General features: G+C 48.1%; 1 protein-coding gene across 1 annotated transcript; it reads left to right on the top strand.

Moving 5' to 3' along the window:
• Window positions 1-1313: 1313 nt before the first annotated feature.
• Window positions 1314-65776, top strand: LOC119460778 (collagen alpha-1(VII) chain-like). Its single transcript, XM_049671793.1, is given in 11 exon segments — window positions 1314-1653; window positions 33787-33858; window positions 43419-43529; window positions 43531-43818; window positions 46029-47055; window positions 49930-50009; window positions 51484-51813; window positions 53315-56020; window positions 56750-56848; window positions 62504-62608; window positions 63484-65776. Coding segments are annotated over 11 exon segments (5229 nt in total). The 5' UTR covers window positions 1314-1629; the 3' UTR covers window positions 63871-65776.
• The last annotated feature ends 56120 nt before the right edge of the window (window positions 65777-121896 follow it).

The following is a 121896-nucleotide window of genomic DNA, read 5'->3' as shown; positions in this document are numbered from 1 at the left end:
CTTTGATGCTGGTAGGCTGTATAAGAACGTCCTTCGATGCTGCGGGCTGGGATACGGGGCCGGATGGGTGCTGGGGTGGAAAGAGAGAGTGTGAGGCGCAGAGGTGTGCTTAAAGTGGACGAGAACACCGGACCTTTAATCATTTTAACACCCCTGTGTGGGGCGAGGTTGGGAGTTGGTAGAGACCACTATAGGAGACTAAACGTGCCTTCGCCACTGCCGACGTGCTCTAAGCTTTGTATTTCGCAGCCCCTAACGCAACCTATCACAACCCAGTGATTACCCTCCCTATGTCTTCCCCCGCAACAAACGATACGTTGTATAGTGTTTCGCGAACAACCTTTCAACCAACCGAAAAAGAAGAAAAAAAAAAAAGAGAACGAAAGATATGAGCTCCTCCCACTCACGTGAGCCCTGGACTATGATTGCTGTAATGCTGCGTTTTCCCATTGAACACTTAATGCTGGTGGTATTCTCCCGAGATGACACCATCTTAAAGAGTTGCGCATTCCATTGCAAGTCATGCCGCCCTAAAGTCACACAGCTTTTCCAGGGGTCTCTAACCGCTCCGTAGCGTGCTTTAGAAGTGAAAAGTTGACCCCCGGCGTACTGCCCCCCCCCCCCGGCCTCACCAAAAACTTCCACTCCAGGCCGAAAAACCCCTTTGACCCCTAAAACTGTAATACGGGGTTACCGGCGTAAGACTTATCAGCGACGAAGAATGCGCTCGCCTCCTTTCATAATAGCCGGCTCGATGTAAACAGAGCGACGCATGCCCGAAGGAAGGGGATGGTGCGAGTGCAAAGTTAGCAGTTGCACGAGGCAACTGCAAGCAACACACACACACACACACACACACCACACCCGCCCATGAATGTGGTACCCTCTTCGTTCCGCTTGGAAGAAGGTGCGTACGCCGTTCGCGTTCCGTAAGCACGCCTAATGAGCGTGTTGGATCAATTGGGAGAATGACTACGGACGCCTTCCCCCCCCCCCCCCCCCCCCCCCCCCTCCGCTCAGTCCCACGCCGGCACAACAGAATGTGCAGGGGAAGGGACTGTGACGCAGCAGACAAAGCTCCGCCGCGAGACGCCGGTCTTCTTCGCAGAAGGGGTGAACAGTCGGGAACTGCTGGGCAAGCGAAGAACAAGCAAAACGGCCCGGCCCTCCCGCCGGATGAAACAAAAATGGCGCTCAAAAAACAAAACGCGAAGTAAGGGCTGGGGGTTGCAGCAGACGACCGCCGGGAGCGAGCAACCGCGAGTATAGCAGCAGCAGCATCCCTTTGCCTTTTGATGTATTCCGGCATCACGAAGCACCAGCATGCGGGCGAGTGAAAGCAGGTTTGGGAATTCCCGATGCTCGACGAGCGCTCGGGCTGGCATGGGCTGCTGCGTGCGTTCGTAGACGGCGCCGTCGCTTTCACTGCTACCCGTGGATGCACGCTGGCTGCCGTCGCTGCGTCGTGTCTGTTGCAGGAGTTACGGGGGGGCGTCGACTGCGGATGGACGCGTGCTGTTGCTGCTGTTTAGCCTGCGGACGTAGTTGATTTGCCCGCGCGTCGCGCTTGGACGTCGAGATCGACTCGCCTCCTGTCGGATCGCCGATCCACGTCGCGAAGAGGCAGCGATGGACCGCCCAAGAGGCGTCCAGGTGAGACGACAGCTGCAGTATTGTTTTTTTTTATTATTGTGGCAGTAGACGGTGACAATCATCTGCGGAAGGGTAATCAGGGTCCTAAACTTGAATTGAAAACTACTATTAGCTCTACTAAAACACAGTGGAGTGCGACGCCTACGTTGATCAGTTGTTAAGTCGAGTGCCAGAGATTAGTACCTTGTGTCGTACAAAAGCAAATGCAAGGGAACTTCTTGGATAAAGGTAAGAACAAGAAAGTATTGAAGTTCCGCAACGAAGGCGCCAGGTTAGTTTTCTTCTATCTCGCTTGATGCGAGGCCTGTCGCGAATCATTTTGTGGTATCAGAGTAGTGCAAATCGAGGGAAGGGGGAGGAAGGGGGGGGGGGGGGGCGGATCTCGACGTTTTGATCAAGCGTCAAGGGAACCACTCCGTTGTGTCCATTAGCGCCGTGCACAACTGTCGGGCGGGCGCTTGCAACATGGCCTTCTATATACGGTGACGACGAGCCGTTGCGGAAGCCACCTGAGCCGCATGCTCTTCGCTTTTCCTTCAAGAGCGCGACGCTCGTTGTGTTTCAGCCTGCAGATGAACCTTGTTACCTTGCTTGACGGGAGTAAGCTTGACACCCTAACGACGTAACGAGAGTGCTTCTGCCAGTCAAGGAAAGTCGGTTGGCGATAACCCGTGACTGGCGTTTTCCAAACGCAGTGGATGCTGCTTGCTCCCTCGAAAAAAAAAAATGACCAAGGTGTGGCAGAAATTGTCGTGTTACGAAACGCGAAATGCAGGCACTGGCGACGTCTTTCGCACATTAGTCTCGACAGACGGATGCGCGCATGCAGTGTCGGTGGGGCTTTCTAGTGGCAATTTCGCCTGGTTTTTCGTCGTCATGCCGTCATCTGCCGAACGACGACGTGTTCATGGCCTCCATTTTTTTTTCATCACCGCATCCGTTTCAAAACGCAAAAAGGTTTATCAGTACTTACTTTCCTTGTTAGCTGTCTAGCCTACCTATGATAAAATAAATATAAAGGAATGAGAAAAAGTCGACAGCTAAGGCACAAAGAAGACCCAGCGGCTTTTATGTGATGTCTTCTCCATACCTTAACTGTCAGTCATTGTCTCATTTGTGCGCTGTTTTTCCTTGACAACAAGAAGCCGAGTTGTAACTATACATTTCCTTCGTGCCTTAGGTGTCAGTCGTGTCACTGTCGCACTTTGTTTCCTTAACAATGCTGGGCGTAGGAGGCGCAAGATGAACAAGACAGAAAGGATACTTCTAGAAGGTTGTGATGAGCACTGGAATTTATTCCCGGAGGTTGTGTGATTGGCATAAGGCACCAACGAAAGAAGGCAGAGAGCTTTGCCTTGACCTTCGTGCCACCTGTGACAGCATTTTTCATTTGTAGCCCTGTGGCCAACTCGCTTTTAAGTGTTTCCAGCGGCACTTAAGAGTTAAGTCAGATGGCGCCTCAATTGCGCCTTTAATTTCTGGCAGTCTCCTCGCACATGCCCTCCTGAACAAGCACAAAGTCTCAGAGTAGTGATTGAAACGTCGATAAAAACGAGCTCACCTTGATTCGAAAGGTTCCTCGAAGTTGAGAGTGTTGCAACAGAGAACTGCCTGTCTGTTACCCGTTCGGGACAGAAGGGTTCTGCTACCCGTGCCGATCGCGCAAGATTTCGAAACGAGCGCCTTGATTGTCTCGATAACCTTGCATTCTCACATATTTGCACGAGAATCACCGTTACGTGCAGTGCGTGAGAAAGCCGTAACACTATGGGTTGCGAGGGCCTTGCGCACGACGTCGTCGTTTAATTGCTGCTCTTTGACCGCATGTTGCGTTCAATACTTCCCGTCGTAATTTCGCGCTACAGTTCCGTAAGCCGTTCGCCCCGCTTGTTGCGGTACGCCGCGTCCTCTCGCTTTCTAAGGTTAACAGCGGAGGTCGACCGTGGGTTGTTTCTCGTGGATTCTTCATTATTTCCTGCCTGTTGTTTTAGGAGCCTTTGTAGTCTAAACCAGTGGATGAGGTGCGGATTTTTTTATCTTCCGGCGATTGGCGTGTCTTTCACCTTCAAGGCAACATACTCAACTGGTGCTAGCTAGCCTTTCACCGCAGTGGACGAAACGCTATAGGTATGTAGTGACGACTCGACGGGAGGACACGACATTGAGCTGACCTCGAATATAGGCTTAAACAGCCCCAGCAAAGACGCCGCCAAGGAATGGCAGCCACGCTGAAAGGCCATGCGCCTTACTGTAGGATTGACCGTTCAAGAAGGACGCATCAGTGCACTGTTACCATGTGTCATCTCGTTCGCTTCGAGCAGAGATTTGGAGTCTGTAACGGGATACGTTCCCGCGTTCCTTATCCTGGTTGCGGCCATGAAGTGATAGCAGGTAACATTTAATTAGAGGCAACAAAAATTGCTCGGTGGCTGTGGCTTTGTTTGGTTCCCGTCCGAGGCAGCCGGATTCCGATGGGGACGCAATGAAATATACACTCGTCTACCATGCTTTTGAGGGACGTTAAGGAATTCCAGGTCGTCAAAATTTATCCTGGACCATTCAATGGGGCGTTTCGTAGTTCCCTTGTGTTGCTTTGTGACGTTAAGCATCTCTAGTAATCATCACCGTCGTTTAATTAGGCTGCCTTAGGAGTCTTGTCTGCGCTGTAAAATAAAACATGCACACATGACAGGAGCCTTTGCTTAAAAAGAAAAACTAAAAGCTAGAAACAACAGTTAGGCCAATTTGGGATAGATTAAGCTGCATGGCCATCTGTCACATCTAAATTTGTGTAGTGCGATATTTTCTGTAGCCCTTTCGTCTCAGGTATGTTATTTGGTTAAACAATATGACTTGACAGTCCGTTATTACAGTGACCATAGAGGTGGGAAATAGGTTATTTAATGCGAATATTGTACCTGCTAATGTGTACGTTTCCACGAGTATGTCTTGCTGTCCTGTGATCTTTTTTGCCTTCGCTTTGTTAGCAGCGTAATCCCGTTCCAACCTATAGTGTGATGAGTATCGAGTACTTGCTGCATTAAGCTTATTCTAACACCGAGATTGTAGCTTTCTTTCTAAGAATGACGGACTCGTCATTATAGGGTCTACGTGGCCCTCTACATTCAGGGGAAACACCTGATCAGTATTCTGTGAGGCAGTTCAACTTTAACATTTCTCCCGAAAAAAAAAAAAGAGCGAGAGAGAGAGAGAGAGAGAGAGAGGCATACTCTTCAATGAACTGCGGATAATTCTGCCGGCATGTACGTAGCCTCTTGCATGTTACTTTGCGCGGGGAAAGGGATCAGGGCCTAAAAGACGTAGGAGGAAGAGGGCGGAAAATGAAAGAAAAGAAAGGCTTGGAATTATATGATCCCAGCATGTATGCACGCCAGACGAACTGTGACGGTGTCGACGTAAATAACCTAGAGCTTGTCAATTAAGCCAAAGTCTTGAAGGAATGAGTGAAAAAAAAATATGTAAAGCTTGACGTTGATATGAAGGAGAAGACGTAAGAGTTAGTAAGACTCTAGTCTACTCATGTGACTGGTCTTTGTGCTCCTGCGTTTCTGAGTTGACTTTCAGTTTTATTGTGCTTTTAGTGTATTTAGTGCACATGTGTGACTGGACATTGTGTTACTGTGGTTTGGAGTTGACTTTTAGTTTCAGTGCTTTTATTTCTTTTTGATATCACTATATAAAAAGGAGTAGCCGGCACCAATTAAAGGATACATCTCCTAAGCCCCATAATAATAATAATAATAATAATAATAATAATAATAATAATAATAATAATAATAATAATAATAATAATAATAATAATAATAATAATAATAAGAGATCGCTTGCTCTAGTCTCTTTTGGGAAGCAGAATCCATTCTATTGAAGTAGTTCCTTTAGTCCCGGCAGAAAGCTAGGCATTCCAAAAAACCTGCAGTTTCTAACGCACCACAGTTATCACAAAAAGGGCTGATCATTAGTCCAAGACGGCACAGGCAGCTATTGGCGAATGTGGCGTTCAGACGAAGCCGTTGATGCGTTGTCTCAGGGTGACGAGGAAGATGGTGCGGAAGTCTTGACCTTAAAACGGGGTCTGTTGGGAGTGGAGGAAGTTATGCTTATGAAACGGCAAATTCTACAGGCAGCATTGGCAAATAAATGCGCCCACGCTGAAAGGACAATTTTTCCTGTTTATTTTTAGAGAGAAAAGTAGTCCATATACCTTCTCACACAGTTTTCTTTAAAATAATGGTTAAGCGGCATACCTTGATTTCAAACTTTAGGTTTGTGGGCATTGCTTGCTCCATACCGTCTTCAGCGTGTAGCAAGACCAACCAAACCCTCGATTCAGCCAACAGCTTTTACTTAGACAACCCTATAGGGTAATCATCATCATAAGCCTATATTTATGTCCACTGCAGGACGAAGACCTCTCCCTGCGATCTCCAATTACCCCTGTCTTACGCTAGCTGATTCCAACTTGCGCCTGCGAATTTCCTAACGTCATCACTCCACCTAATTTTCTGCCGTCCTCGACTGCGCTTCCCTTCTCTTGGTATCCGTTCTGTAACTCTAATGGTCCACCGGTTATCCATCCTACGCATTACATGTCCTACCCAGCTCCATTTTTTTTCTCTTAATGTCATTTAGTCTAACTGTCAGTCTAACTAACCCTATAGGATGTAGGGACGCCAAGCCAGCCAGACAACCCGAAGCGGCGTGCAGGCCTCGAATTTATACACTCGCCCACGAGCATTGCGCATGTGCGAATGCATGCACGTCAAGCTTTCAGATAAGGACGATGGCCCAGTGCACAATCTCTCCGCGGGGCGGCGTTCTACACCTGCTATGAAAGTTTTATACTAAAGAGGTGCTTCTCCTATGAGCTGAGGAGGAGCAAGAGTTGGATGGTGCTAACTCCGGGTGACTCCTATGAGCTTACGATACTGCATGTTTTCGCATTTGACGCCGGAACGCATAGAACCCAGGATGACTAAGCTATAAATAGTGGAGTCGATTGTCAGCAGCGTGAACGAAATTCAATGTCCGTAGATTGTGCTAGCTGCTATCGCCGCTAGAAACTTGCTACTCAGTTTCCTTACCTAAGTTCGCTCGATGAAGTGTTGTTGCTTCAGGTGGCACCGTCAGCACGTGCCTTCCTGACCTGCGCGTCCCAACTCCCACTCCAAAGACTTGTGGAACAAACGTAACCGTTTGCATGGGAGCATTCGGTCTTATATATCAGATATTGTACGTTTTGTTTTTCATGACGAAGTAGCGAAGTCTAATCAGTAAATACGGCATAAAGTAAGTAAGCCAGTTTGCGCTAGTAGCATTTCTCGGTGTATAGTCTTCTTTTGGAATAAACTTATACGTTCGCACTTTTTCTTACTCGGTGCACACATTTCGGGGTTTACTTCGTACCCATGTGCGCGCTGCGTACGTACGTGCCTGCTAAATTTAAACATGCGAGAATAAGCGCAGAGGCTTTTCCTTTAGGCGTTAGCATTTTCACGATGATCCAGACCTTTAGTCAAGGGGGTGTAGGGGGTTTGGCCTCTGTCTGCGAACGCTAAGAGATGGGATGTGGTACTCATATAACCAGTCGGCTTATGTAGTCCTGTGTACTACCCCTATAAAAATGCGCCGGGGACCAGCACTGTTCTCTAAAGAATCTCGCCAAGAAACCAACAAACGGTATCTAAACACTCACTACAACGAACATATCGGTTGGAACGCTTAATTACTTTTTACAGCGGAGCTTTCCAAGCCTTCTTTCGCGGGGTTTGGCACGTACGTCTGCTCAGGCAGTTTCTCGCCGAGCAATGTGGGCCGATCACAGAGGCAGTGTAGTAGTAAAACTGGGCTGATCGCGGAGACAGTGTAATGAAAACTGGAACGATCCCGGAGATGCTGTAATCAAAAGTGGGCCGATCGTGGAGACAGTGTGTAATCCGCGGCCGCGCGGGTCACGAGGTGGGGTCACGTGGTGTAGTCGCCGCAGTTTCACGCTATACTCTTCAGATGTGTTGCGCGCTTGTCCTTGCTTCGTCCTTTAGATGGTTGGAATTCAAAATACCGCTCAACGGAATTCCAACGGATTTCAGAGAAGTTAACGCTGTCCTTGCCATTCATTATCGATGGTTTCAACCGGAATTTTTTTCGCTGCGCAGTCACGCTCCTCGGATAGCCGATGTCCGCGCTGACATGCATTCTCCTGAGCGTGCGTACGTAAACACATAGGTAATCGCACGCTGACTTCGAGGTGGCAGATCTGCCTATTCCCAGTTAAGCGCCAAATCGGAGGTACCGACAACACAATCTCGCGAAAAACATACCTCTCACCTCGAACATACGACGACCACGCATCCGATGACCGGTCGTCCAGGAGATGCCGCGAAAAGCCCCCCGGCAGTATCGGCCATGTTGAACACGTGTCTGTTGTACGACTGCAGAGTGTTACTAGCTGCACTGACGCTTTATGAACAAGTCCCCAACAATTGACGGTTGGAACAAGAAGGAAACAAACGAGCCTTGCGGAATTGTAAATAAAAAAACGGCGATGTAAGCCGTTCTTCGACGTCCTCTGTACATTCGGCTGGGTGCCAGATTACTCTTCTATGAATATATTGTTGACAAAAAGTCGGAGTAATGTCCGTGGGTGCCTAGCGTTAAACTTGGCAAGGAGTAGAAAGTCAAGGCTTCCATCAGGCTGAAACCGTTAAGGAAGCACGTTTCTCTTTATTTTAAACTTCTCGGTTGATTGAGTTCCCACGAAACCGGCTTTGTTTCTGTGGCGGCATAAACAAGCTCCAGCCCATTAATATAGCCTGTTTGCTCTAAGGAAACACGTTGAAGAAAAGCTGGAGCCAACAGGAACGTTGTAAAACTCCCATATTTACTTCCTATCGTATCCTCCACTGTGGCTTAGGAGAATGCTAATACATGAAGGAGCATGCTGAGCAGAATGCTAATGCATGAAGCACTCGCTTTATACATCATTTCTTCTCAAACGAATGGAACAGTCACGCGTCTGTCATTGCCTGTGTTGTATAGAGAACAGTTATCGAGTCCTTTCTGCTTACTCTATCTTGTTATTATTATTATTCGCTGAAAGTAGCTTTCCTTGTAACGTAATCTTGCTAGCTATCGTCCGTCCCTCAAGGCAAAATATCCCCCATAGCAGAAATGTTTGCGTCGAGGGAGCGTAAGAGTGGCATCGAAAGGTGCTTTTCAGACGAGAGCTTCGAGTCTATATAGGAACGCCGGTGGCCGTTTAAACAAGTAGCTTCTGCGAAACCCACAAGGATCGCCATTGATGATGACCGGGCACCCTATACCTGCGCAAACGTTGCTACACGTAGGGCTTGCGATCTATATCTATTTTTTTTGTACGTTCAATGGAAAGCTTGAGATTCAAAAGGCCTCGGATAAAGCCCTCCTTTCTTTGATCTGTAAGTGCGAAGGGGCCGCGCCTTAAGTGAAGCCGGCGAAAAACAAAAGGCGCGCCCTCCCATGTATGACGAAGCGCGAACCCTTGAGCCTACCCGTTGTTGACATGGCTGTGACCGGAATACGAAAGTCAGCGTGACGAAACAGCGGAGGCGAAAGTTATACGGAGGCGCTGCCGCCGCCGGCGAAACGTGAAAAGGGATTCCCTCTATAGCCTCGCCCACTGTCCTCGCATATATTAAAATGTCTCCGAGGTTCGCTCGATATAGAAACGCCTCGGGTTGTATCGCTTATTTTCTGCCGTATATGCGAGCCTTGCTTCGGGCTTTGGTTTTCACAGAGATAAAGTATTTTCAACTATCCCGGTATGTAAATAAGCTCCGGAGCGTCGGTGTTGAGCGGGTGTATGTTTAACTCGCGGTTTCGTTTAAGTTTCCTTTAAGTTATGACCTGCTCAGTCAGTTGGTGTGTGGTAAGCTAACCGGTGGCTCTCCTGTCTTGTTTACTCGGTGTTCATGACTCACCCATGACTTTGACGATGCAGAAATGCCGTCGACTTCGCGACCGCCACGCGGTAATGGTTTCCCCTTCTGTGCTTCCGACGTGGAGGACGTCGGTTGGCTTCTGGCCGCCTGTTTCCGAAACGCTTTTATTTAGGAACATGTAAACCACGAGAAAAAAGAAAATGCTAATGAACTTCATCTCAGCGCATGTGTACTGGAAACGTAACCGTGCGATCTCTATATCTTTGGACTCGGCGTAGCACTCTTTCGAACTAGCCTGCGCACCTATTAGGCCTCGAGTGCACGTTATTTTATTCTTTTGCGAACTCATGTGTCCCGTAAAATTTCGCTGTGAAGATTTACGTATAACGGTGCCTATGAACGAAGATGAACTCCTGGAACTGGCAAGCAGGGAAGCACACTGCGTTGCTAGGCAACCGCGTCGAGGTTCGTCCTCTCTCTGTGCGATGTTTCCTGGTAAAGACAGCTTTGATCACTTTCCTGGAAACACAAGGCAGGCGACAATTCTCGGCTTGCGAGCAGGGTATCGTCAGGCGTACATACATTGTATCTTAACCTTTCTCCCGCGATAGTAGGAAACCGCATAAGCGTATGATGATTTGCCGGAATACCCCGTTTTTTGCTACATACGGCCCGACACAGAGTTCCAGAGAGCGACACGCGACCAAAGTGTGCAATCGAATTTCTCGGAATGCCGATCCCGCCTTTCGAGGTGCGCGCGCGCGGGGTGCCAGAAAAGAAGCAATCACTATGCGCATGCGCGCATGAATCGGGCACGCTGTAACGCGAGGTGTATAGAAAGCGAGGAACACTGGCGGTGGGGTTACAGGTTCTCAGAATAGCGCGCTCTTGACTGTGGGTCAATGTCGTGAGCAGGGGCGTTGCAATTTGGGAAGGAAAGAAAAAGAAGGGGCGGCCGGCGCATCCACTAATAGATAGCGCTTCCGCACCCAGCATGGCCTGGCGTATTCCACGTGGGTATCGCTGTATTGCCGGCCACGGCCGATGTCGGATTACGACTCTCGCTTTCAATAACCGACGGGGAAGCGAGAAACGGAGCCGCGGTCTCAGTTTCTTCCTCTTCGCAGGATGCTGGCGCAGCCGCTCTAACCATAACCGCTCACCGAATCAAATCAGTTTTGCATTCGACCTTCAGGAAAGAACGCGGCAGCTGTAAAGAAAAGCAAAAAAAAAAAGAACCAATAATAATTGCCACGAGTAGATTGACGGGGTTACCAGCCCCTAGATGCTACAGTAGTAGGCTGCTGCAAGAAATTGATTTGGCTTTGACTTTATTCGGACAAAGTACCACGCGCAACATGCCTGCACGAGTGGTTGCAATGAGACGGCCGCAGCATGCCTCCTGACGGGACCTATTAAACCGCGTGTCATATTGTAGACATCAGGGGGTACACAAAACAGAAAAGCAAAGAAAAATTGCGGCACACGTTCACAAGAGCGTTTGTCAGAATATTCGAAGGCTGAGGACATTACAGAAGTGACAAAATTTGCCATATGGGTCCGTGGCAGGGCTCTATAAGCACGCATATAGCACTTGAACGCTGGCTAAGTTGAGAATCACCATGTCTGTCCATCTCTTGGACGGGAGAAGTTCTACGTTGGTCTCAGTGCGCCGGACAAAGGGCAAAGGTACGGTCATGGCGTGCCATGGCTTCGGGACTTTTGGCAGATACTGTGCAGTGTATATAATGCTAGAGCTTCACTGTAGGTGCCATAAAAAAATATAAAACTGACAACATGCGTGGATACAAAAGGGAGAGTTTATTTCTCTTCTCTTCTGTTATACATCGGTTGCTGTAAAGAAATTGATGTAGAGAACACCTCGGCTAGTCGATTTCTCTGTAATGCAACAGCAGCAGCGACAACAACAATAATTAATCAAAAACAATGACGGCGACAGCACCGAATACACTGGCGTCTCTACGGGCACCAGCAGCGAAAGCCCTGGTGCCCGTAGAGACATTCTTTGTGAGCTTGGGTTCGTGTGCGTACATTGCTTTATGAAATCTTGTTTTCCTTTCTTATTGCTGCTTGAGTAGCGTTTTTTTTTATTTTGGGATAGCCGCGACTCTGACGTAGCTTATCTTCCTATGCATCTTCATCTAAACTAAAAATAATAGAAAAAGACCATGGTAATAAGGATGATGCCGCAAACGGAGAGTTCACTCGAAGTCTAACGACTGCTAAGCTGTCAATCAAATAATTAGCTTCATCTAAGAACGGTCTGAGAGTACTGTTTCGCTGAGGTGCACAAAAAAAAAAACGTATTCCAAAAGCCCGGTATAGGGCATACATCTCATTGATAGCAAAATAGTATTTTCACGTGCCGTAGGCAATTATCAGATATGGGTAAGAAAGCGTTTATGATACCCAACGCGCGCGGTGTCGACCAATGCGGATGTTTAGGAGCGAGAAAGGTTCTCGTGTAACATTTTTCTTTCTTGACTGTGAGTCACCACGTGAGAGATGCGTCGTGTAAGAAGAATATTTCTGGCTTCAGGATGACGTCCCTTTTCACGCGTCACCAATTCTTATCCCGTTCGTAGTTCCGTTGCTGGAGGTGCGCCGCGAGTGACGAAATAGCGTGACGTCGAAAAAAACGTTACTGTCGTCACACAATGTCCGTGACGTCAAACCAAGCCTTTAAAAGCTGATTTTCTTGCCTTCGGCTGACTGAGTTGGTTTCTCAGGGGCTTGCATACGTACATTGGGTGCAAGTTCTCGCTATGTTCACAACGACTATTGACCTTTAAAGAGACGTTGAAATGGTTGTTGATTGGAAAACGTTTCTATCCGTTTGGTCGCTGTCTCCAGCGATACGCTACCACAGATTGTTATTTACTAAGGCATTGTTCAGCCTAGTTGTTCTGTCATACTTGGAACCTCAACAGTGCTAGACATCGAAACGACAGCAGCAGCCGCGGTTTCCCATATCACGCGTTGAGTGAAATCTTAGCTTTTAGAAAAAGCTGGTGACGTCAGCTCGTAGGCCTGATACGAGCTTCCCGTGGTGTGAGGGGTTCGGTGATACCTCGGCTGATGTCACGGCCGCCACGTTTGACTTGGCTTATCAGAGCCCGTATTACGGCATGTGTTGAAAAGAATTAATGTTCTTTTCTTCTTCTTTCTTTTAAGAATTGAGGTAATTTGTTTACTTATAACAATTTCGGGCATGATTCTTCATATTTGGTCGAAGAAGAGTAGCAGTACGCCACAACTTGCTCAATTCTCTCTCAATAAAAGTTTGCCCCGTTGTGCCTTAGTGGCCATAGTGTTCCGCTGTCGACATCCGGTCGTGGTGGCCACATTGTGACAGCGGCGGTATGCAAAGTTCACTATTTATTTATAAAGTTAGGCACGCGTTAAAGATCACCAGTTGTTCGAAATTGATGCGGAGCCTGTTTCTGCCGCTACGGCGTTGCTCCTTGCCCGCGGGTTGCGTTGGGACATTAAACCCCAGAACTTGGTTTGTGTTATTCAGAAAACTCTGCACAGTGATTTCATGGTCTTTGGCAGGAAAAGGTTGATGCGAGAAATAATTATATAGGGTGTCCCAGCTAACTTAGCCAAGTTGCTCAACGAAAAAAGAAAGAAAAAAAAGAGCCATTAAGAAAGACTGTGCAAGTTGCAGTCTTAATACCTATGTTCGATCGTGACACCTGTGACGACTGTACCTTGCGCTGGCCATTATAAGTATTTGTTTCCGTTGAAAGGCTTGGCCAACGTTATCTGAAACACACGGTCTATGTACCTAAGTATAGAAGAAACAGCACAGAAAAACAGGTTAAGTAATATAACTGACCAAAAGAAAATAGCCAAGCCTATAGGGTGCTGCCAACTGCTTCATGCCTACTACAGCTCTAATAAATCAATTCATGAATGAAATATTATTGCGGGAAAGAGGGCTATATGGCGGGCCTCGGAAAGTGGTCGGCGTAAGGTTTTACTAATTATACACTGCAGTTGAAAGGTGCGAACACTTATTAACACGACAGTCGACGAGGAAAGCGGTAATCAGCTTCGACACATGATAATGAGCTCCGCGACGATAATTTTTCTTTCACGACTTCTTTGTCTCAACAAGAGCGAGAGCCAGCGGCCTTTGTAGTACGGGGCAGTTGACGGCTCTTTAATTGCTGGCGAAGCGTAGTACAGAGTGGCCTGAGATTCTTGACTCATCAAGGATGACCACTACCGCGCGCGTGCGCGCGCCTTTCCGTGACAGTCATTCCAACAGCTCAATGTCACCACGTCCAGCGTATAGGTCTTTCATCTCTCTCGCAGAGCTTGCGTTGCACGTAGCCACTTCCTGCGGGGAAGTCCTTCGTCGCCACTCGAGTATACGTCGCGCGAGATTGAAGATTCTCTGCTGACGTCTCTCGCCTTTGCATAGCACGTAGTTCGGACGAACCCTTCAACAACACCACGAAGCATCGCCCTTTGACCCTCGTTCGCGCACCCCGTCTACGCGTCGTCTCATCCCCCTTGTGACGAGTTTAAAACGCTACGCAATATCCCTGTGCGTCGCCGGCGAGAGCCGCGTTCTCATCAAACAATGTCGACCGGCAGCGTTTCCAGCGGATGCTTTTAAAGGATGTCCGCTGCCCGCCCACCCGTAGCTGCAGCAGCAGCAGCAGCCACCGGCGGCGCAGGCGAACGCCTCTGCGCCTAGACGAGTGAGTTCAGGGCACGACGGGGGCTGGGCAACTTCGGCGAAAGCCTCGTGGCTTCCAGAGGGAGAGAGAGAGAGAAGCCAGAGAAGGCATGTCGTCTTTGTTTACCTCGCCGGTGTCCCGATATGGTATTGGATGCACCGGTCTGGCGGGTCGATTTGTCGCTTTAGATTGATGTTCGCCATAGAAGCAGGATCAGCCGCAGGAGTGCGACAGCTAGCGAGTCCTCGGCAGTACAAGAAACGGCTGCAGATGGGTTTTGCAAGCAACAGGACCAGATTGTTCCCGGTCGAAGCGAGGGGTGCGGGAGGAAGGGTGTGCGTTGAGTGAGAAGGGATCAGAGGCTTTTTCGATGTGACGTTGGTCCTTGCCGTGGAAGAAGAAGAGAGACGCGCCTGCCGTTTGACAGAGCCTCGCCTCTCGGATTGGAAGAGGAGGCTGCTTGTCGGCGTGAGCTTGTGTGTACGACGAGCCGGCTGACGCGAGAAGGTAGTGCCGGCTACGCACACCCCCACTCTCTCTCTCTCTCTCCTCCCGTTACCCTTCCTCTTTATCGTCGGCGAGTCGAGGCGGGCGAAGAAGACGAGAGTCGTACGTGTATAAAGGGCAGTGCGGAGAGGAACTTCCTCGGCGTTGCCGCTGGCGTTGGTCATCCGGGAGCAGGCAAGCCGCGTGCCTACGAGCGCTTCCCATCCCGCCGCCGGTAGTGAGAGTGTTGGTGGTGCGGCGGCCAAGCAAGCAAGCCAGTTGCGGGCGCGTCGGCGCGTGTGTGTTGCAAGTGGGCGCCGCGTGTCTCTTCGACGTCTTCGCTGCTCATTTGCTCCCGGACATCAAGCACGCGCGCACGCACTCCACGTTGTTGTTTTTTTCTTTCTGTTTTCACTTCGACGGCTCTCCTAAAAAAACACTTACATTACGAAGAGCTCGTAACGACCTGCTTGTGATCGCCGGCAACAGCCGCGCACCTCTTGCCCTATGCTTCGGACCGTGGTTCTACGTTAGTTCATTTTTTTCCCGCTTCATCACGGACACAACCTGTGGTGACCGCCGGAGCAGCTCACGGATACTAGGAGGCTTTGCCATGTTTTCGACACTCAGGCCAATGGCGTCACTAAGGGTGAGTTGCCTTTACGGTCCGAGACGGCCGCGTGCATTTTTGAGGTGCTATTCGCGGGAAAGAGTCAAGGAAAAGTAGAAGCTAGAAACCTCGCGATTGACAGTCAAGCTCCTGCAATGAAGCCAAGTTAACCAAGTAAAACTCTGGCGCGAAATATTCACCAGGAGAAGGCCAAAGTTTGATATTTCGGCGTCTCGAATTCAAGAGGGTTTGTTTCTCTGATCGCCAGCCATTGGTTACATTCGCTATTCGATAGTTTCACATGATATATTGTAAGATATTGTGTAAGTGAAATGACTATCTGAGATTGACGGCTATAAGTAGGTGTACATGCACATACAAAAAGCACATCTGCTTATTGCATCCCGAAAGGCTTTTACTTTGTAGAAAATGGATATATGGGAGTATGCGTGGTCTTTCTGTGGATTTTACTTCTCTCAGTAGGTTCGGCTTTCGCTTTTGACATTGTGGCGTTGTTGTATGGAAAAGAAAATAATGGGATTTTCCTGTAGGTTAATTATGGCTGCTTCTGTCAAGAAATAAACGGGACATTATGACCCCCTCTTCCAATGGGGAAGTTGGCGACAATTTCTTGAGCCCCGCGAGGTGCTCCTGCTTCTAGCCTTAAACGTAATAGTTCGATAAACTAGTAATTGGGAAAATAATATGCAGATCGAGCGCAAATGTTCGAACCTGCGTGAATCGCAGCTTTAGTCAAACGTTTAATAAAATGCTATACAATTGACGGTGACGCGTACAATTATGTTTATTTCATCCCGTGCATCACGTAATTTCATGCAATGTTTACGCTTATGCATTGGAAAGGCCACACATTTATTCTCATGCAATTTTCATACTTATACATCACATTATTTGCAAACGATGTACAACCTCAGGAAAATAAATAATGGTTTCTTTCTTTTTCTGCCAATGTCGCAATCGTAATAAGGCGGCAGCGACATTCCGGGTAAATATTCTCGCCGAAACATCATCCTCCACCGGACCTTGACGGGTCCGTTATCTTGCCCAACGTTACTAGAATGTCTGTGTTACTAAAATGTGTTCTATTCGACCGCTATAAATGTGATGCCTTGACACTTTGCGTGAAAAAACAACTTTTGTAGCTTCGTCTAGGTTCAGCTCCACACTAACTGCGCCAGTTCGAGTACTCAATGCAACAAGCTTTGAGCGTGCTCAAAGCGAGCAGGAGTGTCGGGCCTCCACTGTTTCACGTGGCAAACCTCTCACCACCTTTCGTGCACCTCGTGATAATCTTTCGCTCAAAGACGTCACTATTTCCTTCAAACAGTCTAAACGTGATACAGAAAGGAGCACTAACGAGAAATATTAAGTTGGACTACATTCGTGGATACCACTTCCGGAATTGTAAATATATACACCTTACTGGTATGTCAGAAAAGACAACGAAGGCTGAGACCGATGGTGGCATCACCTTAAAATTACGACGCCAGCTTCGCGTAATGTCACAAATTTTGGTAGCGCCTAGTTTAGGCTAGGTAACTTAACTGTTAATCGCTTACTGCATTCGAAAGCGTAAGCTAAAGCTGAGCGCGCAACTTTCGCTTAGTTTTTTTTTTTGTGCGAAAAGAACCAATATACTAAAAAATGTTGCGCGCAATCCACGACGTCAGAGTGACGTCATCGTATCAGCGGTTCGTACGCAAAGTTCAAGAAAAAGGAGCTTGACCGCTATGCATTTTTTCAGCTAGTAATCAACCTTTTACCGCCGAGTCAATGCAGATTAAGCTATGGAAGAATTGTCTACTGTTCTAAATCTAACCTTACCTTTAGGACCAAAACAGTCATACGAAAACTTCCAATGCTGCTTGAAACAATGAGCTTCGAACTCTATGCATATCGAGAGCTGGCGCAGGGCCACCTTCAAATGCATTCTAAACCAATGTTGCTTCAGTCAGCGAACATTTGTTATTCGCAATTGAGATTCTCAAGTTGTGTCCGAAACTGCGATCGTCACTATCGAGCTCAATAACTCAGTTGGAGCGAAAACGTAGCACAAAATAGAATGAACTGCAACGTAGGCGGGAAAACTTCTTGGGACAACATTCATAGGCGTTCAATGTCCGGAAGCTGCACAGGGTAACATGAGGAAAACCGTAGCGAAGCGGGTTAGAAATACTTTTCAGCACCAGCCTTTATGTCGTACTAACTTGGAGATGAAGCCTTGGTGTTTAGGGAAATCATTGTACCAATAAGAACATGAGGTAGTATTGGCGTATCGAAAGCCTGAAACGAAGCCCATGCTGTCATTTTTATCACTTTCGGCCTAACCTTGCAGCCCTTCGTCGAAGCCTCCGCATTCATACTTGCCATCCATCTAAAGGTAACAGGCCGGACGGCTTGTACAGTCCGGTCCAATGTTAAAGGGAACGCGTGATAGAGCAGGGACGTATTTTCCCCTCTGGCAAGCGTACAATTGCCCGGATTTGATTGACTTGTGCTCGGTATCGCTGGCACCTTCCACACACCTCTGCAGCTCATTGACATAGCTTCAGCCAGAACTTGCAGCTTGAGCATCCGCAAAGCAAGAGCCGCCCTAACATTTAGAGTGCTCCCTTTAACAGAGTAGCGCACTGTACGTATCATGCTACTCATGTTTTGTTAGTCGTAGCACAACCTTGACATATAGTGATCCCACTCAGTACCTGTTGCAGTGTGATTTTGTTCACTACCCTCCGAAAACATAACGGGGAAAAAATTTCTGCAGAACCCGTCTCACGATAACTGTCGACGTGATTGCGATTAGCAGCCAAGTAGTGTATCGATACACCCTACTGCTGAAGAAAGCATTATTTACAATCTCGCCTGTAGTGGGGGAAGTAGGCTAAGAAAGTTAATCGCATTATTAATACGATGACGACGATTTCTATTGGCATCTCCTTCGAAATGGGGCGGCGACATATAGTCACCTGCCTGCTTGAGCTATTCAAGTATTATATGCAAGCGTAGCAGTGTAGCATTTTGATTGTCTCTCCTTGACCATTTCTTTCTTCATTAAAACCTCTATCTCTATATTGTACATTTATCTATGCCTGTAGTTACTTCGGTTCTATCAATCTCTTCCATTAATCTAAACGGATATTGCTTATCTCGACTTCACACCAGCGCCATCACAAACCACAGCGTCTATCACTTTCGGATGCCACAAAGAAAACTTAAAACGCGTCCTCCCAACCGCAGCCAGTTTTGTCCTGCAGGCACTGTATAATTGGGGTTCGACGTATCTGACTTTGATTGTACTGCGGCGCGATCGTATAGGTGTCTTATTCAGGCACAAAACTTTAATTTTCATTGTAATCTAGAAGAGCGCACGTTCTAAGTTTTTTTTCAGTCGGACACGTAATTTCCTGTTTTGTTTCGCGAACGAGAGCGACATTTCAGAGGCTATATAGCTGGTAGCAGCAACATGCCAAAGTGGCCGATGCAGGCTAAGAATGCTAAACGCATTAAAAGGCTGTTACGGCCCCGACAATCATGGACTTTTCCTGAATGCGCTTCAATGAGAACAGGAATAGCGACAATCAGAAGGACCGGTTGCGGGATGTCCCGTTCTTCCAATGTCTATTGTCATCATTTTCACGAAAAAAAAAATGCTGCTTTGTATTCTTGCTTCTGTATACTTTGTACCATCTAGATACAAAATGAAAGGAAGTTTCACGGCCCAAGGAGCTTATAAATGGATGTTCCGGTACAGTAATAACCGGCAAAGACACGGTGTAGTAGAGACACTGTAAAACGCAATGTATTTGTTTATTTGGCCTTCGCTGAAATGGTGTTGCTATTCTGTTAGCCTCAGTCATCACGCGGCCTTCTGTTTTTCACCAACAGCTACCTCATTTCATCATATAAGTGACGAGAAAAAAAAAGTTTAGCGTCACGTTTGGCTGCCACATAGACTAACCATCCGGCAGTCAAACAGGTGGCAGACAAGAAAGCCCATTTGTCACGGCGTGGTCATTACTATTTTAATTCGCGTGCTTTCGCAACTCGTACCGTGCCACTAGTCTTAGTTGAGACACTCGTACACGATGTGGTAACAATCGAACGCAACGTACAGAAAACGAAAATAAAAAGGGGGATTCGTGCCAGCCCTTTATAGGGTCAGATGCGCGGCCCGCTTGAAATACTTTTATGAATATTTACGTCTCCATTAGACGCCACTGCGCTGAGGCTTCTGCTCGTTTTGTTTGCACCTCGAAGCTGCAGGCATAGCATGATTCCAACGTACGCGTGCGCGCGCAGCGATCGAAGGCCCGCTCATTCCCTGCGCACCTCATCGCTCAGCCGAGATTCGCGCTTCCTAACGCATCGACTTGGGCGCTGCACGACCTTGGCATCGGTAAAGAGAAAAGAACAAATGGAGGCCGGGGCAAATATGCGTCACTGTCCGCCGTATCGTCTCCCGCCGGTCTTGCGCGCACGCGGAATAACGAAGGGACGGAGGAGTAACAGTAAAAAAACAGAACCAGGAGGGACTGGTGGACTGGCTGGACGCAGCAAGGAACTCTTCGCTAGCACTGAGGGGGGTCTTCGCATCGAAGTGTGTGCAGAAACCTGTTCCGACAGGAAGCCACGAGCTCTTCGGCTTCCCAATGCGTCTTCTCACTGAAAAGAATGCAGCGCTGCAGAAGCTAGAGACGAGCGTACCATCCTATCACTGAGATCTTTTTCCCTGCCCAATGTCGCCAGCAATGGCTACCAGGGCATACCGCTGACATTTCGTAGGTTTAGAAGAGAAGGATAGAGCGAAAATGATAAATGAATAGCAGGAAAGGATGAAAGGACTGAACCCGGTTCGCTACCCTGACTTGGGGAAACGGGAAAGGCGAGGAAAAGATTAAGAGAAGGAGAGAAAGCACGATGCTGATGTGGACTGGAGTCGCCGACATAAGGAAAATTCACATATCGCGCAGCAGTTCTTTTGCGGCCTTCTGCAGCTGTCACATGCGAGACCATGGTCTCAAGATCGTGATAAACGAAAGAGGTGCTCCGTCTAGCTGATCTATAGCGGCCCGGAGGGCTAGCCTCTCGTTCTCGAAGGACGAGAAGTAGCGTAGAAAAGACGTTCTACTGTTTCTTCACTACCGCATGCATTGCATTCGATGTGGGCAAAACGTCCTGCCTTATGAATATACGAATACATTTTTGTGTGTTCATCATCTCTAGTGCTGCTATTCTATGTGGGAGCAAGCAAGAGAACTGTAGCATGTGTAACAAGCAAAAATAAAAAAGTGCAACTGGATCAAGTTCGAAGTTCATTCAAACACTCTTTTCTTTGCTTTCCACCGTCAACTTGCGTAATACACCTGGCCCTATGAACAGTGAACAGCCTTACAGCAACAAAAGAGATCTGCCTGCAACTACTGACTGCAGTAACGGAAAAATGAAGTCTCTTATGAAACAAATCACAGGGCACTTTTTTTTTTTTTTGCACAGAAATGAGGGATGTTCGCAGACAAGTACCAGATGTTGCGCCACAACTATTCGGCGAATATGCCATCAGTTTCAGGGTGATTAAAAAAGTAAACCGTCCCAGCTACGTGGAAGTGAAGTGAAATAGCGTTTCGAGTAGTAAAAAACGGGCAGTTTAGATGACAGATGCATAGCCAGGTTCGGGGGAGGAACAAGTGGGAAGAGGGTGAATATCGAGGTGTTTTACTGGGCTGTGACTGCCTTTGCTTAAATGCGGCCACCTTTAAACAAAGAGATAGAGACAGAAGGTAAATGCAGGGACGTTAACCGGATGAGAGTTTCCGGTTTGCCGCATTGCACTGTGGTGGGAGAAATGGAGGTCGGAAACAGGAGAGAAAGGAAGCGATATAAATAAAAGATAAAGAAAACGGAAGGGCGTTCTCATTACATAGGCATTCACAAAGGCGTGCAGGTGGATTGCGAGAAGCGCCATAGCCTTTGGACGGCCTTCTGATGTGAGGATAAGTCCCGTTGATGCTCTCATTTATAGACACAAGGCGCAGTTTGGTCCCACCTGACTCACCTGACTCATCAAACAAGCAAAAAAAAAAGTGGGGGGGGGGGGGGGGATTTGTATGGGCCATTGACGAAAACCTAATATGCATGGATATCTACCTGCCCTATACTGTGCGCTTCAGATCCTTTGTTCTACCTCGCAGGAGAAGAAAGAAAATAAAAATAAAATGAGAGTTCCCGCTTCATAGTAGCTATGCTAAGCCTGAAACAAGGATCTTTTGCTTTGAAAGTTTACTCAACTCGAGCCTAAATTATTCAATGTACAAATCCGGGGCAGTCTCTTCAGTATACATGTGTAGGGCTCGGTGGTAGGCTCCAAGGACAAAAAGGATGCAAAGAAACTTGAATATAGTTTATGCGGGGACATGCGACGAGAACATGAAATATCGTAATCTGAGAATACAAAGAAAAGACGTAAATGACTCACACCATCGTGGAATCCCTGCCAAAAGAAGAAGCCCGAAATCTTACGCCCAGTGAAGGTTTTATAATGTATTGGAAGGAAAGTATGAAAAGAGACAATGATAAACATAAACGGAAAAGTAGACAAGCCTCATTGTAAAGCAAATATGCTAGGATGCGCATAATGCGGCGGATGGTATGAAATAAAATAAAGCACCATGCCCATTGCATGTAAAAGTCATGTGCCCTATATATCGTGGAGGTGCGACCGGATGGTGATAAAGGACACAGGATCCCGACCCATTTGCGCGCCATGCAACATCCAGGATGCTGCACAGTATTACAGAGAAGCGGCTCGCTACGTATACCTGCGACATGTTGGGCTGCGTCATGTTTATTCTTCCTGAAAGTTCGTGGCGCTTTTCTAGCTGTCTAGTCAGAGTGTCGAAGCGCTCGCTCGTTGCACCGATGCCGCGGATTCCAATGATTTAGAAGCTACAGTAGATTCCGCCCCCTACAGCCGCCCTCTTCTGGACTTCGCCGACATTTGCCACCGACCGCGAGCTGTTTGTTTAGACGCCCTGTCAAAGTGATATGATCTCGCAATATCTTCGCGCAGGCTGCATGTCCAGATGGCCTGTAAATTGGGACACGTCCACCGCGTATTTTCTCCTGCAATGTGCTAGGTCATGCGTTCGTGTTCTGACCACGGCAGCAAAGTTTCGAAAGGAGCAACACTTAGGGGAAAAAATAAAGAAAAGAAAGAAAGAAACTACCAGTGCACTGCGAACTTGCAGCGTTTAAGAAACCGAGATGCTAGAAAATCTATCGAATGCCCTGTTCATAATGGCTTTGCAGAAAACACTAGTGGAAGAAATTCCAGGGTTGGCCACTGGGTTTATTCTAATTGTGTAAGAGTCCTAATAAGCTGATTATGTGTCTTGTTCAAAGACGCATCAACTATATGAGTCAGAAGCTTTGTTGAAGATCTACCCTCGCTGTGCACTATATGGCGCCTGTCGAAGTCCACGGTACTACTAGATAGCAACACAAGAGTCCCACTGACTCAATCTCTCGTGTGCAGCAGCAACAGCTATTATTCCGTGTGATCCCGCTCGCGTGGCACTATAGAGAAAACACACTTTATAAAATGTCTGATATGAGTTATCCGCACAAAGACATTAGACCTTTACGTCATCGAGGAACCATCAGCGCAAAATCGATGCGACAATGGCGAAATCAAGCGCTTAAAGCTTCGGTCGGCGCAGGAGACCGCCACGGAATTCCTGAGCTAGGTAGCGCATAATATCCTCTCTTCCGTGTCAAAACAGATGCGCGGAAACATCATCTGCATGCGACAACGGTACACTAACCCCGTTTTCTGCCGAAAAGCGGAAACCGACTTGGCGAGAAGAAAGAAAGACGCATAATATCAGAGCGCGACATCGCAGAATCATCTTAACGCGTATATTGACTGTGAAGGCAAAGGCTAATCCTGTCCCCTACATTACCCACCTGCGCGCCGCATCGGAATAATTTGAAAACGCACTTAGACAGCAGAGGCCGTGTCTCTCTTCCCGCCATCGCCATTTCTCCCGAGCATGGCGACCGAGCGCGCCTGAGACCGTCGGAAACACTAAAAAGATACAGCGTCCGAATTACGTGTCGCCGTGATGACCCGACTGCGTTTTTTCGTGTATGATGAGTAAGCCATTCGAGTCGGGAAAGAGACACTTACACCGCGCTTGCGTATATACTTTCTCGCCTCCGCGATGTGCGCGTTTCGCGACGCGACCATTTTCGAGAACGAAAGAAAAAAAAAAGTTTTCATCGTTTGTGCACGGCCGTCAAGGCTAAGTGTTTCGCGTACCTATGCCTGCGTAGTAGGCGCGTGCTTTAACGCGTGCCTTTACCGCTTGAGTTGAGCGCGAAGTCACAGTCACAGACGCTGCCGCCTCGTCTTCTCTCTTGTGAAGGAAGTTCCGGGACTTCATCCCGTCCTGTTTACCTGCATATAAGCACGCTCGAGTCACTCAGCGGTGTGGAACCGTAGCCACCGGAAAGAAGGAAAAAAGAACTTTCCTTGCATTTATGTTGACATCTTCGCTATACAAAAAGAGGGGCTCTCGCTGTTTGTTTTTTTCCCTCTGCATTGGTACAGGATGTCGGAATGGTCTGAAAGAGAGCAGAAGTTCTCGTGATTATTCCAGCTGTCAGCAACCGACGCACAATAGTCTGTGCGAGCAAGCGAGCGATTGAAGGTGAACTTGGCAGCGGTGATTGAAAAACAGCGTCTGCTGGGTGGACGTTAAGCAGACGGCGCGCCTCGCCTGCTTTCTTGCATCGTTGCAGAAGAAGGAAGAGGGCATGGTTCGTTTCCTCTGACTGTCGAATCCGAGCTTCGAATTCTTCCATCACTATCGCTGCCGCACGCGATCATCTTTTTGCTAGTTTCCTCACTTCTCACGCTTCTTTGACGTGCCTAACGAATCATACTATAGAGGACGCGCAGTACAACGTCCTCGATTTAGTCTAATCTCACCTGACGCCTTCGCACCCTAAACATCCCAGTCACGCCTGAGGCGCCGGCAGCTTTCACGCATCACTAGCTCTCTGAAGAACGCATCGAGAGTGGGACTTTCCCCACCGCCGCCGACACCACCCGCATCGTTGCGTCACTCATGCCTGAGCCCTGCCGAGCGCAGATGTTCCGCGGCGCCAGACGTGGCCGTTCGATTGGTCGTCATCAATCACAACTATAAGCACGTTCGGCCGCAGCTTATACATAGCATGCTTCTGCTGCCTGTTCCTATGGCTCGAGTCGTCCGCCGCTCCCCTTTCAGGCCCGACTTATCGGTGATGCCTAGTCTAGACGGTCGGATGCTCGACGGCCTACGCATCTTCAATTTTGTTTTCATTCCAAAAGCGGATTCCTCCCACCAGCATTCATGATGTTGCGGTGCCCGCCGATTCCGACACGCAATCAGAAACCTGGCGCAAACGAAACTAAACTTGAATGCGGAGGCGGATGACCGGGTCTGCTGCGTTGTACGAGTGTGTGCAGTTGGGTAAAAGGGGCGGATGGTAGGGGGGTTGCGGAGAGGTGTAGTTGCCGCTTCTTTTGGCTTGCGTCTTTACGTCGTCCGATCCTAAGGAAAGAGCAACCTTGCCAAGGATGGAGAGCGGCCGACGACAAGCTCGCGGGCAACCTCATCGTCTTATGCCTTTTTTCTTTGTTATCGCATGGTGGCGAAACTTCAAGGCTACACTTGCGGCTTCGCTGTGTTCTACCGCAACCGCCCGTGACAGAACCGCGGCGTATTCACGCTTGGTCGAATCCGGCATACAGCGTCTGCGCTTCCACGGAGATACGGCGTCGCTTTCTCTGCTGTGGTCGGCATATCTGAGAGCGTAATACCGCGAAAGTGTTCCCCCCGTGTAACATGTTCTATAAGCGTGGCTGCTGCAGGGCTTGCCTTTCGTCGCTGGCCGAGTGCTTTTGTAGAAGGTGTATCTAACTCTTGCGTCAGTGTGCGTTGATCGTGGAAGCATGGAGGCGCTGTCCGATAATCAGCTCGTATCCACACATATCACGCACTCCCAGCCGTTCTGGTTTCCTCCGCCGTTGCCGATTCTGAGGTCGCGAGGCAGGGCGCAGGATCCTGGTAGGCTTCTATAGGCTATAAGTACATTTTTAAAAACTTTGGTATTTCCTGTGCTTGGTTAGCAGTATTTTCGTTCTCGAACTGAGAAGCCCGAACACTTCTATTTATATGCACTACATGCCGGCATAAACAAGCTGTGAATATCACGGTGTTTTTTTTTTTTAGGACTTCGTTTTCGTTTCCCGCTTGCGTTGAACACGTTACAGTACAGTGTCGAAGAGGATGGCTGTCATATTGAGGGCTATTATACATCTCCGTGAATCAGGACCACTTGAAATGTGCGATAGTTACACTATAGGTTTTCTTGCTCGTGGGAAGAGAGAAATTGAAGAAAGAAGACAGAGATGTTAACCAGGAAAGCGTCTGTTTGGCTACCGTACGATGAAAGAAAGGAACAGGCGAATAGAAAGACGAGAGAGCGAAAGAGACAAACGGGATGGCAAGACAACCTCTGCGCACATGATTAATCAACATAGTAATTGCAATTATTGGATCTATAACGCAATATTTCGCTGAAAACCATCAATTCTCAAAGTAACACTGCCGTTTGAAGCGAGAAGGATGAAGTCTAGGCAAATATATGTACTATACCAATCGTAACCATACTGGCTGCATCGCCATAGCCTGCAGCTTCCGCAGACACTAACATTAGAGCCATATTCCTTTCTTCTGGTTTTTTGGGGAGGATCGAGATGGAGGAAACAACTTTATTTTGTTAATTTGGCTTAGTGAGTGGTGGCTACCAGCCGATGCTTTACAGCCACCTCCTCGGCTCTTTTGATGGCCCGGAGATGAGCCTCCAGGTTCGGGTTCATGAGTATCGCTTCCCACGCTTCAGGCGAGGGAGCGGCCAGGAGATCTGACTGGGAGGGGGGAGGGTGTCTTCGCTGCAGTCCCAGAGAATATGATTTAATGAGGCTATGGACCCACATAATGAGCAGTGTGGGGCTGTCAAGTCAGGGTAAAAATGTGCGTATATTTGTGGGTTGGGAAAGGAGTGCGTTTGGAGTCGCCGCCAAGTGACTTCTTGTTCCTTGGTGAGCTTGGGATGAGGTGGGGGTTTTGGCCGTCTTGCGAGGCGGTAGTGTTGGGCAATATCGTGGTATGTGGTCAGTGGCTCGCTGACCCAGGTCTGAGACGGGACCTACCGCTCGGCTGACGAATCCTCGAGCACACTGGTGGGCCGCCTCGTTCCCCGGGTTCCCTGCGTGAGCCGGGACCCATATCAATTCAATATGGGGTGTGTTCTTCTTCACTATCTTGTTGTTTGGGAAACTCCATGGTAATGACAGTCACAACAGAGACCACGAAATCTGGCTGAAGTACCCACCCCAGAAGGTCTGCCGACATGGAGGGTTACTCCAGGACAATGCGGCATCGATTACATCAGAAGGCAGCGCGAGCATCCCAGAAAAGTTGGCACTGAGAACGGCACTGTCGTTGCGAAGTCCGGCTTGCCTTGCACGCCCTTGCTCGCGGGGCAGTCGGCCGGCGGCTTGTGATGTAACACCGGAACTGTATAGATTAAGTGCAGAGAGGATTTCCCAATCGCTCCGTCGCAGCGGGAGCCTGCATCCTGTACGCAGCTAAGAACGGATGCCAGTATTGTCCTGTTCGACATCGCTGTTATCCCCACGCAGATTTAGTGAAAGTAGTGTGTATAGTTAATTATTAAAGCTGTAAGGGGGCTGACAACGGCCATCAAACTCGCACAAAAGAGAACGCGCGCACCTGGGCACAGAGAAGCATTTGTTCCCATGCTTCCAGCTTTGAGAGGTCGTGGCGCGCACGATATTTAGAAGGTCGAGCTCCGGTGCGTCCGCGTATACCGTCGCGTTTGTACAGCAGTGTTCTCTGCTCAATGCTGCTCATTAGCAACTTCCAATTCTCACGCTGGCTTTGGCGCTTTTGGTTGTGGTCACCCATCCTCGCGTTTCTACTGCCGGAGAAGAAGACGCCACCTGGCTGGCTCATTCTCGCATGAATTATACACACTCGAGACCCTTGAATACGCATTTTACGATCCAATGTCCTTGCTATTTGTCTTCGGAGATTTATGCCCATTTATATAGCTGTGCTGCTGCTGTTGCCGTCTGCCGTGGTTATCTTGTTCGTCTGGATAGCGTACGTCTTGCTCTGTTGTTCGTATTTCTGTTCATCCTCGCTGCGCCCAATGTCATTTACGACGTATTCGAAATGCTCAGCGGGAAGTTTAGAAGGCCGGCCGGGCATGGAACAGGTACGCACGAAAGATTGAATTATGTGAGCTCTGCAATGTAGTTGAGTCGCCTCTTTTGAGCGTTGCGTTTATTTGAACACACGACAAAACTCGGACATGCATATTAGAAACAGCTGCAAAAGAACACGTGTGATATCCCTGTTTGATTATTTTGGGACCTCAGTCTTCAAGGTGTCCTTACAAGCACGTAAAAACGCGCACTTTACTGCCTAGATTGCTGGAATTAATGTTACAGCACGTTACGACACTGCAAGAATGGAGTCACTAGATCGCCGACAAAACACGTTCACTGAGCCCCCATAAAGTTCATCGCTTACACAACGCCTCCCGAAGGGAAAGAAACACAGAGCCTTGCGACATCTCGACACAAATTGATATTCTCAGCACGTGCATCCACGTGGCGTGCCGGTCAAACAACTTCCTCGCATGTGTTTCTTTTTTTTTTTTCGTGTCTTCGCCAGTCGTTTGAAAGGTCTGGCAAAGGTCAACGAGTGATACTCCCCCACCACCAGAGAAAATGGCGCGCTGCGCGTTACACACGCGAACGCGGCCCGCAAAGGCGCACGACGCGGCATTGACGGCGACCCTGGTGATGATGGTCGTGGTGGGGATGGCGCTGTGGTTCACCCGTTGCCCGGGTCACGGCTCCAGTGCCTCTTCTCGTGCGAGGTGAAAGCACGCGCTTATAAGAGCGTTGTGCATACGCAGTCGTATAAGCGGGCCACCCGAAGTTATGTCGGAAGTGTTTACAGCAATGGGAGCCACGGGGGCTTCGGGACGACCTGTTACACGCGAAAGAGCACGGTGCCCTTTCGGTTTTTTTTTTTCCCGGCGGCCTCGTCGGCAGCCGTTCCTCGGGTGCTTCCGGACAAATTACGACGGAAAGCCGCCGGTTGCTGCGTGTTCGTTAGTGTGTGTTCGCTCCGCGGATGGCCAAGGCAGCAGCACTCCGGAGATTTTCTACGGTGTCGTAGAAAATATGAATCGCCTTTGCGAAGTATCTGGTTTTTTTATTACTTTCGCGAATAAGGGGGTGCCTGTTGTTATGTCAGCAGCCAGGTACTTGATGTAAAGTCAGTGTCGAAAGCATAAAGACCACTGTGCACGTGACTGTAATGCTATCGCTGGACCTTGTTGTCGGACCCTTGGAGACAATCGTTGCACTTGACAGTTCTAGAGAACGACAAAGAGAAAGGATGGACTCTATTTGCCCCTCTTATACATTCTCGAAAGCTTGACCAAGCACTATTCCTTCTAAACATTCAAGCAATTTGAGGGACAGGAGTCTGTAGGGCTTCTTCTTCTTCTTTCTGGAGTTTTGTGTCAAAACCAGTTCTGATTATGAGGCACGCCGTAGTGGAGGGCTCCGGATTAATTTTGACCACCTGGGGTTCTTTAACGTGCACTACAACGGAAGCACACGGGCGTTTTTGCATTCTGGTAAGGTTCAGTCCACAGAGAGCGAGAGCGGTTCACTATAGATGTTACCAATGGCACTCAATGTCACTATAGCTGTTATCAATGGCATGACTTTGCAAGCCTAGATCCGACTTTAACTAGCAGCCTCCTCCTCCATCTGCTCGTGTTCCTCGATGTTTCTCTACTCACTGTCGTCACGGGAGGACGTGATCTCGGAATATTTCAAGTCTGTTACTTTTTGTGGTTAATGCAGTATTTTCTTTTTATATTGCGCTGGGCCCGGGTAAGCAAGCTGGTAACATGTACAAAGACGTTACTATATCGCGTGACAAATATTATAAACTATAGGGACGACGAAAAGCGGCTCGCGATCCTTCGACAGTTGGCCGCGACTAATCGTTAATTCAGTTCTTAATGCGTCCCTTGTCGAGCGACGATTTTGTACTGCCATTGTCGAACTAATAGTAGTTTAATAGCTTTCACTGAATTCAACAGTTCTTGGGAAGTTGGGTACCCGTGATTATTTAAAGCTTATCAGCAAAGATTAATAGACTCTCAAGACTGCGTCAAAAGTAGTTGATAATGCTGGAACTAGTTGAGTCCAATATATACTAAAATCTGCGCTGTCCTGTCATTTCAACGAAGCCACTCTATTTAGAGTTGCCGCTGCTATAGAGCGTGTGGACAAAGATACTGCCCACTATGGAGCATTGGAAAATGGGAGACGCAATTGTGAATTCCACAGCACTGCCCAGAGCCGAGAGTCAGTACAGCCTGCACTGATTTACATGTTCTGGGCACCTTTTAGGAATTTAATACCAACCGTCGAGTGTATATGATTGCAGTTTGCCCATAGAAGACGTAGACGCAAAATTTGCCGTAGGCCTTTACAAACAAAATGCAAGTTAGATATCGAAACTTAAAGATGCGAACTGTGCGAATGTTTTTAGTGCTCTGTACTTTGCGCACAGGAATAAAATGAGACGCCTTAGCGATAATGTCGAAGACATAGCCAAGTGAGGTCAAATGGCTTCCGTCATGTAACTGCGATGATTTCGTTAGACGTCATGCTTCTGACCAGACCGTCTTCTGACCAAACCGTCCAGAAGCGTTTTCGCGGTCCCTTCCAGAAAGTTAGCGTATCTGTCACAATCATAGTACTGCAGGGAATGCGCCAGCTTTAGTAATCTACGCGAACTAGGTCTTAACCGATCGTATCTTTATAGCGGTCACTAGTTAACACGACAATCTCATCGTCTTCCGCATGTTGCCCTATTTCTAATCCATTTTTTTTGTTATGCGGATAGTAGACTTGCTCTGCTCACAGCGCAAACATGTAAAAAAAAAAAAAATAAGCGGAAGAGCCCGCAGCGATCGCTGGAATCACTAAGAGAGCAATCGAGCATGCAAGCAATCCGGCAGGCAGCGTCTGCGGCTTTCCGCTATAGCAGCGAGGGGTGGCCACGTGCCACGAATCTCGTATTTCCTGCACGCAACGAGCTTCTGTTGAGGCACGCTTTGTGGAGCCGTCGCCGTAACAAAGAAGGAAAAAAAAAACTGTGCGCACCGAACCCTTGAGCGAAGAGTTGGAATGGAGCGCGACAAATGGCTGCGCCTTCGGACCGTCATTTTCCGCAGCGTTTTTGCCCGTCGGAATCTTCCTTATGCATGTTTTTCTTGGGCCTCTGTCTGCTGATGAAACTTGCGGGTACTTTCGAATAGCTAATTCGAATGGAATGGCGAATCCCGGGAATGCCCCTGGTCCTGGACGAGCGTAGCACATGCAGTGTTTTCACCGTCACTAAAGCGTGAAACTGAAAGTTGCGCAGATGTTGTTGCGAACGTCGAAAATGTGCAAAACTCAGTACGTTGGAGATGGAACTTGCGTTCGCTTTTGTGCAGCCTTTATCAAGGTTAAGTGAAGCGGCGAAAACAAGCTGCGGCGCGGAAAGTGTGTTTTCAGTGGTTGATGGGATGGTTGCGTGCATCTGTGTGCGTGCTCGTGTGTTCTTTAAGCCCTCAAAATAAAAGCTCTTATATCGACGTTTCTGATTGAGTAACATGCATGGGGCCGAATGTCTATTGAGAATCACCGGTACCTGCTTTTATGAACCGCTATGGCGTACAGACTGCTTAGCCAACAGAGACTCAGGAGTGTAACGTCGTTGTACTATGCTTCTGTGTTATAGAGCTACACTTTTCTTTCACACAGAGTAGCGCACAAAGTTTTTGTAGCGTATGAAGCGAGGGGACATGAATTTAATTCGAAATGTAAGCATACGGCATATCTCTTCAGGAAGTGGGCCAGAAGGCACACTGCCTGGCGGAGCCCTTCAGGATGTGTTTTCTGGCTCACTACATGTTATCAATCTAACATATTACCTTCCTCTTTCGCGGTTGATTCCAGTTTAAGACACTACCTCTTCCAGCTGGAAGCTAATTCAAGCTGCCTTGTATCATGCCGGCCCGTTTTCTATCTCTCAGCAGGTGACAGCTCGCGCGAAACAGCTGTTCGCTTCATTATCGGCTTGCGCTAATTCCTTCCCGTACTCCCTTAAACCGCCTCCGTCTCTACCACGTCTCGTTCCTCGCTGGCGCATTGCGTCGACGCGAGAGCGATGCGGTCATCTCCCAACATTTCTCTTCGGCACCGCAAACCGGCCGCTCGCGCGTGCCAGTCTAAATTTGTCGGCGCGCTTCGAGCAATCGCGTCCTTCTCCAGGCACGACGGGCGACGCGATGCGTGTACGCGGCCGCGCCCTGCGCTGGATGAACGGCGGGGTGGCCGAGGTGAAAGATTGACGCGGATTTGTGTACGCAGGCTCGTCGAAGAAGGAGTGGCGCGTACGTTTGCCCATCACACACACACGCCGCCGTGTACTCTGCGTGTTTGCCCGGGCTCTTCACGGCGTGTCAAGAGCCGCTTCAAAACCGCGCCTTCCATGACGTCGGCGGAAGCCGTGCTGGATTTAGCGATTAGCTTAGTGCTTTACCGCCGTCTGTGGGTGGTAACGGCTGTGTACCCGGGGCTGCGCTTTCGAGGAGTAAACGGTGTTCATATGATGAGCTAATTACTGGCTATAATGAAACTACAACTTGACCAGAATGGCTACCCGGTTCTTTATTGCGCTTGCTGCTTATTTTCCGATTATACTTGAAATCCGCTGCGAGATTTAACACAAGTGCTAGCTCTTTGTTTTGTAGAAGCCAAGTGCGACGTATTAAACCGACATTTCCGTGTATATTATAAGTTACAGTTGAGATGGTGAGATCACCGATAGGTATACAGCCCCGGTTTTATTGTCCTTCTGATCGCTCCGTGAATTTTTGAAATATACCTGACACAATGCACCTCTTTTCATGCGTGTGAATCATATGCCCCGATTCAAATTGCTTTCATATGAGCTGGTAATAAATTAACGTTCTGGACGGCTCGCCATAATTATCACTACTTAAAATGCCAATGACTTCATGCCTATACGCGTAACCTATGGGGTTGAAGCCATTGTTAGTCCCATATGTACGCGTGCTGTCTCACGGGTCCCTTCCCAGTTTTCGCATTTTGTATGGCTTGCTCTGTGAACAAACAAGGATAAATGAAGCGAATTAGCAACGCTATCGTGGTTAAAAGTGCGATATGTTCGGCTTCTTGGTTATTCATGACTATAGGCGCAGCGCAAAGCAGACCTGACGCACAGAAGAAGACACACACGACACTGACTCTCAACCATTCTGATGGTGAAAACCCACGCGCAGCATATCCATACGTATACCATGATCACGCCACTTAAGCACTAACAAAGCGCTGAATGTGCACTTTCCCCGACACCTTCCTGCGAGCTTGCGCGTAATCATCACGTGATAACCACGCGCGACCTGCCGCGAAATGTCTGAATGCCACTTGCATTCCCTTGTTGTCTAAAACGAAATAAAATCATCATCATCATTATCGGCCTAAGTTCGCATTCGTTCTGCATTCGCATTCTTTCTGCGTTCGCAACACCACTGTCGTGGTGTTGTTGCAGAACAAATACAGCCTGTAATCGTAGTGTATAAGTACCGCAGGCCTCTTTACCTTCTCCCCATGCAGCGTCAGCAGTAACAAAATGTGATGGGTAGATTTGTTTGCAACTTCTTTTAGTAACGGCTCCTGGCACTGTGGTATTCTTGCAAAATTTCTGACAAAGATTCTTCCATTCATAATTAGGATCTTGTTTGTACGTGGTTACGAGAAGTAAAACTTTGGTTTAATTGATTCAGATATCGCCCGTAACATAACCTAAGTCCTACATAGACATAACCTAAGTCTGACATGTGGACGACGTTTCACTACTGAACGTTGTAAGTCTTCGCACAGAAATTTCTGATGGCTTGCCTTCAAACTACCACTTTCTGGAGGCGAGCACGAGGTTGATATTTATCTGTATCTTGCATTGTTGATCCATAAGGGTAAACTGCGCGCTTCGCATGTAAGCAGAGAGGGTGCGCTCAGTTTAAGACTTCGCACAATTGCAACAGCCTTTCACGGCGCGCCCTCGAGAAGTCAAATGTTATCGTTTACACATGCGTGAATTTTCTGTTTTTGCTTTCGTAGGTGGTTCGACTGCCCCAGCTTCTCATCGCAGCAGCGCTGCTGTCGATTGGATTCTCGGAGACCGTCACGCAGGTGAGTTCACGTCGCTGCAATATTTATGTATACTGATTCGCTGAAGTCGACAGTCTCACAAAATTTCGTCGGCTCGGGAAGAATCTTAAAAAAATCAAGACGGCGACCAAGATGAATAAATTATTAAAAGCTTGACGAAACATGTAGGGGGACAGCGTACGCGTCTTTGCAAGGAAGAGAAGTTCGACTTGGCGCCTTTTCTGAAGTCGCTATATATCCAGGCAGCTGCACAAATTTTCAATATGAATAACAGAAGTCCTTACCAGATGCACTTGCTCACCGTACCGTAATCTGCTCAACCGAATATAAACTCGCGCCCACGCCGTTTACTCTTATTTGCGAACAAGGCTCCGTGTCAGGGTCGAAATTAAACGTCAAGTTTTTAATAATTTCTTCATCTTGGTCGGCGTCTTTTTTGTTGATATATCCTTTCACTGCACCGATACGGCATCATAACTCAGCCTTACAGGAGAAGTTCGAAGTGCAGCCAATTGGAACTTGTTGGATGAACTTCCTTTTAACTGTGCAAAGCGGGAATGCTCTACGAAACTGAGTTCGGACGTGCGTAACGTCACGTAACGTCACGCTGTAATGCAGCGCTTCAAGTTTACTTAAGTCGTTCTGAGGTGCTGGCTGAGAAGTTAGAAAGAGTAAATCAAGCAGGGACGATGACGATTGAAAAAAGTTGCGGGGCGATTATCACAGCCGTAGTTTATTGCTGAAAAGACAATTGTCGGATGTCTTAGTCCACTGGCGCCTTCGTCACCATGACGAACCTGGATTTAGTAAGAGCACGTTTGTTTAAGGTAATTTTGCCTTCTCCATCCTGAACAGTTCGGGTGTTTATGCCTTCTCCTTCTCTGCATTCACCTCTAGAAACCCGTCTTTTTTGTTTTTTGTCTTTTTTCTTTTACAGTATTCAGTCCTCGGTGCACTTACATTGTGAAAAAAAAAATGGAATGCGTTACTTGAACAAGATGTAAGGGTCTGACGCGATTTTAAGAAACCAACATACGAATTGATAACAGTGCGGGGACATGCCACAGCATTACGTGTTGTTTTACGATGGTTAGCCTAATCGGTGTAAGTTTTTTTTAATGCTCTCAGAAGAGATATCCAAGGAAACTTAGCTTTAAAGAATCTTCAGGCGCTCGGGAGTCTCAGGTTGAGGAATTTTAGACCTTACAGGCTATGTTGCGTCAAGTACCGCTGCAACCACGGGACACCAGCTTGCATAAATTTCGACACTTGATGCAGCAGGCAGCTCGGTTCTCGAAACTGCTATATGCTTGTGAGCAACGCGCAGTCATGCCTCGGGCCGCGGCGGACGTACCGGGAACGAACGTGGCATCACGCGAGGGCTCAATTAAGGGGTGTTAGAGGAAGAGGAGGAGAGCGATGTACGCAGCTCAGAGGCAATTCCGCGCTGTTTACCTCCGTGCCTTCACGGCGAACGGCATTTGATACACGAACGGCACCGGCCACTCACCCGTTCTTGAGTGGCACGCTCCGCAGGCCCTCCACACTTCTTTTTTTTTTTTTCATTTTGCTTTGCGGCTTTTCTTACTTCTACCTTCGTCATCAGTGAAATCTGCCTACGCGTACAGGCTTCTGACGCGCCGGCGCGCCATTTAGTTTTCTATGAGTGAGTCACTGCCCAGCGCGAACGTGCAGTAATGTTTCTCCGGCCAGCAGCTGGCCTAAAGATGTAGCCGGTGAAAGTCGCCGCCCGGGAAATTACCTGTCTGAATGACCGAAGCATAGCCAAACCAACGACAGAACAAGCGTTTCGCAGCTGGAACAGTCCATCAGAACGTGAGGCACGAATGGAGAAGTCGTCAGAAAAGCGAGGTTTAGTTCCTCCGGGCCAGCTGATTTGTGTCTAAAAAGACAAAAGAGCTCCCTAAGCTCGAACAAAATAAAGACGTTAGAGCGAAAATGATATGAAAACAGGAGGTCCGGTAGAAGTTGCTCATACGTGGCGAGGGAGGGATCGCCGTCTCGCCGATAATGGGGTGCGTGTAAGTCAACGGTGGGATTTACGTTCTAATGATTCTGTACTTATAACGCTTTGTGAATTGCGGAGCACCGGAAGCAGTGTTGTTACGAGCTTAGCGTGCTACGAGGAAGACGGTGAATATTTTGCACCTAATGCTCAGTGAGCGTGCAGCCGATACCACTTCAACGGATCGGTGCCGTGATTTGTTTATTTCTGTACGTCTTCGATGATGAGAGCCATACATGTATTACACAAGAACACCTTGAACTGTGTGGATACATGATTGCAAGGAAATTCAGCGCAGTAAAATGATGATAGTCATTGAATAAGCTACGTACGTGTGTTATTAACCCGCAGCACGCAGAAGCTCAGACGAGCGCGGATGAATTCAGTCAACTCATTTAAACAGAGTTCTGAAACCTGGCGGAGTGTTGTGGTAGTAGCCTACACGACGTTGTCTACAGCATGCACTCCTAATTGATATTCGCTTCATTGTCCATTTCACCTGCAGATTGCAATCTATAGGCTCTTCGCTATAGGCTCAGCGGTCTAGAACTCAGCTACGGCGTTCGTAGAGCGAAGGGCGTTTGGATTCAAGTGAAAACGGCGAAGACTCGCTACCAGAGAGGAGTGGCCACTCGCTTTTTTATTGCTGAAGCTTCGCGCGGCGCGATTGTTCATTGATGTGGGGCTAATGGAACGAGCCTTGGTTATTGCTCTCGGCTATCTGGCTAGCCTGGAAGCCTTCGCGCTCCGGTCCTTCGATTACAGAACTGGGATACCGCCTTCTCTCGTAGCGTCAGCTGCTGAGGCGCTTCTAACCGCAGTGTGCGTGTGTGCGCGCTTCCACTGGGCAATCTACTTCGAACAATCGTCTTCCCACGGGAAGTGTGCGCTTTGCCGCAACGGGGCGCTCGCATCGCACAAAAAAAAGAAAGATATAGAAAAACCCGTCCTCCAAGGCAACGTCGTGAGCTTCCCGGCTCTGTGCTCTGTGTACCACGGCATGCGGCAGGTCAATGTCGTCGCTTCGCCACACCATCGAGAATCAACTGAGGAGGGAGAGAGGATTTGGGGGGGGGGGGGGAGATGAGAAGGGCGGGCTCTCGAAGTTTTGCCGTGTAGCGCGTCCCAGTTATTAGAGGCTGGTCCGTGGCGTCCGTACCTTCAACATCGGCAAGGGTTCATATATACATCCACGCACGACGCGCATACTTATATGAGAGGACGGGTCGAACGAACCCGCACTCATCTACCTATTCGTGCCGTGCCCCCACGATCGGGTCAACCTCTGTGAAGCATTTAGCTCTTGAGGCGCTTGTTCTGGGGAGGAGAAAAAATCAATCGAGCAAGCTGTTTTTCCCTTCCGGTTCACTGACTGAGCAAGACGGTGCATTGTGGTGCGGTGGGACGCGACGGACTAAACGCCCGTCGGTGGTGTCGAAAGCGAAATTCGACGCTGGACAGCGGAGCGAATGGTGAAGTATAGGGTGGACGCGTACGAGAAATATGGCGTCTGCGATGAGCTGCCAGCGCTTTCACACGCCCTGATGTGCGCAGCACCCATTCGTATGTATACCTCGCCTGGCCGTCCCTTTGCGTAAGAGGCTGTCCCGTGCGGTGGAATTAGCGTTCGACATCTTTCTTCAATTACAGTTCGGCATCTGTGGTATATCGCCTAAGTGTTGCCTCCGGATAAGTGGCTCTTATGGAAGCATTCGGTTTCCGAGGTCATCACGGTGGTAAGGACTCGGTAGGCCGATATCAGGGCTGACAAGGTAGCGAAAGTTTCTGATGAGAAGAACGCCGCAGCTTGTGACTTCGGTAGACCTCTGTTCTCCAATAATCAAAACTGCAGGATCCCAAATTACAATATGCAGCGTCTGCTTAATGAGCTTACAGCAGCCCAATGCTCTTGGCAAATGCTAGTTTACAATTCGCTCATTACTATATAACATGGAAGAGGCAGAAAGAGTGAGAGGGAGGAGAGAGAGAAATCAACATTGAGTACCCTGCAACGAGGTTGGAGAAAGCGTTACACAACGCTCATTTCTTCGTATGCTTTTTCAAATCCCTATTTGGCTGGCTCTGTACAGCTTTTGTCAGAACAAAAGGAGCAATTGCGCGCATTACCGTAGCTTACTTTGTCATGGCTAGTCGGTTAGCTTCCACTGTATATCAACTGCTGTAAAACTCTGGGGAGTGAGGCGAACTCTCAACCTCGTCTTCCACAGTTTTCTATAGCGGTGAGATCGACACACGCATAAAGACGCAGCCAAACACTGTATTCTCCGTTGCGCACTTTCGGCGGTACTTTAATTTTCGCGCGCCGCAGCTTTGCAGCAGGCCTTCTGATTGGAACGACGGGACCGCCGTCAATGCACTGAAAAGCCCAGAGACGTAAAAATGAACTTCGCTGATAGATGTGCCATTTCATTCGTCACACCCGGTTCCGCTTGCTTTAACCATTCACCGCACAGAGAAGGTGATATCCGCGAAACTGACCGAGAATGAATATGGCGCAGGACTCGGCGGCGCTCATGTGTTCCTCGTAGTTTCGTTTTTGTTCTTTGCAAAGGCAGTATGCATGCATACACAGTGCCAAGCTCAGTGTCGCGCTTCCGTCTCGGGGCGTCGCGTGCGACCTCACTGAGAGATGCCAGCTTTATTTACAGTAGCTGTTTCGCGTGCCTCAGGCCTGTCGCTGCCTTCCGCTTCGAAGGCTTTCGCGGGCGCCGAGCCCTTGCTCCTGGTTCCACGTAAGGAAGGACGAGCACCCGGCGGTCGCATCCAAGCGTCCCGGTTCCCGCGCAGCGCATCCCGCTTCCGCGCGGCCATACATACATACAGTACACGTACTACGCCCGCGCTGGGGCTAATTCACGGCGGAGGCCGTTCCCGTTCCACGTTCGGCGCGTATAGTCGGCGTGAGAGCCACTTTTCTTGTGCTCTCACGTTTTCCTTCCATTTTTATGTTTGTCTTCCCGCCGTTCTCTCTGTACTCGCGTTCGGCTTCCCTGCGCGGCTCGGTCGAGGTCGCGAGACGGCGTCGCCTGGGTCAAAGTAGGTGCCGGCGCAAAAACACTTTCTTCTTCTTCGTGCTCTGCGCACACTTCCCACGTCTTCTCCTGCTCTGTGTATGCGCGTGTTTGTGTACGTGTACACGTTGTCCCGTTTGCTCCGAACGACTTTTTCTTTTTTTTTTATTTCTGTACCGCGCTCTCCTCGGTCTCGGGGGCTCGTTCGGCGCCGAACCCGGATTGATCGACGTCCGCAGGAGGCGTGCGGTGACATTCAATTAATGCGGCGTGAATGGCGCGAGCACCTCAGAGCTTGTGGACCCTGAACCCTGTATATGCAGAAAACGTCCCACGAGAGTGATTAATGAGGGGATGCGCTGCGGCGTCTTAGGCGCAGCGACAGCAGAAAGACGCCGGGCTCCGCTCTATGCTAAGTGGGGCCGAGCAGACCTAAAAACAGTGCTACGCGGCACGCGTTTTTTTGTAATTTCACGGGGGTGGTCTAGATAGCTATTAGTAGCTGCCTACTATCTTTCTCTCATCACCCGTTGTGACCTCGTCCTTCTAATCAACTCTCTCTGGCCAGAATCAGCGTTACTCACGCATACTTGATGGTGAAGAAATGGTGTTATAGAGGACGTTGGATTCGGTTCGTCGCGATGTAGCGCGAGGCTTCGGAGAAGCTGATTCGCCTCGCGGTAAAAGACAGCCTCGTTGTGCCCACGGCGTTAGTTATCAGGCCTGCGCTCCAGAGACGTATCGCGCCGCGGGCGAACGAAACCGGGAATGCGCCGCAATTAGTGCGAAATTAATCGCGGCACGCAATCTCATTCACGCGTGACACCTGCGGTGTACATAGTTGGCTCGTTACCTTGTGTCTGCCGTGAATAGAAGGGCGGTTGAAAGCGAGAGCCACTTATATACTCGTTTATTTGCGGGCGGCCGTACACTAAAAGAAGCACTGAGAATGCGGGTAAAAGTGAGAGTGCTGTGGTAAATTGTGGCGGTAGGTGGGTTTATTCTGGAACCTTGTGTAAGCATGTTCCGGGTGTGAGCTTCTCGCCGAAAGAGAGATGGAGTGTCATGCCAGCATTTCCTCGGCTTTCTATCTGTGTTCTCAAGGTAAAACTGCTGTAGGTAGGCGACGTATCCTTTAGGACTGTATGTGCGGATAAGCACACATCCTTGGCCGAAAGGCGCGAGCTTTGCTGTCGCCGTTTGCGCTCTGGAGAAAAGAAGAAGAAAAAAAAAGAAGAAGAAAAAAAGAAAGAAAGTGACTCTTGAAATTTAGGACATCCTCTGCGTTCACGGCGCATTTTATTTCTTTCGCAGTTAGGCGATGCAGGCTAAAACAGGAAAGTGTCGTTAGGTTGTCCAATTCCTGCTGTAGCTATGCTCCTTTAGTTAAGTGATCGGCACTTCTGCGTTAATTACGTTTGCGTTTCAAGAGTTCAGTCGCTTGACGCTGGCCTGAAGCTAATGCCTGAAGCTAATGTTTAACGGCTGAACTGCGGACGTCTGTTCGTGCTTCACGTTTGCTCATGTATAGTTCTCACAAAAAACAAGAAATTTACTGGGCTTCGGAAACGCCAACTGTCTAGCCCACGAACGAAATATGCGCCGAGTTGAGCAATTCCAAATGCTTTTCCTGCACCATTTTGCATGAGATCGACCGATTTAATCTGCGAGATGCGGTGCCGACGCGCGCAGCTAATGCAGGCCATGGGGGGGAAACTACATTGAACATGCACATTTTCGGACAGTCACGCAATTAGTTTTCTGTGAATGGCCTAATATAATATGTCTACGCTGCTTTTGTTTCGTCTGTGATTTTGTAAGCACACCTTGGTTTAATCGCTTTGAATGCGTTTTCAGGGGTGTGAGAGAGAGAATAAACCTCTTTATTATGTGAGTGTAGCTTTGGAGAGGCGTCCTTATTCCAGAATGCCTTGAGCTCAGGCCGCGTGCTGGGCTCTCGCGATCAGCCGTTGCTTATCCTCGTGGTCGGAGCTGGCGAAGGCTCTCTCTCAAAGCTCGTTGGTGTGATAAGGGTTTGGACGCTTTAGTATAGTGCCTGCCTGCAACCCCCTACTATATCCCTAAGGGACCCGGGTTCTCCGCAGAAGCGGCATTGTGGAGAGGAGGGGGAGGAAAAGAAGGGAGAAAAAGCAGGGAGGTCAACCAGACGCACATCCGGTTTGCTACCCTACACGGGGGTAGAGGTTTAAGGGATGAAAAGAAAGAAAGGAGAGGGAGGGAAGAAGGTACTCTCAGTGTGAACACGTGCGGTGGTCTGTCGCTTCACGTCTACAATCGATCACCGAGGCCAGTCGATTTCATGAATCGTAGCAGTGCCCGCATCGCTTTGTAAGCCTGCGACGCGCGGGGCCATGGTCCACGAATCTTTGTCTCTGAAAATGGTCTGCTGTCTAATAGGTTTAACGCACTCCGAAGAGCATTGCGTTCGATGTCACAAAGATTACAAAAACACAAAACGTGCTCGATCGTCTCATCACAGTTGCATGAGTCACAAATAGGTGTGTCGGACATTCCAATAAGAAACGAGTAGGCTTTCGTAAAAGCCACCCCTAACCAGAGACGGCACAGTAAAGTTGCATCACGGCGGGAGAAGTGCGATGGAATATGCAGCTGTAATTTAGGATCCAGCGGGTGGAGACGACAGTTCAAAGAAATCATGGTGTTCCACAAAGTTTCAGTCTTGGTTTGAGCTAGTAAACGAAGACCCCTTGCAGCGTCTGTCCTTGACAAGGGTATAGGAACTGTCAGGGTTTCTTTATGGGCTGACCGGGTGGCATCGTCATTAAGGTCATTACCGACGATGTCACAGTGCCCCGGAAGCCATTGGAAGATGATGCAATGTCCGTTTATGAGGTCTTGATGGGGAAGGAAAGAGTGGAGAAGGAAAGGCAGGGAGGTTAACCAGTTTAGCACAACCGGTTTGCTACCCTACACATGGGAGCGGGATGAGGGAGAATAAAAGATGGGGAGGAGAGAGAGAGAGCACATAGCACAGCACACACATCGTTAGTCACAGTCCGTCACTATTGCGTGGTACGTGACATCACTGTCACAGCCGCTTGTCCAAGCCCATTTCTTTCAAAAACTTAAGTAGTCCCTTCGTCGCCTTCAGCTGCGATGTCTTCTGTCGACGACATGTGAGAATCCTGTCAACTGACATTGGTCTATTGTCAAGATGCGCTAAAACGGACGCCAGGGACTGTCTCTGAACATTATATTCAGGACAGTCTCATAGAATGTGTTCTAGTGTCTCCTCGCAAAGACAGGCATTCAAGAGCGTTGTCGGCCATTCCAGTGAGAAATGAATAAGATTTAGTGAATGCCACCCCTAGCCATAAGTGATAAAGTCGACTGGGAGAATTGCGTAGGGGCTATGAGGTGATTTCTGGTATGGGTGGCGGAATGGAAACAGCGCTGCAGGATGACGAGATGCCAAGAGAGACACACACCAGTGGTTATTCACTATTGAGTTGTGTTGCAGATGTTACTCGACCTGATGTGACAAGCGTTGTGCTGCTCTATACTTTAACTTGTATCCGTAGTAAACTTACTTGCGAGTCAGCGCTCGTATGTGTCAGTTTGTTCTTCGTGTCTTCTCGCCTGAGCGCTGCTTCTATCTAAAAAATAACTTTGGTATACCACCTCTTCCTGCAGGACAGCATGCTATATTTGTTAAGTTTGTTTGTCGTCTTATTGATCAATCAGATTCAAATCAGGAAGCTGCTGTTGAACGATAAGAGAAGCAGTCGTGGAAGGCTCCGGATAATTTCAACCACTACAATTTTTTTTCTATTCGCTCCAGGTTTTGCGTTCTGCCCCAATCAAAGTGCGGCAAAATCTCGGAAAAGAATCATGCGCGCGTATTTGTATGACGTTCTCCTGCAGGTTATTGTGCGCTATTGAGCACAATGCCAGGGCCGTTAGTCCACCAGATGGTTGTTTTCGTCGATCTTGTGCTGGTTACTTGCATTCAATCTTTGTCAGAAATTTTGAACCCACACCACAATCGAGAAAATCTGTTACCGGGCCCTATTGAGGGATATGTTTGCATGAAATGTAGAAAACGCTGTTCAAAGCTTGTGTAGCACACTTGATATGTGAGTGTTCAAAACTGTGAAGTGCAGTGCCGCTCATGAGCTCCGGGGCTTCGGAGCTGAGAATATTCTACAGGAATTCCAGTACAAGCTCTCACAAAGCGTTCGACCATGAGCGACATGGCTTCAAAACTTGTGGCAAAGACTGTGCTGTGCCTGTGCGGTGAAAAATGCGTTTGTTTGTTTGTTTGTTTGTTTGTTTGTTTGTTTGTTTGTTTCGTTTTTATTTCTTTCGATTTTTCTTTCTTCTCCGGATAGGATTATTCTGTGAGCTATTGTTTTGCATTACCGGTTTCTGTGCTGTTAATTTGTCTATCATGGGTCAGGAAGTAACCAGCAACGTCATTGAGCGTACCCTTGGTCGAGTGAATGAGACCCTGACGCGCGACTTCATTTACATCTGCGCAGCCCACCCATGAGGACCTCCGCGAGAGCATCAACTCTCCGATGCCGTACGGCTTCAAGTACGAGGCGTACGGCGACGACGGCGGAGGCCACACGCGCGAGGAGTCGGCCGACGGGCAGCGGCCGCGTGGTCGGCTCGTACACCATCTTTAGCCCGGAGGGCTATCTCAGGCGCGTCTTCTACGAGGCCGACGAGAACGGGTTCCGCGCCCGCGTCGAGACCAACGAACCAGGCACCAAGACGTCCAACCCGGCCGACGTCACCATCGTGTCCACGGCCTCCGGCGGGCCAGTCGGCGGCGGACCAGTCGGCGGCGGTGGCGGTACCCGGGACACACCCCTGCCCGGTGCAGCCACAACGCGGCCCGTCAAGACCACGTCACCGGCTGCCGGGGGCACGACCGTGAGTGCGCTTTGGTCTCGCGTATGCATCATGTACATTGCGGCTGCTTGCCGGCAATTCGCCGCGGCGCGAAGGATATGCGAACGTATGGTAAACGGATGGGCGCCGCTTTGAAAAGGCGATTCGTAATGCCTCTTCGGTGCGGCGCGAGCGGCGGGAAGCCTCTGCGGCCGTCTCGTGCGCGCGCGGGAATCGGGGTAAATCCTGGATTCTGGAAAACGAGTTCAGGGCTGAGTGGTTCTGTGTCTGCGTCCATCATGCCGCCCGTCCCTTTCGACTTCTCCCGAGACGACTCATTTAAAGCCGAAGAGGTTTCGCTCGTTTCGTCGGCCGTGACAGCGCCAGTGAGATCAGCCACCGGATAGGAGCGTGGGTCTTATGCTGTCAGGCCTTTTGGCGTGGCGGAACTGAGATGCATCCCAAATGTGAAAGTTAACTAGGAAGCCAAACGGGCGTCGTGATGCAAGCACGTATTCTTTATTGTAGTTGGACAGCAGCTGTCAAAGTGTGTTCGTCTTGGTTTGTTGTAGCTTAAGCTTGGCGTTTCTTGGCGTGTGAGGTTTTCGTATAAACGCGAACGCGTACAATATTTGACATTGCGGGTTACTTAAGGCGTACGGCAGACAACTGGCGCCTTAATGAAGAGAGACAACGTCTTTCAACTCAAACATTATGAAGCGTAAATTAAATAAAATGCAGTTCAACTAGAAGAGCAAGAGAGGGACAGAGAAAGGGAAGGAAAGATAGGGAGGTTAGCGTGTAAGTAGCGGCTGGCTACCCTGATCTGGGGAAAATGGTAAAGGGAATAAAAGGTGATAGAAGAAACAAATAAAAAATAATAAAGTGAGAAAAATTAACACAATAACGCGATGCTAAGCGCTACAACCTTCAAAGTCGGTCGCACGATTCTAGCTGTTGCTGCTGCTGGAGGGTAATTGAGAAAGTTAATTGAGTATCATTGAGAGAAAACTTATTACGAGGTTTCGTTAGCATAGGCACTCACAAGGAAAATTGTTAAGCATTTAAAGGCGACGAATGCTAGAAGGTTTAGTATACTAACAGCGGAAGCGTGCAACTTATGAAAAAGATGTTCAGGGGCGAGTGTTCACCGAACACTCGCTCAAGCAATAGAAAGTTCTTTAAAGCACCACAGTACGTTTTACATCCCCTGACACAGGCCACGGTGGCAACGTTTGTCATCAGTAGAGCTCACGTTTAGAACTCACTAACTTATTGTAAATACATCAGGATGGTGTAAGTTCCGATGCAAGTATGCAGTATCGTTCACTATGAAAGGGCGCACAACTAGCGGTCTCTTATGCATATATGATTCACGCCAAGAAAGCCAATTGAACCTGGTTATAAGTTATCAGACGATTGCATGTTCTCTAAAAAAATGAAAAGAGTTCCACGGATGACGGAGACACAGCGTCGCAGCTCGATTGGCAAAGGTGCCTCAAGGCATGCAGAGGTTTCGGTTCGCATTTCCATTGTGGCTTGTTGCCTTATTGTATACGGATAAAAAGAAAAAAAAAGCACATACACTCACAAAATCTCGTATACTGCCACATCCTCTGACCTTGTGCCGAGCCAACATGATGCATGCGTACAAATGAGAAAGCCTATCTCCCGATGACTGTCGACATTAATCTGATTAGAATTCAAGAATTTAGCGACGCACCGTATTGCCCCCGCCCAAAGCGCGTCATGTATGAGCCGTGCACACCAGTCGGGTTCCTTTCTCGCACTTCCCCATGGACACGCTACGCCATCTAGCGGCGTGCCCGCAAAGTCCACACAAACTTCGCCCATTTTGCGCGACCTTCGAGATGCATAGAGCGCCGGTGCGTGCTAACGTTGAGTATGTGTCCTTCGCTGGCCGCGGGCATTAGTGGCCCATTTTTGAAAGTATTTTCATTCGTGCCGTCATCATATGCGATTCGTACTTATGAGCCCATACACGAGTTCAATGTTTAAATACGCTCACACACAAGCTAAGTGCTCTTTTTATAGCCTGTATATGAGGTTGCGTGTGGTGTCGAACGCCACAAGCGATTAATACCGCACAAGTACTGGTATCTTACAGCGGTACGACAAACTTACCCCGACGCATCCGGGAGTCCCTACAGAAATTGAACTGCAAGAACATCATAATATTTATCTTTCTATATTTTCTTCTTGAACGCGTTTTTTTTTTCTCCTTCACGCAGAACGAAGTGCCTGAAACGACCACCGGTCTGCCTCCCGGATACGTACTCCCTGAACGTTACCGACCCAACGCATCCAGACGGCCCTCCGGCGCCGAACTGCTGACATCGCGGATCTTGACCTTAGACCAGCCAGTCGACGGGGACCAGGTCTACCCGGGACGCCCCGGGTTTGAGTCGGACACGAACGCCCTGAATCCGCCACCGCCGGGCATTCACACGGGATCTCCACCTGCTGGAATCGTGCCCGTAGGTCCCGTCCAGGTGACTCGTGTTCCATCACGGCCTGGAGCGGCTCGGGGCCCCAGGCCTCGCCCTCACATCAACTACGCGCCTTCTAAAGACGCTTTCGGGCAATTCGATGGTGGCGTCGCACAGAGTGGTGGGCCATATCGCCCTTCGTTCGAAGGATCATTTAGGATACCAGCTGGTTCGACTGGCGGCATATTTTCACCTTCCCAAGTGGCGCCTAAAAGTGGCGTTTCCGGACCTCAAGATCTTGGCCCATCTGCAGGTCACGGTGGTGGGGTTGAAGACGGTAGCTCGGGTCTCGGCTCGAAGCCGGCTTTCCCCAACGCAGGCGCACCGCAAGGTGCAGGACCACATGATTTCGGACCCCGTAGGCCTTCGCCCAAATACCCGGGCGTGTTCCGCGGAGATTTCGGTACAGGACAGAGTGGGCCGTCTGGTCCAGCCTCTCAAGGCGGGGCCGGGCAACAAGGTCAGCCCCCCGCGCTCGGGGCTCCGCTGTTCACGCGCGTCACGCAAGACTCTGGAAAGTTCCCCGGGCGAGTAGACTATGGCTCCCAGCCAGGATTCTCCGGACCGGTTCAACCAGGGGTTCCAGGTGCGCCCGGCGTCTTCGCGGGACCGGCTGGGGGAGCAAGACCGTCTTTTGGTGGTAGAGCGCCCTTCGGAGGTCCACGCTTTGGTCCCGGTGGCAGCTTTGCAGGAGTTCCTGTAAACCAGTTTGGTGGTGACGAACCTGGTGATGAGCGCTTCTATGGCCCAGGACAACCATCGTTTGCAGGTGAGAACCTAACGACTTCCACGAACACACCCGCGTAACGGCAAAAGTGGGAAATTTTCGCGCAATAATTTCATAATAATATCGTAATAAGAAATAATTTTTAGGCAATACTTTCTTGATGACAACAACGTCATTACTAATTATTCACGAGCTACGAAGAGTTTTCAGCGCTCTGATACGGAAAATCCCACAACTCTGGTGTTCCTTTTCCTAAATTTCTGGTCACGGAAAACACCATCATAGTGGTGGATGCTTTAATGACATAAGTGTAACATTTTTTTTTTTTTTGCGGTGTGACCTTAAGGCGGTGGTTCACTTTAGCTTCGACGCTTACTAAGGTTTCAAAGTGACGACACCACGGTGACAAGCCGATTAGTGCATCTCCCTGACTGCGATACACTCTGTGTAAACACTTAGCAATCAGTCATATTTTAAGGGATTGTTGCTCAACAGCTCAGATGGAACTTGATTCTAACTACGCCTCGCAGATAGAACATACTGCCGCCCTCGAATACGGTGCCAATCCTATAAAACTGCGCTTAGAAACCGCGATGTTCCTGTGTGCGAGGGCTCAAGACACAGTCAGGCGGATGTCCTTGACGTCATTACTTGGAGAACTCGATCTGAAACCTTGTCGTTCACACGGGGTGCGCGCCGGATGGGCTTTGATATAGTAGGAGCTGCGGAAGGACGTCGACGATCATGATAAGAGACGCAATAACGGGTTTCATTCGTCGGCTGGCTCGTTCTGTGCGTGAAAGCCGATGCCTTGCGCGTCTCTTTAAAAGAATGTCGCACGTCACGATTTCGTGCGCGCTGCTCGCTTTTCCTCTTTCTTTCCCCTCCACGCTTCTGTGGTGCCAGCGGAAGACGTAGAGTCTGCGTCTCGTGTGGGTGTGACGTTTATTATGTTCCTCGCACAGCGCAGTACACACTCGAAACCGAGCCATTTGCTAACGGTGTCATTTACGTAAAGCCCACGTAACTAAGTGTAACTAGGATAGCTGTTGTGAGCCGTAATTAATCGGCGCTAAGGCGAACTCTATGGCACAGAGTAAATGGTCGTCCTCATTACCAGCAAGTGTGATCATAATAGGCTTATAATACTGTTGTTTTTGTTCTTATCTAAAACCGTTACACTCTTAAGGCATATAACTCTTAAGAGAAAATTAACATTGAAAGAAGCATAGCACCTCTTGATTGAAATTCGTTCAAACGTTTTTGGGGGTCCTCTTAAATTCGAAACCCTGCTCCTTGTTCACGAGTGTCAAGAGTGATTGCAAAAAGCTGCTGAAATCTCACCCTGAAAAGGATAAATTGTCATCCACCCATGTGTAGCACAAAACTACCCCCTCCAGACACGGCGTCCACATTTGTGGACACGACCTATTTTTGTCATTTTTGTGCAGTGGTAGCAAAGAATAGAGCACAAACATATATTACTAATCTATATTAATTCCATTTTACTTCTTAGTGATATGTATCGTTACAGAGTACCGCTTTGGCGATGGCGCTACTATGGTGGCTAGATGGATAGGTGTGCCGACCGAGCGTAGTTCCCCACTTCTCCGCATCATGACGCAGAAGTGGCGCTGCGGACAGTATAACGGCTGAGCTGCGCTATAGTGTTCTAGAATATTCTAGTACACAGTAGCTATACGCGCAACGTCGGCTGCGCTGTGTAGACGAGAAGCCTGTTTGATAGTATCGCTTCCTCTGTCGAGGAGCTCATCGACGTACGCTTTTCGGTGTACGGCTTGCTCATTAACGTCGCCGATACTGAGCAAGCTACTGCATGAGCAGCCCGGGGCGATCATTTCCGCTGTCGGACAGCGGAACATTTCCGCTGTCTTTCTCACAAATTTAGAGCACGACTTGCAGTTCGGAGCGAAGCAGTAAGTCTCCAAGCTTGGTTAGAGTGACCTACCTTGGTGGTCTTCTTTGGTGGAGCAATGCCGCCGCTAATCTCGCCGGTCATTTTACCGACCTGGATCATTCCACATCGCTTAGGAACTTGCAAACAGTACGAAAGACGCGGAGCTCGTCACCTTTGAAACTGACAGGAACAGACGACATACAACTATTCCAATACGGGTTTTATTTTATTTTATTTTATTTATTTATTTATTTTTGCTTGCCGCCATGCAGCCCCCTAGTAGCAGACGACGCGTGCTGCGGAACCGTTGTACTGACCGCAGCGCCAATTTTGCGTCATGATGCGGAGAAGCGGTGAACTACGCTCCAGACGCGCCGGTCGGCACACCTACCCATCTAGCCACCGTAGCACTACCGTGCTTTACGTGACGTTTGACGTGGGGCATGTTGGTAGCAACCTCGAAATATTTTTTTGTCTTTCTTCAAATGCTTGTGGCCAATAAACTTGTGCATGTAAATCGAGCGGGTGATTCAACCCTTTTTATGAAGAAACGTAGCATGACTTACTCTACAATATTCAAATATTTAGTGAATCTGTAATTATGATGACTCATCATAAAATGCACAGAGTCCTTCTACCGCCTTGACTTGCTTTCAGTGGAGTTCCAAGCCCCCTGGCATAAAATTATGCATGCTTCACACATGTATCGACAGTCGATCATAATTTGTGTCTGAGGGGGCTACTCTCACCTGAACGGGGATCTTGTGTGACAAAATTCAACTAAAATCTGTTCGAAGTCCGAGCTTCCGGTTGTGTTTTTGTAAACTGTGGTCGTAGGGTAGTGGCTGGATTGGATGAGCACTTACTTTGCTGGTATAAATACAAGGCATTCCCCCATTCTGTTCCAATGCATGTTTCGTAACTAACTACTGCAGTGCTTTTTCTTGATTCTGTCTTTTTTTCCTGAAAACATCGCCCCTGCTTCGTTCTCATTTCAGGTGGTCAAGTGAGCAACCAAGGATCTCCACTTGGAGCAGGAGGTGTCATTGGAGCTGATGTTGATGGTGGAAATAGCGCCGTAAGCATGATCTCATTCGCAAGTAGTGCGTTCGCTAAGCACACTACATTACTTGTGTACGTTAATTAAGCAGGCAGTGCTGTTAGAAGGCGGGAAGTGTTATAGAGCCCTCTATTATGTACCACTGCATGTGACCTTCATGAAGGGTAATGTGCGCGCATCGGTGCTCTGGCATTTGAAATGCGCGTCAACACTTACGCATGTCCAACGCAATAACAAAGGGCAAAAAAAAAAGGGAAATAGGTGAGGTACACTCTAGGTACAAGCACCTGGTCCGTAAACAACTTTTAAGACTCTGACGGTGTTTGGGAATGTAAGGTGTTAGAGTATCTGATATACACGTATTGGAAATATTACTACGCGGCAAATATTTGATTTTACACGATGAGTGAAACACAATATACGTTAGTAGGATGAATGCGTGTTCAAGAAGGTGGCAATTCTAACTGATAGGGTATTCAAGTGTAACATAGTTCTGACATTGGCCTATCTCACAATAGTAGCAGAGAGTACGAACTATAGATTTATCTTTGTAGGGAATTGTAGGGAAGCGCGTATTTTTGACCACTCTTTGTCTTCGGACCCACTTGTAGACACCCAAGCACCCAATGGTACTTCCATAGACATACATCAGTGATCGGGAATGTAGGACTGATGAAACGTTATTGGAATACCTAAATAAGTACGTAACGCTAATCAAAATTATAGTCTATATAATAACCTTGACGCATCTGTTGTTGTCTTCGCGTCAGTTCTTCTGTGTGCTCTTGAAGTGCTGCAGTTCTTCTGCGTGTGGAGTGTAGATAATTGGCTAGATATAGCGAATATAAGACACTGCGAAAGTCTCTGCAGCCACTCTGAATGTATACAGGGTGAATGAAGGTAAATATATATATATATATATACGCTCTATCTAACCGAGTCTGTATGTGCAGTTGACAACCATGTAAGGATAACAGTGGTGGGTTAAAGTACCTTTGTCTCTTCTAATCGCGTCGATCTAGTCCATTCAATCCGTAACTAACAAGACGCGCCACTGAATTGTTTTAAAAATGGCAGAGTGTATAGAAAACTTATTCTTATCTAGAATGTCGTCTGCGATACAGCACAACTGGCATGTAATTAGAAGTGTACTGTTTCGGACAATTTATCTGCCTCCTTCTTAATGCTTCCCAATTGAGCATCAACTTATACAGTTCTGTTAGTTCATTTCGTGCCTCTCCAGAGCTGCAAAAGGCTGTCTTGCTACATGGCATTTTTTTCCTGTGTTTTGGTCGTGGACCTTGTAGCAATCGTGCATTGTAGGGTTCCCTGTCTGGTACCGTGCATTTTAGCCGCGCGGCTGCAATAGAACGCGTTACGCGAGGAGATGGGCCTCTTGTAAATAATCAAGGCTTGTTTTATAGGGCCCTTAGTGTGCTGCCTGCAGCATAACGCGAGGGAGTTGAGACCATTTTCATTTCATCATCATCAGGACTCAAGTAACGAGGACGGATTCGCACCAAACGACCCTCGGAGGCCATTCCTCTTCAGGAACGAAGACGAACGACCGGCGACTCCCGTCGGTCCTTCGACTCGTGGTGGCGCTGGCCAGGAAGATGGCGCGTATGCCATCCAGGCGGATAACGGAAAAATCCAGTCTGTTGACTTTCGTCCGGGCGGCAGGCCCTTCCGGCCTGCGGGTCCGGGCAACCGTGTTGCGGGCAACCGGGACAACGTACCGAGGGGACCTTTCCGGCGGCCAGGATTCGGAGCTACCCGTCGCGACGACCCATTCAGACCCTACAAGCCTCCTCCTCTTGAGGTATGGTTTTAGTTCTGTGAGCGCAGAGCGTGAAACACTGGCAAATGGACAAACGCACTTTGTATGGTACCATATACAACAGGACTGTGTTGAGGCTTTGAACTGTTTGGGAATAATAAGGAGCAGCAACAAAGTACTCAAAAAGAAATCAGCGGCAATGTTTTGCAAGGGTCACATGCACGAGCTGCCAATCCGTTTTTTTTTTGTGATCATAAAATATGTATGAATTGGGGACTCAGATTCAGATCCAGCTTTATATCAGAATATGTTATGAAATATTACAATGTTTACATATGCAGCAGGTGGTCCCATGGTTCAAGAACCGTAGGCAGGACCTCCTTTCACAATGAAAATGAAAGCAAAAACAGCACCATAGCGATAACATGTTCGCGAGTGGGAAAATACAAATGGGAATAACATAAGGCATTAACAAGAAATGACAGACCAAAACTAGAAAAACAAAACTATACATCAACTAGAATGATTTCAATTTAATCCTAAACACGTAATAGATTTTGCGTTTTTAACATTAGTGTCTATAGAATTCCAAAAGCTTATGGAAGAACAAAGTACAGTTTGTTTATCATATTATTTATTTTTGGCAAAAGAAGCTGGTGCTTCGCGGAAAACCTAGCATTGTTAGGATTATAAAGTAAGTCAGCTGGAATGATACCTAAAGTAAGTAGGTGGTGTCAAAGTTTAAATAACAGCATACCGCAGATATAACAAACATAACTTGGGGAACGGCAACATTTTTTAGTTGCCAAAAAATCGGAAACGACGGTGACAGCTTGGACGAGAAAGTGAGGATTCGAACTGCTTGTTTTTGTCATTTGTGTAAGGGCCAGGTGTGAGTTGAGTACGAATTTCCACAAGATGAGATACAGTAGTTAATATGGCTGTGTCCGAAACCATAATATAATGTGGTTAGGGTGTGGGCCGTAAAATATGGCCTAACATTGAGCAAGGCTCTTATCCCAAAGGGGGCCTTTCTGCAAACGGATGCAATATGACCGTGAAATTTTAAGGCTGAGTCGACACTGACAACTAAAAATAATGATTGTTTCTGTATTCTTATTTTTTCTTCGTTTACGTGTTGTGTCCCAGTGATGTCAAAATTTTTTCTATACAGAGTGGAGGATTGTACAGCTAGTTCTAGATGCATTTATATACACCCTATTTTTCACGCACCACTGTTGGAGCAAAATCAGGTCGTCTTGCAAGTGGGACATGAGTGTTGTGATGAAAGAGTGCTGCGAAAAAATTGTAGTGTCGTCGGCATAAAGAATACACCAGAAATACAATAGACAAGATGACCAGATCATAAACGTACAATAATATCCACTCCATGCAAAGCGAGGGCTTAAGCGTAATTCAGGACGTATTGGAAGCAGCATATTTTTATACCAGTGCCTTTGCGAGTGCACCATTCTCTGTTGTGTACAAGCATTGAGAAGTGTAAAAGCCGCTTCCTACAAATATATGTATTTCTCTCACACAGAGCGGCCACCGGGAGCCCGTCTTTGTGCCTCAAAGCTTTTCTGGACCAGGCAGCCCGACCACTTCATTCGACGGCAGGGACCCACAGCGCATCGATGGTTTCAGGTCTCCGCAGCAGAACCCAGGCTTCGGCGGGCCGAACTCTCCTGGTGGTTTCTCTGGGAACTATCCTTACCGAAACACATTTTCTTCCGGTGGCCGGCAGCCTCCAACCGGAGAGCAAGACCGGTACGCTGGAAGGCCGCAACAGCCTTTCTCTCCATTCGCAAACAGAAGGCCCGTGTCACCCGTACCCGCTGTAGCCAATGTGGCCAACTTCCCGAACCCCCGAAACCATTTCGCTAATCGGCTGTTTGATCGCACTCCTGCCGGAACCCTGGGTCGACCGGTTGGACATCCTCCCGGACTTAACCCTCCGTCTTTAGTTAGCATGGAAGTCATCCGTTACGGCCCACAGGGTCCGCAAGTTCACCATTTCAACGGCAGTGCATTGCCTGGCTCGTTCGTACCCCCAGAAAACCGGCAGTTTGGTGACCCGTTTAAACCGACGGGAGTTCCCGGCAGCCCTCAGAGAATACCGTTTCTGGCTAACAGGCGTGTACCTCGACCTCCGTCGCCAACCAGAGGTAACGCGAACCGTGTCTTGTACAGCGAAGCGCCCCAGCAGGCGACTTTTCCGAGAAGACTAGGTGAACCAAAAGGCAATGAAGAAGACTTTGGTGGTGCTTTCGAGGGTTTGATCAGAGACGAGCGTCCAGACCTCTTGGAGCTCAAGCGACAGCAGAAGCCGTCTGGTTCTGCATCATCGCAGCCTGGGGGCAACCTTGACTTCCTGGACGATCTGTTGCCGTTTTACGAGAAAGATTTAGACATTGGAAATAAGGCGAATAACGCCGCAAATGGAGGAGACAGAAAGCCCATAATCCACCAGCCGATAGTGCCGGAGCATCGCGATTTGCTTTGTGATGACGACGACCCAAGATTCTCGGACCCAAGACAACCTTCTCCTGACGGCCTTGTGAGAAGACCCGAATGTATAAAGACGCGTAAACAGGAAGGTGGTAGTTCCAGTGAAGGAGCGGAACCTGATGGAAAAAAAGTTGAAGCGCCAGTCAACGCTGATGAAGAATTTTTGAATTACAGGAATCCGTTCTCCGGAGTTCTCCCTTCTCCTGACCGTGGCGTGCCAGAAAAGGTTGACAAGGACAGCAAGGAATTCCAACGTCCATTCCTAGATAAGGACAAGAAAGTGGTTCCGGTCCTGATTGATCAAAATCTACCTGCCACAGGCGTACTGGATGGAACCATTGCAGTCAACAGAAACGGACTTGGTCCTAGTACTGGTGCATCTGACATTCCGGATAGGTCTCCTCCCGAACTCGGTGCTGGGAGCCCCGTTGAAGGAAGGCGAGCATTTGGCAACAACGGAGTCTTTCGAACGAACTTTGGACCGTTTCCCGGTTCTTCCAATGAGCAATTCGGTCCTCGTGGGCCCGGTCCAGCGCAAGGCTTTGGCGGGCCAAGCACCGGAAAAGCTAGCCCGTTTGCCCCGCGACCTCAAGACGGAAACTTCCTAAGGTCGCCAAGTGGTCCGAACCGCGGCATAAACGATCTGAGAAATGCTCAAGACCCTTTCAATGGAAACTTCCAACCCTTTGGACAACAACCTTTCCAGCCAACACTGCCGCAGCAAACACTACGATTTGGACAAAGATTGAGCGGTGTGAGAAATCCAAATTCACTTGTTCCTTCTCAACGACCACCGAGAGTACAAACTCGGGTACAGCAGCAGCCAGAAAGCCGGATTTTCTTCCCCCCGCCACCACTTCACCGAAAAGCCGTACTTTCTGCTCCAGATGGTCCAGACAGCCCCGGGAGCTCGTTTAATGGTCAGGTGCCCTTTAATTCCCCTCAAAGTCAAGGCGGGTCTCGGTTAGGACAGCCAACAGTCGGATTCGTCCAACCCCGTGCTGGAGGACTGGGACATGTCGGAGCACCACAATTCGGTTTCGTCGACTCGAGGCGGTTTCAACCAGGGGTAGGAACACAGCCTGGGAGAGACGTCGTCTCGGGAAGGGAAGACGCGGGCCCTGACGTGGATACTAAGCCGCAGTTTGTAAACGATGACAGTCCACCGCCAGCCTCGTTCAGCTTTTCAGATGCTAAGAAGTCGCCCCTAGTTCCTAGTCGCCCGCCCCTGAGCGCCGGAAGAAGAAAGACGTTCAAGGGTTCATCCGACGACACAGGCAAGAGAGGACAAGAACAAGTTGCGCCGGAAACGCCTGTGAGTGCACCAGGACCGGATACCGCTAACCTATTACGAAAACCGCTTCTCGAGGGCAATGCACGCCTCACCGAGGAACTGGACAGGAGAGCACCGAATGCCGTGCCAGGTCCTTTCAATTTCGTAGACACGCGTAGGCCATTGGACATTGCTCGGCAAAGGGTCGTCCAGCGTAGGCCACAACCTTTCGATTCAGTGCGTCAGCCCGGTGGCCGACCTGCGCGAGTGGAAGGACTGGCTCTGCAAGGCGTTCCTGTAGACGGAAGCTTAGATAGTGGCCGGCAAGGCGGTTTCAGCGGGGCGCCGGAAGATCCAACGAGACAGCTTTTGCCGACGAGCAGGCCGACTGGTGCTGTAGCCGGAGCTGTGGAAGGCCCAGCACTCTTGATCCCTCAAAGGGGACCTGTGCGTCAGCCAGTTCGGGTGAGCAATTTTGTTTAATTCACAGCTCTACGAGGCAAATACTCAGCCTTCTCTCTGCATGAACCGTTAAATTCATGATACAGCGAAGTCCTGCAATGCCATCAGCATCCCAATTCAAGCGCCATAATAGCTTAGTTTGCGGATACTATCCTACCTTCAAACAAATCCGCGTTAACTTCTCTATCTCAATTGCATTTCTCGAAAGATTAAAGACATGCTGAATGAGAGGTTAAAAAAAACTGTTAAGTGCCATGTGGCGTTTTTTAAATGCCGTCACCGTTATCCTACGCATTTTAACATCCGTCCATCACGATTTTTATTTTGTATTGTGCACCTGTGCTTTTTTTTATTCTGTAGTCGTACTTTCTTTATCTGTTCTATTTTTGTCTACATGTTTTAACGCAACAGCACGTCATTGATTCCTACTTACCTGCGCTGTCGCGCCAAACAAGGTAGGCGGTGGGCAGTACTGCTTAACCAGCGCCTCCTGCCTCAACATTCATGCGTGATAACTTGACCGCACTGACAGTCATGTGAAATTTGAATCGCTGGAGGCTCTCTTACGCGTACGCCGCGTCTAGGCTACATGTGTGCTGGGCGGTTTTGTCCATGTGATCAATCACTATATATGCATCAGCAGGACTGTGGGTCCACCTGTGTGCTCCAGTTAGTTGGCTTTATGATACAGTCACGTACAAGCTAACACCAACAACCTTTGAATTTTTCCAGACGCCCCAGCCCATTCTTCTAAATGTAGAGAGGGTACCGCTTGGAGGAACTGCGGTCGCTGACGACTTGATATCTGACAAGAGCCCACAAGATATCCAGGTATAATACTCTCGATTTTGTTGCGGTTACAGTATTGAGCGTGGTAGCATCGATTACAAAACGCTGATTACAAATTTGGAGTAAAAAATAGCCTGCTTTCGGCGTAGGAACTCTTGGAAAGCTGCTTGCAGTTACCTTGAACAGAGCTTTTTTTTTTTATTTTTTTTAAATATGGAGCTCGATATAGTGGTACACGAAAGAACGTTCGGCACGCCTTTCTTGGGCATGCATAGGAAGAGCGATACATTGGAAACAAGAAGTCACCCTCTATTTACAGGCTTGGAGTTGCAGTATACGAACCAATTTATTTCTTATGCAAGAAAGAGAAAGAGAGAGAGAGATTTTATTGATAGGAAAGACATAGAGCCGACAAAGTGCACAGCGAAACACTGATTTACATCCTGCTGGTATGAGCCAAACACAAATTCCGCGTGTTTGAACAGTTCGAGCAGCGCCCTCCCGTGTGGACGAGCGTAAGCTAGGTTTATAAGGATGCAAAGGAACGCACTTAGTAGTAAACATGGAGACCTTTTGTCGTTACAGACTTCGTGGTCGAAGCGAGAACGAAAGAGAGCGAAAGCGTATCGCACCGTACGTTTCTCGTGAGCGAAACGCGCATTCAGTGAACAGCGACGAAACGAGGACGAAAGCTGCGAGGTTCCTCGTGTTCGTACATTGCGAACCTTGGCCAATCCCCCTAGTGGGTACGTGCCATATGTTTAGGGCGACAACAACACCACCAACCGACAACCAAAGAACATCTTGTTTTCTAAACTTGCGCATGTGACTACTTCACAAGGTCATCCCGCCGCCTGGGCTTTTCATTCCGGAAGTAAAAAAATAATAAAAAATTGGAGGACGCTTAAGCTTCACCTTTAAAAGTGGAACGCGATAGCATTCAAATATCCCTGACTGCTCCTCACGCTTCTCGGCAACTGCAGCTTATGTAACCGTAATGTTTGCCGGGAAACGCTGGTGGCGAACGCTGTGGACGAAGGCGGGGTTTCCGGTAGAAACGCGGCCTCTTGCGTGGGCCGATCTTTTGTTAGTGTTTCCCACTTTTAATGTTTCAGGCTGGAAAGATTTAACACAGAGAGACATGCACTGTCGGTGTTTTGTTCCATGACATTTGTTTGTGGGCTGTTATTCTCAAAAATCCAAGGAATAACTTTGTAAAGAATATAACACAAAGGCTGAGCAACCTTAGTGATAGAAGAACTTTATATATTCGGCAATTTTCGCTCACGGGCCGCCGATGCCTACACCGGATTTTCTGCGACACGGGCCCTTAACGCTATCGCGTTAACAGAAAATGAACTTCAATGACAGGGATTCATTTTCCAATAAGCAATGAAAAGGGGAAAAAAGTGCGGCGGCAGCGGCGGGAAGTATTGCGCTGTGCTCGAGCCTCGGCACTTCGGCTTCTTCATCGAATAAACGTAAAGACGCGCTGCCTCTCTGCTCTCATAACACGAAATGAGTAAATGTGTTGCGGAGCACTTAGCTGAGTACTGGAACGAGTGCGGGTGCCGACCCTATATTGACCACTGCATTTTGTACCGGGATACCGAGTAGTGTAGTGGGTGTAGTCGCCCGGTAGGATCGTGGCCGGCGAAGTGCATCGTTGGCGACGTTATAAAGGCAAGCCAACCAACCAATCGACGTTGTCGCGTGCCTTAGGTATACTCGGAAAAAGCTACAATTTTTTGGGGGGTCAGAGCTAGTGCTTGTTGCTTTGCGTACTGGCACTCAGAGTCCGAGTTTATTGGGTTACGCTGTTCGTCTGTTATTGTGGTAATATGTATCTGAAGTTTGTCACATTAATAACAGTGGTAAGTTAGCGCACGCGTCTTCCGTCTCTTGCGTTTGCCTTCGCGTCTGTTTTGCGCGGCCTGTAGCCACGATTCCGTGCCAACTATCGATAGATCGTAGTGCTGACATCTAACCTCCTTGTATTAGCGCACGGAACGCTCGGACGAGCAGCCCTCGCGCTTTTCCTTCTCCTGGTTTACTGGCAATATTAAAATTGCTGGTAGCGTAAACATATCCAAGGACAGTTAAATTCTTCCTAGCATTCGTCGTAACCGGATAACCTTTTCGTTGCAGCGTCCCTTTTACAGAAATTTCAAAACACGGGCGCTGTCCCTCAGCGCTGTCCCTCATTGTAATAGTGCGGTCGGCGCGAAAGGGATTCGAGCCAAAAGCCGAAGGCTCAGAGGCACTGCGGTGAGTAGGATTAAATGAAGACAGACGTTGCAGATGGCTCTACGCGTATGTAGGATTTTAATGTGGGATAAGTAATTTTGTGGCCAGCTGCGAAAAATCTGGCGCGAAGGGAAAGATCAGGGCGGCACCAAAGGAGTCCCACGAAGTCGGTGACCACGCGCTGACTGAAATTTTTTTGACCGGCGTCCAGCTGTGCTCAGTCCATCACGTGCGCCTGTTAGTCGCCGCGCTCTTTCGGCCCGGAGCGACGTCGTCCCGGGGCGCCGTCGTCTCGAGACGCAGACAGTGACGCCGACTGGCGTCACATCTGTTCTCTCGAGCTCCCTCGAGTGCAGGGGAAAGCGCGCAAGCGACCCTCGTCGTCGGGATTGTCCAAGTTCATCACGTCGACCACCACGGCAATTGGAGTTATGCAGAGTTGTTGCGAACCTTGTCGCGAAACCCCACCTGCGCGGCGGTCCATGTGATGACCTGAGGGGCGATCCTGCTCGGGGCTTGAGCAGCGATCCTGCTCGTGGCTTGAGGGGCGATCCAGCTGGTGGTTTGATCGGCGATCCAGCTGGTGGTTTGAGCGGCGATCCAGCTGGTGGTTTGAGCGGCGATCCAGCTGGTGGGGACCTGCGTAGGGATCCATCTGTTGACCCGAGTAACGATCGCGACTGGCACGACGTCCTGGCGTTGCTTGAGGTGGGCTGCGCTCCTCGTACTCGTAGTACGAGCCCTCCTGGCTCTCGGACAGGTTTGGGCCGTCGTAGACCAGCTGGCGCTGGCTCGACGTGTTGACTCGCCTCTCAATTCGCTGCTGCAACGGCGGTGGCCTTTCCTCGTTTTGCGGGCGCGACTGGCGGCGGGTCGGCGGCGCATTCGTGTAGTATGTGTGTCCCCGCTGGTGTTGCACTCCTCTGCCTGGGGTCGACCGTTCTCCAACGTTCATACCGGAAGGGCAGCGCTCGTACACCTGTACCTCGACGTAGTTGCGCATCTCGTCCTCGTCCTCGTACTCGTCGTTGAAGTATCGCTCGGCGTACACGGGACCCGCGTCGGCCATGGCCCTGCGCATCGTCTCCGACGGCTCGGGAGCCTTGTAGGGGCCCGACGGCTTCTTGGCCTTGGAGCCCTTGCCGACGCTTTTTTTGGACTCGGCGGAAGCCTCGGAGACGTCGGTCTTGTCGGAGGCTTCGCTCTTCTTGGACTTCTCGGATTTGTCGGATTTTTCGGACTTGTCTTCCTTGGGCGGCGGTGCCGAGGAGGACGCCTTGGGCGATCCTCCCTTAGCGGAACCCTTGCCCGAACCCTTGCCGCTCTTGGGGCTCTTGGACTCCTTGCCCTTGTCCTTCTTGTCGTCCTTGCCCTTGTCCTTCTTGTCGTCCTTGCCTTTGTCCTTCTTGTCGTCCTTGCCTTTGTCCTTTTTGTCGTCCTTTCCTTTTTTGTCATCCTTGCCACCCTTCTTTGCGTCGTCCTTGCCGCCCTTCTTTCCGTCGTCGTCCTCCTCGGGCATGGTGGCGGCTGGTCTCTGGGGTGGCGGCGGCCAAGGATGGAAGCCCGACGGATGAGGCAAGAGCTGCGGCAATGTCCCGGGAGCCGACTGGCCGCTTCCGGTGTTTGATCGCGCCTCGAGCGCAGGCCCGCGCCACCGTTTTGCGCCTCGTCGTCTTCCTCTGCTACGAGCGCTTGCCTTCCTCGAGCTTGGCGAGCGTATAAAATGTTACCTTCCTCTAGGCGCATCAAATACGAGTCTTTTTTTTTTTTTTTTGCAACACCGTTCTTTCGCGTTCCACCGCACGCTACTTAATCTCTTTAAAATAATAAGCATTTATAGAGGTTTAGGTTCATTGACCTCAAATCTGTTGACATCGTTCAATTCAACATTGCACGCAAGCCATTCCTTTCATATAAATATACTATAACGAGTCATGGCCTTTGCGATGATGGAGATACTTTTTGTAGTGCGCTTGTTGTTTCTGAACCTTCTAATTTTTTTTCTCTCCTGGGCAGGGAATGAAATATTATTCTATGAATTTATGTACTTCTTTCTCTTTTTTTCCTTATTGCATGGCCCTTCGTATTCAGTCTCCTTGACCCGTTTCCCTCCTGGGTATGTGCCGTGTTTTGACAGCGCAATGGCAGCACCAATAACATCCGAAACCATCATACGTCAGAGGCGTGATCATAGAGAGAGGGAGAGAGAGAAATATGCTTAATAATTGGGGAAAAAAGTACTATATGTAAAGGAAACTCCAGTGGTTTTTCCGGCGAGGTACCTAAACTAGGTGAATTGTCTCGCTTCTTTCAGGAGTGTTCAGGAGTCCATCTTGGAAGGTTCCACTCCGTTAGTGTAACGACTGAGCTCTGTGAGAGATGTCGTTCTCGATAAGTGGTTGGGCAATCCGAATCAAGAACCTCGTGAGGAACCAGGTGGTTTGGTGTCAGCAGAATTACGACGTCGGCTTTTAGGCAAAGAACACATATGACGAAGAAACAGGTGTTGTAAAGGTACCACAAGAAAGGTGACAAAGGGCTGCAGAAATCTCCTGTGCTTTCTGTAGTTTGCCCGAAACATAGACTTCTTGTTAGAAATTTTACGTGTTTACTTGGCCACCATCCCACTATGGGTACATGCCATAACTGTAGAAAGATAGGAAAAAGAGGATGAAGGAACTAAGTTTATTGCAGCAACATCAAGTTCCTTGCAGTTCGCTGGCGTAATTAGTCGATTCCAGGCTCCTTCACGGGCAAGCGAATATTACCTATAACGACTCTAGAATTAAACGTGCAAGAAGAAAGTTGGTGGTGTCTGTTTCATCTGCGCCATCTGTATCCCCATTATCAGCTCGTTTGGTGGTATTAATAGGCTTCGCGGTGTCTGTTTTACCGCAAATTATCGTCGCGTCCATATATATATATATATATCGTCGTTTGCAGCAACAGCTGAGACCTTTTGGGACTCGGTGAGCTAGAAGTTGGAGAGCTAAAACCTGCTATTGTGTCGGGCTTTCTGGGCACCAAAATGAGTACTTTGATGGCTGTGTTAGAATACAGCTAGCACCAAATTTTGGGGTGCTTTAATTGTAATTTTTTTGTAAGCATTCGGCACAGTTCTTGGAAAACCTTGTTAAATAGGACCGAAGTTGATTTTATTTTGTTTTTTGGTGATTCGAAAGCCGTGAATATGAGCGAGACAATTATAATTCCATTGCCATTATCATAAATACTTACAAAATCGGCTTTTGTCAAGTTGAGATTTGCCGTTACGAGTAGGTCCAGTAGAATTTCTGGAGTAAAATACAGGTAATTGTTCTGCTGTATTTTATGGTAGATGGACGATGTACAATTCAACTGAAAAGACGTGGAAGACAGCCGCCACCAGAGGAGCTCGCAGAAGTTTGGAGTTGATCTCTTTGTTTCTTTTTCGTTCCTTCACATTTGCAGGCTTTTGCGCAAGGTCAGAAACTCGGCCAAGACATCTCCAGTCAAGAGTTGCTGCGCCGAGGGGTGAATTCGGCGGGAGCCAGTGATGATGGAGGCCGAGAAGAGGTATGACTAAGAGCTATATACAATTTTCCTAAAAACATGACAGGCCCATGTCACTCATTTGCAGGCGAACCGGGTGTCATTCCAATGCACGATCATTGTTTTGTAGACCTGGGCTCTGGTTCATTACTAATCAAAGACCAAGTGACCCAATGACTGTCAAAAGCTGATTGATAACTCTGCGCAAATCTCAGTGATCAGTCTTCAACGTCCAAAAAATCGGAAGATGTGCTGTTGTTAACTCTTGCAGCTGTGATTTGCAGTGCCAGTATGTTCATATAAGTTTGTAAGCGGGAAAGGCCAACTGCATCAGTGAACAGTCTACAGAAAGAAAGTTTTCACCACCACAGGAGTCATAATGTTGTGACGACATAGAATTTTAGTTTCTTCGAACGACGCGCTACAACCACACTCTTTGCGATTCGCAACCATCGCATAGTATGTGAAATGCATCTGTTCTCTTCTTTCACTGTCACTCGTAGATTCTTGTTTCTCTGTGTAATGTATAGATCCACTTTCTAATTTCACTAGCCGCGTCCTCCGTGGTTTCTTGTGTGCCCAAAAGGTAATCCAATGGTCCCCTGCATATTCCTCGAATAAATTAATGTTCTAGGTGATGATTGATGACAATGATAATGGTGACGCTGAAAAAAAAAAAGACTGGCGCACACACATTGTTAGGGGTCGGCCAAGAATCTGGCGGAGTAAGCAAAGAGAATCTCGGGGCTTCATATATTTAGGTCAGAGTCACCGAACTGAGGAAGTAGGGAAGGATAACCTGCAGCCAGGGTGGCAGGGGCTGTGACGTTGTTTAACTTTCACCGTCTTCACTCTTGCCTTCGTTGTCTTCTCATTCTGCCCCTCTTTATAATTCACAGGATGGTGAGCAGCAGCGGGTGAACCCGTACTCGTTCGGCTACTCTTCGTACGATGGCCTTGGCAGCAAAATGTCGCGGCACGAGACCAAAGACGACACGGGACGCGTCACCGGCTACTACATCGTGGAGGACGTGGACGGCCGAAAGCGCACCGTGCACTACGTGGCCGACAAGGATGGCTTCCGGGCAACCGTGCACACGAACGAGCAGGGCACTGACAACCAGGACCCCGCGAACGTCAAGATGCGCGTAGAAAACAGGATGCCCCACCCTCCGCCAACTCCGCGGACTCCGTCGCCAGAGAAGACGTCGCCGTCGCCAACGCTAGGCGACGATGTAGACGTTCCGGTTCTGGACGCTGTCGACCAAAGTGTGAAGAAGAGCTAATGGTCGCTCGCCCCTACCTGGCATTTGAAGTCCACGCAATTCGTATGACCCCTTGTTCGCGAGACTACTCTCGTCTTTGCATACAAGTGCACAGCTGCCAACGCAGTTCTGAGACAGGCGTGTTTTCTTTTAGCTGGCTTAAGGGCCAACGCGACGTCTTGGGACAATGCAAGGGCGTCCGTAAGGAGACATGTGTTTGCTTAATGTAAAGACATGCACCTCGTTCGCCTTCAGCGCAAAGTATCATCGACACATGTTTCCCGTGCACTTAAACGGCGTAAATTGTAGCTTTCAAGCGTGTTATCGCTTGCAAAGGCAGCGCAAATAGAAAACAAAACCATCTCTTGTTTGTTAAGACCTGTTATACTATTCGCGTAGGCATGAAATGCATCGTGACGTCCAATCTACATGAATGTGTCTTTGTCACAGGGGATGAAGGCGTGATTTGTAGTTGCAAGAATATATGTGATACGCAGCTATACGTACGCGAATATTACGGGAGAAGACATATTTACTGGTTAGTGTTGCGGAAGAGTAAACGGGCGTGTACTTGTGAGAACCAGCTGACATACCGCTCGAAAAAACAAACTCTTGATACAAGAAGTCTTCCACTTGCGCCTCTCAAGTGCTATCAGACAAGCGATAGTAAGACTAGAGGAGGTGGTAACGTTTACAGTTGTTAAATATGTAATATTTGTTTGAAGGTCAGCGTAATCGATCATAATAAACACGGTTGCTCACTGCCACTCGTCATCAACAGCTTTAGGGATCTTGCGTAGTGTTTTCACCAGAACGTCTTTGAGGGCTAGAAATGTTACTGAGCACTTCACTCGTGATGCTGTCGCACAACAGGCGCGCGAAAGTTTTCGAGTCGTCAAGACGAGAGTGCTTAGCACGTTTCAAATCTTTGGATCACTGCTGTTATAATAACGCAGGTTTGGGGGTTTGGGAGCGTACGACAAAGTTTTTGGGGAAGCGTTTGTAGCTTTTTTTCTTAGTTTTAATGTTGTTTCAACATTTTAATGTTTTTTCTTAGTTTTAATGTAATTTCAACACCGTTTGCACGTTTTTGCGTTTTACAGGCCACAAAACACAAAACTTAAATAAAATTATCGCGGGTCAGCTTTTTCAGGGCATTCACTTCTTTCTGGGTTCATTGACACGCGCATTTGCTGGATGAAACGACCGCAGTGGTCTTGAGGCTATTTCGTTGCAACTCAAGCCATTTTAAGTTGCTACTAGGCTCTAAAGTGCGTTGGACTGCTTACAATTAATGTCTAGTACTATGCACCGGAATGACTTAAATATCACTGCGTGCGTGATATGGCGAAGATGTTATCGCGGCGTTTGACATCTTTTATTGTATGTATGTGTGTATGTGTGTGAAACAGTCATAACGCTTTTACAATTGATCTTAGTAATTACTCATTCAGACATGGGATAAGCAGTATTAGGCCTAATAACTGCAAATAGATGTAAACACTGTCATATTTCATGCTAATGTCATGCCTTCTCGCAAGCCTTTCCGAGTCATAGTTCGCGTACGCCGTCTGGCTTTTGCTCATCGCTGTATTTATAGACCTATGCGAATGGCACCTGGATTCCATTGCTTCAGTCGCTTTCAAACAAATTTTCGACTCACAAATTTTTAATTTATATGTACGTGCCTACATATTTTAGCACTACATTGGCAAATTTATGTATAGTCATTCATCAGTGGCATTCAAGGCTGTCTCATGGGCGCTGAGATTGAAGAAATGAGCTTATTGCTTTATTTAAGCCATTATTGCAGGGCCTTTTTGTCATCACGGAATTCTGCAATCTGAGCAACTGTTTTTTTTTTTACGAGTTTCACATAAGCACGTTCTTTCACTGTGCCACAGAATAAAAACATTTTTGAACCATATGTCTCTGTGTGATGCTGCTGACTATCTGACTGACCTCCCATTATCCTTGCGAACATATTTTCTGCTTAGTATGCTATTTATATCTAGGATGAAGGACAATGTATGACCCTGCCGAGTAGGTGAGCTAAAACGAAGCATAATTCTGCAATCGTAAGAAAGTGTCGGCTGAAAAAAGACCAGTCAGCAGAGGCTGAGCGTTGGGAAAGAAACCTTTACGATGTTTCAGGGCAAAACGCAACAGGCCCTGCCGCCCAACAGTGGAATGATTATGTGGACGCTTTCACCTGTGATGAAACTGGCATGAAAGCACTGGGTTCTGGACACACCAGGTTCCTCAACTTTGTGACAGATGGTGTTTGGTTATCAACAGGCTTCTTTTAGTTGACGGCCATGTGCTTAATTTCAAGGGACTACTGCTCGTGAGGAACACCTTGCATTTAAGCCGTGCAGACTCGGTGGCCTATTTCGAGTTCCCTCGGATGTTGACTTTTGTGAAGCTTCTATTGATAATTTTCGTTGAAGCTACCTTCAATTGAGCATAAAGTGAAAATTTTGTCATGATGCTGGGAGCGAAACGAATTATGTTCGTTTCTTTATTCTTTACTATCGTTAATTAACATTTGTGGGAAGCTTCACCACCACTTAGGTGTAGACATACAGATCTCGTATGCACGAGGCAATTATTCTTAATTTTTTAAAAATACAGCTGCTCACCGGGCCAGCCATTGCGTCTTAGAGCATAGCTGTATATTGTGGGTCTCTGAACAGCAGCTATTGAGACCGAATCAAAAACAAATCGAATAGTACCAGAAGCGAATGGAATATTGAATACCTTTCGAATAATTTGCGAATAATATACAGCCTTTTTACCGCTAATATCAAACAATTTTCACCGTCCTAGTATGCATACCAATCGTAATTTTCTCTCACTATACTAGCAGATCGTTCGAGTACCCATGCGTTATCATATAAAGTTTATGAAGGTGCCCTTGTGGACTAATTTGTATTTGTGCATACCACTAACCAGACATGCGAAACATGTGATCTGCTGGGACGACAGAGTGAAAAAAAAAAAGAAAGCCCCTTTTCTTTAGTTCGAATTGTCGAGGCAGATGATACCACTACTCTATAAAGGATGCTGCAGTGAAATGTATTCTGATTTATTCTTATAAGAGGACACAGGTGCTGCGTCTATAAATAGTACCAAAGAATATCCACTGCCTAATGCCGTGTCCAAACGTTTTATTTCGAGTGATCGTATTTAGCCGGGAAAATATGGCTGACTGAACGACGCAGCGTGCTCTAGTACGTTATGTAAACTGTTGGATTGGATGAAATGTACGGCATCTTTGCTTCAATTTCATGTTTGATCCTGTACAGTCGATGACGTAAAGTATTCGAAAAATATTCGCATTTTCAAGTAGTGACCATTGATTCGAGGGCCCAATCGAGTAAAGACTATTCGATTCGTTTGGATTTGTCATTTGAATATTCGCACGCCCCTGCTATATATACTGGTAGAATAGGTACTTCGGTGAGTCACGTAGTGCCAGATGTGGTGTGGCTTCTCATGTGTCCTATGTAGCGTGATTACTATATTATAATTGAATAATCAGGTATACAACCATATTGCCATCATTTGACTATTTCATGCTCTCTGAAAACTGCACTCCGATGTTAGTAAATATTGCCCGCATAAATTAGTTCAATATGTAAAAACAAATTCTGTCAAATGACAGAAAAAAGCCATCAACGGAATATTTTAGCGAAGCTATTGAAATGCTAGTTCCACAATAAAAGTTTATTCCTCCTCCTATTGAAAAGATGGGACACAACGCAAAAGAAAACAGAAGAGCTGTGTCGCTACAATTGCCATAATATTTCTTTTTTTTTCCCCGCAAGTATGGCGTTTTCTGTTTGGTGTAACAGACACCCAAATAAAATGAAATAGAATTTGCTAGTGCACTCAATAGAACTTAAGTTGAAAGCCCATTATCAGTTTCAGTTTAAACTCAGCGACCGATTCGTTATAACAACTGAAAATAAATACTCGAAGAAAGTTTCATTAATACTTAATTCATTCTATGGAGCAAATACAAATAGAACCTAATTTAAACGCATCAACAATTGTTGTGAGGGTCTGCTTTATGGAGATGCTTATAGACTGGCGAATATATATGAAGAGAGAGAAAGAGAAATGTAAATAGAACGGGCTTTGATAGTACGCTAAAATACACAAAACACTAATAACAGTGAAGAAGAAAACTTGCAGCTTCACAACTTGCTCCTTAGACCTCGCAACTGAAATGTAACTTTTAAATGAGCTTCGAGCTCACGTGACGAGCTAAGTTTTGGCATAAATTTTGGCATAAGGCGGATGATGGGAAAAAGATGGGGCTAACCTAATCTAACTTGAAGGGATGGCGAGTATTCAGTGAGCGAGTATTCACCCTCAATTACCATCAGTAACATGGTGCTGGTGCGTTTCCATGAGTGACGCTTACTCGCGCTAGCATTAATGAGAGGACGATACCGGCCTCGAAACGTAAGGAGCACTGAAGTGCACACTGTTGCAATAAAGACGACTGAGGTTGTGTGACTTTCCGTTGAGTACTAACGCGGCAATTTCGACGTTCTTTTTTTTGCGTTAAATGGAAATGTCCTGCGCCTTGAAACCTCAGGAAAGCTACTAACAAGCAGCAGAGCATCCTAAATAATTTATCACAATTGACCCTTCTACGGAACAGTTTTCGGTTTCGTTTCCCGGGAGACGTACGGGATACGACGTCATGATACGTACATCTCCTGGGAAACGATGCCGAGAATTGTCTGTAGAAAACCCCTATAGTAAACTGGTTAGGGAGCTCTGAGGCTTGAAAATTATTTTTTCTAACGTTTAGAGATACGAAACCTTCATTCACCGCAAAAAAAGAAAGAAAAATTAAAAGTGAGAAATGTCACTTATACGTACTCCTTTAAGTGCCCTTCACAACAAGCCTGTAGAGTTTTCCAGCGTTTAGAACCCTGCGAAAACAACTCTTGTTCGGTAAGCCCGGTAACTGCCGCAGATCCCTCGTGCGGACGCTTCACGAGGAACGTAAGATAAACTTCGCCTTGCAACCGCAGGATGGCGCACCCTGTCCACGTGTAACCGTATTGCCATTCATGCGCAAGTCGTGCTTCGAGCTTTGAGTTCTTTGTTTCTTGCTCGCGTGATCACGACCTGTCTGTGAATGGGAGTCTCAAGGAGAGGTGATCTTTAATGCGGCTATTGTTGGACAGGTCAGAGCAGCACTGTGTCCGGACGCCTGAAACATGCCGGAAACAACAAAACGTTGACCTTGATAGCGAGTACTGTTCTCCCTCTTGGGCAGAGATGGCGCTGAATTGAGGGGGCGTGTCTGTTGGCGCGAAACCTGAATCACGGGTGGCTTCGCTGCAGCTGTTCAAGCAGCTCGCAGCCGCGACGCATTTCAAGGTCTGTCCACTTTGTTTCGAGGCTATTCATCGTGGGTGAGCATGTCGACCCAGCGTACTTCAGCGTCTGCAAGTGTGCGACGGCTTCTTACACCACGATGAGCCAGGTTCGTTGATTAATCAAGCATACTGTCAGCTTTTCGATCCGTCGCTCTTCGATTACGTTAGAATGCATTGTTTCTCATCGAAGCAAAAGACCGAACGTCAAGCTGGCTTTAGAATCTTCAGCGGTGTTTTGAATGAAAATGGGTGATACTACGTAACGCTGATTTAGTGGCGAACGTAGATGTCATGGGGCAGAACACCAGTAACCACCTCCAGGACCAATCGGGAAGGCGTAAGCAGCATTGGTGCCTTTTTCCGCGCTCGAAACTTGGATCACTTGGATTGCCAAGGTCGGGTAATCGCTCCTCCACGCTTCATAATATGGCCTCCGGGATCTTGCTCTGTTCAGATCTCGGAGGCAGTAGCCGTACGTTAGGTTTTATTATGGGTCCGCTAGATGGGGGAAGCTACCGGCTAGTGGCGTACTGTTGCAAGGAACAGCGCGAGAAAATTCAGATAGGTATTGTGGCTGGTATTCTCAACCTTACATTAAACGAATAGGCTGGACGCTTATATGTTCAATGTCGACGCTAAACGTACTATAAATAGAATAAATAGCGCTGCCTCTGGAGATACATGTGGGATATATGTCAGACACATTATAATTAGCTGCTGATGCCTAGCCGATGGTTCACAGTCAATTCTGATGACAGTTCAAGATGTTTATGGCAAGTTACGATCCCATCATATTCATTTTGCACCCCAATGTAATCTTTTGGCTAGCAATCAATTTGAGCTGGTACTTTGGTTATTGTAAGGTAACGCGTCGGCATTTATCACAAGGACGCTGCCGCATTCATGTGTTTACTAGCAATTTGAGTCGTTTACGAATAAATAAATAAATAAATAAATAAATAAATATATAAATAAATAAATAAATAAATAAATAAATAAATAAATAAATAAATAAATAAATAAATAAATAAATAAATAAATTTCAAAGGTGGTAAACTTTATTAAAAAATATAAGAAGGTGAAATGAATGTGCAACATATGCACGAGCTGTTTAACGCACGCTGGTTGTCTTAAAAGATTCCGGTCTAAAAATGGAAACTACAGAAGCGGCCATAGGATTGCATTTCATGCTTGTTTTCGGCACAAATTAATTGAAATGCTGTTCGGCGTTTAAGTTTAGGGCAATCTGAGCACGATGGCAGATATTACCGCGGACACTATAGTAGATCGATTAAATGATTCATAATATCAATTCATTTCATAAAAAATGCATAGAAAGGGAGCCGGGCGTCGTAGAAAGCAATCAGGACAGTATATTCTTTCATTTCTTGTTGTCTATTTTTTCGCGAGACAAGATCGAATCATTACACAAGAAAACTAGCCGTACCAGTCTCGACCGACCATAGGGAGATGACTATATAGAGAATTAAATTGTATATGGCTTAGATATTTCAGATAACTGGCGCACGAAATATGGAGTTAGAAAGAGGTCTAACCATGCTATCATCGTGGGTAGCGAGGTCGTCAATGCTTATAAGGAGGGAAACAAATTTGGAAACCTGCTTGCACATAATTGCCGGATTCTTGACGAAGCTTGTAATGTAAGAAAGCCACATGCAGTTAGCGAACGACTCTCGAATGTGCTAGTATTCTCAACTAATGTTTACTACTTTTTAAAAATTTTATCAGACAGTTGACAAAACAGGCTGGGTGCACTAAAATCAGACGTAAATATGGCATCTCTCAGAAACATTAGGAAGATTTCTGCGCTAGCCACCACCATCGGCGAATGAACCCATGCCCCGGTTAACTGAGTTACCCCAGTTAACTTAGACTTCAACTAAGTGATGCGGACATGAAGCCTGCGGCGCGATTTGCCCGCATGCAATCCGGCCGGGCACTGCACTGGCGGAGACCACCTTACTTATCATTATGTGGTTTACCATTACTACATTGTCTTTTTAGTTATCAATTAATGCTGCAGAGTGTTGCGAATCGTATAGTGCAATTACACTACATGTACAATTTTCTTTTAGACATATTCAGTTCCCCATATATATGGTCGGGACCCATTTATTGTCCATAATTTACAGCAACGCTGTCTGTTAGGGCGACTAGAAGCGCTCGAAAACATTATGTGCTTGTTCTCACGGTTTTCTGAAGAAGCTTATTGCTCAAGAAGTTTATATCTTGAGGAAATGTGGCAGCGGTTATGGGTAATATACAGGCAAATTTTGAAGTTTGTGCGTCAATTACGGGTCATATGAAAATTTTTAGACCATCGCTTTCGGTCAGTTTTTGGAGGCTGTTCATTTCAGAGAAAATGGTGAACATGCTATAGGGGACCTGTACAGAATGTTTGAAGTGTGTAGATTAAATATGTGCGTTGAAAATAATTACAAAATACTAATTTTTCCCCGCAGGGGCGTCTGCGTAAGCAGGCGTTTGGTGTGTTGCGACACCACGTACCCGAGCACACGAGGTTTGGACCCTCCCGCGTCTAACCGTGCGCGGCTTAGTCGTGTCCGGGGAAAAGGGGATCCTGGGGGTTGAGCCAATGCTGAGTGTTTGGACCTTTAAGGCCCCTCGGCGGAGGCAACACACCCCTTTGGTTGTGCTTCACGTAGACCGCACCCCCGGACTGACCCACCTGGGGGAAATCAGTAGTTGCCTTTTCCTGTCCCCCTCTCAAATCTTCGTCTTTCTCTTTCACTTTCAATCAATTTCCTGTCTTTTATTCACTTCATTTCCTTCTCGTTCTTCCAGGCAGCAAGGGTTAACCGTGTTTATCTATCTATAGCGGCGTTGCATAGATGACACCTACAGGTATTTTCCGAACCTCGTAGCGTCCCCTTGTTGGGCTCGGTGTTGGGTGGCTACCATCGCCGCCGAATATTTCAGGAATGTCATGTCAAATGCATTCCCCTCCCCCCTTCAGATCGCCCTATCAAAAGAGGGCGCGCCGAAGTAACTTTTGATTTCACTTTTCGAAGCGACTCAGAAACATTCCCACGTTACCATGTAATGCGCAGTGAAGGAAGGACCCCAATAAGACAGCTATCACCATTCTTAGTGGCGAAATGCCTCGTATAAAAAAATTGGAAAACAATACGAGGCTTCAAAGATGTGAAGTGGGGACCTCCTACTCGAACTCAAAACCAAAGATCAAGTGTAAAAGCTGGCTGATCTCACCAGTATCGGTTATATCAAAGTCACAATCTCAGCACACCGTTATAAAACGCAAGTAGGGGCGTGAAATCAGAAGATTTCTTAAATCTGAATGATGAAGAACTCCTTGAAGGGTTCCAAGAACAAAATGTAATCAAGGTTCAAAGAATAACTCTCCGAATAAATTATGAACAAATCCCCACCAAACACGTCATACTTACCGTTGGTACCAGTATTGTGCCTAGTTCACTTGACGCAGGGTATGTGAAAATCAACGTGAGACCGTATATCCCCAACCCGAGGCGGTGTTTCAAGTTCCAGAGGTTTGGACATGCTTCACAATCATGCAGAGGTAAATCGACATTTGCAGAGTGTAGTGCCAATGATTCCCAGTCGGACAACTGCAATGCTCCTCCACACTGTACAAACTGCCAAGGAGATCATCCAGCGTATTCACGATCTTGCCCTTGCTGGAAGAAAGAAAAGGAGATAATTGCACTCACGGTGAAAGAGAAGGTTTCCTTTCGTGAAGCAAGAAAAAAGCTATCGCACTTACCTCAAACAACCTATGTCATTGCGGCACGCCAGGGGGCAGCGCCACAGTGGTCTCGGGGGTCTACAGGGATCACAGTCAGTGGCCCAGTAGTAACTCCCCCCGCCCCCTTGCATGGTAGCAGCAGCCAGTGCAGCTCCATCATCATCAAAGACGGGCCTACAGACCCCGGTTTCGCAGGGCTCTAGGCCAAATCGAACTCCAAGGCCTGAGACGCGCGTCTTAGCGCCTGGTTCTCGATCATCCAGCGCCTCCGAGAAGGCTATGGCGGTCGACGCAAAAACTCCAGCGCCATCGACGCCAAAAGATCAGCGCTCTCTGGAGCGCGCTAAGAAAGACAAGCTCTTAGTAACTGTGCCAAAAAAGGGACCGCTAACCTGAATGGTTACCGCTCTTGCATTAGTACAATCCATTTAACATTTCTCAGCTACAACTTTTGAGTTCATACACATTAATTAACATTCTCAATTCCACCACAATGGCTTTTATCGTACACTGAAATTGTAGAGGCCTGATTCACAATTTAGGCGACATTAAAGGCATAACAAATAGGTTCTCGCCAGTCGCATTTTCCCTACAAGAAACGAATTTAGGCCCCAAAAACAATCAATTGCTCAAAGGTTTCACCGTCGTCCGAAGGGACCGCGAACAGACCAGCCGTTTATCAGGAGGAGCTGCTATAGTCGTGCAAGGTGGCACTTCTACCCGAAACATTAAATTAAATACCTCTTTCGAGACTGTACCCATCCCTGTTCTATCATATAAAACTGTTACCATCTGTTCAGCTTACATCTGAGCTCATACTCACATTACGATTCGAGAGATGGAAAACTTAATAGAACAGCTGCCTGAGCCTTTTCTTTTAGTCGGAGATTTTTAAGCGCATTCTGCTCTTTGAGGCAGCGATAAAACTGATCAAAGAGGGCAGCTTATTGAATGTGTCATTTTATCGAATAACGCTTGTCTATTAAACGCAGGTACACCAACCTATTTCTCACCTACTTCATGGAACTTGTCTCGATTTAACCTTTTGCTCACCATGTGTTTTTAGTGATTTTAAGTGGGAAGTCCTGGACACTTCATATGGAAGTGATCATTTTACGGCAGTCATCAAACTATCCTCCACGTCTTCCGTCGCGTGCAAGGCACCGGCGGGAGGGAAGGGAGGGCGCGGAGGGCGCTCTACTCTGGCGGCTATTGCGTAGGGCGCTGCCGCGCGTGGCCACGCCGGCACTATCTTCAAAGCGATCTGCGATGGGGACACAGTGCGCCATGTGCTGATAGCTTCGTGTGCAATGTGTTTTCGCCGCCTCGTTCGCGTTGAGGCGAGAGGCAGCACGAGGGCCTCACTCCAGAGTTTTGACAGCGAGTTTCCGCGGTCATCGAGTGAGATGTGTTCATGTTTGCTTGTGCGCGCGTGACACCTTGCTTGTTAATTTATTTAGTATATAAAGCGAATGTTTGTAAGCTTAAAAAGGCCGATAAAACTACTGTCCTTACTTCTTATAGCTGTCTACTAATGTGCTATCGCAATCGATGCTTCGCCTTCCTGGCGAAACTGCGCCATTTTTTAAATTTTGTCTCACTTGAACATTGCTAAAAATTTCATCTATAACGTTTTAGAAGCACGGCGCGAAATTAGCCAAAACTGAATGCACAGTTTTACTATATTATTGCGCAATACTTTAATTCGCGAATGCACAATTTCTCTAACACCGTCCTCTCTGTTGCATTGCTTGTATGCAAGTTTCACTGACTCCGTGCACACAAAATATTCCTGTATTCACCGAGATGCCATTCTTTACTTAACCCGCCACGGTAGTTCAGTGGGTCGCGTAGCGCTGCTGAGCTCGAGGTCGCGGGGTCGATCCTGGCCGCGGAGGCTGCATTCCGATGGAGGCTGAATGCAAAAACGTTCGTGTATACAGTGCATTGGGTGCACGTTAGAGAACCCCGGGAGGCCAAAATTAATTCGGGGCCTCCCACTACGACGTGTCTCATAATGAGATCATGGTTTTGGCACGCAAAACTCCAGAATTTAGTTATTTTAATTAGTCCTCACCAAATTTGATAAGCGGCACTCGGGTGCAGCGAGTGGCGGCAGTACTTGCTATTATAGGTCTGCCTACAGCTAGCGACACCATTCTCTCTCCTCATCATTGTAATCATACTCACAACGGCACGACAAACTTGTGTATTTGCGCGTTTGTGTTTTGGTGTACCAGATGGGCCATGACACCAGTTACCATGATACTGTGTAATATTATTATTTATATATCGCTCGTGCGCGTACCACGAGGCACTCGCTCTGAAAAGCGTTTTCTGTCTGCGGCCTTTGTGGGTCTCGATCGCGTCGGGAACTCGCGCATCAAGGCTTTATTGATTTGTACACACTCGATCGGCCTGTTAGATGTAAAGCTACCTCTTTTTAGCACTCATGAAATGGGGTCCAACGACACATATTGCACTAAAGCAACCATTCCTTTGTATCGGTTCCTTTTCCTGTCCTATAGAACTAGCCCGCCCGCTGCACGGAACCCCATGACTCGGATGCCACATCCGCGACATCCCGGCGGTAATGCGCAATTATAGTGCGCATTTTAACACGAATGCCTTTTTTTTTTTTTTTTTGCTCGAAGGTGCGTGCTCTGCGCTCGCAGAATACTTCCGGTTCATGTGTTTGACTCACGACTTTGAGGAGAGAAGAATGTGCTGCGTGCTGTATTTAATTTTAGGGTACGCGTTTTTGCCTGCTATAGCATAAAATAGGCCTGTTATGAGCGCAAGTCTAACTGTGTATCATAATGGAGGCTTTTCGCGTCAAGAACTATATTGAAACACTGATTAATTGGCACTGCGAAAATGGTGTCACGAGGAGCACCCGGCCCAAATGTATCGCTGCGGAGGGCCATTTCGTTTTTCGACGTCTAAATTTAGCGGATATTTTTGTCGGGCGAGACCGGAAATCGCCCGGGAGCTTCGTTTGCAGAGCACGTAAGTGTTACAGCACATGAGAGCGTGAGGGCACTAAATATTTCTGGCCGCGAAAAAAAAAATAATCTTGTCGTGTGGCGCTTGGGGCTTTGTATTAGCGAATAAAAAAAAACGTATGTAGAAGTTGTGCACTGTTACTGGAGATAATATTTCTGACGCCTTGCGTTATCTTCCAGAAAAAGAAACCTGAACAAGAGTGCCAACTCTGTACACCTCAGTGGGAAAATTCAACATGAACGTCATGGTTTAACCTGCCCTTTTTCTTTTCCTTTTTTGCTAATAAACATTGGTAGAAAACAGCTGAAGTAAAATGTTATGGAGATACAACGCACATCTTGGAACCAATGTGAAACACTGTTCTAGTGCGGCGCTTAATTAAATACTACGGAATTAAGTGCCATGCATACAATGCCGCTTAGTAGGGAGGTAGCCCCTGTGTGAAAAATATGAAAATCGAAGAAGGTGTCGAATGTAAAGGGCTATTCGATTAACAGATATGTGTGCTTTAGAGATACCTATGAAGCTGCATATTTATGTACATATTTTATGTCGTGATTTACTATCTGATTACACAGAACAAAGGTGTGCCACTGGCAGCACTTTATCGGTCAACATTTCGTGCTATATAGGCTGGCGCATATTATGGCAGCTCAGGGTTGCCAGGTTTGGCGACTTCTCGCCAAATTGGCTAACTTTAGTGGCTCCCGTGGACCGAAAATCGTAGTTAGCGACATGGATACTTTCTGGCTGCTTTTGGCGGTGGTAATTGGTATAGCTAGTGTACAAATCGCACTGCCTGCAACAGCTCCCTCGAAGTAACAGCCACAAAAGTCAGATCTCGAAGGCCATGCCTTTGTGTTTTGCGAGCGGTGGAAGCAAATCCACGAGCTGAAAAGGTATCGTAGCTGCCATATGGCCAGTGAACCTCTTCAGCTTGTCGCCCTGATCTGTCCAGGACTGCTTGAGAGGCTTCACACGCAACGTTCATTGGCTGAAATCACTGTTTCGGGCAGTCCTGGACTGTCAGGGACGCATAATCGAAGAGGCCCATTGAGGTGGCGTGCAGCAGCTCTTTCCGAGTAACAGGAATTAATTAATCTTAAAGGCTATGCTTTTGCGTGCTGTGTTGGGGGGAAGCAATAGGTGATCTTCTCGTCCCACCCCAAGCGACAGTTTCCTCGAAAGCGAATCTTGAAGACCACGCTTCTTGGCGGCAGAAGCGACTGCAACAACCGAAAGCGCGTCAAGGCAGCCATGTCATTACAGGTGCCAGTGTCTATGCGAGTTTCTTAAAGGCACTTGCAACAGGTGGATAGCAAAATGACGATGTCGTCAGCTAGCGACTTCCGGTTCGAGGGTTAGCGCTTTTGTTGCTTCGTTCAGCCTTGTCAGCGGTTTCTACGGTGCGATTTCCCGCTGTTCGCAAAGAAAACACGCTTCAGCAACGTGATTATGGTTGGCTGCTCGGCATTAGGGTGCGCGAACTCTTCCGTGAAAGGAAAAAAAAATGTTTCGTTTTCCATGGAATGAAGCGCACAAACGTAAATGGGCAGTTGCCGTCAAACGAGCGACCGTGAACGGCGAGCTGTGGGTACCGAACGGACTAGCCAGAATATGTGAAGATCATTTCGTCACAGGCAAGTGTTTTGTCGAATAACTTCACCTACTAACGTTCTAGTACAAATACCCCCTTTTTAACAATCAGTTAAACACACAGGTGCACCCAGCAAGGATCCTCAGCACAATGATTATGTGCCGTCTTCATTCCGGTACAACGAAAAGGCAACTGAGGCTGCACGAAAGAGGGAGGAGAGGTAGCGTCAACATAATTCGTGCACTTTTCAGATATTTAAATCAGTGCTTTCTCTCTGCAGTTATACACGACATGCGTCTTTTGAGAAAAAAAAAAAAAAAAACGGGAGACTGCGAAGGCACAGCAGTCGACGACATGACGCGCGCACCGCTGCAGACAAAACAGCAGACGAAGCGATCGACTGCACCGTTTGTTATGGGAAGCGTTAGAAACAGCCACTTATTAGGTTGACTTACCACTTATTAAAAACTACTTCTTAAGTTAACGAACGTTTATTTGCGCTAGACAAACGTTTGCGCTAGATAAACGTTATATGACTATTTGACGCGACACAAACACGTTAGGGCATGAAGTGCCTGCCACCTAAAAATACACGTGTCTAAGGGCGCCAACATAAGTATACGAAGGAGCGATAGCTCACGCCTACGTTTTGGAACTGCCCAGCGGTGCTTTCACCGTGGTTTTTCGCCAAAGATCCGCAGTATATATATAAAAAACAAAGCGCGTGAAGCATGGACATGAAGTGACGGCGGCATATATAGACGGCGTCGTGGTCTTGAACCGGAAGTTGTAGCAGAATACGCCGTACCCCACAATCTCTTGCGACAACCGAGATTTTGCTATCCACCTACTGCATGACAGAGAGAGTGACGTCATACAGTTTGCACGGGAACGTTTGGAGAGAAATCATATTGCAAGGACGGGGTGCAGCGAGTTCATCTTCTTCTTCTTTCTGGGGTTTTACGTGCCAAAACCAGTTCTGATTATGAGGCACGCCGTAGTGGAGGGCTCCGGAATAATTTCGACCACCTGGGGTTCTTTAACGTGCACTACAACGCAAGCACACGGGCGTTTTTGCATTTCGCCTCCATCGAAATGCGGCCGCCGCGGCCGGGATTCGATCCCGCGATCTCGAGCTCAGCAGCGCAACGCCTTAGCTGACTGAGCTACCCCGGCGGGTCTGCAGCGAGTTCACTGTAGTGAAACTGGCGGCACCGCTTCGGCTATGGGAAAGCACGCAAGTGTGACGCGGAAATTATCAAATAACGTCAGCTAGTCATTGTGGTACATTATGATACATGTCATAACGTTCGTTTTCTTCGTTATTCTGATTTGCCATCAGCGCAGCAGAATACTACAGTTCTTTTTCGCCTATTCTTCTTTAGTTTCGCGTCACAAATTGACAATTGTTGGTTTGTCACACCGTGGCTACTTTTCTGGCTATCTACTAAAACTTTTACCACAGTTGGCGACGTTTTGGTGACATTTCGGAAAATTTCGGCTACTTTTTCTCCCGTAGACCTGGAAACGTTTCGATTATGTTTTTTTCGTCTAAGGTCCAGTTTTGTTGCAGTCTCTTTAAGGACGACGCCTTTAAGTGGCACCGGCTACTTGTTTTCAGCCAGAATTACTATCCACATTGAAAATGAAAACACTGGAACCGATTGCAGAAGGAAGGCAGAAGTGAACAACAGTGGTCGAACAAGAGATATCTGCGGAGCTAATATTTAGACAAAGCGACTTTTCTTTGTCACAGCCCCGATGAAGACATTAAGTTGAAACGTATAGGGTGCCTTCGTACGTTTAAGCACCGGGCGTACGTATGAAGTCTTCCTAGTTAAAACGTTGACGCCAGGGGCATCTGTTGTTGATTATTTCAACTCTACATTTTCCTGAGTACTTCTACCTTCTTCGGATTACTAAATTTGCAAGTCGAATAAGTGTAAACGCGCGAAAGACAGGCAGGTTTTTCGATCCAACTATAGTGCGCGATAAGCTTTGCACACGCAGTCTACGTTGGGCCTGAACAGAACCCAACCAGAAGTTTACTGCGCATTCAGCAGTAAAGTTCCGGTTGGCGTAACTTCGGTTCATTAATTTAATTTCGACACAAGCAAACCCAAAAATAATCGTCGCCTTAATTGGAAACGCTCGTCGAAGTAGTAGACACAAATAAAATGCAACAAAACAAGAATAGTCGATTGGACATGGCGCTTACTCGTCCTTGCACGATCGTGAAATATGGCTTGCTCTTGCACATGATGGCAAGGGGCGTAAATAACCGTTTCAGAATTGGCTGCGAACGCAAACAAGCTGCAGGTTTCTTGGCCCGACGTGACTACTTTCTAGCGGAGCCCCAGGTGTTGGAGCGGGTGCTACGTCTTCTATCAAGGATATTCGATTAATTGCGTTCCTCTGATGAACGCTGAGCTTGGAGAAGCATCCATTGGATATGTGTGTTGCGAGCACATAGAAAACGAAAAAGAAAAAAAAAGTGTCCCGGTACTTTACCATCATGACTTCAATGCGCATTTATATCGTTTTTATTATGCTACAACCGCGTGGCTACGTACTAAGACAGCGTTTGCCATAAAGAGTGCGAGGTTAACGGTAGGTTAAGGACACATAAGACATGAACGTTCTGTGGCTTATACGAATCGCACAGAATGGTATCGAGTGAATAAACAAGCTTTGCATTAGCCCAGATTCTAAGACAGAGAAAATAGACAAAATGAAGGCAGGTTGACATCAGGTTTGAAATACCGCGTACGCTAAAGGGGAGAAAGACACTTTAGCCTGCTCTGTCAGACCACTCTTTTGAAACATTAACTGCACTTCAACAGAAAAATGCAGTGAAGGCCAAGTTTCTGCTCTTGAACGTTACATTCAAACGGCTGCACACATGAAGTCAGGTTGTTCTACGAAATTTTATTGTATTTTTCGCACATTTGCAAAAGTTGCCACGCTGGATTTTTGTTGGTTTACGAATGCATTGTAGTCATTTATATTTATAAGCGCTTATCTAGTCGCCAGGCGATGACAGGGCTATGAGATAACGTTATATATATATTGACACGTATAGATGTTTATCTTTCACCGGTGGCCGCTTTCCACCGGCTAACAAATGTTAAACGTTATCGCTCGGCGCAGGACGCGCCTGTATCGGAAGTTTCTAGAACGTTATCGATGCTTCTTTCCATTGCCTGTTTTCACCGACGCTTATGTTATCTGATTGCATGACTGACGCGAATTGTCTAGAACTTTCTGGAAGACACGCGGGCATCAGGGACTAATCTAGAACCTTCGATGACTCAGGTATAAAAGCCGACGCGTTTCGCCGCTGATCAGATTTTCGACGATCGCCGACTGTGTTCGCCGCTATCGTTGTGCTTTGAGTGTACCTTGCTTTTGTGGGCACAGGTTCGCCCAATAAACAACCAGTTTCGTTGTACACAGTTTTACGACTGTTTTCTTCAGCGTCACTACTACGTGACATCTGGTGGAGGTGCTTTTGTGTCCATGCAGCGGACGCCCCCGCAAAGCCACGACCCAAGCCCGAAACCGGAGGACGAGACCAACGTCGCCAAGGACCAGCGAGCTAGCCGTAGGCAGCAAGGTCTTTTGCCAGAATACGGACTTCTTCCCGAGAAGACCACAGCGATCAAGGCCAAGTCAACGACCTCAATGGAAGCCCCAGCGTCCCCCATCCTGCTGCAGCAACCTCGGGAGCCACCGACCTTCCGTGGATCATCAGCTGAAGACCATGAAACATGGCTGGAGACGTACGAGAGGACCGCGACATTCAACAAATGGAGCGACGATGACAAGCTGCGCCATGTCTACTTTTCGTTGGATGACGCTGCTCGGACATGGTTTGAAAACAGGGAGACCACCCTGGTGACTTGGGACCTATTTCGCGAGAACTTCGTCAGGACCTTCACGAGTGTCGTACGAAAAGAAAGGGCTGAAGTTCTCCTGGAAACCAGAGTTCAATTGCCGAACGAGAGCATCGCGATCTTCACGGAGGAGATGACTCGCCTCTTCCGCCACGCCGACCCCGACATGTCTGAAGAAAAGAAAGTTAGGTTCTTGATGCGGGGCGTCAAAGAGCATCTATTCACTGGATTGATGCGCAACCCGCCCAAGACTGTGGCAGAATTTGTTTCGGAGGCGACAACGATCGAGAAGACACTTGAAATGCGAGCCAGACAATACAACCGCCGTGCGCTGACAAACTACGCCGAAGCTCAAGCTCTAGGCGCCGACGACCTGCACGAGACGATCAGAGCTGTTGTACGGGAAGAACTACAGAAATTATTCCCAAGGTCGCAGCCTCAGGTGACTTCAATCACCGACATAGTTAAAGAAGAGGTTCAGCGATCACTGGAAGTGCCAGAAGTTCCGGCATCGCCTCAACTACAGCCGCAAGCGATGACCTACGCCGCCGTCGCCCGTCGTCAAGGCCCCCCTCCGCGCTCGCGCCAGGGCCCCGTAACTCCGCAGTTCCGTCGTCCACCGCCGCCGCCGCCAGCACGCCCACCCAGTCGCCCAGCGCAGCTACCAGCGGAAGACGGACATTTGGCGCGCCCCCGACCACCGCCCGCTCTGCTATCACTGCGGGGAAGTCGGCCATGTCTACCGCCGATGCCCATACCGCGAGATGGGCCTACGAGGGTTCGCCGTCAACGCGCCACGTCCACAGCTTGGCGAGCGACCACGCGACATCGCTGACTACCTCGCCGGAGCCCAGTGGCAACCACGACGACCCTCACGCTCGCCGTCACCAGGACGTTACCTGTCGCCGCAGCGCCGACCATACACTGGCCCAGCGCGGGGCCGGTCCGTGAGCCCCTATCCGGGAAACTAAAGGCAGCAACCGATGGAGGTGCGGTTGCTGTACGACGCAATACCGAAGATCCTCCGCCGCCACCGACGACGACAACTCACGCATCATCACAACGAGGTACCAGCACACCGCCTAGCAAGAGCCTTGACGACAACACTTCGCCGCCGAAAGAAGACCTACCGACGCGACGTAGCAGCAGCGAAGCAAGCCGACGTAGCCGTGATCCGACGCCACGACTTAACCGCAACGCCAGACGACGGTCTACCGACTTAGACGTGGTAATCGATGGTCATAGCGTCACCGCTCTCGTCGACACTGGAGCTGACTATTCCGTCTTCAGTGGCCCGTTCGCCGCCAAGTTGAAGAAGGTGAGGACGGCCTGGCAAGGACCTGATATCCGGACAGCGGGAGGCCACCTAATAACGCCGGCTGGAATCTGCACAGCGCGAGTCACGGTTAACAATCGCACTTACCCGGCGAGCTTCGTAATCATGCAGCACTGCTCCAGGGACGTCATCCTAGGCATGGACTTTCTAAACCAACATGGTGCAGTCATCGATTTAAGGTCCAAGTCAATAACGCTTTCAACGCACAACGCGATACCACCGGATACAGACATCAGTTACCATGCCTTGAATGTGCTAGAAGAACAAGTCACCGTTCCGCCTCGCTCCAGTGTAATGATTTCCGTCGGTGCCGAAGTGCCTGCAGATATGGAGGGCGTCATCGAGGGCGATCATCACTTACTGCTCGATCGTGAAATTTGCGTCGCTAGAGGCATAGCTAAGCTACGTGAAGGTAGAGCAAGAGTGATGCTCACGAACTTCAGCGACGAATACAAGCACATTAACAAAGGCACAACGGTCGCCTACATCGAGGAAATAGTACAAGCCGGCAGTGCTTTTGCCTTCACGGATTCTAGTGCACCTGCAACGAAGACTGTAGTACTTGAACCAACTTTCGACGTCAATCAGAACCTTCCTTGGCATAAGAAAGAACAGCTAAAAGCTCTGCTCCTGCAATACAAGGACTGCTTCTCGTCGTCGTCAAAAGTTCGACAAACCCCTGTCGCCAAGCACCGCATCATAACCGACGAATATGTCCGCCCACTCCGTCAGAGCCCGTACCGAGTTTCGGCGCGCGAACGCGAGGCCATAAGGCAACAAGTCGACGAAATGCTACGCGACGACATCGTCCAGCCGTCCAAGAGTCCGTGGGCGTCCCCCGTGGTGTTAGTGAAGAAGAAGGATGGAACCCTACGTTTCTGCGTCGATTATCGTCGCCTCAACAAAATCACGAAGAAGGACGTATACCCTCTCCCACGGATTGACGACGCCTTGGATCGACTCTACAACGCAAAGTATTTTTCGTCGATGGACCTCAAAACCGGCTACTGGCAAATCGAAGTCGACGAGAGAGACCGGGAGAAGACTGCCTTTATAACACCAGACGGACTGTTCGAGTTCAAGGTCATGCCGTTTGGTCTTTGTTCGGCACCTGCGACTTTCCAACGGGTCATGGATACAGTACTGGCAGGCTTGAAGTGGCAGACTTGCCTCGTCTATTTGGACGACGTCGTTGTGTTTGCCTCAAGCTTCGAGGAACACCTCCGGCGCCTTGAAACAGTTCTTCAAGCTATCAAGACCTCCGGACTCACGTTGAAGCCAGAAAAGTGCCGCTTCGCATACGAGGAGCTCTTGTTTTTGGGCCATGTCATCAACAAGTCTGGAGTGTGCCCTGACCCACAGAAAACGGCGGCCATCACTGACTTTCCTCCGCCCGCCGACAAGAAGGCAGTGCGTAGATTTCTTGGCCTGTGCGCCTATTACAGGCGCTTCGTCAAGGATTTTTCACGGATCGCCGAGCCACTGACATACCTCACGAAGGCCGACGTCGAGTTCAAGTGGGAGACGCCGCAAATCGAAGCATTTGAAGAACTGAAGCGACGCCTGCAATCGCCGCCCATTCTTGCGCATTTCGACGAAAACGCCGATACCGAAGTCCACACCGACGCAAGCAGCGTAGGACTCGGCGCCGTGCTTGTGCAGCGGACTGACGGACTAGAAAGGGTTGTAAGTTACGCTAGCCGGTCGCTATCGAAGGCGGAATCAAATTATTCCACAACAGAAAAGGAGTGCCTCGCCATCATCTGGGCTACATCAAAGTTTCGCCCCTACCTCTATGGCAGGCCCTTCAAAGTTGTAAGCGACCACCACGCCTTGTGTTGGCTAGCTAACTTGAAGGATCCTTCAGGTCGCCTCGCACGATGGAGTCTGAGACTTCAAGCATTCGACATCACCGTCGTCTACAAGTCCGGCCGAAAGCACTCTGACGCCGACTGCTTGTCTCGCGCCCCCGTCGAACCGCCGCCACAGGACGACCAGGATGACGACACTTTCTTGGGACCCATCAGTGCCGACGAATTCGCCTGAACAACAGCGAGCCGACCCGGAACTAAGGAGCCTTGTAGACTACCTAGAAGGCAAGACCGTCACTGTGCCGAAGGTGTTCAGGCGAGGATTGGCGTCGTTTTTCTTGCAAAACGACATTCTCCTAAAGAAGAACTTTTCGCCTCTCCGAGCCAACTACCTCCTCGTGGTACCCTCAGCGTTGCGTCCAGAGGTTCTGCAAGCTCTCCATGACGACCCAACGGCTGGACATCTCGGTTTTTCCCGCACGCTCGCGAGGATACAAGAAAAATACTACTGGCCTCGCCTCTCTGCCGACGTCGCCCATTACGTAAGGACATGCCGAGACTGTCAGCGACGCAAAACACCGCCGACAAGGCCAGCCGGACTTCTACAGCCGATCGAACCACCTCGCCGACCATTCCAGCAGATCGGGATGGACTTACTTGGGCCTTTTCCGACGTCGACGTCCGGGAATAAATGGATCGTCGTAGCTACGGACTACCTCACCCGCTACGCCGAAACAAAAGCCTTGCCCAAAGGCAGTGCCGCCGAGGTAGCCCGATTCTTCGTTGAGAACATTCTCCTGCGTCACGGTGCTCCAGAAGTCCTCATCACCGACAGAGGCACGGCCTTTACGGCAGAACTAACTCAAGCCATCCTGCGATACAGCCAGACAAGCCATCGCCGGACCACCGCCTACCACCCGCAGACGAATGGCCTCACCGAGCGCCTAAATAAGACCATCGCCGACATGCTGGCAATGTACGTCGACGTCGAACACAAGACGTGGGATGCCATCCTTCCGTACGTGACCTTCGCATACAACACGGCCGTGCAAGAAACGACGCACATGGCGCCGTTCAACCTGGTCTACGGAAGGAACCCGGCAACGACGCTTGACGCCATGCTACCGGACGTCACCGATGAGGAAAATCTAGACGTTGCCACCTATTTGCAGCGTGCCGAAGAAGGTCGACAGCTCGCCCGCCTGCGCATCAAGAACCAGCAGAGGACCGACAGCCGACACTACAATCTTCGACGACGCTACGTCGAGTACCAGCCCGGAGACCGTGTTTGGGTCTGGACTCCGATACGCCGACGAGGACTTAGCGAAAAACTCTTACGTCGCTATTTCGGACCATATAAGATCATCCGACGTATTGGCGCACTGGACTATGAGGTCGTGCCAGACGGCATTTCGCAATCACAGCGGCGCCGCGCACGACCCGAAGTCGTCCATGTGGTGCGTCTTAAGCCTTTCTACGCCCGCTGACGAACTTAGGTACTTTGTTACTTTATTTTTTTTCTTTATTACGCGTGGTTTTGTTTTCGCTTTCACATTTGTTTGTAGCATCGGGACGATGCTTTTTAAGGGGAGGGTATTGACACGTATAGATGTTTATCTTTCACCGGTGGCCGCTTTCCACCGGCTAACAAATGTTAAACGTTATCGCTCGGCGCAGGACGCGCCTGTATCGGAAGTTTCTAGAACGTTATCGATGCTTCTTTCCATTGCCTGTTTTCACCGACGCTTATGTTATCTGATTGCATGACTGACGCGAATTGTCTAGAACTTTCTGGAAGACACGCGGGCATCAGGGATTAATCTAGAACCTTCGATGACTCAGGTATAAAAGCCGACGCGTTTCGCCGCTGATCAGATTTTCGACGATCGCCGACTGTGTTCGCCGCTATCGTTGTGCTTTGAGTGTACCTTGCTTTTGTGGGCACAGGTTCGCCCAATAAACAACCAGTTTCGTTGTACACAGTTTTACGACTGTTTTCTTCAGCGTCACTACTACGTGACAATATACCGGCTGTTCAAAGTTAGTTTACGGATTTTTTAAAAGTCGCCTGTGGCAGGTAGCATACTTCTTATCATTGAGCTAGGTTATTCGATTCTTGGAATTCATTCCGAGTGGATATGCCTGACAAGCTCACCGGCTATAATTCGTAAATTGCAATATGTGTCGTAAAGTAATTACCTAAGAATTAATTAGTGAATTTTTGTTAATTAGTTGAATATGTGTTTCAATTTATCGTGCTACTACTGTCCGCCTCCTCGAATAACCCAGCTCAACGATAAGAATTATGCTACCTGCCACAGGCGATTTCTACAATTTCCATAAAACTTAACAATGAACACCCTGTATAGCAATTGGATTTTTCAATGGGCCAAGCGTATTTAGAAAGATGAGAAGCACAACTTCGCGGTTACCTTTGGTATATAAACCAAAGGATAACCGCGAAGTTGTGCGTCTCATTTCTCTCTCTCTCTCTATTATATATATATATATATATATATATATATATATATATATATATATATATATATATATATATGAAACACAAAAAAAAATATTTGCTCACTACGAATAGGCTACGCATCACGAATTTATCTACAGCTGGCCAAAGCGACAGCACCTCCTTCTCCTCCGTTCCCCAATGTAGGGTAGCGAACCGGATTTTCCCTTCTAGTTATCCTCCCCACCTTTCACCTGTCACTTCTATATGTATATGTATACAGATTGGCTTACAGAGGACAACTTCTATAAGCCCAACTGCGTTTGTTTTATGAGGCGAACCTGAATCCATTAGTTTAGCTGCCATCGCACGCTGTTGTGGCAACCCGTTCGAATAAAAGAGAGCGCTCGCGGGTATAAGCTCCAATGACGAAGCTTTCGGAGCGAACAACCCGATAACGGCACAGTTGCGCATGTATCCTTGAAGCTAAGCGGCACTCTTCCACGTCCGAGTTTTCGTGCACGACCGACAAAGTAAATCTTGCGCGGGGAGCGCGAGCCAATTGAATGCCGATCCACTCGTTGGGCACGTCGATTCCTCCGCCCCCTTCGTTCCTGATGTACGCGAAAGTAATTATCGCCCGCCGGTGAAAGCTGCACGAGAAGCCAGAATCCACGGAATAGAGGTGCCTGGAAGGGGGAAGGGTCACCACCAGGAATGCGTGAGAAGACGCGTCGCCATGCACGTCGATTACGGAACGGCGATGGCGCATCTTGATGCAGGCACGTCGATTACGGAACGCTCGTACACGAAACTGCGCTTTAATTGTCGCGTGCATGCACGTGGCCACGGCCAGCGGTGGGCCACCGTCCAGACTACCCGGCTTTTCCTCTCCGTGGGTTCGCGACGCGTTATGTTCTCGGGGTCCGGAGGGGGCAATCGCAGCCGATTCCGTGAGATCCCGTGTGTATGTACCGTGACGGCAAGTGTCACGGCGATTTGTGTAAATCGGACGAAATGCGCCCGCGGCCCATATCGCCCGCGAAGGTGGTCGTGAGCTGCCGTTCAACTCAATTGCTTTGATTATTTGGCGCTCCGTTGAAAATCGACGCGAGAGTTTCCTTTAGCCATTCGTTCACGAAAGTAGTAATGCAAAGTGCCCGCGCCTCAACTTATACCAAAAGGTCGCCAACGATCCCCAGTATGTTAAAATACGAAGTGCCGGCCGCCACGTGAGGTCACGATGAGGTTTTCTTCTTTTTTTTTCTATTGATTCGGTTGAATATTCCGGTGATCCTCGCGCGTGTAGATCGGTTGATGCCAACTGCGGGAAACGGTGTTCCTCCGAGCAATTGCGCTGTGACGGATCGCGTAACGACCATATTCGCCTCCGAGCAGTATATATGAGGTCTCTTAAACGCAAGGGCAAACAGATCAGCTTACTCTGGAACTTGGCTTGCGCTTTGATTGTATTAGAGAGATTACACGGTCCATAGAGTGATCAACACAGGGCGAACAAGAGAAGCCTCAGCCTGTAGCCAGTGCTTCGACATGGGGACCCGCTTCTTCCAGGGCAACATCCATATTACTTATATACCCATATAAAGTTTACAGTGCGCATGCATTCATAAAGAATTGAGAGATGGACATAGTCCAAGCCTCAACTCAGGTAACTGAGGCAACTCAGGCAACTACGTCGCTTGTTCTTGTTCCTAAATGTCTCGAGACCCAGGCAGTCACGTAGCAGCTGCCTAACCCTGGGACGGGCACCGCACGAATTGCACGTCAACGGCGATGAAGATTCGTCCGGTTGTCTTGCTTTCTCGTGTCCGATATGAAAACAAAGAGGCAAAAACAAACAAACAAACAAACAAACAAACAAACAAACAAACAAACAAACAAACAAACAAACAAACAAACAAACAAACAAACAAACAAACAAACAAACAAACAAACAAACAAACAAACAAACAAAAAGAAGTTCCCGTTTCTCTGAAGCGGCGTCCACCTTCGACGTTCGCTCTGCTATCATTGTGTACGCCGAACTGAATGCTTTTGGCTCCACCTCTCCGTGCCCTCGCCCACACCTGCACATTTGGTTTCAACGACCTTGTGACAGTTCGCTGAGGGGAACTGAGAGGCACAATACGTCTGAAAAATTCGGCTAGCCGTGGCTTTTCTCGCCAAACCCAGCTGAAGACACAGAGGGGAGAGTGACTCTGATGCCCTTTGGAGGTTCGTCACTGCTGCTTCCCTTGTTTGCATACGCGAGAATCACGCATATATACAAAATAAAAAAAAGACGTAAAAGAAAACAAAATAATGAAAAGATACAGTTTCGACTACGCAGTCATGGCATCACATTTTAACGGCTCTCTCTAAAAAGCATTAGTGCACGCTACATATTCCATAATCAATAACAACCTTTGCGCCGGGCTCCGATATTATGAAAGACTGCTTTGCTTTACAACACTGCTTTAGTGTATCGGCGCTTCAATTTAGCATCGTCAGCTTCAATTGTGCTAGCGAACGCTGCATGAGGCCTGAATGCCGGCTCTCCAGAAAAACGCGATGCGTCTGTGCTGGCAGTCGAAAGAGAAAGAAGCTCGAGAGGTGTATCGCGTGTGGCCATGGGTGTCGCGTCACGTCAGCGAGACCGAAAAGACAGCAACGCACAGCAGACCGTGTCAGGGGAGCCACGTGTTCCGTAACGACTGGCAGGAGGAGCGACCTCTGAGTAATCGAGTTGAACCTCGGATCCGCAAGTTCCGCTTTACCCTTTCGCCTCGTCCACTGGGTATCCGCGTCGTGTGCCTGCAGTTACGTACAACAGAGCCGACTCCGCTCTGAGCCTGGTTGGCTCGAAGATAGCGTACGCATTACTCTTCTGCCCCTTCCCAAATATGTATTGCAGTGATGGCTGTTTATGATATATTTCATCCAATTTTCGCGGAGTCCGTCGTATGTTTATCACGCTTTCTCCGCACAAGAAGCTGCCGCGCTAGAATACAAGGATTCAAAATCGGGTCTGCGACGCGTAGGAGTCCTGCTGTCGTGGTGTTGATGCCATCGTCGTCGTCTTGGCCGTCGTGGTCGTTTCGTATTCGCCGTTCTTCCAATCAGCGTCATTCCCCCGTCACCGTTCTTATCGCCGTCTTGCCGTCATCGCCGTCATCCCCTCGATGGCGCTGTCGTCGTTGCTTCGCCGTCATTATGGTATTTGTTGGTTCAGTTACCGCTCTTTACGAGAAATTTGAGGCTTTCATCGGTGTAGCACGACCAGGTCACCCGTAAAAAGAAAGCTTCTCGGTATTCGACAGCTATAAGACTACTCAATGCTCAGTTGCTGTAGATCCTCTTCTCCGTTTCTCCAGGACTGTAATTTTGCATCGAAAACACGGAGAGCGGAAGAGAGCAGGGATGCTCGGTTGAAGAGCCGCCGGAATATTAGTGGCGCTCCTTTTCTGTAGGCAGGGATCGTTTCTGCAGTGTTGCACATAAGCAGTTGTTTTCTTTCTGACTTTTGTTTTCACTGTGCACTTAACCTGCTGTTATAGAATGGTGGTGACAGCAGTGAGCTCATTGTTCGCAGACAACCAAAGACACTCCTGCAGTAAGTCCCGAGAAACCATTAGTGGCCAATGGATATACTTTCAATGGGAGTTCCGCAATGGGCCACGAACTTCTTTAACGGCTTTGAACAGTTTCCGCCACTACAAACCGTGGTACGACCACTCTAGTAACGTAAGAGTGGCCTACACACTAAATTACACAAGGAAGAGAAGAATACACACTAGCCGACTAACGGGAATTGCTGGTCTGCACTTTCCGGCTACAGCCCGACACTAAGGCTCAAAGAGAGCAGTAAGTTACGAGTGCGAGTGTACGACAAATGACCGGATGTGGTAGACAAAAAACGAGCTACGCCAAGTATACCCAGATGCCGCACAATATTTACACCTTTAACAATAAGGAGCTCTGTCTATGTACCGGAGAATATGGTGCATAGATTCGTATATTCATACGATTGTATATTCGTATTGCTAGGTTCATCTGATGGCCATACAAAAATCAGATCTAAAATGCTGAGGCTCCTACCCGTTCTTTGTGATAAAGCCTACAAATAATTGTTTCTTTGCTGGCCAGGCTAGTTCGTTGCTCCTAGCCACGTTCGCACGTGAATCGGACTTCTAACTTTATAACTGGAGCTTCAGTGTCGTAATTGCACCATAATCCATAAGCGAGAGTACCAAATACCTTGGCTGGTGGACTTCCGGCTAAAATAAGTCAAAACCGCAAAAATATGCCATTTGCAAAGTGTAGCTTTGCTCACAAGAAAAACCTAGAAAGAAATCAAATTCTGCGGTTTTACGCTTCAAAACCAAAACACAATGTGATTATGAGGCACGCCGCAGTGAGGGACTCCGGATGGTTTCGACCACCTGGGGTTCTTTAGCGCGCACCAAATGCACGGTACACGGGCGTTTTCGCATTTCGCCCCCATAGGAATGTGGCCGCCATGGCCGGCATTTGGTCTCGCGCCCTCGGGCTTAGCAGCAAAGCCAAAGCCACTATACCCAACGTCGTCGCGGGCCGATGAAAATCTAGTATGTCCCGGATCAGGGGGCGCATATTAAAAATACGGTCCCATTTGCTACACCAGGAAATTGACCATGCATCGATTGACACGATAAACGACTAACAATTTTTAACCGGGGAATAATTAAACTTATGTCGCATAATTTTTAACAGCGGAGCTGTTTATGCCGGCCGCAATGTGTGCCACCTGCCACTGCGTTGCTTAGCAACCACCTCGCGGAGCGCCGCGCGCTAGGCTCGGGAGAGAAAGAAACAAATTGTAGCAACACCAACGAGGCAACGCGCAGAGGTGCTGCCGACGCCATCCACGCTTCTCCGTTTCCCCGCATTAGCGCCGAACGCTCGCGGTGTCCGTGACTGCAGCAGGTGCCTCTGGCGGCGGCTCGGCCGAGCTCCCACCATGTGCGGGCTACTGCCCGTGGCTACTGCACATGCACCGTGACGTCATCCCGGCGTTTCGTCTGCTGCGCGCCGCCCGTACACTGTGCATAGCTTTCACCTCACTTCCCCTACATGTGCTCGGACTGCAAGTGCTTCGCGAGGTGTTCCCCGATGCCACGCACCACGAGGAAATACTTATACACTTCGTATAACTTAGCATCACTTGGCATTACTTCGTATAACTTAGCATCACTTCGTATAGCCAGGACCAGTTAGAAACCGATCAGCTCCGCTGTGTCTTTAGCCTTGCGCCACTAGTGCAAGCTACCCCGGATTTTTTACAAGATTTTCTTTTTCTTTCCCGAAGCAACCAGAGCCGGCACAATCCAGAGCAATGTTACATGAAAAAGAAAAAAAAAGAGGGTAGGAATTTCAAGTGGAAGCATGCTTTGCGCAAGAGAGATAGAGCGAAATTAAAGGAAAGACAGGGAGGTTGGCCAGTGTAAGTACCGGCTGGCTACCCTGTTCTGGGAAAAGGGTTAAAGGGAATAAAAGGTGATAGAAGAAACAAATAACAAAATAAAGGGCACACTGTGGCTTATAGAGCCACGGAAGATACGATAACAAATGCCTTCGTTCTTTAGAACACGTAATCAGCATCGGAAGAGCCACCACCGGCTTGTGACTTCTCTCGAGCGCTTACTTTTTGATATTTGGGCTCTGATTCACAAAGTCTTTCGCATGTAAAAGTTATTTTCAAAAGCCGGCATAAGTAAATTACAATAGCGTATGAGGTGATAACGCCGCTGGGCAATGGCAAATAGTTGCGATCGAACGAGAAAAATCGTCGTAGATCGGTCCGTGAAACTAACGCTGCCGTAATAGCTTGCCCGCCTACACTTCACGTGACATGACGGCGCCTAAGAACGCCTACGATGAAAACGATGCCTTGCAGGAAGGATGAAAGCGCTGAGTGTATGCGATGTCCTGCTTTCGATATAGATTTGTTGCTGGCCTTCTTGCATGACATCAGGTCACGTGATTCTCAGACCTGATGTTGACTCAATGCACGAGTCACTGATGAAACTGAGATTGTTTGGTACACAGAGCTAAGATAGAAGCATTAAAATAAGTGCAGCCGAGACTAACGTATATATACACACACTAGTCTCGGCTGCACTTATTTTCATGCTGCTATTTCATCTCTCTCTCTCTCTCTCTCTCTCTCTCTATATATATATATATATATATATATATATATATATATTGTGGGACAACGTTTAGGCCGTCACTTTCTTCTTTATTCTCTCAAGCGAGAGCCCCACCTCCAGGCCCAACATGGTGATGATGAGTATGTACAGATGAGAGTATGAAGCGTATGAATAATGCTCACACTAATTTCTCCCCGCGCGCAAGCGGCCAGCCAGGCTGCTACTTAGCCAGGAGGGGAACGCCGAACGAATCGTTTGAGACATGAAACGTGAACGATCTCCGAACCACGATAACGATGGTCCGAAGAAACCTCGACGGAAGTAACACGATAGTTCACTGGGGATGTTTGTTCATTAATAATGTAGGGGCCAAGGAAGCGCGACTCAAACTTCTCACACAAAACGGGTGTACGAATGGGCGTCCAAAGGAGCATCCGACGAGAGATGTCGTAACGTTGCTTCCGGTCTAGTTAACGGACTTCTGTGTTGAATCGAGCACGGTCCCGACATTCGTGAAGTCGCGAGACGAACTGTTTGGGCATACTGACCGAGGTGTTATAATGCTCACATTATATACATAGACATGAAGCGTCCCTGTTCTTCTTTTTTTTTCCTTCGCGTCTCAAATCTAGTAGTGATGGAATGCTCATTATAGCCCGCTCTAAAGCCTTGCATCCGACAGATCCACATTGCTTTTCACTGCTTGCTATATCACTTCTAGCCTTGCAAACACAAGAGAGGCTGAAATTTGGATTGCACTGAATAAGAAACGTTACTTTCCCTGGGCGCATCCAAGTTTCATGTAGGCTGCACTCAACTAAGCGGACGGTCTCGGCGTCTACGGTATCCGCGCCGGAAACCGACTCGCGTCGGCGTTCGCCGCTTGACGCGCCGAAGAAGGTCGCCGTCCCACTTCGCCTCGCTGACAATCCGCGACGCTCTCGCCGCCCGTGTGTGCGCTTTCTGCGGCAGCGTCGGCGGCGGCGGGCGCGGGCACGTGCTAAGTACGGATCCATCTCGCGCCCAGAAACTTCCGCTTCGTGACCCCCGCGCAGTCTTTCTTCCTAGCGTGCCGTTCGCCCCGGGAAGCTCCGCCGCATTGCCGCCCGAGCGCGCGCCGCTGAGGTTTCCGCAAACTTGTGACTCGGCGAAGCGGGATCTCCGAACTCTGAATGGAGCCGTTGGCCGTGTGTTTTTGAGTGCGATTGAGAAAGTCGGCATTGTCCGCTGTATAGATACACCACGAATCGTTGTTATTCTTCTGGACTATCATTAACAAGAAGCTAATACACTAGGATTGTTCATAGGGGCGAATGCCAGCCAATCCTGATGCTTGACATTGTATTAGCGAAACAGCCTGCCAAGGGTAACATTATTTATGGACAGACAGACAGAAAAACTTTATTTGTAGCTTTCTCCACCTTGCGGGATTCCTTACAACTGATTTTTACAACGTATTCCTTACAAGCTCATGATAAATGAAATGAAATTAAAATTAAAAAAAAATTGTCATCCACCCGAATGTAGCTCGAAGGGAGAGGGAACGAAGGAAAAGGATAAATGAAAGGCATGCTACAAAGGAAACCCAGATGGCTTTCTCAGCAAAAAGCTTCGCCGTTGAGGACAGATCCCGGACTAGAACGACATTTTCCTCAACTGCGAAGCGATCTTTCTTAGAAGTCCGTGTATGAGCTCCCTTTGAAAGCTCCGCGCTACATTCGGATGGATGACATTTTCCCTTTTCATCAACCTTTCTCCACAGTGCGGGTTTCCACAGAACTGATTTACCATATAGTGTCTCTGTGCTTTGAGTTGTTGATTAATTCGCCCTCGAGGTGCGATTTGCTAGCCTCCCGGTTAGCTCAGATGGCAGAGAAGCCGCCTCGGAAAGGCGTTGGTCCCGGGTTCGTATCCTGGACCAGGACGAATTTGCCCTCAACCTTTCTTTCTGAGATGTATGCAAATTAAAATCTTTTCCATTCCAACAAGTTTCTATTATTCTTTCTGAGAAACCCGTACGGGTTTTCTTTGTGCGACGTGCTACATTCGGATGGGTGGCAGTTCTCCCTTTCAAGAAGAGCACTTCTTAAAAAAAAAAAAAAAAAAAAGCTTTGTGAATTCGTCTCCGAAAAAAAAAAAGTGTTTCTAGTCGGCGCTCTGTTTGTCTTGATTGGTTGGTTGGTTGAGACGTTGTAGTGAAGGGGGCTCCGGAATAATTTTGGCCACCTGTTGCTCCTTAACATACATCTAAAGCCTTGTACGTGAGCGTTACTACATTTCGCCGTAATCTAAATGCAGCAGCCGCTCCAGGGTATCGAACCCGGGACCTTATGCTCAAGAGAACTTCACAGCACTTGAGCCGCCGGTGCAGGGCCTTTGTCTTTCAAAACTTTGTTCCGTTATTTGCTCTGTTCGTTCTGTTCGTTCTTGAACCGGCAATGCACCAAGCGGCCTATTTCAGCACTCTTTTGGAGCCAAGAAGACCCAGTAGCGCGATAACTTCCGGCGGTGCGATCATTTATCGATGGCACATTACACAGTGGGTGAATTTCAGCAACACTGCAGCATATTCAGTGCAGCACCGAAGCACGGATGCCTTCCTCGATGCCGACAAGCAGGCCCCCCCGCAAGGCTGCCGACAAGATCGGCGCTCGATATCGTGTTTCGGGCCCGGTTAACGCGATATCCCGTTTCTTTGTGCCCTGTTGTTTGTCCCACAGCTCGTGTTTCAAGTGCACTGCCAGGAAGCAATTAGTTTCTCGGCTGGAGATCGCGGTCTGGTCTGTGCCGTTCCTCCGCTGTCCTGGCTCGCGGCTTGTATATCACATTGTGGTCGCCGGTGCATGCGCACATCCCCTCGTCACGACTTTGACTTTTCGCCTTCAAGTTACGCGCTTCGAGAAGGCTTAGCCTGCGCGTTGTAAAAGGCTCCGAAGTAGAGAAACAAAACGCCGCGCGAAGAGGCGCCGACGATACGTGATTTGTGACACGATAAGTACGCATAAAGCGTGCTTCTCCATGGCGCGGGTATCTCGGCGGAGACGTGGGCTCGCGCACATTAATCATTTGTACAGCTGCTGCGAATGCAACAAATGAAAAAAAAAATACGCGGAAGGTTCGTAACTCTGTAGCTACGCTTTTGACGCAATCTTGACGCCCGGTGGAACCGTGTATTATTTCCTTGGCTGCTTCGCACAATCCACCGATTGGATATCAGTGCGTTTCACAAGTATGTGCCTCTAGCTATAGTGTGCGCACTTCAGTTGTGCTTTGATATGTGTCGTACTCAAATAGCTGTGCGCTCCAGTGACGTAGCCAGACATTTTTTTTCAGATAAGGGGGGGGTGTAGCGGTGTAGTTGGGCAGGGCCCATACTAACACAAAAGTTTCGGCGGGACACACGTGCTCGGTGTGCCACCCCTTGACTACGCCACTGCTGTGCTCTGTAATATGCATATTTCGATATTACTTCTTGCCATTGCAGTGTAGCAAACTGGACGTGTGTCTATAGTTAACCGCCCCACCTTTGCTTTTCTCTCTCTCTTATCAATTTAATTATGTTTATTAGCAGCGTGTATCCAAAACATTAACAATGTAAATCCAAATTGACAGGAGTAGCCAGCATCGACCCAGATTCCAACATCTCCGAAACGTACATTCAGTTTTTAAAAGGGAATCGTGAATTTTGGCGCAAACCTTATGAATCTCCCGAGAAAGTCGGACCGGAAAGCAGCAGTGTCTGAAACATTGTTGTCAAGATGTTCGACTAAAGGCTCTCCAAGTTTCTTCCAATGTTGTATCAGTTACCTGGTGTAATTTTGCTCTAGGTGAAGTTTGTTACTGTGCTTCTATAAGCTTTCATTTCTTCTTGTAACATTTCATTAATTTGCGCCTTCTTAAGACATTTTTTTCGTACTTTAGGAACGTTACTTTTGCTTCTCAGTAAGATTCTTCTTACCTAAATTCATTTCAGCATCTGGAGATATAATCACTGATTGTTGTTTTTGCTAAATAGCCAAATTTTTATTTTCCCCGCGCTGCTAGTTATACAGGATTCCTCTTCCCATTTCCAAACTCATTAGGTTTAGCAGGTATGTTGTATACACAATGACCGAAAATCGCTATCTTTTATTAAAAGGCCTGTCCCTCTCTTATATCAACCCTATTGTGTATTATCGACTATATATTCTTCTGTCTGGTTGGCGCACTTCTCGTTCATTCGAACCATCTTGCACTGTAAGGCAAAGAAAATAATTCTCAAGGTATCCATACCATCCCTAAAGTACGTGCATCAGTGCCGGCTGCATGCTAAATTGTTCATTTCACAGGATTCTACCAGAAATCGCCGTATCTTGAAAAGGCAAGCTCCATTTTTTATATATTTAGTAAACAACACGCCAAATGGAATTAATGATGTGAGACTTAACACCAGAGGAAACATCCTTGCCAATGTCGTTATGAACAGGATCGAGCAAGCTGGACACACTGCTCAACATAACGCAGCTGCACAACATCTAAGTACAGTGTCTCATGCCTCACAAAAGTGTCACCAAAGCCGGCGTCATCTACGATAGTGTCATGGCTATCCCGAACGCGGATCTCCCGATGCTTATAAAGCATGCTGCGGAAGGCGTTCACATCATTCACGTCGGTCGCCTCAGGAATACGGACTATTTAAGGCAGAGAGCTGGGGTAGTTGGAATTTAGGCAATGACATGTTTCAACGCGAAGGAAAAAGGAAAGTGCAGAGACAAAAGGACGACAGAAAAGGCAGAGCGCTGGACTTAAAAACACAGGCAATGTCAAGGTTATATTTAAGGGTGACTCCATCCCCGCTTATGCTATGGTCGGCCACTCGCCAACATATTTTGCTCACTTACTCTAAAATTACTTCAGTGCCACAAGCTCCTGAAGGTTAGGCACGTGAAAGCCGTGTGTAAACAAGCTCGGTGGTGTGTTCCCTGGGTACTGAAAAGCGCGCAGAACACACCTGCCGTGAAACCATTTGCTAGTGCGCGAACTACCGTGGTCCTCATGACGCCACTTCCAAACATCACCCTTGAATGAAGAACGAGTTTGCTGCTTTCGAAGGAACGGTCAGAAAAAAGTTTGACCCTCAGAGAAACCACTAAAATTTTCCAGCGATCGTCGACGTCAGCACCGACGGTCTTCCAGGCAGCCTATAACACCGACCGCATTTCCTACCCCACTATAGCTCCGCGCTCAGCCGAAATTGACGGTAAGTTGGAGCTACAAGCCGGCAAGCCTCAGTGTTCGAATTAGGAATGGCCTACATTGTTGCACGCACAGATTGGCACTCTGACACGCGCTATGCACCTGCTGATCAGGTTCCAGTTGCAGATAGACAAGTCACACCCATGCTACGGTAATTACTGGTCGTTACCCATGTGGCCTTCAAACTACCACCACACTGCGTCTGCTCAAAGTGTAATGCGCATCTAAACTCGCTACACTGCAAGTAGAGTGTACTAGTTCACTCTACTGCAAGCATCCATTGAGTTGATGAATGCGCCAAGCTACCATCTATTCGTGCCAAAATCCGCCTCGCCAATTGTTCACATAAAATGGTGCGCTTTCTTTGAACTACTGCCTCTGCGAAGGACTATACACAACATAAGTTTTTTCTTATTTTTCTTTGCACATTTCACAACCTTCCTTCATGATTTATCCTTCATTTTTCTTTCTCTCTAGTGCAGGGTAGCAAACCGGATATTGCCAATTGGTTAGCCTCCTTGTCTTTACAATATATATTTTTTTCTCTCTAGCTCTTCGACGAGCAAACCTGGGCAACCCAGCACGCCCATGAGGCGGCGGCGAGGCAAGCCCTCGACGTCCCCTCATGGGAGGCTTAGGCCCGGCCATCTTAAAGTGCTGGTTCTGCAATAAAAGTTTATTCCTCCTCCTCCTCTAGCTCTCGTTCGTACGTTTACTCGACGCTGTATACATATACTACTGTTAAAAAAGCCGCAACTGTTGCATTGTATGAATCCCATAGCGTATACAACCTTGATCCTTAGCAGTAATACAGTTTGCTGACAAGTACGAAGCAACGCACATGCGTAATAGTAAACATTGAGCAAGTTTCGCGTGAGTGCCCCAAGGGCTGGAGTTTGCGATCCCCGTGGGGACGTTGCCGTGGGCTGATCGCTGGGAGGAAACTTCGAACATGCATTTCGTTCTTCGAAAACGCGCACTCGCTTCTCGTTATTCCTAATCGTGCGTAGATGCGCAAAAAGTTTCGACAGCGCGAGCGCCGTTCATTCTCGAATCCCTGGCCTACATGCCGCCTTTCCAGCACAGCGAATTTGACCCAACTTCCATTTATTTTTAATGTTCTTATCTGCACTCGACTCGTCTCACCACTTCCAGTTTTCAGCGGCCACTTCACAGAGTGGCCCCGCCGAAAGGTCGCACAGCAGCGGCGCACATTGAGACTGAGGGGGCTTCCTATGCGAGAAATTGAGAAAAAAAAAAAAATACCACGCCGCTATTGGTTTGAGAGCGTAAGAGAGCTCAATGGCTCGCATCTCAATCCGTTGTTAGACGGGTTTCACCGCTCGGTGCTTCAATTACCTATTTAATCTTTCTCTAGCTCCCTGGCTAGTTGGTAATCCACTTACCCAAATTCATCTACTTGTACCGATGTGTCGTGGGACGTTCCTACAGCAGCCGGTACGCGTCGGCAACGGTGGCGGCTGCTGTGTTTCGCTATCGCCGAGATCGTGCCAGATGTAGGTGTGACATAGATATGGACCTCACACGTGCTCAAGCAGGCATGGAGGACGAGGACACCACATACACACGCACACACAAACACACATACATACATACATACATACATACATACACGCACGCACGCACGCACGCACGCACACACGCACGCACGCACACACGCACGCACGCACGCACACACTCACACACACACACACACACACACACACACACACACACACACACACACACACACACACACACACACACACACACACACACACACACACACACACACACACACATGCACACCTGCGCGCACACACACACAGGCAACGATGTAGAGAACCACACAAACACTCACGCTTCCGTAGGAATAAGCACGCAATGACACGCGCTTGAACGCGGACACATGCATGTAGTGGATCTGCTGCATCTTCGAACTACCTTCAAGCCTGCATAATTTTCGCCGGACTAGCATGTGCTTGCAGCGCGCCGAACGTTGAGCATCTGCCCATCGACGTATGCGCTATCGTTGCGAAAAGCGCACCGAGCTCCCGTCGGGTGTCCACAGAGCCGCCGTGCAAGCGTCCTCTGGTATGCCGGGGAATCTGCTCTCAACCTGGACTCGCCAAGGGGCACGCGCTTCCGACGGAGCCTCGCTTCTCGTAACGAGGATAATCGGTCGCCATTAGGCGTCCTTGTTGCTGCGGTGGGCCGCGGGATTATCGCGCGGCCGTAATTTTGCACCCACGAGGCCGTACGTGTGCTTTCCGATGCCATCGGCTTCGCTGCAGATTTAGGAGGAATTAAGGCGTAGCGTCCGCTGCCTTGTTTCAACGCGCAAATAACGTGTCATGTCTTGGGAACTCTAATCTTCCATCTGTTCTGAAAAAGGACGCATTCCAGAGATTTCTCCTGGGTATAACTTGAATTTTCCCTGCTTCCTCTATCTTTTATGTTTGTTTATGTCTTCTCCATTTTTTATCCACTTATTTCTGCGATGTGGTAGTATCTCTTTCCACGGTTGTGCCTTGTGAGTTGCTCGAGTGTCGTGCGTGAATACCAATGGATGATTTGAATTTTGTTTCACTTAGTAAACGCTCAGCGTCGTCGTCCTTGGAAACGAAATTTTTATCTCTCCGATAATACTGGCTTTGCGAAGCTGGCACTTGAGGTGGTCATTGGTGGCAAGGTAGTGCGCCAGACGTTGAAGTTACCATGACTCGCATGTCACGCATGTTCGTGAGGCTGATCTGAAGCCGGCAACTTGTAATGCTGCAAACAGATATATAACTTTCTCTCTCTCTCTCTCTCTTTTTTTTTTGCTCAGCGTCTCGAATACTTTAATTAAGCTCATCTGATCCCCTTATGCATGCAAATAAACGTATGGAGATCAGCTAAACGTATAGTGCAATTATAGCCGACTGACAGCAACATGGCGTTAGACGGACACTACATGTCGCCTAATGTTTCTGAGACTTTAGTCAACAAGGCCATACGAGAATGCAAATGAAGAAAAACAATACTTTTCTGAACGATCGTTAAAAATGACGGCGTTAAACTGCCTTCAGGGACCTTATTTATGAAATTGCGACAAACTTCTTTAGTGCATCTGGTTGGGAATATCACTATCCACACAGCGGGAAGAAAGTACACAGAATGTTATGCATTCAAGAATAGCAGTATATAAAGCTGGCTGGCTGGTTGGCTTGCTGCTTGGCTGGCTTGCTTGCCGGCTGGCTGACTAACTGGGAGATAAAGGACTAGCGCAAAGATGCATTTCTTCGATACACATCGTTCATGCATGTAGCACAAAAGTTGCGTTTGGAATATGCAACGTCCCCTAAGCATATGACCTCGCTCCGTCATTTTCCTCACGCTTGTGTACTGACATATAGGAAAACAATCTGCTACTCGCTGCCGATAATCTTCTTGTTTCTCTCAGTTAATAAAACACAACAAAGAATTTCGGCGCTGCTTCCGAAGCCGGCGCAGAAACAAAACGGGGACCCGAAGACGGAGTGGAGAGAGACGGCCGGGGCATCTCGAGACGAGGAAGCAATGCGCCGGCAACTTCTCAAACCTGTTCATTCGTCTCCGAAGCCAGACGGGTCAGCGGATTCTCCTGGGGCGTCCGGTCGGTCGGACACATACGATCCCGACGACGACTCGAGACAAAAGAAAAAAAAGGCAATCGCCATAGCTGCGCGGCACGGAGGTCTTCAATGAAAGTTGTTTGGCGAACCTCGTTTCTTTATTGTACGTGCGAGCTTAGCCATTCTCCGCAGCCTCGTTCTTCCTGTCTTCGTTCATCGCTTCCTGTGACTGCGATGCCCGCTCTTTACAACATGCACGCTAGCTTCGCGACAATTCGCGTTAGCAAAACCACGCCCATCCCCGTGTGTCGTTGCTTTTCAGCGCGCAAGGATCAGGTATACTGCGGTGACGACGGATGTTTGCGAACAGTGCCACAAATTGTTTGTTATCTGCCGTCTTCACCACCAGTTATTTCCTGGAATTTGTGCTCTCGACCTTTCACTCGAGTATGTCTTGAGCAGAATGCGAAGGAAGAACGCGTGGCCGAGTCAGAGTAATAGTGAGCCGGCTTTCGCTCCGGGTACGCGTGATTTTTCGAAACGCAGTGAGCCTCAAGATTCCCGCTGTTGGGGTCTCGCCTGCGGTTTGTACAGAACGTTGAAGTTAAATCTCCGAGGTCGTGTTCTCCTCGATACCCGCGTGTCTGCTCTTTTGATTCGTGTCCGCATTCGCGAGTGTGAACAGGCGCTAAGGGTTTACACTATTCTTCATGGTCGGATGTGAACATGACTCACTGATCCGCAAGATACCGGAGAGTCGCGTCTGCGGCCACTTCTTGTTCACCACGACCCAAACCTGGGATCCTAGATAGACAATGTGAAATGCCGAAGACGCATAGCTGCGCTGCCAATTCCTGCTGATGGGAACAGCGTTTATATTACCCCTTGTTGTATTTGCTCTTTGATTCAACGAAACGAGGTTCGCCATTTCTTTCTTAGTACTTTTGGCGTATGCACACCGCGTAAAGTGTACGGTGGCAAACGCTTGCTCTCTATACTAACTGACAGCTGTCAACTCACCAAGACTTTGCGTTCTAGCGAAGTTCAAGAAGCTCCCGTATAACTGCATCGAGGAAAGAGAGGACACTGGCTAAATTGAAAAGGTCCGGCGTGGTGACCATCCCCCTATACACTCCTCCCTTTATCCTCCCTGACTTTTGCGAGACAAGAGAAACGCTGGCATCCTCCCAGGCAGGCTCGACGCTCCAGACGTGTGCGACGACCTCGGCCGCTTAGTATCCGTACACGCACGAGAGCATGCCAACTCTATAGGCGTCCGGAAAAGGCGCGACGTTTCGGGCCACGGCGGACGGGACGACCCCGCTCCGGCTACGCAGCGCTTGCTCATCTTCTTCGTTCCCGGGCCGCCACTGCCAGTGATGCCTCGCGCGCACCGCGCGCGGCCGGGTAAAATTGGTCTCGCCGCCCGCGCGAAGGACACGGGCGGCGGCGATCTCGGACGCACCGCTCTCGGGGGCAGGAGAAGGGAGGAGAAGAAGAATACAAGACCGCGGAGACGGAGGCAGGGCCAGCGCTTGTTCATTATGGTTGTGTGTGTGCGCGTGTGTGCGGCAGCGGCTTTGGGGCCGCGCGCCGTGCTCGCGCACCTCGCGTTGCGGCTCAGGGACAAGGCGAGACCGCGAGAGCATCGCCGCGCGCTCACTGCAACGCTCCGGCGCGGAATTCTGGGTCAGCCCTCCGACGACGACGAGGAGACGTGGGTGTATGGGAGTAGACCGTCGACGAGCGCGAGTGCTTCTTTTTCTCTGCCACTTTTACCTTTTCTTTTTTTGGCTTTGTCCCGTCTCTTCATACTGGCCTGCGGCAGGCCGACGTGTTGTTAGCGACGTTGCGTGCGCGGAGTTCCTTGCGGTGACCGAGCGCGATTAGCCGCGCGCTATAGTGCATGAAGGGGGAGGCGAAGAGGGATGGCGGGTGAATGGCGGGGCGCGTGTACGATGATCGAAATTTCGCCTGCGGTCACGTACTTTATGGAAAGTGAGCGTGAAGTGAAGGAAGCGGCTTCCTCCGAGTAGATGGAGAGATTCTAGAGCCCGCGCAGCTCGGCCACGAGTGTGGCGGCTCATCCGGTCAAGAGCAGCATGCGAAATAACGTTTCCGCGCATTAAAGCGAAACCTTCGTTGCTTTGTTTCAAAACAGCAACGACAGCAATAACAACAGCAATAACAACAACAATAACAACAACAATAACAACAGCAGTAGCAGCAGCAGCCACAGCAGCAGCAACAACAACAACAATAACAACAACAACAACAGTTGCAGCAACAGTGGCAGCAGCAGCATTCACAACAACAACAACAACAACAACAACAACAACAACAACAACAGTAGCAGCAGCAATAGTAGCAGCAACAGTAGCAGCAGCAGCCACAACAGCTACAACGAAAACGACGAAAATATATCAACAGATAAAAGTTCACACTATCGAGAATCAAAACAACCATACAAAATATGGTTATCCCAATCTTGTACTGTATTTATTGTATGTAACAATGCACGAAATAAAATAAATCGGCACACTCACATTAGTATCAGGCCGGTTAATTTTTTAAAGCAAAGCTTACTCCAGTTTTTCGTTTAATTTTAAAGCGGCGCCTATCCTCCCGGGTGTGGCGTCGTGGCGGCTGCTGCTGCTGCTCCTCAGTCGGCGTTTCGGTGGATATATATATATATATATATATATATATATATATATATATACGAACTTTATATGTGCACCAAATGCAAAAGTACCAGTATACGGGGTTATATAACACCTGTGTGCTGACAGACAACTAGTGCCAATAAAGCACACCACTGTCCTGCGTTATCAACAAAATTAACACTTACATAAAACCTATACATATAATATCGGCTCATATATGTATCTCTATAAAGCACACCGACATCTTAATGAAATAACGCATTATATTTGACAGATGTATTGATCTGCTTGATTTTATATGAGTTAGCTATTCGGTATTTGCCGCTGGATGTGGGCCCATTATTGGGCAATCATCCAGAATCGGCATGTGCTACTGCGACACATGCTTTCTGTGACGTTGAAACTTCCAGGAGTCGAAAATAAATCCGCAATGCAATACCCAGGAGCAAAGCATCTCACGCTGCAGCCTGTGCACCGGTTTCAGGAGGGTTACACAGTCCTGTTCACGGGCGGATCTTCGTCCAATGACAGCTCGAGTGCAGCTTTCCGTATTGCTAGATATTAAGTATAGGCAGACGTTACCGACCGTCTCACGAGACATCGTGTAGGGCAGCAGAGCTCTGGAGTATTGATTGATTAATGACGTTTCTTGGCGCAAGGGCCAGGGATGGCTAAATAGCGCCAAATCTGGAATATTACAAGCCGCGAGATTTATTTCCGAGAGTGACTACAGTCGGCTCTGAATGGTATACTCCGACGCTAAAGGAGCTCTACAAGTGATAAAGGAATTATATTTTGACCAAGATGGGCTCCATGATCTGTAACATTGTTAAAACATTGGCAATCGCTTCTCTTGCCGGTCATGATGTCTGTTTACAGTGGCTACCCAGCCGCGTTGAAATGCTGGGAAATTAGGTGGCAAAGAGATTAGGCTACTACAGCACACACACCCTGACGCACATGACAATTTCTGTGTCAAATGCCAAGAATATTGTTCGCACCTTGTGGCACAAACTTTGCAAAGTTTACGCGGAGCAAAGCGTCATTGCTATACGCAGGATTCGGCTGGGCGTTGCTTTAACCCGCCGGTACGCACACCTCATTGGCCAGTCGAACAGCCCTGATTGCAAACCCTGACATAGGCCAGAAACGCTGGAACACATATTGTGCGATTGCCCAGCATATCTGCTGGAGCGAGGGACGTCTGGTGATTCCCTAGCCAGCGTTGGCAGGCAACCACTGTCGGAGGACGCTTTTCTCGGTCCATGGCCTGACACTGCAACTTCGATGCGGACCACTAAAGCGCTGTTGAAGTTTCTGCAGGATACGAAGCTCTAGACGAGCGGCCCTAGTAGGGCCACCATCTAATTCCCTCTTGCCCAGAGCAGAGTAGCAGACTACAGGGCGCACTAGCTCAGGTCGACCTCTCTGTCTTTCCTATCAATAAATTCTATCGCTCTCTCCCTTACAAGGACGTGTGGTTCGACGAACAAGCCAAGTCTTTACTCTTGTACCGAGTTGATCGATTCCTGCGGTTTGCGTTGAACCAAAAGATTGATCACACGTTCTAAGCGCTCCTCCATCTTCCACGCCCAGACGCAGCCCACATTCCTCACTTCTTGTGTCGCTTCGAGAGAAGAATGTCTCCACATTGTAGCTTATGTGATAACTCCGACGCATCAGTAGAGCATATTATTATAGAATGTCCTCGATATGACCAACAGCGGATTCGTCTTCATGACCGTTTCAACATCCCTGACAGACGTCATCTCACAGTGAGCAGAGTTCTAGCTCGCACCGTAATCATGCCTTGATAAGCAGATGCGTGCTGTGAGTGCCCTTGGCTATTTTTTAGTGGACGCTAATCTTACGGTCTACCTATAAGTGAAATTACGTGTTTTATCATCTCTTCATTGTGTTTATTTGTTAACGTGTTGAGGTCACGACCGTGTTGCCCTTATATATGTATACATGAAAAGACTGGTGTGAACTCTGTCAATCCTGTATGATAGGTGACCGTTCTATAGGTATTGGCCTGTGATTTCGGGGCTGGTGCCCGTAGAGAAACTCTATGTGCTTCAGGTTGCGTCTATATAAGAGCTTGTTGATATTTTATTATTGCTTTTCTTTTTTATTGTTCCTTGAGTAAGGATTTTTGGATAGCCGGCTCTAACGGCCTATCTTTCAATGTTTCTAAGTCTTAAAAAGTCAAAGAAAAAGAAATAGTGGGACGAAATTCTTCAATATAACTATATATGCATCGTACTTCGCTATGAATGCATACACACCTCTCATCGCCATTGTTCACTCAGCAAGCATCATACATCGCGCTCGTTCTCGTGACATCACTGCGAAGTCGTCTCACCCCATGCGTTCGCCTGATTTCAGGTTTGCATTTCTACATAGCTTGCGACAGAGGTAGTGCATAAACATAAATATTGTCCATGATAGAATGTGTAAGCGCGACTGAACGAGAACGTAGAAAGAAAAATGGCTGATGTTTAACTCTTGTAAACCTATATATATCACGAGCGAAAGGTCTGTTTGGCTTGGTTTTGCAAAGACTATGCACACAGTGTTTCATTAATGCACGCCTCCGCGCTTGGTAAGCTTCTCTATAACGTGCTAATCTGACCTCCCTTTGCTGCGGTGTTTCAGCAGCCAACTTTGCCTTTGTTTGAGATTTCACAGCCTGCCGTCTAGCTATATCTACTGGATGATTGGATTCAACCTGTGGCTTCCGCTGACGGCCCAGCCGGCGCGCCATCCATGGCGAGACAACGACCAAGCGCCGGTGAAGCAACCGCTAAACCCTCACCTAGTCACGTGGTACCGCAGCTGGGACGCCTCTCCGCAGCCGATCACGTGGCGTGACGTCACACCTGGCACACTTGCGCTCAGGCGGCTCAAGGTCATTGTGACGCGATGAATGACCTTGCTAGACATGGCGTAGTAGAGCTTTTGCTCTAAAACAGGCACACAGAGACAGCGGTACTTTCAACTATAGATTTTTATTTTTCCACGGACCGATAAATATACAGCAATATATACCGAACAAGCGGAAACAAAAGAGACAAAGAACATTCAGTGGTGCAAATGAAAGAGCCGTCGACGCGTGTAAAAACATACACTGCAATATAGTTGCAGCGATACATTGCAATAGTTACAGAATCACCGTAACTATAGCAGTGTATGTTTTTACTCGTGTATGGTTCTTCGATTTGCACCACTGAATGTTCTTCTTTGTCTCTTTTGTTTCTGCTCGTTCGGTATAGATTTATCGGTTCGTACCAAAATAAAAAAAAAGTTGTCGCAGTTTCACCTGAAAGGTGAAGCATCAATTGCGATAGCAAATTTGTAGAGAGCTATACGGAGTAGTGATATTAGCTTTATCAGCTGTATAAACTTGGACATGCAGCAGCACCGGCAACGCGCAGAACTGTTGTCGACGCCATCGGCGTTTTGCCCGCGTTCGCTCAAAATGCGTGCGGCGTTGGTGACTGTTGCCGGAGCCTCTGATATAAATAGGCACTTGGTGCCGCAGCTAAACGTCGCCTCCCTTCCCTCCCCCTTCCCCCCCTCCCCCACGGCCTCTCGCGCATTTGCAAGAAGGCGCGTTTGCTCTACATATATGGTGATTGTAAAGGAGGAAAGAGACGCCTACTTCTGCAGCCCTTAAGGAAGCACGGCGCAGAACGCGCGTTTGTTCTCCGCCGTGCGTTCACTCCCCGAGAAAGAGCGCGTCCCTCGCGCCCTTTCACTCGCACATACAGCGTTCGGCGGCGCGCGGCCACGATTTCATCTCCATTGACGTCATACGGAACCTCACGGCGACGGCGACGCCGACGGCAGAAATCTGCTTTTGAGTGTCCATATAATTGCTATCGCAATAAAATCAATAGTTGAAAGTAGTGCTCTCTCTGTGTGTCTGTTTCGTTCAGCCGTGCTTACATGCATATTCTATCATGGACTCTAACCAACTAGCACGCCATGCAACGTGTTTAAATAAAAATTGTACTAGATTTAACTTTTGACGTTCGTGATGGATAAGCGTAAACATTGCGTGACATCACACGTCGCACTGGACGAAAGTTAACACATTTGTACGCATCACGGTTAGTTCTCTCACATTTATTTAAACGCTTCTTTAAAGTTTCGCTTCACATTCATCCGAACGTGTCATACGGCTTTGAGTTATTGGGATCTATTATACTAAATAACACGTTTAGAAGCGAGAGTGTGTGTATAGTCTGCGCGTTTCGGGAATCTTGTGGTGGGGCTCTTCTCGGTCACAATAACAGCGCGGCTACACCGCGCAGCGTGGAACGCACGCGGCGACGCTTGCCATGCACCGCAACGCCGAAAATACGCGTGGACACGCGTTCCATGTGGTTACGATGATGTCGCGACCCCCCTAGCCGACGCGACCGCGGGGCCAGCGCTATGAAAGCGTGGTCGTGACTGGTCACCTTCCATTGGAGGGTTACACGTGCCGCGAAGCTTAAGTCCCCCTGCTGCCAATGGCTTGAGGACGGCGGCATGAAAAACGGACGCAATTACTTGCGACCTCGCGACCCGTTCGACGGGAAATGTCGACTGCGCACGATTTCACTTTGGTCTCCCGTCTTACGACAGACCATGCAGTAGAGCGTGTAGGCAAGGTGTAGCAGGCTACTGTGAGGAGAAGCAGCTGGCGCATCCTGAAAAACAGGCCGGTGCAATTCACCTCCTTTTCCTTTTTTGCTCACTGCATGTTGCTCACGAATTGAGCGCTGATCATTAATTAGGCGCCCGTAGCTAGCATCAAAATGGTAATAACGAGCCCCCGCGGTGTTTTCGCGAGACCGTTAAGGTCAACGAAGCGGCAGTGCGGGAATATATGGGCTATGCTTCACTCGCCGCGTGTTACAATTAATTTAGCTTTCCGCGACAAGTCGTAGATGTTAGGCGCAGCCGCACTTACCTCCACAGAATTCTGAAAGATTGCGTAAAAAATTGATATTCAGATTTCACGCTTTATCACTTCCAGAGCCTCCATAAAGCACCCGCACTGTCAGATATTTTTACGCACACACGTGTTTGTTCGTTTGTGCGCACCGTATGTACGTGTGCGTGGTGTTTGTGCGCGTTCCGTGCACACGAGATGTAGCACAACTTTCTCGAGGTTGCTCAAAGAATCTCACACAAAGATACGACTAGTCACCCTATAACCGCAGGCGTTTGATCTGGACTCGCCATCTTTCTTTCTTTCTTTCTTTCTTTCTTTCTTTCTTTCTTTCTTTCTTTCTTTCTTTCTTTCTTTCTTTCTTTCTTTCTTTCTTTCTTTCTTTCTTTCTTTCTTTCTTTCGCTCGCTCATCGGTAATCACACACGTGGTATCTCTAGTCATCTTTCTTAAACCGCCCTTCTCAGCTGCCAGCAACTCTTCACATCGGAACGTTCTTAGCTCTATTGCCTGAACAGGCCCGGTGAGCTGAGCGCAACCGCGTGTATCGTGCAGCTTGTGCAACCCAGCTCCTGCCTTGCACGTCGTTTTCGCTCCACTCCGGAAGCCCACACGCACGTATTGCACGCGGGCACGCTCTCGGAAAATCGTGGGAAAACAAGAAGCGAGCGGAAAAGGTCAGCAGCAGCAGCCGCCGCGCTGGTGGCGCGAAATTGATGCGCGCCCACCGACTCGTCGCCTATAGCCTCCCCGGCCCGTAAAACCAGTTCTTCAAATACAAAGTCGACCCGTTAGACGCTGGCGCATCGGCATCTCATCCCGTTCGGTTTATGTACTTTTTGAACGCATTTTTCTTAACAAGGTGGTCCCGATGCGCCACCCGCCAACTGGCTCGATATTTGTTGAAAATCCGTTCCGCGGCGCACTGGCTAGCGATAAGTATCCTGGGCCAGCCACTACTTGTGATTAGTGGCGCTCAACTGTCATATTCCGTATACTTGCAGCGGAACGCGAGTTAGTGGCTATACGGAACGTATTTGACTCTCCAAGAAAGCGTTACAAAAGTGGACTGTCCGCGATAAGCTAGCTTCGATGTCTGTGCTGACGTCATCGTCGCGGCTGTCGGTACGTGTTGTTGTTTGTAATCGCTGATCCATTCAGCTCCGCGGTCGTCTCGCCTCCAATATGGCAAAGCTGGCGAAAAGCGCCGCAGGTGTCGTGATGAATGGTTTCATTCTTTTAACTGCGCGCTCGCGCGGGGGTTCGCAAGGTTATCGTGTGTAGTGCGCTCGCCGCTTCGACGGCAATTCCATCATGAGCAGCGCAGCGCCGTTGCATAAGCAAAGTGCGTACGACGCATCCGATGATGAATGCGAGGGGTACATTCCTCAGTTTGTACGCAACCTGTTTCCGGCGAGTATGCTATTTCGATGCCTCTTGGCCTTTGTTTCAGCAGTATACTGTAGAGTTTGCACTGCTTCAGCTTAGCGCTGCATGTGTAATTGTTAAATTGCCCGCTCATGTTTTTAATTGCGGGTTGCAGTGACGTAATTTTAAGCGAGCCCGTAGTTACGCTTACGTCTTGCTGGTAAGGTTCCCATCTTTCAAATGAAACGCAGGGTGTAGTCAGATACTGGTATATATGCGGGCGTTTCTTGCGTTTCCTGTCGTATAGTACGTCACGCTGCAGTTCGTGGGACGTACAGCCAAATTCGTGTGGGACTGAGAATGTCGTGAACACTGTTGCGCAGACAGCGCATTCATTTCGTTCCTTCCTACGTGGCAGGGTGGAGAACGCCTTCCCGAGCCATTCCTCCGGAAGCGCCGCCCTACTACGCGATGCGGACCACACACACGCGTAGACGAGTTTTCGGCATGAATTCTTGAAAACCATTCTTTTTCTTCACGGTCCCAAGTCTGTAGGAAGACAAATGTCTCACCAGACACTTTTGAATTTCTCGTAGCAGCCGAGTTGCTTTTTCTTTTCTTTTTCTTTCTTTTTCTCCCGCAGATGAAACGGTTTTGCAGATTTTATCTGTTGAGGTAAAGGCACGTTACAATTGCTGTTTCTGAGTCCGCATTTTATTTATTTTATTTTATTTTTAATTTTTTGCGCCCACAGTTCACGTAGAGCAGATTAGACAAAACGATTCCTAGTTGGTGGAGCTCGCATTTGTCGATACGCATTTATGTGCCACTTCTACGCAGGTACTATAAATCATGCGCCGTAGCGATGGGGATTCGGTTGAAATTCGACTATAACGCGCACAACAGTGTGAGCACAAGGACGTTTTAAAGCAAATAGCCTTCTTTGCCGCTTTCGGCTGTTTTCGTGGTTGGTCGAAGGTCGGTGGTCAGAGACGGTAAGGAAAACGTTCGTTCGTTCGTTCGTTCGTTCTATTCGCTCACATCGACAATAATCATCGATGGTATCTGCGCAAGTTTTTATGCTACACCTTCTCCGTCTAAAGGCCGGCGACAGAAGTTGTTACTCGCGGGATAGCTTCGGACTTTCGAACAAACACTGTACCATTGTGGACAAATGAAACACGAACGAAACGATATAAAGTAGGCGGCTTCTTACGAGTGCCAACTCTAGAGTGAAATCCTGAAGCTGTAAACTGCTGTAAACGTATCCGGCAGCTAAGGGTAATCTAAGCGTTAACTAAGCATATGCTAGCCGAAATCAAGTAGACAGCACGCGAAGTGGCGAAAGATGAAGCGAAAGAGTGATGTCTGGTTGCCCTTACTCGATCGTGTTTTATTTGACCACGATAGGTGACGTATGTACATCTGCTCTGTTTGTGCAGACGAGCGCGTAGTTTCTAAATTTAAAACCATGCCTTTCGATTTAGACGGATCAGCTGCGCACGTACTGTCTAGTGTATTGGAGGCAGCCAGCCTCCTTCTTCATTTTTCTTTTGCACAGTGCAGCACTTTGCACCCCGTAATCTCGTTCATCTTCATATTTTCCCACAAGTGTTTTGCAGCACTGTCTTATTATTCTTTCCTTTGCCTAGTGTGGTGTCTTGCACTGCACTCTTCTTCCGTGTGCAGGGTGCAGTGCTTTGCAGCACGCAGTCTTCTCGCACAGTTTAGTGATGATGATGAAGATGACCTTAGAGAGAGTGATGATCATGAAGATGACCCTGAACCACTTTTTATCGAAATGGATAAAAACATTTGAGGTGAAAATAGACTATTTCAGCAATACTTTGCCGCAACAAGTACTTCAATGCGTTCAGCAGAAGCGGAGTTATTGGCAATCAAACAGCGCCTCCGCTGTGGTCCCCCTTCCTCCTTCATTGCCTTGCACTGCGAAGGCTACGGCGGAGTGGGGCGGGGACACAACGCTCCGCCTTCAAAACGTCACCGTGGCGCGAGGTTCAAATTTCTGATTTTGGTGCCTACGCCGCGCCAAACGTAAGCCAAACGCGGTTGTCCTCAGAGAGCCGCAGTGCACTTAGATAGTGGACTCGTGTCGACACCCCGCGGCGGCCGCGGTGTAACCGACCGATGCGACGAATAGCAGCCGCGTATTGGAATGTGCTTTATTGCGCAATAAAGCACACAGAAGATAGTGAGGATCATGGCTCTGTTGGAACGAGCGCGTTTGAGAGAAAAATGACTTCGCGCTCCGCTTGCGAGCTCCGCGCAACGTGTACACAGCAAAATTTGGCTGAGATGTTCACAGCAGCGTATGCTACCCGCGGACTATGTTATTTCACCAAGCCCGAGGGGTGGTTCAGAGCCCCTTTAACGTCATTGGCTCGTACAGTGAAGTCATACCCTCCTGAGACCCGAATACAGCTATGGGACATAATCGTTCTTCAATGTCGTTTTTATTGTCTACTGTGATGTTATGAATTTAAAAAACAAATTTTAAAATTTAAATACCATGGTTAGATGCCAAAGTTGCGTCTCCAAGTACGTAAAAAAATCACTATCTCCATCATATCTCATGTTTGTTATGGTAAAAACTGCATTTCGTTGCCTAAACGCAGATACGTGTAGTACAATGCCATGTTGCTGCCGGATCAGGTATTGTCACGCAATCTCAGTGATTTCGAAACACCCCTCAAAGTTGCTTCAGCCGTCGGGGATAACACAGAGGTCTAGATCAATTTAGTGTAAAATTTCTCGAAAGCGGATGACAAGAATATGAGTAAACGACTTCTTTACACTTACACAAGCACCGTACTTCGTACCGAGAATGAAAATCTTGCGTGACCACTTCCGAGCGAATTTCGAAAAAAAAAAGTTGATGGCAATGGCAATGTATTGTAAAAGGGGTCTTAGGACGATACAGTGCATTACCAATTCGCCCAGCAGACCATCCTTCTGAAGTACGTTACAGTGTGTGTTTCCAGTGCGCAATCTTCTTCTTTGGCACAGCGCAAAGCTCTGCAGCACATTCTTTTTCGTCTACTTGCTTTTGTATGATTGCAATATTCTGCACCGCACCGTCTTTTATTTTTTTCTTCGCCATTCGTGGAGTGTTGTGGTGCCTGTGCTTCGCGCCACGGTGATGACTTGGCTGCACATTATTCAGTGTGTAGGGCATCCCAACTACGGCTCTCCCCGTGCCAAGCGATGTTCAGCGCCTTCTACAACGTTGGTGGTCCACCGATTGTTCTTCCCATCGTTCCGTTTGTACGGACACGCTTCTCCCGGTTTCTCATCTGTGAACGTAGCGCTCTCACCCTTTTGTCAGACGCTCTCGTTCGCATTTCCACGAAGGCTTAAGCGGTTCGACGATTTTGAAAACAGCACTGCGTGAACATCCCAGGACATGAAATATTTTAGGGCAAATGACGTCTTTAACTGCTGCTTAGATCGATTCAACATCACCAACTGAAAAAAAAATTGATTATTTAAGAAAGAGGAAATGGTCGCTGCACCTTTAGTAATGAACAAATTCCTATAATGATAGGCATTTTTTTAGAAAGAAGAGAAACAGTGTACATCTTATTTAAAATGAAGGACACAATCAACATGCGGATAACAAATACGGTGAAACAAAGTCGACGTTAAGGACGGTATGACTTGGAAAAACCGAGCCTAGTGAACCATAATGTTGTTTGTTGCTGTGTACGAGCTTGCTGACTGTTGCAGAGAACCAGAAGGACACGCAGAAGCAGGCAGACGTCAATACGATCAAAAGGCGCTTTGTGATCGTTTTGATGTCTTCACTTTAGCCTGTCACGTTTGTTCTCTGGCGCCGTATGAGAAACCACGACAAACCATCTAACCCAACAATACATTTTGTATATTTTGACTGTGTGTTGTACTAAATAAGTTACCTGCCGGAGCTGCCTGATTTTTGCTTGCATGAATATATTTATCCACACGAATACGTAACCGAGGTTCTGATTCTTCCCGTAGTAAATTAACTTCGTATGCTTAACTCATTACAGGACTTTCACTTTCCCCTCTGCTCTAGGATGTTCGCAGATGAAGTGAGCTTGCAGCAATCTGAATACCTTCGCGGTATTCACGAAGGGCGTTAAAATAAGAAACTGTAGTGTTACGCATACCACTAAGACAACTTTGAATATATAAAAAATAAGGTTCCGTGAACATTTCTTAATGTTCTTAAAACATCCAGCACAGGAGCACACCACTACGCCCACTCTGGTTCATCGGCGCTCCAGGCTGATAGGTAACCAAGGAGGTACTCCAAATCAAGGCCTGTATTCACAAAAAGCTCTTACGCTAGCAGTGATGCTAAGAACAAATGCCAGCCAATGCTGACGCTGGGCATATTGTTAGCCAAGGCGGCCAGACAGTGGCAAAAAGTAGTTACAAACCAGAAGCTTTGTGAATTCACCTCCGGGTACTTGTGTGTTGTACTTGTGGACGACAAGTTGTGTAACTATCTTGTTCGTGGTCAGAATGTAGTAGGAATGAGTGTGAGAAAGTGGTTTCCTTGAAATTATGCAGCGCTTGGTTAACAAAGCACGTAGTCCGCTCGTCTGCATCACAGGCGTCAGCGAGTGCTCAAACAAGAGGCAAAGTAATCAAGGTCGCTATTCAGTGTACTAAGAGAACATCTCGTGGCCTCTAATTCAAATGACGCTCGATGGCGCCTCTCTCCATCACGTTGTACACTCTTCACCTTTCTGTAACTCTATACAACGCTGTTGCAGATAATGCACATCTATACGCTCATTCAAACCACACACGCCAAGTTTGCTGTTTCAGTATTTGTAAACACGATAAAAGCTATGCCTGCGTCTAACACTAATGTCTGCTGCCACGTGTTTTATTAACCGGACGCGGGACTAGCGTCATCCATCTCCTCGACGCTGGCGCCGCAACACAAAACAGAGATAATAAAGTAGAAAATAAAGCCGGAGTTTTCCGCACCACTTAAGTCACGAAGCCGTGTTACAGGAAGAAAGTGGCGCAGATTGAGTTACAGGAAGAAAGTGCGCAGATTGACTGCAAAGAAATATACTCAACCTTACGCAAATAAGACGTCCACACTTGTTTTGTTTTGTTTTCCCTGTTTTTTTTTTTATGCGTGCATCATTCGTAGTGGGTAAAAAAATTCATCCTAGCGCATCCTAGTACCGATTTCCCGAAGCCAGAATGTTGTGAAAATTTGGTAGCCGATGTTCTTCCCACGGTCTTCCGTTCAGTGACCCCAGACACGGCTAGCTATATAGTCAATGCCTGCAAACTGGAAGCCGTGAGTTCTCGCTCTGGGGTTAACGCCCATATGTTCTAATGGTTGTTCAGGAAAGTGAACGACCCCCCCCCCCCCTCCCTCCCCCCGTTACCACTTTCTTTCTTTCGTCCCTGCGGGCTTTACATGCAACGTAAAAATCGGCCAACTAGCATCACGTCAAGGCATCGCGGGTTACCAGGACGTTTTTCATCCGAGGAGGTGTTGGGCCAGCAGTTCTCCACCGGTGTCTCCTTTTCACCGTGACGTCAACGCAAACGTGCCTATAGCTGTCCATTGCGCAACCGGCGGATAAGACGCTGCTGCGTCAGTCCTCATCTTCGAAAAAAAAAATTCCGTAGCGGGCCAAACACTTCCTTTTGGCGCAGGCTTCTAGCGTTGGCGATGTGGCAGCGCGTCAGGAGTGGTCACAGCACCCGTTGAAGTTCATTAGGCCCGGCGGTGCACACGAGCCAAGCTCGCGCGTCGCACCTGTCTCGGCATCGGCACGACGTGCAAGCGCACGATACCGAGATGGCGCCAACCAGGAAGCGACGTACTCGTCAGTGCTCGCTGCACTGTGCCGCTGATCTGCCAACCAGGCGAAGAAAAGGATGCCCTCACCGCTTTAGATCGTTCGCGTGGCCGGACAGCAGCTAAACTCGTGGACAACTTTCTGTGCCAATGTACATTTTAGGGCGAAGCTGTATGTATCTAGCCGATTTGTCCCACAGCGGGCTCCGTTGCCGCTCATCATTCCAGCGTAGAATTTCACTTCTCTTCTGTCGTCGTAATGGGGAGGCCGCGTTTACGGGGGTATGAGCCATTGATTGTCTTACGTGATGGACAGATTTAATCTTCAAGCATTTTAATTTTGAAGAATCGCAAGCGGCAATGCGACAATGGGACGTCGCCGTCAGTGACGTCGTTCTCACCGTCGCAGCCGAATGTGTGTGTAACCTAATTAAGAAACACAAAGACGAAACCAATAATTGAGAAAGACTTCAATGAACCGTGGGGATTAACCCAGTGATAAACAGCGGGGCCGCACGTTTCAGCTTCGCTGGTTAACCATCTGCACGGAGAGCTTGGGCGGTCATTTTTTTTTAGGGACGAAGCTCCTTAGGGTGTGGGTCTGTCCCTCCTCTGTAGTAGTAGTAGTAGTAGTAGTAGTAGTAGTAGTAGTAGTAGTAGTAGTAGTAGGTAGCCACGTCTACTTTTATAAGAAAAAAAAATTCCGAAAATTGTGTCCGTAGCGGAATCGAACCAGGGACCCCTAACGCGTGGCGCTAACCACTACGCCACGAAGCGCACATGGACAGACGCACCACGATGGCAATAAATACCCAACATTAACGAAAGACTGCGCGTTTCTAACGCATTTGTGCTAGCGCGTTACGGCCCGTGTAAGAAGCTGGTGTAAGACGCTGTGGCCTCTCTCCCGTATTCATAAACGCTGATGGCGTCGGCAAACGCGGTGCACGTTCCGGCATGTGTAAACGGCTGCGTAAGACGCTGTGGCCTCTTCCCCTTAGAGTACTGCACGTTTCTAACGCGTTTGTGCTAGCGTCCCCTTAAGCGGGAGATGGTGCAATTATAATGAAGGGCGCTGTTATAAAATAGGAATGACGTCACATATGGCGCGTGTCATTGATGGAAGTCAATCGTTCGATTTAGTGCGGCGAGACTGGGCGAATTACACGGAAGATTCACGGTTTACCGATGATTCCCTCCGGAGCTTCGCCCACTCATCATCATTCACCCCGTGGATATGCGGTGTTTTTCTTCTTATATTTGGCAAAACCCCTTTCTTGGGCCACTGTGGGTATGTGTGCAAATTGTTGGCCAGTGTTGCAGAATAATATGTGCCACTGTATCACAAGAGGTGTAGAAGTCTTCAATGTGTTTACACGTGTCTCCCTTATCTCTGAATACACGTCTCCTCACCATGCTTACATCGACAAACATCAAACACATAGCCGCCCTTATGACATCGCAAAGTCGATGTCCTATAGAATGTGCATCCACTTAACTGCTGCCCGCATAGTTTGTGAATCCTGTAGTTCACTAATAAAATATATTAATACGCATATAATTATACTCATATTAATATACGCATTTAGTTCTGCATTATTCGCTTGGAGAAAGGCGTACATCGCAGCTGCTAATGGAGCCAGATGTAAAGATACGGCTAAGGCATGACCTATCTTAAAAAGCCTTATTGTTGCTCTGGCTGATCTATGAATTTTATCCACATATCTAATTAGTATTTGGGGTGACCATAAAATAAATATTTAAGAGATCAAATTCTTTGGGCCTCCTTTGTATCCTTTAAGCTAACATCTCCGAAATAGAAGGTAAAAATATACTTGAAATTGTGCTGTCGAAATTTTTGCTGCTTCAGGGTGTCGAACGAAATGTTTTTCGTTGTTTTTATTTTTATTCAGATGTCTGTTATTAGCGAACAAGAAATTTAGTTAGAAAATAAGAGTAAATCTTTATTGTCAAGCGCAGTCTGTTTGACGCAACGGAAGCTTACAGGTCACACCGCTTATGAATTGAGCGGCTACCTTCATAGATCGTGTTAAACAACTAAGTGTGCTCAAAAACTCTAGGGATTGAGCAGCCCTTATGTAGCCGCTACTCATGGCACCCGGAACAACATAAGCATCGCATATATGAACCCCCGTAGCTACAAACAACTACGCTGCCGTGTGACATCTTGTGCGACAGCGCAATATGCACACAATTCCCTGCCGTACCTAAAAATTCCTCAGAGGGCACCGAATAGGAGTGAACAACTGTAAAACCAAGCGCGTGTAAAAGCAATGAACAGTGCAGAAACGTTAGGAACGGAGGCAAGTTACGCTGAACAATACGACAGGTGGTAGTCGAGGAATTCTGGCATACAGCTATCATTCGTTTTTTTTTTCTCCAGGCCGAAAGTGAAACGCACTGCGCTGTTGAGCAGGTTTTGTAGTATAAAAAGAAGCGGGCAGATCCCACGCCCTGTGGGAATCCATGTTATGCGAAGCAGTGTGCGGAGAGCCGAGCAAGCTAACGAAACGACCATGAGAGCCCCAAGACGTAGGTGGCTGTTTCATGACCTACATGACACGCATGTCATGACATTCATGTCTAGACCTATCGTTTATTTTCGTCATGCACTCCTGTCATACCATGCCAATTTCGGTACATACCAAGTTAACGAAACGACCATGAGAGCTCCAAGACGTAGGCGGCTGGATAGATACTCTCAAAGTGGCAAATGTTCGCCTAGAAATGCTTCGCCTTTAATAAAATAAACTACTGCTCAATGTTACATCTATTTCTCTGTCGCCGAATCGCAGAAGGTGCACCGTTGGCTACTCATTCCCATATTTGTATGCATCCTATGCCTGCGCATCACATTCTGCATGAGCATGATATTATGCATGTGCTTTGTTTCGCAAGGTGTTTCAAAAGTAGTCTCTCGAGCAATGTAAGAGGGAACATCGAAACTGCTTTCAAAAGGCTGTAGTGGCTCAACACATGTGCCCCGCATTAAAGTATTCAATGGGGCTAAATATTCAACTAGAACACTACTAGCTACATATTAACATATCAGGTTCGAATCTACGCTTCATGCGCAATCCTTGATTAAAACCAAATTGGGTGTTCCCTTTAATATTGCCCACGGCTGAATGAAGTTGAAAGAAAACACAGTCTACCGTTGTTTTACTTTATTTTTTTTTATTTGTTTCGCGTTCGCTGGCATGCCTATATTTTGGGCAAAGGCTTATGTGCGGGAAACTGGAACATCTACAGTGAATACTTTGGTATAGTTATACGCGTACCGCTTTTCTGAAGCAGCTGTCAGGATTGAACTGAGGTTTCGAAGAAAACCGAAACTACCCACACCTTCTGGTTTCGCTAACACAACTACAGCTGTTTGGTCTATAGAGACGCGCGCGCTCTTCTCCGCTCAAGGAATGCTTCAATGGTGTCAATGCCGAATACGTGACGTACAAACCACTCTTTTTTTATTCAGTTTCCACATGCAGCGCTCCTAGAAGAACGTTTTGCGAACTGTATACCGCAGACGTGTTCCCCGCCTCAAGCCTTCCCACCGTGGTTCGTCGCGGGAATGCCCCTCGCCGAGTTGTCAGGCTCACGCACTCCCGTATGCAGGACGCTGGCCACACCTACAAGGGCGCGCGCGTTTCCTCGCACCCAGGGCGTGCACGCTTATATAGGAGGACGCGTCACCGAGAATACATTATGGGCCGTGTCCAGTTCGGCGCCGCTCGGCGCAGTCTTCAAGGCACGCATTCCGCGCGTTTTCTGGCTGACAGTTTGATCTCCTGGGTCACTGAAGTGTGTCCAAAGTTGGCTTTTTTTGTTTTTCCTTACTTGTGACTTGAACATACATACATGATGGTTTACATTACAAACACGGCAACGTATACGATGCCATGCGTACGGGACCGAGATAAATTGAGAGACCAATAACCATAATTTCAATAAACACTAAATTCACTTTCTGTTTGACGAGCATCATTTCGCAAGAACGTCGAAGCATACGTGTCAATATTCTAAAACACTCTTTTTAAGATTTATTATAACAGTGCTGGGACCCACAGATCGACAGCTCCAAGCGTACTTCTCTGCCGTTGTGGCCATGCGGTCAGCATACGATCTTACACCACGTTTAAATACTTTAATGGATAGACATGCAGCGTGATCAGGAGTTTAAAACTGTGCGGTAACAGCTACCACTTTACTCTCTTTTTACCTATGCCTCGCCACAACACCTCCGTGGACCTTTTGCGGATACCTGCGCATAATGCCCAGCTCGAGCGTCCGCGGCTACAATCAAACACCTGTTGTGGACATGCCCTGGTCTAAACCACATACGACAGCGCTACCTGCAAACAGCGGGCCTTCATCCCACGCGACCACCAGACTATGATTCTTGGCTCTATATGGAAACAACCATCGAGCACTATTGATGTTGATCGCCGAAACCGGCCTACATTTCTATATGTAATAGTTTATTTCATTGGGTGAACTTTCGAAATCAAAAAAAAAAAAGAACAGCTACCACTTACGAAGCAACACATGGCTTCCGCCTTGAGGTTGCTTAGTATGGTTTAAACAGGTAATAAATATCTCTTCAGCGTTCAAGAAAAGCAAGATTAGGGCAGACAGCAGAGAGAGAGAGAGAAACAAAAAGGGAAAGGTAGGGTGGTTAACCAAGGACATGCCCGGTTGGCTACCGTACACTTGGGGAGAAGAAAGGGGAACAATAGATAAGAAGGAAAGAGAAGAAAATTAATAGTCAGTCATTCGCTCGCAGAGTAAGTCGCAGAGGAATCTCCGCTGTCACAAACGTTGGTACAGTCCGATAGCCGTCAAGAAGTTCAGAATGGCTTTCGTGGCCTTTCGCATGCAAGAATGAATAGGCCATGGTCCCAGAATCTTTTCCTCC

Source organism: Dermacentor silvarum, chromosome 8, assembly GCF_013339745.2.
Source record: "Dermacentor silvarum isolate Dsil-2018 chromosome 8, BIME_Dsil_1.4, whole genome shotgun sequence".
Taxonomy (NCBI): domain Eukaryota; kingdom Metazoa; phylum Arthropoda; class Arachnida; order Ixodida; family Ixodidae; genus Dermacentor; species Dermacentor silvarum.
This window is presented reverse-complemented; position numbering and strand designations above follow the sequence as displayed.